Below are 107,420 nucleotides of genomic sequence, written 5' to 3'. Positions count from 1 at the left end.
CCCCCAAACCCATTTGTGACCCCAGTTACCCCCCCAAAAAAAACAACCCTTATTTTGGGGAGAAATCCCCCCAAACCCGCAGTTTTGCCCCCCTAAAATTTGGGGGAAAATCCCCTAAAAAAATACATTTCTTACCCCTGCGCCCCCCCCCGACCCCAAATTTTGGGGGAAATCCCCTAAATCCCGCTGTTTAGGACCCCCCCCACCCTAAACGATTTGGGGGGGCATTTGCCCCCCCCCACGTAAAACACCCTGGGGGGAGCATTTTGGGGTCCCCACCCCCACCCTGAATGATTTGGGGGGGGGCATTTTGGGGTCCCCCCTTACCTTTAGGGCCTTGGGGGGGGCATTGTAGGGCCCCTCCCACCCCAAATGATTTGGGGGGGGCATTTTGAGCCCCCCGGCACCCGAAATCATTGGGGGGGGCATTTTGGGGTTCCCCTGACCCTAAATGACTTGGGGGGGCATTTGAGCCCTCAAATGAGCCCTCCCAAAAAAGAATTTAGGGAAATCCCCCCTCCCCAAAAAAAAAAAGCCCCAAAATCCAGGGAAAATGCCCCAAAATCCGGGGAAAAGGCCCCAAAAGCTGCTGCTTGTGACCCGTTTTGGGACACCCCCCCCCCCCCGAAAAAAACCACTAAAATTTCAGGAATTCCCCCAAAAACGTCTTCCCCCCAATCAGGGACCCCCCAAAAGCCCCAAATTTGGGGGAAATGCCCCCAAAAAGCTGCTGCTTGTGACGCAAAGGGGGGGGCACGGGGACACCCCCTTAAAAAAAAAACAAACTTTTTGGGGGGAAATCGCCCAAAACCTGCACTTTGTTACCCACGTTTGAGACCCCCCCCCCACCGAAACCCCCCCAATTTGGGGAAATCTCCCCAAAAGTCCCAAAATCGGGGGAAATTCCCCCAAAACCACTGCTTGTGGCCCCGTTTCGGGGACCCCCCTCAGCAAAAACCCAAAATCTGGGGAAATTCCCCCAAAACCCGCCGCTTGCGACCCCTTTTGGGACACACCCCCCCCAGCAAACCCCCAAATTTGGGGAATTTCCCCCAAAACCGCTGCTTGTGGTGTGCCTGTAGGATTCCCCCCCCAGACCCCAAATTTTGGGTGAAAATCCCCCAAATCCCTCCCCGTGACGTCACTTTTAGGACCCCCCCCAAAAGACCCCCAAATTTGGGGGAATCCCCCAAAGCTGCTATTTGTGCCCCCCCCCATTTTGGGGTGAAATCCCCCCGAAGCTGCTGCTGGGACCCCTCAAAACCCCAAATTTGGGGAAAACTCCCCCAAACCCATTTGTGACCCCAGTTACCCCCCCCCAAAAAACCAACCCTTATTTTGGGGAGAAATCCCCAAAACCCGCAGTTTTGCCCCCCTTAAAATTCGGGGGAAAATCCCCTAAAAAAAATACATTTCTTACCCCTGCGCCCCCCCGACCCCAAATTTTGGGGGAAATCCCCTAAATCCCGCTGTTTGGGACCCCCCCCCCCCCCACCCTAAACGATTTGGGGGGCATTTTGGGCCCCCCTCACCCTAAATCATCGTGGGACGATTTTAGGGATCCCCCCACCCTAAATGATTTGGGGGGCATTTTGAGCCCCCGCACACTAAATCATTGGGGGCATTTTGGGGTCCCCCCAAGTGCCTCGTTCTCCCGGGGGGCCCCCCACTTCTGCCCCCCCCCCCCGCCTGTACATAAACGCCGCTCCCTCCCGGACCCCACCGTGCTTTTTTTTGGGGTGGGGGCCCCAAAACAGCCCCCACCCCCCAAAAAATTTGGGGGGGGGGGCACAGACGAGGCGGGAGAGGCACAGACGAGGCGGGGGGGGCGGATTTGTGGGGGGCACCCAAAAGTGGGGGGGAGTCCTCAAATGAGCCCCCTCAAAAAAGAATTTAGGGAAATCCCCCCTCCCCCCAAAAAAAGCCCCAAAATCCGGGCAAACGGCCCCAAAATCCGGGGAAACGGCCCCAAAATCCGGGGCACGGCCCCAAAATCCGGGGAAACGGCCCCAAAAGCTGCTGCTTGTGACCCGTTTTGGGACCCCCCCCCCCCCGAAAAAAAACACTAAAATTTCAGGGAATTCCCCCAAAAACCTCTTCCCCCCCCAATCAGGGACCCCCAAAAAGCCCCGAATTTGGGGGAAATGCCCCAAAAAGCTGCTGCTTGTGACACAAAGGGGGGGGCACGGGGACACCCCCTTAAAAAAAAAACAAACTTTTTTGGGGGAAATCGCCCAAAACCTGCACTTTGTTACCCACGTTTGAGACCCCCCCCCACTGAAACCCCCATATTTGGGGAAATCCCCCCAAAAGTCCCAAAATCGAGGGAATTTCCCCCAAAACCGCTGCTTGCGACCCCGTTTTGGGGCCCCCTCCTCAAAGAAAACACTAAGTTTGGGGAAATTTCCTCAAAAATCCTCAAATTTGGGGATTTTCCCCCGAAACCCGCTGCTTGTGACCCCAATTAGGGACCCCCCGAAAAAAAAACCAAACTTGGGAAATTTCCCCCAAAACCGCTGCTTGTGGTGTGCCTGTAGGATTCCCCCTCCCAGACCCCAAATTTTGGGTGAAAATCCCCCAAATCCCTCCCCGTGAGGTCACTTTTGGGGACCCCCAAAAGACCCCCAAATTTGGGGGAATCCCCCAAAGCTGCTATTTGTGCCCCCCCCCATTTTGGGGTGAAATCCCCCGAAGCTGCTGCTGGGACCCCTCAAAACCCCAAATTTGGGGAAAACTCCCCCAAACCCATTTGTGACCCCAGTTACCCCCCCCAAAAAAAACAACCCTTATTTTGGGGAGAAATCCCCCAAAACCCGCAGTTTTGCCCCCCCCTAAAATTTGGGGGAAAATCCCCTAAAAAAAATATATTTCTTACCCCTGCGCCCCCCCCCGACCCCAAATTTTGGGGGAAATCCCCTAAATCCCGCTGTTTGGGACCCCCCCCCACCCTAAACGATTTGGGGGGGGCATTTTGCCCCCCCCCCCCACGTAAAACACCCTGGGGGGGCATTTTGGGGTCCCCACCCCCACCCTGAATGATTTGGGGGGGCATTTTGGGGTCCCCCCTTACCTTTAGGGCCTTGGGGGGGGCATTGTAGGGCCCCTCCCACCCCAAATGATTTGGGGGGGGATTTTGAGGACCCCCCCACCCTAAATCATTGGGGGCAGATTTTTGGGACCCCCACCCCCACCCTAAATAATTTGGGGGGAGATTCTGGGGTCCCCCTTCCCTTAAACACCCTGGGGGGGGGCATTTTGAGCCCACCCCCGCACCCTAAATCATTGGGGGGCATTTTGGGGTCCCCCTTCTTACCTTAAGCACCTCGGGGGGGCATTTTAGGGCTCCCCCACCCCAAATGACGTGGGGGGGCATTTTGGGGTCCCCCCCCCAAGTGCCTCGTTCTCCCGGGGGGGCCCCCACTTCTGCCCCCCCCCGCCTGTACATAAACGCCGCTCCCTCCCGGACCCCACCGTGGTTTTTTTGGGGTGGGGGGCCCCGAAAACAGCCCCCACCCCCCCAAAAATTTGGGGGGGGGCACCCAAAATGGCGGCGGGGGGCATCCAAAAGGGAAGTTTTTTTTGGGGGGGAGGCAGGCACAAAGTAGGCGATTTGGGGGGGGGGGGGAAGGGGATTTTTGGGGGGGGGCAGCCCCAAAAGGGAGGAGGGGGCAAAAGTGGGAGAAGGATTTGGGGGGGGGCAAAAAAGGGGGAGAATTTGGGGGGGGTCCAAAAAGGGGAGGAGGATTGGGGGGTACCCCAAAAAGGGGGGGGCGGCACCCCGGGGGGGGGGGAAAAGGGGAGAATTTGGGGGGAGGGGACACACAAGGGGGGATTTGTCCCAAAATCCGGGGAAACGGCCCCAAAATCCGGGGAAACGGCCCCAAAAGCTGCTGCTTGTGACCCGTTTTGGGACCCCCCCCGTCCCCCCTCAGCAAAACCCCCAAATTTGGGGAATTTCCCCCAAAACTTGTGGTGTGCCTGTAGGATTCCCCCCCCCAGACCCCAAATTTTGGGTGAAAATCCCCCAAATCCCTCCCCGTGAGGTCACTTTTGGGGACCCCCCCCAAAAGACCCCCAAATTTGGGGGGAATCCCCCAAAGCTGCTATTTGTGCCCCCCCCCCCCCATTTTGGGGTGAAATCCCCCCGAAGCTGCTGCTGGGACCCCTCAAAACCCCAAATTTGGGGAAAACTCCCCCAAACCCATTTGTGACCCCAGTTACCCCCCCCCCCCCCAAAAAAAACAAACCCCTATTTTGGGGAGAAATCCCCCCAAACCCGCAGTTTTGCCCCCCCCTAAAATTTAGAGGAAAATCCCCTAAAAAAAATATATTTCTTACCCCTGCGCCCCCCCCGACCCCAAATTTTGGGGGAAATCCCCTAAATCCCGCTGTTTGGGACCCCCCTCCCACCCTAAACGATTTGGGGAGGGGCATTTTGGGGTCCCCCCCGACCCTAAATCATTGGAGGGGGACATTTTGGGACCCCCACCCGCACCCTAAATAATTTGGGGGGGGGATTCTGGGTCCCCCCACCCTTAAACACCCGGGGGGGTATTTTAGCCCCAAAATAGGGGGCCATATGTGAGCCCTCCCCCCCCCAAAAAAGAACCAGAAGGGGGGCACCAAATGAGCGCCCCCCCCAATAAGGGGGGGGGAGTCCTCAAATGAGCCCCCCCAAAAAAGAATTTAGGGAAATCCCCCCCCCCAAAAAAAAAGCCCCAAAATCCGGGGAAACGGCCCCAAAATCCGGGGAAACGGCCCCAAAAGCTGCTGCTTGTGACCCGTTTTGGGACACCCCCCCCCCCCCCGAAAAAAACCACTAAAATTTCAGGGAATTCCCCCCAAAAACCTCTTCCCCACCCCCAATCAGGGACCCCCAAAAGCCCCAAATTTGGGGGAAATGCCCCCAAAAAGCTGCTGCTTGTGACGCAAAGGGGGGGGGCACGGGGACACCCCCTTAAAAAAAACCAAACTTTTTGGGGGGAAATCGCCCAAAACCTGCACTTTGTTACCCACGTTTGAGACCCCCCCCACCGAAACCCCCAAATTTGGGGAAATCTCCCCAAAAGTCCCAAAATCGGGGGAAATTCCCCCAAAACCACTGCTTGTGGCCCCGTTTCGGGGACCCCCCCCCTCAGCAAAAACCCAAAATCTGGGGAAATTCCCCCAAAACCCGCCGCTTGCGACCCCTTTTGGGACACACCCCCCCCCAGCAAACCCCCAAATTTGGGGAATTTCCCCCAAAACCGCTACTTGTGGTGTGCCTGTAGGATTCCCCCCCAGACCCCAAATTTTGGGTGAAAATCCCCCAAATCCCTCCCCGTGACGTCACTTTTAGGACCCCCCCCCAAAAGACCCCCAAATTGGGGGGAATCCCCCAAAGCTGCTATTTGTGCCCCCCCCCCCCCATTTTGGGGTGAAATCCCCCGAAGCTGCTGCTGGGACCCCTCAAAACCCCAAATTTGGGGAAAACTCCCCCAAACCCATTTGTGACCCCAGTTACCCCCCCCCAAAAAAACCAACCCTTATTTTGGGGAGAAATCCCCCAAAACCCGCAGTTTTGCCCCCCCCCTTAAAATTCGGGGGAAAATCCCCTAAAAAAAATACATTTCTTACCCCTGCGCCCCCCCGACCCCAAATTTTGGGGGAAATCCCCTAAATCCCGCTGTTTGGGACCCCCCAAACTAAACGATTTGGGGGGCATTTTGGGGCCCCCCTTACCTTTAGGGCCTTGGGGGGGGCATTGTAGGGCCCCTCCCACCCCAAATGATTTGGGGGGGGGCATTTTGAGCCCCCGGCACCCGAAATCATTGGGGGGGGCATTTTGGGGTTCCCCCTGACCCTAAATGACTTGGGGGGGGGCATTTGAGCCCTCAAATGAGCCCCCCCAAAAAAGAATTTAGGGAAATCCCCCCTCCCCAAAAAAAAAAGCCCCAAAATCCAGGGAAAATGCCCCAAAATCCGGGGAAACGGCCCCAAAAGCTGCTGCTTGTGACCCGTTTTGGGACACCCCCCTCCCCCCCCCCGAAAAAAAACACTAAAATTTCAGGGAATTCCCCCAAAAACCTCTTCCCCCCCCTCCGATCTGGGACCCCCCAAAAGCCCCAAATTTGGGGGAAACGGCCCCAAAAAGCTGCTGCTTGTGACGCAAAGGGGGGGCGCACAGGGACACCCCCCAAAAAGAAAAAAACAAAAACTTTTTGGGGAAATCGCCCAAAACCTGCACTTTGTTACCCACGTTTGAGACCCCCCCACACCGAAACCCCCCAATTTGGGGAAATCTCCCCAAAAGTCCCAAAATTGGGGGAAATTCCCCCAAAACCGCTGCTTGTGACCCCGTTTTGGGGACCCCCCCAGCAAAAACCCAAAATCTGGGGAAATTCCCCCAAAACCGCTTCTTGCGACCCCTTTTGGGACACCCCCTCCCCCCAAGCAAAACCCCCAAATTTGGGGAATTTCCCCCAAAACTTGTGCTGTGCCTGTAGGATTCCCCCCAGACCCCAAATTTTGGGTGAAAATCCCCCAAATCCCTCCCCGTGACGTCACTTTTGGGGACCCCCCGAGACACCCAAATTTGGGGGGAATCCCCCAAAGCTGCTATTTGTGCCCCCCCCCCATTTTGGGGTGAAATCCCCCCGAAGCTGCTGCTGGGACCCCTCAAAACCCCAAATTTGGGGAAAACTCCCCCAAACCCATTTGTGACCCCAGTTACCCCCCAAAAAAACCAACCCTTATTTTGGGGAGAAATCCCCCAAAACCCGCAGTTTTGCCCCCCCCTTAAAATTTGGGGGAAAATCCCCTAAAAAAAATACATTTCTTACCCCTGCGCCCCCCGACCCCAAATTTTGGGGGAAATCCCCTAAATCCCGCTGTTTGGGACCCCCCCCACCCTAAACGATTTGGGGTGGGGCATTTTGGGGCACCCCCTTTACCTAAAACACCCTGGGGGGCATTTTGGGGTCCCCCTCACCCTAAATCATTGGGGGGGCATTTTGGGGTCCCCCCACACCCAAGTGCCTCGTTCTCCCGGGGGGCCCCCCACTTCTGCCCCCCCGCCTGTACATAAACGCCGCTCCCTCCCTGACCCCAAAGCCCCAAAATCCGGGGAAACGGCCCCAAAATCCGGGGAAACGGCCCCAAAAGCTGCATCTTGTGAGCCGTTTTGGGACACCCCCCCCGAAAAAAACCACTGAAATTTCAGGAAATTCCCCCCAAAACCTCTTCCCCCCCCTCCAATCAGAGACCCCCAAAAGCACCGAATTTGGGGGAAATGCCCCAAAAAGCTGCTGCTTGTGACACAAAGGGGGGGGGGGCACGGGGACACCCCCCAAAAACAAAAAACCAAAAAGTTTTGGGGGGAAATCGCCCAAAACCTGCACTTTGTTACCCACGTTTGAGACCCCCCCCACCGAAACCCCCCAATTTGGGGAAATCCCCCCAAAAGTCCCAAAATCGGGGGAAATTCCCCCAAAACCCGCCGCTTGTGGCCCCTTTTGGGACCCCCCCCCCAGCAAAACCCCCAAATTTGGGGAATTTCCCCCAAAACCGCTGCTTGTGGTGTGCCTGTAGGATTCCCCCCCCCCCAGACCCCAAATTTTGGGTGAAAATCCCCCAAAATCCCTCCCCGTGAGGTCACTTTTAGGACCCCCCCCCCCCCGAGTCCCCCAAATTTGGGGGGGAATCCCCAAAACCCGCAGTTTTGCCCCCCCTTAAAATTCGGGGGAAAATCCCCTAAAAAAAATACATTTCTTACCCCTGCGCCCCCCCGACCCCAAATTTTGGGGGAAATCCCCTAAATCCCGCTGTTTAGGACCCCCCCACCCTAAACGATTTGGGGGGGGCATTGTGCCCCCCCCCCCCCACGTAAAACACCCTGGGGGGGCATTTTGGGGTCCCCACCCCCACCCTGAATGATTTGGGGGGCATTTTGGGGCCCCCTTACCTTTAGGGCCTTGGGGGGGCATTGTAGGGCCCCTCCCACCCCAAATGATTTGGGGGGCATTTTGAGCCCCCCGGCACCCGAAATCATTGGGGGGGCATTTTGGGGTTCCCCCTGACCCTAAATGACTTGGGGGGGCATTTGAGTCCTCAAATGAGCCCCCCAAAAAAGAATTTAGGGAAATCCCCCCCCCCCAAAAAAAAGCCCCAAAATCCAGGGAAATGGCCCCAAAATCCAGGGAAAAGGCCCCAAAAGCTGCTGCTTGTGACCCGTTTTGGGACACCCCCCCCCCCCCCGAAAAAAACCACTAAAATTTCAGGGAATTCCCCCCAAAAACCTCTTTCCCCCCCCCAATCAGGGACCCCCCAAAAGCCCCAAATTTGGGGGAAATGCCCCAAAAGCTGCTGCTTGTGACGCAAAGGGGGGGGCACGGGGACACCCCCTTAAAAAAAAAAAAACAAACTTTTTGGGGGAAATCGCCCAAAACCTGCACTTTGTTACCCACATTTGAGACCCCCACCCCCACTGAAACCCCCCAATTTGGGGAACTCCCCCCAAAAGTCCCAAAATCGAGGGAAATTCCCCCAAAACCGCTGCTTGCGACCCCGTTTTGGGGACCCCCCTCAGCAAAAACCCAAAATCTGGGGAAATTCCCCCAAAACCCGCCGCTTGTGGCCCCTTTTGGGACACCCCCCCCCCCCCAGCAAAACCCCCAAATTTGGGGAATTTCCCCCAAAACCGCTGCTTGTGGTGTGCCTGTAGGATTCCCCCCCCAGACCCCAAATTTTGGGTGAAAATCCCCCAAAATCCCTCCCCGTGACGTCACTTTTAGGACCCCCCCCCCCAAAAGACCCCCAAATTTGGGGGGGAATCCCCCAAAGCTGCTATTTGTGCCCCCCCCCCCATTTTGGGGTGAAATCCCCCGAAGCTGCTGCTGGGACCCCTCAAAACCCCAAATTTGGGGAAAACTCCCCCAAACCCATTTGTGACCCCAGTTACCCCCCCCCCCAAAAAAAACAAACCCCTATTTTGGGGAGAAATCCCCCAAAACCCGCAGTTTTGCCCCCCTAAAATTTAGAGGAAAATCCCCTAAAAAAAAATACATTTCTTAACCCTGCGCCCCCCCCCGACTCCAAATTTTGGGGGAAATCCCCTAAATCCCGCTGTTTGGGACCCCCCTCCCACCCTAAACGATTTGGGGGGGGCATTTTGGGGTCCCCCTTACCTTTAGGGCCTTGGGGGGGGCATTGTAGGCCCCTCCCACCCCAAATGATTTGGGGGGGCATTTTGAGCCCCCCTCACCCTAAATCATTGGGGGGGGGGGCATTTTGGGGTTCCCCCTGACCCTAAATGACTTGGGGGGGGGCATTTGAGTCCTCAAATGAGCCCCCCCAAAAAAGAATTTAGGGAAATCCCCCCCCCCCAAAAAAAAAGCCCCAAAATCCAGGGAAACGGCCCCAAAATCCGGGAAACGGCCCCAAAAAGCTGCTGCTTGTGACACAAAGGGGGGGGCACGGGGACACCCCCTTAAAAAAAAAAAAACTTTTTTGGGGGAAATCGCCCAAAACCTGCACTTTGTTACCCACGTTTGAGACCCCCCACCCCCACTGAAACCCCCCAAATTTGGGGAAATCCCCCCAAAAGTCCCAAAATCTGGGGAAATTCCCCCAAAACCGCTGCTTGCGACCCCGTTTTGGGGCCCCCTCCTCAAAGAAAACACTAAGTTTGGGGAAATTTCCTCAAAAATCCTCAAATTTGGGGATTTTCCCCCGAAACCCGCTGCTTGTGACCCCAATTAGGGACCCCCCCCGAAAAAAAAAACCAAATTTGGGAAATTTCCCCCAAAACCGCTGCTTGTGGTGTGCCTGTAGGATTCCCCCCCAGACCCCAAATTTTGGGTGAAAATCCCCCAAATCCCTCCCCGTGAGGTCACTTTTAGGACCCCCCCGAGACCCCAAAATTTGGGGGGGAATCCCCCAAAGCTGCTATTTGTGCCCCCCCCCCCCATTTTGGGGTGAAATCCCCCCGAAGCTGCTGCTGGGACCCCTCAAAACCCCAAATTTGGGGAAAACTCCCCCAAACCCATTTGTGACCCCAGTTACCCCCCCCCCAAAAAAACCAACCCTTATTTTGGGGAGAAATCCCCCAAAACCCGCAGTTTTGCCCCACCCCCCCCTTAAAATTTGGGGGAAAATCCCCCCAAAAAAATACATTTCTTACCCCTGCGCCGCCCCCGACCCCAAATTTTGGGGCAAATCCCCTAAATCCCGCTGTTTGGGACCCCCCCAAACGATTTGGGGGGGGCATTTTGGGGCCCCCTTACCTTTAGGGCCTTGGGGGGGGCATTGTAGGGCCCCTCCCACCCCAAATGATTTGGGGGGGATTTTGAGGACCCCCCGCCCCCAAATCATTGGAGGGGGACATTTTGGGACCCCCACCCGCAACCTAAATAATTTGGGGGGGGGGGATTGTGGGGTCCCCCCTTCCCTTAAACACCCTGGGGGGGCATTTTGGGCCCCCCCTCACCCTAAATAATTTGGGGGGGATTTTGGGGTCCCCCCTGACCCTAAATGACTTGGGGGCGGCATTTTGGGGTCCCCCCCTTACCTTAAGCACTTCGGGGGGTCATTTTAGGGCCCCCCACCCCAAATGACGTGGGGGGGGCATTTTGGGGTCCCCCCTACCTAAAACACCCTGGGGGCATTTTGAGCCCCCCTCACCCTAAATCATTGGGGGGGCATTTTGGGGTCCCCCTGACCCTAAATGACTTGGGGGGGCATTTTGGGGTCCCCCCTTACCTTAAGCACCTCGGGGGGGGGCACTGTAGGGCCCCTCCCACCCCAAATGATTTGGGGGGGCATTTTGAGCCCCCCCCGACCCTAAATCATTGGAGGGGGACATTTTGGGACCCCCACCCGCAACCTAAATAATTTGGGGGGGGGGGATTCTGGGGTCCCCCCTCCCTTAAACACCCGGGGGGTATTTTAGCCCCAAAATAGGGGGCCATATGTGAGCCCTCCCCCCCCCAAAAAGACCCAGAAGGGGGGCACCAAATGAGCGCCCCCCCAATAAGGGGGAGTCCTCAAATGAGCCCCCCAAAAAAGAATTTAGGGAAATCCCCCCCCCCCAAAAAAAAAAAGCCCCAAAATCCGGGGAAACGGCCCCAAAATCCGGGGAAACGGCCCCAAAAGCTGCTGCTTGTGACCCGTTTTGGGACCCCCCCCCCCGAAAAAAACACTAAAATTTCAGGGAATTCCCCCAAAACCTCTTCCCCCCCCCCTCCAATCAGGGACCCCCAAAAGCCCCGAATTTGGGGGAAATGCCCCAAAAAGCTGCTGCTTGTGATGCAAGGGGGGGGGGCACGGGGACACCCCCTTAAAAAAAAAAACAAACTTTTTGGGGGAAATCGCCCAAAACCTGCACTTTGTTACCCACGTTTGAGACCCCCACCCCCACTGAAACCCCCCAAATTTGGGGAAATCCCCCAAAAAGTCCCAAAATCGAGGGAAATTCCCCCAAAACCGCTGCTTGCGACCCCGTTTTGGGGCCCCCTCCTAAGAAAACACTAAGTTTGGGGAAATTTCCTCAAAAATCCTCAAATTTGGGGATTTTCCCCCCGAAACCCGCTGCTTGGGACCCCAATTAGGGACCCCCCCCGAAAAAAAAAAACAAATTGGGAAATTTCCCCCAAACTTGTGGTGTGCCTGTAGGATTCCCCCCCCCCAGACCCCAAATTTTGGGTGAAAATCCCCCCAAATCCCTCCCCGTGAGGTCACTTTTGGGGACCCCCCCCCAAAAGACCCCCAAATTTGGGGGGGAATCCCCCAAAGCTGCTATTTGTGCCCCCCCCCCCATTTTGGGGTGAAATCCCCCCGAAGCTGCTGCTGGGACCCCTCAAAACCCCAAATTTGGGGAAAACTCCCCCAAACCCATTTGTGACCCCAGTTACCCCCCCCCCAAAAAAACCAACCCTTATTTTGGGGAGAAATCCCCCAAAACCCGCAGTTTTGCCCCCCCCCTTAAATTTAGAGGAAAATCCCCTAAAAAAAATACATTTCTTACCCCTGCGCCCCCCCGACCCCAAATTTTGGGGCAAATCCCCTGAATCCCGCTGTTTGGGACCCCCCCCACACCCTAAACGATTTGGGGGGGGCATTTTGGGGCCCCCCCCTTACCTTAAACACCCTGGGGGGTGCATTTTGAGCCCCCCCCCGCACCCTAAATCATTGGGGGGGCATTTTGGGGTCCCCTAAAAAAAATCCCCTAAAAAAAAAATACATTTCTTACCCCTGCGCCCCCCCCCGACCCCAAATTTTGGGGGAAATCCCCTAAATCCCGCTGTTTGGGACCCCCCCCCCCAAACGATTTGGGGGGGGGCATTTTGGGGTCCCCCCCTTACCTTTAGGGCCTTGGGGGGGGGCATTGTAGGGCCCCTCCCACCCCAAATGATTTGGGGGGGGCATTTTTAGCTCCCCCGGCACCCGAAATCATTGGGAGGGGGCATTTTGGGGTTCTCCCTGACCCTAAATGACTTGGGGGGGGGCATTTGAGTCCTCAAATGAGCCCCCCCAAAAAAGAATTTAGGGAAATCCCCCCCTCCCCCAAAAAAAAAGCCCCAAAATCCAGGGAAAATGGCCCCAAAATCCGGGGAAACGGCCCCCAAAAGCTGCTGCTTGTGACACAAAGGGGGGGGGCACGGGGACACCCCCTTAAAAAAAAAACAAACTTTTTTGGGGGAAATCGCCCAAAACCTGCACTTTGTTACCCACGTTTGAGACCCCCCACCCCCACTGAAACCCCCCAAATTTGGGGAAATCCCCCCAAAAGTCCCAAAATCTGGGAAATTCCCCCAAAACCGCTGCTTGCGACCCCGTTTTGGGGCCCCCTCCTCAAAGAAAACACTAAGTTTGGGGAAATTTCCTCAAAAATCCTCAAATTTGGGGATTTTCCCCCGAAACCCGCTGCTTGTGACCCCAATTAGGGACCCCCCCGAAAAAAAAAAACCAAATTTGGGAAATTTCCCCCAAAACCGCTGCTTGTGGTGTGCCTGTAGGATTCCCCCCCCCAGACCCCAAATTTTGGGTGAAAATCCCCCAAATCCCTCCCCGTGAGGTCACTTTTAGGACCCCCCCCCCCCGAGACCCCAAAATTTGGGGGGGAATCCCCCAAAGCTGCTATTTGTGCCCCCCCCCCCATTTTGGGGTGAAATCCCCCCGAAGCTGCTGCTGGGACCCCTCAAAACCCCAAATTTGGGGAAAACTCCCCCAAACCCATTTGTGACCCCAGTTACCCCCCCCCCCAAAAAACCAACCCTTATTTTGGGGAGAAATCCCCCAAAACCCGCAGTTTTGCCCCACCCCCCCCTTAAAATTTGGGGGAAAATCCCCCCAAAAAAATACATTTCTTACCCCTGCGCCGCCCCCGACCCCAAATTTTGGGGCAAATCCCCTAAATCCCGCTGTTTGGGACCCCCCCCCCCCAAACGATTTGGGGGGGGGGCATTTTGGGGCCCCCCCTTACCTTTAGGGCCTTGGGGGGGGCATTGTAGGGCCCCTCCCACCCCAAATGATTTGGGGGGGGATTTTGAGGACCCCCCCGCCCCCAAATCATTGGAGGGGGACATTTTGGGACCCCCACCCGCAACCTAAATAATTTGGGGGGGGGGGGATTGTGGGGTCCCCCCTTCCCTTAAACACCCTGGGGGGGCATTTTGGGCCCCCCCCCTCACCCTAAATAATTTGGGGGGGGATTTTGGGGTCCCCCCTGACCCTAAATGACTTGGGGGCGGCATTTTGGGGTCCCCCCCTTACCTTAAGCACTTCGGGGGGGTCATTTTAGGGCCCCCCCACCCCAAATGACGTGGGGGGGGCATTTTGGGGTCCCCCCTACCTAAAACACCCTGGGGGGGCATTTTGAGCCCCCCCCTCACCCTAAATCATTGGGGGGGGCATTTTGGGGTCCCCCCTGACCCTAAATGACTTGGGGGGGGCATTTTGGGGTCCCCCCCTTACCTTAAGCACCTCGGGGGGGGGGGCACTGTAGGGCCCCCTCCCACCCCAAATGATTTGGGGGGGGCATTTTGAGCCCCCCCCGACCCTAAATCATTGGAGGGGGACATTTTGGGACCCCCACCCGCAACCTAAATAATTTGGGGGGGGGGGGGATTCTGGGGTCCCCCCCTCCCTTAAACACCCGGGGGGGGTATTTTAGCCCCAAAATAGGGGGCCATATGTGAGCCCTCCCCCCCCCCCCAAAAAGACCCAGAAGGGGGGCACCAAATGAGCGCCCCCCCCAATAAGGGGGGGGGGAGTCCTCAAATGAGCCCCCCCAAAAAAGAATTTAGGGAAATCCCCCCCCCCCCAAAAAAAAAAAGCCCCAAAATCCGGGGAAACGGCCCCAAAATCCGGGGAAACGGCCCCAAAAGCTGCTGCTTGTGACCCGTTTTGGGACCCCCCCCCCCCCCCCCGAAAAAAAAACACTAAAATTTCAGGGAATTCCCCCCAAAAACCTCTTCCCCCCCCCCCCCTCCAATCAGGGACCCCCCAAAAGCCCCGAATTTGGGGGAAATGCCCCAAAAAGCTGCTGCTTGTGATGCAAGGGGGGGGGGGGGGGCACGGGGACACCCCCTTAAAAAAAAAAAACAAACTTTTTGGGGGAAATCGCCCAAAACCTGCACTTTGTTACCCACGTTTGAGACCCCCCACCCCCACTGAAACCCCCCAAATTTGGGGAAATCCCCCAAAAAGTCCCAAAATCGAGGGAAATTCCCCCAAAACCGCTGCTTGCGACCCCGTTTTGGGGCCCCCTCCTCAAAGAAAACACTAAGTTTGGGGAAATTTCCTCAAAAATCCTCAAATTTGGGGATTTTCCCCCGAAACCCGCTGCTTGGGACCCCAATTAGGGACCCCCCCGAAAAAAAAAACAAATTTGGGAAATTTCCCCCAAAACTTGTGGTGTGCCTGTAGGATTCCCCCCCCCAGACCCCAAATTTTGGGTGAAAATCCCCCCAAATCCCTCCCCGTGAGGTCACTTTTGGGGACCCCCCCCCAAAAGACCCCCAAATTTGGGGGGGAATCCCCCAAAGCTGCTATTTGTGCCCCCCCCCCCATTTTGGGGTGAAATCCCCCCGAAGCTGCTGCTGGGACCCCTCAAAACCCCAAATTTGGGGAAAACTCCCCCAAACCCATTTGTGACCCCAGTTACCCCCCCCCAAAAAAAACCAACCCTTATTTTGGGGAGAAATCCCCCAAAACCCGCAGTTTTGCCCCCCCCCTTAAAATTTAGAGGAAAATCCCCTAAAAAAAATACATTTCTTACCCCTGCGCCCCCCCCGACCCCAAATTTTGGGGCAAATCCCCTGAATCCCGCTGTTTGGGACCCCCCCCACACCCTAAACGATTTGGGGGGGGCATTTTGGGGCCCCCCCCTTACCTTAAACACCCTGGGGGGTGCATTTTGAGCCCCCCCCCGCACCCTAAATCATTGGGGGGGCATTTTGGGGTCCCCTAAAAAAAATCCCCTAAAAAAAAATACATTTCTTACCCCTGCGCCCCCCCCGACCCCAAATTTTGGGGGAAATCCCCTAAATCCCGCTGTTTGGGACCCCCCCCCCCAAACGATTTGGGGGGGGGCATTTTGGGGTCCCCCCCTTACCTTTAGGGCCTTGGGGGGGGGCATTGTAGGGCCCCTCCCACCCCAAATGATTTGGGGGGGGCATTTTTAGCTCCCCCGGCACCCGAAATCATTGGGAGGGGGCATTTTGGGGTTCTCCCTGACCCTAAATGACTTGGGGGGGGGCATTTGAGTCCTCAAATGAGCCCCCCCAAAAAAGAATTTAGGGAAATCCCCCCCTCCCCAAAAAAAAAGCCCCAAAATCCAGGGAAAATGCCCCAAAATCCGGGGAAACGGCCCCAAAAGCTGCTGCTTGTGACACAAAGGGGGGGGGCACGGGGACACCCCCTTAAAAAAAAAACAAACTTTTTTGGGGGAAATCGCCCAAAACCTGCACTTTGTTACCCACGTTTGAGACCCCCCACCCCCACTGAAACCCCCCAAATTTGGGGAAATCCCCCAAAAGTCCCAAAATCTGGGGAAATTCCCCCAAAACCGCTGCTTGCGACCCCGTTTTGGGGCCCCCTCCTCAAAGAAAACACTAAGTTTGGGGAAATTTCCTCAAAAATCCTCAAATTTGGGGATTTTCCCCCGAAACCCGCTGCTTGTGACCCCAATTAGGGACCCCCCCGAAAAAAAAACCAAATTTGGGAAATTTCCCCCAAAACCGCTGCTTGTGGTGTGCCTGTAGGATTCCCCCCCCCAGACCCCAAATTTTGGGTGAAAATCCCCCAAATCCCTCCCCGTGAGGTCACTTTTAGGACCCCCCCCCCCCGAGACCCCAAAATTTGGGGGGGAATCCCCCAAAGCTGCTATTTGTGCCCCCCCCCCCCATTTTGGGGTGAAATCCCCCCGAAGCTGCTGCTGGGACCCCTCAAAACCCCAAATTTGGGGAAAACTCCCCCAAACCCATTTGTGACCCCAGTTACCCCCCCCCCCAAAAAACCAACCCTTATTTTGGGGAGAAATCCCCCAAAACCCGCAGTTTTGCCCCCCCCCCTTAAAATTTGGGGGAAAATCCCCTAAAAAAAATACATTTCTTACCCCTGCGCCCCCCCGACCCCAAATTTTGGGGGAAATCCCCTAAATCCCGCTGTTTGGGACCCCCCCACACCCTAAACGATTTGGGGGGGGGCATTTTGGGGCCCCCCCTCACCCTAAATCATTGGGGGGGGGCATTTTGGGGTCCCCCCCCCACCCAAATGCCTCGTTCTCCCGGGGGGGCCCCCCCCACTTCTGCCCCCCCCCCCCGCCTGTACATAAACGCCGCTCCCTCCCTGACCCCAAAGCCCCAAAATCCGGGGAAACGGCCTCAAAATCCGGGGAAACGGCCCCAAAAGCTGCTGCTTGTGACCCGTTTTGGGACACCCCCCCCCCCCCCCCCGAAAAAAACCACTAAAATTTCAGGGAATTCCCCCCAAAAACCTCTTCCCCCCCCCTCCAATCAGGGACCCACCAAAAGCCCCGAATTTGGGGGAAATGCCCCAAAAAGCTGCTGCTTGTGACGCAAAGGGGGGGGGGGCACGGGGACACCCCCCAAAAAGAAAAAAACAAAAACTTTTGGGGGAAATCCCCCAAAACCTTTGTTTGTGACCCCGTTTCGGGGACCCCCCCCTCAGCAAAACTCCCTTAACACCCGGGGGGGGTATTTTAGCCCCAAAATAGGGGGCCATATGTGAGCCCTCCCCCCCCCCAAAAAAGAACCAGAAGGGGGGCACCAAATGAGCGCCCCCCCCAATAAGGGGGGGAGAGTCCTCAAATGAGCCCCCCCAAAAAAGAATTTAGGTAAATCCCCCCCCCCCAAAAAAAAAAGCCCCAAAATCCAGGGAAACGGCCCCAAAATCCGGGGCACGGCCCCAAAATCCGGGGAAACGGCCCCAAAAGCTGCTGCTTGTGACCCGTTTTGGGACCCCACACCCCCCCCGAAAAAAACACTAAAATTTCAGGGAATTCCCCCCAAAAACCTCTTCCCCCCCCCCCCCCCTCCAATCAGGGACCCACCAAAAGCCCCGAATTTGGGGGAAATGCCCCAAAAAGCTGCTGCTTGTGACGCTGGGGGGGGGGGGGGGCACGGGGACACCCCCTTAAAAAAAACCAAACTTTTTGGGGGGAAATCGCCCAAAACCTGCACTTTGTTACCCACGTTTGAGACCCCCCCCCCCCACTGAAACCCCTCCAATTTGGGGAAATCCCCCCAAAAGTCCCAAAATCGAGGGAAATTCCCCCAAAACCGCTGCTTGCGACCCCGTTTTGGGGCCCCCTCCTCAAAGAAAACACTAAGTTTGGGGAAATTTCCTCAACAATCCTCAAATTTGGGGATTTTCCCGGAAAATCAGGTCCGGAACCCTGAAGTGTTGTTAGTTAATGGGCTGATATCTGACGTCAGCCAAAGGCAGAGAGGAATCCCTGAGGCACTGGAAAATGTAAAGGCTGAACATGCTTGTTCTTTTAGGCACTGAGCTGCACAGGAATACACAGGGTCACTTGCTGCTGACACATTCACTCTGGTCTTGGATGGTTTGTCAGGAATTCCTTGTACAGGAGGCTCGTAGTAGGCCAGGATATCCTGACCTTGCTCCACAGCAAGAGCTACAACGTCAGTCTCAGAAGTGCTGTAGAAAATCTGCAGCTGACCAAATCTTCCCTCACTAAAAGACATTATAATAAAATAAAGTTCTGTTAGTTGACAAAGGATGTCTAATATTCTACATGTTTCTGGGTTAATAATAGAAGTGAACAAAATCAACTGACCCTTTCTGAATTGCTGAAAAATTCCAAATAACACATCAAAATGCATTCCCTTTGAAACTAGTACCAGAATAACTGAGTTATCTTATTTTTTTGTGGATAGCAAGTTTGATTATTTATAGCTTAGGTAGTAGTCTGTTAAGAATGCATATTTGTAAACATTTGGTTCTAGGAGTTAACTTAGTCTTCTTCAGGACTTGGCAGCTCTCCTTACTTGCAAGGAAGAAAAAGCCGGTGACACCCAGACTTATCATCCTTCCTCTAGGATCACATGCATAAAACCTGTTTTCCTTCTCTTATTTTCATCCTGTAAGGGCTGGCCATTTTGTCCTCCTGTTCAAATCACAGGAACAGGCTACCATGCAGGTTTAAATGATTTGATGATTAAACGGACAAAATGAATAGTACACTGTGTACGCTGAGTTTACATTGTGCATTTCAATGTATACTACGTTTAAGTAATTTATGTAATACACAGACATCTACTTCAAAAACAATGTGTTTGAAATGAAAATACATTGAGATGGCAGATCAAAGAATTGATGCACATATTTTTATGAGAGGAGCATGAAATTTGACATTATAGTGGAAACAAAAGTGAAGAATAAATAGTAATTACAAATAAAGCAAACATTATACAAACCTTCGCCTGACTGTTATGTTTGCCAGCAAATTTCTTTCTAGTGGCTCCTGAACTCGATATAAGGATTGATGAAAGAAAACTGTGCCATAAGGATTATCATTGGCAGGTATTATAATACTTGCCACGCCATCTAACCCAATAGCACCACCATTGGAGGCCTGAGTTAATTCTACACGGACAATCTCAAAGAGAAGAAAAGAAAAAGAAGTAATGCAGCTAGACAATTTGTGGTTTTTCTAACAATAATTACAAGCAAAGTATAACATGAAATTATAGCACCTTCCTGCCGGAACATTTCTTGTTTTCCATCATACATATTTCTAGAACAAGTCAAAATTAATACCATCTTCAAGGAAGATGTAAGTGCTTGACTTACTTCTTCTATTTCTGGAACATCATCAGCCAGGATTTCCAATAGTAGCATCTGAAAGGCTTCCCCAGGGGCAAAAGTAATATTGCCTGAGGCAACCTGCAAGTCCTCATCAGCAGGGTGTCCACCAATGGTAGCAACCCACTCAACAGTAACGTTACCAAGTGTCCCAGCATTGCGGATTACTGGCAGATTTATGGGTACTGATCCAGATTCAGGCTCCTCCACAGTAAATTCGGTCATCTGGAACACTGAAGTGCAGCACAAAGAGGTGTATTTCATTAACAGTAATATTTAAAATAAAAACACCATCCTAGTTACTGAATTATATATTTTATTTCACTTGATTGCATTCATTTGCACAATTAAAAAAATGTTAATCAGGTTTAAACTTCAAATTGAACTTTCAGTATCATTTTATCTGCAAATAAAATTGGCATGAAAATTCAGCCCCCACCCAAGAGTTTATTCCAACGTATCCATTGTTCAAGGCTAGCCATGATCTAAGTTTTTAGAAGACGGTCAGAAGGTAATTTTTCCCAGTGAGGAAATTTTTTATCATTTTTTATGTCACGTATGGAAAAAATGTGTCAACATATTCCATCTAAATTGTTTCAAATATAAGTCTTTCTTGTATAAAATCTTTAGTTGTTAAGAATGAAGTTAATGAATTATCCATGTGGAATTATTTACTTTTGTCAATTTCCTTTACATTTTGCTGATAAAATGGAATAACTGAAATAAAGTAGGGTACTAAAGGGAGAAAGAGTAAGTCAAATAAAATGGCTGGAAAACATACACCAGAAATACTGAAATAGAAAAAATAAATAGAAAAGATAAATTTCTAAAATGTCATTAAATTTTTGAAATTACCATTTTTTTCTCAAAACCTGTGTAATGAAACTATTTTTGGAAAGTGTCCACAATCCATTTTGCTGATAATGATAGAAAGAAGAAAAACTACAATAACTAACAACCAGAACATACAAGAATGCAATTTAAGTCATATTTGTACTTTCCAATTTCCCCAGATATTTAAACCTGCTTTGCCTGATTATTTTGTAAAACAATGACACTGCACTATCTAAACAGGTTTTGGCATGTAAACTTAAGCTTCAAGCTATTGCAGAAATGCAACATTTAGAATAGATAAAAAAATACAAATTAAATTAAAATCCATCCCCATTAGGAGACTCCAAAATCCACCTTCGTCTCACAAAATCTTGATATATAAGTTGACTGAATGCTTCAATTTCGCTATATAAGGGCACCATTTGCCCTTACTTACACGTTTTAATTTAGTTTATCTTATTTTGTCCTTTACTGTGTTCATCCAGACTTCCCTTTTTGTATTCTGAAAATTTTTATTCCATTGCCCAGTAATAACTCACCCACAAATCAGCAGATTGCTACTGGACAAGAGAAAATATGCAAATAAGACTCATTTACCAAAGGATCCAAACGGGTCATCAGAAGCCTCAATGGTTATGACTGCCCTCGTCAAAGATCCAAGCAAGGCTCCTCCTGTCGTTTGATTCAGCAGCTGAACATAAAAGGACTCCTCAACTTCAGGATTGATATCATTAATTATATAAATTGGCACAGCTTTACTTGTTTCTCCTTCTAGTAAGACAACATCTGATGAGGCTACACTGTAGTCCTCACCTAGATTTGTACATGAAAAAATAACAAAACAATCAAAACACAGAAGAATATTAAGGCATTCTGGTTCATTATGAAACATCACTAATGTTTATCAGCACTAATATTTATCTGTTCTTTTTGCATTCCCTTGTGTTCATATGTTGGTGTGTTTTTTTGTGTTTTTTTTTTCTTTATCTTCATACCCAGAAAATACAATTGTTTATTTCCTAGTGCCTTTTAGATATCTGGATGGATGAAAATAAATCTCATCTTGGCCAAAACAGAGTTTACACTGTCAGTCCAAGAAGCAATTACAAAAGGTCCATTATTATCTTCCATTGAGAAGATCACACAACTGTGACATTTCTATATTTGATTTCTGATAGTTGTCTGGCTTTCCAAGAGATAAAATGAAACAGAAGTACCTTTTTCAAAGGAGATTTTACTAAAGGACATAAGGTCACTCCTTCCCTCGTGGAGCTTTTCAGGGATCACCTGAGAGCTTTACCTTTCATTTGCAAAGTAAAAGTCTTCTTGAATTGTGCTTAACATTTGTCTGTTTCACAGAGGAGTCACCAGCTCTCAATTTCCCTCCAAGAAACTCAAATAAGCCATGTATGGTAGGTTGAAATATGTACAAAGGACTAAGTACTAGCTATATATACTACTACAGGATTTTTTATTTTATTTTATTTTTTTGAGAAAGTGAGTGGCCACCAGGGAAACAAACAGCCAATTCCTTTCCTTAGTTTTCTTGCTAGATTCTTCAGTGATGATATCTCTGAGTTTTTTTAAATTTGATGTAAGGTCTCTTCTATAGGACCTGAATTCCTGTCTCCTAAGTACACTCAGTAAGTATCTCACACTTTGGTATTTTTTCTACTTGTTTTACTAGACTGCATTCAATACACACTTGCTTGCTTTGGTTACTCGAAGCATACAGTATGCTCTTTCTGGTTTAACACAGAATGTGTATTTCTGCTATTTTGATTTCTTACCAGCTGTTGCAGTTATTGGCATAGCTTTGAATTTCACAGAAACATCTGCAAAAATTCCCCCAGTTCTGGTCACGTTAATGATTGGTCCAACATAATTTTCAGCAACTCGCACAGCTGAAGCTGAAAGCTGAAGTGTTCCAAAAGCATCATCATTGGCATTGATAATTACATGAGCTATAGTCTCACCCACTGATCCAAGACGAGGAGAATTTACAACTGAAATATAAAAAAAACCTCTTAGAGCAAGCCTGAAATGCCTCCTATATATGGCTATACTGTTCATATACATACACCTGAGTTTAGTGGATGGCCACTACTAGCTTTCAATAAAATTTTCATTTTAGATTTGGACAAAATATAACTACAAACTGCACAAGCATATTTTTGATGTTTGAATTATATTATGTCAGAAAATCCACATTCTTACTAACTTATTATTCTACCCTGCTGTGGAGCATACAAAACACCAGTTCTTTGAAGAGGTGAGGTACTAGCAAAATTACTTATTTATTTGTCCATAGGACAATAGAATTTTACACTAGCAATGATGAACTATAAGTAACCTTTCAGTTTCCCAGTAGAATTTTTTGTAGTGTTTCCCTTAAAAATCAAGATTAATGTGGGAGAGTCATGGGGGAGAGGGAAGGGAAATTAGGCATGCCAAGAAGCTCTTAAGCATAAATAAGGCTGTAATGACCTGAATTTATCTGATCGGGCAAACATCCTCTACGCTAAAAAGCCAGCATGAAGCTGCAATTCTACACCACTTAATGTTTAAAAGGCTTTTTTCGCTTTCAGTAAGTGCAACTAGCTTATTTCCTATCATTGTGCTTTACAGAAACAACAGGTGAGCAGGTATTAGCACACAAAACCAATACAGTAATACAGTTGGCCTAAAACACCTGGGATAAAGCAGATGCAGAAGGGAGAAAGAAATGTCCACCCCTGACAAAATTTTGTGGTAAAGGAAATATATGCTGACACACAGAATCTTCATACTTAATGTGAGATACTCTGACATATAACTTACAGGATTCTTAACTATACAGAGTTAGGCAGAGGTAAAATTTTACTGTAATTTCAATTGCTGCATTTTATCCTATTAAATATAAATATTAGCCTACATATTTAAGCTTTGGGTTTACATATGAAAGACACTTACTTGGCCGATCCTGTACTTTGTCGATCAAAACAGTATTGTTTAGCTCCACAAAAACAGATTCTGACCTCTCAGGATCATAATCATCCAAAATAGGCAAAGATATTGTGGCTTCGCTTTCATTGGCTGCGAAGATCACATAACCAGTAATGGGTATATAATCTTCTCCTTGTATTGCTCTAACAACATCAGGTGGAAGAAAGGGTGACTTTTCATCATCACCTAAAGTTCTGTATGTAACCACTACTGTACCAAGAAGACCACCAAGCCTTACTATTGTCAGGGAGATATTTTTTGTTTCTTCCTCAACTTTTATTGGTCTGTTTCTCTCAGAAAAGATGAACAGTCCATATGGATCATCATTAGCTAAAACTGTTAATGTTGCATTAGTGTGATTTCCAAGACGACCACCGGACACATTGATGATCAAAACTGAAAACACCTGATCCAGTTCAGGCACGTTGTCAGGAGAAACTTGTATGGTAATATTTGCTCTCACTTGGCCAACATCAAATGTTACATTCCCATATGCAGAGACCAGGTCTTCTGTAAGATCACAGACTATGACCCAATACAGAGTCACCTCAGACAGGGCCCCATGAGTTCTCACAACCTAAGTGGAAAACACAAAGATTTATGTATTTCTTTGTACTATAAGAAAGAAGAACATAAAAGTGTAAAATGGCATACAGCAAAGTCACAGAATCACAGAATATCCTGAGTTACAAAAGATCCACAGGGATTATCAGGTCCAACACCTGACTCCACACAGGACCACCCAAAATCAAATCGCATGTCTGACAGAGTAGTCCAAATGCTTCTTGAACTCTGGCAGCTCAGTGCTGTGACCATGTCCCTGGGGAGCCTGTCCCAGTGCCCGACCACCTCTGGGTGCAGAACCTTTCCCTAACCCCCAGCCTGACCCTCCCCTGTCCCAGCCCCATGCCGTTCCCTCGGGTCCTGTCGCTGTCCCCAGAGAGCAGAGCTCAGCGCCTGCCCCTCCGCTCCCCTCGTGAGGGAGCTGCAGGCCGCCATGAGACCTCCCCTCGGCCTGCTCTGCTCTGGGCTGAACAAACCCAGGGACCTCAGCCGCTCCTCATACTTCTTGCCCTCTAGACCCTTCACCACCATAGTAGCCCTCCTTTGGATGCTCTCTAATAGTTTATGTCCTTCATATATTGTAGCACACACAGTGCTAGAGGTGAGGCTTCACCAGCACAGAGCAGAGCAGGACAATCCCTTCCCTTGACCATCCAGCATTGCTGTGCCTTATGCTCCAGAACACAGTTGACCGTTTTGGCTGCTAAGGCACACTGCTGGTTCATATTTCTCTTGCTGTCAAGCAAAACCCCCAGATCCCTTTCCATGGGGCTGCTCTTCAGCCTCTTGTCCCCAGGCCTGTCCGTACAGCCAGCATTGCCCCTTGCCAGGTGCAGAATCCAGCACTTCCTCGTTTAACTTAATTCCAGTCAACTGTGACCTCTCCAGACTCCAAGACTATTGAAAAATTATTGAGAGAGGTCTTGCAATGACATCAGCCAGCTCTTTCTGTACTTTGGGATTAATCCCACTGGACCCCATAGACTTATATGCATCCAGCTGGAGCAGCAAATCCTGCACAAGTTCAAAGTTGGCTGGGAGTTTATCATCATCACAGTCCTGAAATTCAGAGCTTTGGGTGTCCCCGAGCCCATCATTGGTGTTAAAGACAGAGGCAAAGAAGGCATTAACCTCTGCTTTATTGGCGTACTTATTTGTGAGGTTACCAACCTCAACAAGTAATGGATCAATGTTTTCTCTGCTCCTCCTTTTGCTGTTAGCATACTTTAAAAAAAGCACTTTTTGTTGTCCCCACAGTACTGGCCAGCTTCAACTCTGAGTGAACATCACCTCTGTAGTCCTTGTTCAACTGACCTTGCTTCCAATGCCCACAGATTTTCCTTTTTCGCCTAAATTCTAGAATAAGATCCCTGCTCAGCCAAGCTGGCCTTCTGCCCAGCTTGCTCAACTTCTGACTCTTTGGAATTGCCTGTTCCTGTGCTCTTAAGAGGTGTTACTTAACTAACCAGCACTGATGGACTCCAATACCTTCAAAAGCAGGTTCCAAGGGGACCTCACAAACTAGTTCACTGAGTAGTCTGAAGTCTGCTGTCTCCATAGCTAGGGCTGAACTTTTGCTGGCAGTTTTCCTCCTATTACCAAAGATTTTAAACTCAGCCATCTCATGGTCACTATGGCCAGGACAGCCTCCAATCACCACTTCACCCACAAGACCCTCACTGTTTACAAGCAACAAATCTGGAGGGCACCTTTCTTAGTCAGCTTCCAGAGTAACTGTACCAACAAGTTATTGTTAACGTGCCTCAGGAATTTCCAGTACCTGTTTGTATTGGCTGTATGGTATTCCCAGCTAACATCTGGGAAGTTGAAGTCACCCACAGGGACAAGGGCAGATGACCTAGAGATATCCCTTAGTTCATTATAGAATAATTTGGCAATGTTGTCCTCCTGGCTGGGTGGTCTATAGCAGACTCCCACAACAACTTCATCTTATTGTTATAACTTATTTCCATGTCCCTTAATCCTTACCCGGAGGATCTTAAGCATGTCATTGCCAACTGCAAGCTGCACACAATCCAGCCCCTCCATTATATACAGTGCAAAGTCATTGACATGATGAGTTAAAAATAAACTAATTTTAAAAACAGTGTAATCTTTATCATCTTAGCTTTGCTGTATTTGTTGTGTCATCAGCACTTACTTTAAAATATTCATACCTCAAATGTAAACAAGTAGAAGTAAATTTAAACTTATATAAAACATTTTAGTTTTAAGCTGAAAGATACACTTTAGAAAGTGAAGTATAAAATGTCAAGACAAATGTACATGATAAAGTTAAGTTAAAATGCTGTAGACCTATTATAAAAATATTGCAGAATGCTCTGTAAAATAGACATAAAAGAGGATTGCATAGCAATATGAGACCCAAAACTTTCTAACCTGCAACATAATATTGCTATCTCCATCTTCAGGCTCAGTTCCATTTACCGAGAGTGACTCAGTACTGAACTCAAAGACGCCATGAGCATCATCAGAAGCCTCAATAGTCACAACGATGTGGGATGCAATTCCCAAGCTGGCTGTAAGTGCAAGTGCCAAAATGAGTTATTTTTTTATACCATCTTTTCTTAAAAGCTAAGGAAGTTTGTTACAAAAAGCACACAGAAAAGCATAACTGGAATATTTCTGCTGTTTTGCATTTTGTGGTGTGTTTTTTTTTTGTTTTAAATGTGGAATAATTATCCACATGGATAAGGAACTCACTTTCAATAATGCAGTCCTGGCAGCCCTTCTATGGAACAACACTCCAAAGCAACATATAAAATGCAAATATTTTAAGAGAGGATCAAAAATAAAATTACTTGTCTAATTAAGGAAAATGAACTAGAATTTAGGGTAGGGGAGAGTTACGTGGTAAAACACAGTGTAAGCAGTGCAGACAGGACAAAAGCAGGTACTATTTTAACTGAAGCTGGAACAAAGAAAAAGCTAGTCCAGGAAATTCTACTACTGTAATGATCATCTTGTGTGAGATAACTTGCTGCTTAGAAAGAGAAAGAGCCTGGCATTTTAAAAAAAATCTGGAAACACAGAAGAGGAAACAACACTTCCCAGGAAGTTCCAAAAAGTGGTTAAACCACAGACTTACTCTCAGGTTCAAACTGAACTCCTTTGTATTTTCAAATAAAACAGAAAATCAGGCTGTCACTGTGGAATAAATTATTTGATTTCGATAATGGGTGCTAACACAATATTTTCAGGTCTCTAGGGTTTAATTCAAAATCCGCCATCATTAGCGTTTCCCTCATAGTAGGTGCTTTTGTTTTCATCTTATTTCTGCATATTGTATGTTTTTAATTTTCTCAAGATTAAATTATCTTTGTTTTCTGTATGTTGTGACAAAAATAGACTTCAAAAATGAAAAATAATCAAAGCATTCTTTTAGAAAAAAAAGAGCTAACACCACTTTTTATTAAGAGTATTTTTGAGATGCAGAGATCAAAGCATAAAGCAAGTGGCAAAAGAAAGTATCAAAACACACAGTCAGGTAATTTTTAAATTACCTTAAATTTAAAAAGTTTCTCTCCTCTTTGCTCTCCAGAAAATTTTACAAAATTTACAAACAAAGCTAATTTTTCTAACTACTTCTGGAATAACTACATTGTGTTCTATAAAAATACAGCTTTGAAGATAGAGAAGCTGTTATTTTCTGTATTACGGTTAGTATTGACTGTTGTTGAAATTAAGCCTTTTTTAAAATGGGAAAGAATGTTTTGACAGGACTCTATGATATATCTCAAACCACAAGCAAAATAACACTATGATAAACTGTGTCAGTAGTGTAGTTCATGAGGGATATTACAGTTAGCATAAAGAAATAAAGATTAATCCAAAATGCTTACCATGCTGATGGACAGTTGGAAGGAAGAAATCCATGTTCCCATCACCACTACCACTGCCATCATTTCTAAAGAGCTCAGCAACTTTAAGATGACAGACATACAGATATATACACATATATACATTTATAAATCAGAGCGCAAGCAAAGAGAAATTTAAACTATTCTGGACAACAGGAAAAAAAGAGGGAAGCACTCTAGGAAGGTATCAACTTTGCTTCTGAAAGTGTACAGGAGTTCTAATAAAGACTGAAATATTTACATATGCCACCTCTTACTTAATTTATGACATTGGAAATAGCAATGGGAAGTCAGAATGAAAGAAAACACATACACATAGTTTATCTTTCCTCTCTTTCCCTCTTTGTGTCCCCATTTTGTATTTCCCCTTTCTCACTCCTAACTGAGGCTTGTCATGGAGGAATCTAAATTGAAAAAAAAAAAAAAAAAAAAGGTAGGGGAGACGATAAAGTCCCTCAAGCTCCTTATTCTAATATTTTCTCACAAAGTGAAAATGTTGGGAAAATCTGCAGAAAACTTAACTAATGGGGACTTCATAAGCTTTGTGTTTGTGTTGGAAAGGCCAAAAAGAAGGCTCATTTTAAAAAGGCTATATAGTTACTGGATTACTAAAGTTAGTTGTAAATTTTCTGTCACAACAATTTGAAAGAGAAAAGTTTGACTCCTTTTAACAAAACAACTATTCAACCAAAAAGACAAAATACGTGAAAAGTCTCAAGACTTTACCAAAAGAATCACTGAGACCATGTTGCACCATAGACACATACAATCATAGCAGAGAGCTGGATTAATTCAAGGAAATCTGATACATCCTCCCAGAAGGGACCACACTTGCAATTTCCGAATTGTTTAAAAAAATAACATCAGTTTAAAAAAAAAAAATCAATTTATGGCTGTCAGTGTTTCTAATTACTTTTCCCTCCAACAAGCTTTACAATCTCCGTTAAAATTTTTCTCAAATGGAAAAAAAAATCTGTAAGGTATTCAGGGGTTTATGTGGCAGCACCACTATGCTTTGCCGTCCCTTCAGACTAGCCCTTCAAACCAATAATTCTTTCAAGTGTTTGTCTTGTTCTTACAGACAGTTATCTACGAGCTACCTCTGCAGCTACAGCTCAGCAAACTCCCTATGGCCCTCAACATCCACAGCCTATTACTGCTATAATCCATTTGACCTATGTATTGCAGTTCTTCTGATTTCACTCATGTGGAAGAAAAAACAAAACAAAACAAAAAAAAACCAAAACAAACAAACAAAAACACAACACTTTGACTGTTTAGCCTTAAATATTTTATAAATATTCCATATTTTTGAAATGCAACATATTGCTAATATATTTTTGCATTATTTTAGTTCTCATTACCAACCATGAAGTTATACAAAGTGAAAAGCAGCAATTGCCTTTAGATGACCTAACAGATGGCAGTGATACACTTTCCCTAATACATGGTAATAATATACTTGCTATGGGATCTGGTTGTTTCCACCAAGGATTAAGAAAAGAACTGAGGAACAGTTCTTCCCTACGAAAAAAGACAGCTGTATGGGGGTGGGGATGTAGAGGTGCTTTTTGTTTGTTTTCAGAAATAACATAGAAAATAATGCCAAGAAAGACAAGATTTTTATGAACGAGTAGAGGTCATGAAAATACAACTAAGGGACTGATATATGTGCCTTACCTCCTCCCTCTGGGTTCAACAGCTCCACTTTAAACGTTTTTTCTAATTCAGGAATAGTATTATCAGTGATGTTAACAGTAATGTACTTGTATCTTTCTCCTGGCTGAAATTCCAGTGTACCCACAACAGCCTGCAATATAAGAGCTCTTCATATTTTTGTTCAAGTCTAATGTTTTCATCCATATAAAAAAAAGAAACAGAACCTTCATTTTGTCTTTTTCAAAACATCTACTTTTCCTCACTTAAGCTTTAAAAAAAAATCTGAAAAATCTGTTTTACAAAAGAAAAAAAAAAAGAAGAAGACATCTAAGTTGACATACTGGTGAGCATCTGCATTCATGTACATTTTTCTTATTTTTCTGCACAAATGATCAGTTGGACAAGCAAGTGCAGATACATGCAGGTTATTTTGCTAGGCATATACAAATCCCAGTATGTACAAGCATAATGTTAACCTGTACATGCACTTGAATAATATGGTCTGTAACAACAGCAAAACTCACAAATTGCTACACTGAAAACTCTGTTAAGAAAAAAAAAAAAAGTTCAAAACCAGAGGCTTTTCCTAGACAATGCAACTTACTGCAGAGAAAAGAATGGAGAAGTCACATGATGTATATTTTTAAGTGAATATTACATATCCATTTGCCACATCACCTTGTAAAGTAGTCTTTCTGTGAAAGAATCATAGCTGGGCTAGAGCAGTCAAACTGAAAGCTATCTCCACGATAAATAACTCTAATTAATTCCAAAACAATTATACCACCTTGGCAGTTGCCATACCTGATAATCTTTGGGACTGAAAGCTGTGACTGGCACTGTTCTGTATTCCACCAGAACTGTTCCAAGAAGGCCTTGTGCACGAACTACCAGTAATCTGACGTGTCCAGCTTCTTCTTTAATAGTAATATGGGGCACAGAAGAGGCTGGAAGAATCATTTTATCACCTGGCTGAGGAGGTGGCCCCACAGAGAACTGGAGCAGACCTGGAAGACAAGAATTACTACTTACATGGCTTTTCATAACAAATTTTAAAGATGATAAACAATTTAAATAAAGTGATTGATAACATATCTTGTGATGGTTCTGAAATTAAAAACCACATATACCAGTATACCCTTAAGCCTCAATCACACTATTTCCAGAGATGTGCTGTGTGCCTTACCCTCTCTCACTGATATTCTTGTCAGTCTTGATAAAAGGCACAGCACAATAATAAAACCTTCTCTTCCCAAAAGAGCCTCACAGGCCACGGTTTTGCGTATTTACTGGTACAAGACATATGGAGAAATGACTCTCATTGTCAGGAATTCTCATTTGATGAAAAACCTGGACAGGATCAACTACATGCAGAGCCTTTATTTGCCCTCACAAGAGAATCATTGCTTGTTTGGGCAGGGAAGATTTGAGGCCTTTTTGTAAAATTATAAAAGAAAACTAATTCAGTATTCATTCATGTATATAAACAATGAATTAATTCAAGTTAGATAAAGTGGAATATATGAGATTGCTTCCTCAACTATTACAACCAAGCAAAGTTTTCATCTGACTGGAAAGAACTACACAATAATCTGAAACAAAGCTGTATAATTCCCATCATTGTTACCGTATGGGTGGTCACTGGCTTTGATGCTGATATCAGTAGTTTCCTTTTCTGGATCTATACTTGCTCCACTGGTAGGAGTTGAACCTAGTTTCCCATCTCCAGACACTGCAGAGACTAATGTCACACGGAAATATTCATTTAACTCCGGAATGTCATCATCAATAACATGCAAATTTAACACCTAGAGAAGGACCAAATCATGGAGAAATCAAACCATGCAACATTCTTTGATTAGTCAGTCAGCTGTATCTGCTGTATAGTTCTGAAAGCAAAGGACACTATTTTTGCTCTCCACATAAATTCAACTAATTTCTAAGATAACATTTTATGTCTAGAATATGCTTTCCAAAAACAATGCTTCCAAGCTACTGGAAATGGAAGGCATATTTTCTGAATTGTTTCAAACTACATAAATAAGTGATAATAAATACTTGTTTGGTTGGTTTTGTATATCTTCACAAAAGCAGAGTTTAATTTCCATGTACTGAACATGAAATATCTGATAAATTTTAAAATCTTTTTGAAATTATGCTTATGAAGAGACATTACAGTGATTAATCCAATTTAGAGAGCAAATAAATTGAGCTTATTATACCACCTGACACTTTGACCTGCAGATCATACGATTTACTAACATAACCTTGCTCTAAACACGCTAACACATTCACTTCAGAAAATTCCATCTTTCTTTATGTTTTGATATGGTCGGACAAACATATAGAAAACATTTAAGTAGCTGATCATATTTAGAGGCATGGTAATGAGTAGATTACAAATGTCAGTTGAAAGTCCCTTAGGATATCCCACCTGAAGAGCAGCTTGCTACCAGCCCGTTTCTTAGAGCCATGCACATTAGCTCCTCTGTATGTATGCAGTAAATTGGACCAGTAAGCTGTGTAGCAAGAGCCTACATCAGCCATTTTCTGCCACTAGATAGAGTAATGTGGGCCTCGTCTATGTTGCCATGCTAGAAAAGCTTTGGAAATTTCTGCTATATATGATTGTATGAAATGCAGTAATATCATTTCACAGAGAAATAAAGCTGAATGAACAAACTATTATAACATGAATGAACTATTTTCAGATACCACACGCTTTTGCCAGTCATCACATTATCCAGATTCACAGTTCTAGTGAAGTCACTGGGATCCCTGCAAATGACTTCAGCGAATTTGAGTCCACATTGACTTCTGCAGCCTGATATAAGTGAAACTGAGGATGGTATTTTCTACTCACAATTCATCCTTATTATACAAACAATAATAGAAAGTGTATGTTGTTTCTACAGTACTGTGGTCCCGCACCACTTCTTCAAATAAATTTAACAATTCCGTGCTGTACATCAGGATTGAATTCATTGAAACAGATTATTTTTATTTCTATTTCTAGCACACGCTGTTTATTACCACAGAATTTTAATCATAGGACAGCCCACGCTGGATGGGACATCAAAAGATGAAGTTCAATGTTTCATGGAAAAAAAAAAAATAGATGAAATAATCCAGCACCATGTTCAACTGCATCTTAAGCACCCCTGGTGATGGGAATTCTACCATAGAACCATACATTGGTTTGGGCTGGAAGGGACCTTAAAGCCCACCCAGCGCCACCCCCTGCCATGGGCAGGGACACCTCCCCCCAGCCCAGGCTGCCCTCAGCCCCATCCAGCCTGGCCTTGGGCTCTGCCAGGGATGGGGCAGCCGCAGCTCCTCTGGGCAGCCTGGGCCTGGGCCTCACCGCCCTCTGAGGGAAGAATTTCCTCCTTCGCCCCCTCCCTCGCCCTGCTGCCCACGCTGCTGTTGGTGCAGCCCAGGGTACGGGTGGCTTTCTGGGCTGCAAGCACACATTGCCGGCTCATGTCGAGCTTCTCATCAACCACCACGCCCAGGTCCTTCCCCCCCCAAGGGGTGCTCTCAGTGCTTTCTCTGCCCAGCCTGTGTTTGTGCTTGGGATTGCCCTGGCCCAGATGCTGAGGTCGGGACAACCCGACCCTGTCCCTAAGGAAGTCGTTCCAGTAGTTGTAAAAAATTTCAAGACAAAACCTCTCCCACTCTATCTTTGTACTCTTTGCCCTCTGTCTTCTCCTGTGGTTTCTTGAGAAGAGAGAGCCTCTGTCAACTCTGGAGCTGCCCTTTAGGTACTGTAATAATGGGATCAAAGTCCCCTTCTAAAGGGTGAAAAGATCTAACCCCTTGAGTCTTTCCTTAGAGGACAGGTTCTCCAGCTCTTTGATCATCTTTCTGGCCCTCTTTTGGACCTCCAGTCTGCCCACATAATTTTTTAATTGTGGGCCTCTGTAGCTTTGAATTCCTACTCTTCAGTGTATCCTGGTATCCTGGTATTTCTTTTTTCTTTTTCTTTTTTTTTTAAACTAATTCAGATAAGGAATTTCGTAAGACTTTTAGAAAGCTTTCTCAGAAGCAGCTAAAGCTTCCCTTATGTATCATTTCTCTTTCTCTCCCCCAACTCAAGAGATGCAATTCTGATTACCAATTTCAGGTGTCTCTAAGGCCAGAATATTGAATAATTTCCTTATGTTCCAGTTGCTCGCACACTTTATGCAGAGGAATAGATTAAAGCAGACAGTAATCATTTCAGGGAGACTCAAAAACAGCTATTGTTACAAGAACACCTTTAATCTCCTGTTTCTGATTTTGAATTTAAAAGGAGACAGAACCTGGATAGCCTTGAGTGCAAGAACAGCAATGAATCTTACTATTGCCTATTTAATTGTTGTGGACATAAATTTGAGTTACAACACTCAGATCAAACCTGATCATTTTCCAATTTCGAAAGTACATGGACTATCTACACTTTTTAAAGTATATGTACACATACACATAAATACAGTTAATATTTTTTATGTATATGTACATATATCTAATATGTACATGCACACATGGTGACTTTTGAACTGACATATACACAGAGCTACAAATAACACTTTCTTGTTGTCAGGGATGGAAAAAAAGAAAGAAAGAAAATATATATATAACAAAAAAATAACAACATAAAATAACAAAATAAAAAATAATAATAAGAAAAGCCATGTGAAGTAAACACTCTCTAGTATGCAAACCAGCCAAGCACCCTCAGAAGGTATTTTCCAGGAGGTTTGTAAAGGACAGGATGAATTGTTAATAGGAAGGTAGGGTTTACCTCTGATCTCTGCCAAGGAACGAATGTGATAGTGCCACTGCTATTAGAAAAATCGGTAACAGAGTAATTAATGCCAGTGGAATCAACCTGTGAGATAATGTACTTTATATACACATAGTCTAGGGCTCCCCTTGTACGCTCCACAACACAGGATATAGTGGAACCTTCATCAGCAGTCTGGAAGAAAGCAAAAATTTGGAACGTTTATTACTGTCAAAGTAAATCAAGGCAATTTCATTAAATAACACGAAAATATTTAATGCCAGACAAATGTTCAAGTAAAAAATTGCTGTCATGTTACTTTCAGCTCTTTTGGAGTGTTAGGAAGCTGAAACTGACCTTGATGCCAATCAGAACAATCCTAGTGGAATCTGCAAAAGTCTGATGCCTCCCTGAGGACTATTAAGGTAACAAATAACAATACACTGCAGTTCGTCCTGGACACAACCCCTTTCCTAAAACTATGCGTCAGAGACAGAATCAATATGCTTGAAATGTACCTGTCGAAAGCAAATGAAACTATTGCTTTATAATAACGTCAATATTGTAATTTTCCTTAGCAATAATTTAAAGAAAGATTTGGATCAGCACTTTCTCTAACCAGACACACTATGGATAGAAATAAACTATACCATCATCATTCAGAAAAACAGATTTTTCTCTTCTACTGTCCTCCTTACAATTCTGTATCTTCACAGATAACATGACTTCTGCAGCGACAACGTCACGTCTCTGGAATGAAGCTTTAATTGGTACTGACCTTCTATTTTAGAAAATAACGTTCATAAAATTAACATAGAAAATAATTTTATCTGAAAGTTATTGGAAAGGTTAAAGCTATCTTATGCATTAGATAAATTTCAGGGCTGCTTTGTAAGAAAGCATAGATACTGTGTGTGACTTCAGCTGCCTAGTAGACAGATATGCACAGTTAAACTACTGGTAAAAAAATGCTGTGTTCCTGCATCACCACTAAGAGCTCTAATACTTCCCTGGTGAAATGGACATATGATAGGTGCAAAACAATTACCGTGCCATATAATTATTTTTTTTCTTCATGGTTGGCTGATGATCTGTGGCATCACAGCGTATCAGAGGTACTTGAACCTGAAGGAATCTATTATCATAGCATATGGTAGGCACACAATAAGCAAACTGAACCAAACTGAAAACTAGTATCACTCAGGCAAGACAGTTATTTTAAAAACATCATAAGCACTTTGATTAAAAAAGAATGTAATTAAAGCTCATAAGAGTTCCCAAATGAAAACTATATTAAATTTTTTTTTCCACAAAATAATCCAATACCAGTAGAGATAGCTATCATGTTATTCCCCCTTATAATTGATTAAAGAAGTAAAGAATGATTTATGTTTATTTCAAGCCTCCTCAAAAAGTAGCAAGTTTACACTCTGCATATAGAATGGATACCACTGAAAAAAGATTTCATCTGTTAAAACTAAAACAACAAAAAAAACCACTACTAAATCAACCAACTGACATCAAACATATGCAAATTATAACTTAGTTTATGACAGCAAATGAAGGTGGAAAAATCCATAACACTTTGTCATTGCATGATCTCTAGTAAAATTATCTCAAACACATCATGTGACACAGAAAACTAAAATAAAAATCTTTGCAATAATCCATTCTCAAAAAAAAACCAGAGAATTAAATCTTACATTTTAACTGGTAACTCAAATGTAACAGAAGTGAAGGTAAAATATTTTTCTAGAAAAAAAAAATTAAGCCTTAGTCTTCAGTTTATATAGTAAACTAAATTTTCTTAACCATTTTTTTCTTTAGTTTTTTAAAATTATATAGTAAATCCCAGTGGAACTGAGGTTGTATTAACAGAACATATGCATCTCCAAATCCTAGGAAAACTTTGCTTAACCACAAAAGCAAACACTGCAAAATCTAGGGTTTGTTCAGGTCACTTGGTCCTGCCATTTAGCTTTCTGTGCCTGAAATATCACCTACAATTTCCATTATGACCACCTTACCTCAGGGATACATGCTCCAGTGAAGCCAAATAAACCATTAGCATTATCACTTTTCTGTATTCTTAATCTTGCTGTGGTGTTTTCTTGTGAAATTCGAGCTCCACCACGCACAGAAATGAGCTTTAGTATGAATAATTCTTCTCCTTCTTCCTCTTTGTCATCCTTTGCAGACACGATGAATGATTTATTGGCCTCTCCTTGCCAATACTCCAAATACCCAGAGACAGGGTGGACATCACTTTTTGCAGGAGTTGCATGAAGTTCATAGATCTCTGCTCGTGTCAACTTACGCTCATAAAGCCTTACATCCTGCATTAACCCTGTGTACCTACTGCTGCCGTTGATTCCTGCTCCAATTCTTACTATTCCTGGACCTGAGAAGGAAATTATAATTTTTTCTCATGTTATTGTATTTGTATGAAACAGTCAGCAACTGACTACCTGTTTTTCTTAAAAACCAATGGTAAACTGTTCATTGTCCCTGGATGAGGAATCATATTGATCTTGAGATCCAAAATCAGGAGGTTCCTTGAGCCTCATCTCAATGTTACAGGTAAGTCCTCACAGGCCAAACAATTCCATCCTATGCTGTCCAAGTTTTTCATCCTATTAGTTCTAGCAGCACATTATCATCATCCCTCATTTTTATAAGTCTTAGAGACTTGAGGCTCCCTCTTTCCTCCACAGATTTTCAGAGCAGAACTGCAACCCCTTTTAGCCCTTGTTTTGCTGAACAAATCCTACTTTGTTTCCCTCTGCTAGGGCAGCTGATCCATTCTGATGATACTCATGATTACTGCATTAACCCTTCTGGACATCCATTTCATCCACCACACTGTAATTCCATGCAAATTCCAAACTCTTTTTACAACAGCATTTATATTTCTCTGTCTCCAAACTATAGGATCACAGCTGCCTCATATTCATTCCTACTCTATCCTGTTCTGTGCCATGCTATGCTCTTGTGCTAAAACACACACATCAGCTGTTTTCAGTTGCCTTTCAGAAAACGAAAGAAAACAAACAAACAAAAAAAGCTGTGCTCTTCAGTGTATTGTCATACATATGACACTGAGTGGCAGTTGTAGAGATGAGCAACCACAGGAACTGATAAAAGTCCCAGGGCACAAAGTGGAGGATGCTGAGAAAAACTGGGCTGCTATGCACACCACTGTGTATTACCCAACATTCAACGGAGAGAGATGACATACTTGCCTTACTATTGCATTATCCCCAGACACACGCCATCCCCACTAATAAAGAAAATTTACAGCACAGACATATCCTTCTAGCAATAAAAGCATAATTGCATTTCACATATATTTGTTCTAGAAACCGAGGGAGGGAAAAAAAAAAAACCTCTCAGCCTCTCAGCTTAGCTACAGTACTGCAAGTGTGATGGAAATTACTAATTGCAGAAGTACTATTCTTTTTACAAATGGAAAATTTGATTTCTTAAACTTCAACCTGGAATTTTAAAAGCAGAAATAAAATAGTACACCATACAATTAATAGTCCTCTACTCTCACTCAACATCGCAGCAGTTTGAATTTTTTAGAACATTCACACAATTTCCATAGGCTTTCTGAAAATCCTCAAAGAATTCTTATCCATTCCTTTCAATTAACTTAACAGATATAATCATTTCAGTGTATTTCTTCCACCTTTGAAGTGGCTAGACTATGCATTTCAGAGCTTTATATATGGAGAAAAATAGCAAAGGCTCACCATCAAGAATTGCTTCTCCTTTTAGACTCTTCATTCCTCCCAGAACTAGAATTCCATCAACGTAAAATTCAATTATACTTTCATCCAGAGTAATCAGAACGTGAAGCCAAGTATTCTCATCCAGGTATTTCATGACTGATGTTTTAGCCATGTATGTCATATTGGACCCTAATGCTGTATAATGAAGCACTACAGAAACATGAGAATCATTTGTCTGAATTTTCACACCATAATATAAAGTCCCATTATCGTTATCCTTTTCAACTATATAGCCATCTGTACTGACATTAGGAATTAACCAAGCTGAAAATGTAAAATTGGTTACTGCATTATTTCCATTGTTATGGGTATTCAGGACCGATAATGCCAAATGCATCCTCTTTTCCACTGAAATACAGAGCGTCTGTTCCACTGTGATGGCGCCTCATGTGGGGCTGTGATTGTACTGAGCTTGGGAATGATCCAAGCAACAAGAAATCTACCATTGATGGCAGTCCAGCTTGGAAGGTACTAGACAGTATTTCCCAACCTAGTCGGACAACACCAAAGGTGCCTTGCTGTCTCCAGATGGTGAAGTCCGTAATATAGGAAAGGTCATCTTCAGAAAGAGTATCTTCCACTATCTCTCTGTCCTGGCTCTCTGGATCTATAACAAACACTCCAAAAGGGTCATCATTGAAAGGGATCATGACAGTTACAGTAGGACTGGTTTCAGATAACTGACCACCAGGACCAGGAGACCCACCTGCGTAATAGAAGTTAGAGTAAAAGTTAATGATTAAACAACACACTCAGAAAAAAGTTTCAAAGTACTTTTTTTTTTTTTTAATAAAACAAGTTTCTAAAAAAACCTCAAACCCTCCTTTAAGATCCTCTGGACTTATAGCAAATGATCTAACTTGAAAATTACATAGGTTAATTGTATTATTCTTAAAACACTGTGCTGATGTAATTTCAGTAGAAAACAAACCCACATGCTATTTTTCAGCTGTAAAACACACAGATGTCTTTCAGGTGAAACATGACAAGGTCCATCTTTTCTTAATTAGCCAATAAGGTAGGTTACCTTTGATTCGTCTGATAAGCATGGGGGCCAAATTCAATTCTTGTATTGCTCAAAGACTTACAGGAATAGAGAATGGCAAAATCTTGCCTGTTGCCTCTGATACAGAAGTACATACACCTTGCAGAAACAGTAACCAGTTGTGTGTTAAAACTGCTGCCCAGTCCTGGTGTTAGTCATCTATCTTTGCACAGTAAGAATTCATGATATGAAGATCATGTTGTGAATGGAGAATCTCCGTGTTCAAAGTGTACAGTGATCTACCTGTTATAAGCAGGAAATCTTTTGTACATCCGTATGGACTTCACTTACAGGAAAGGCCAACACACATTTTCACTTGTATCAGAGCACAGAAGACCATGAATAGTACTAAAGTGGAATTAATCCAGATTAGGAAATGTGTCCAGTAGCAATTTAAAGTTGTAATTTAAGTCATGTGAAGTGGTAACTACAAGTATTTTACCTCCTCTAGGGAAACAAACAAACAAAAAAGCAACCTCTATTATGGTAGACACACATAACCTTTAATACCTTTGTTATTTCTTTGTTAGTATCTTTGTTTTATATTTTGTGCATGGAGATCTATGTATCTGAAATTCAGAACTCTTGGTTTTTGAAATGAAACTTCTGAACTTTAAGAAGTTTAATTTCAAAAACCAAGAGGCATCCCTTTTAAAGTTCAGATCACCAAAATGTGTTTAACAGTAATTCGGGAACTGAGTAACTCTCTATATATGGAAATCAAGATTAAATGAAAAATAAGACCTAAAACCTTACCAGAAAAGCATAGGATATCAAGACATGATTCAAAGCAATGCTCTTTCTAGTGTTGGTTTCTTTTTGATTGATTAAACATAACTCTTTTCTACCAGATATGAAGGAAATGGTGATATGGAAGACAATACCTGAAGCATTCACCAACTTTAGAATGTAAAATTCATTGAATTCAGGAATTCTATCTGAAATGGCACGTAGTGTTATTGACTTCGACCTTTCACCATCCATGAAGCACACAGTCCCATAAGTTTCATAGAATTCTTCTCCTGGCTTCAGTGCAGAGTTATTATCAAACAACTGCCAGGTCAAAGAAACATTGCCGAAGTGTCCTCTGTGTCTCAAAATCCTGTTCAGTGATACAGAAAGAATGAGAGTCCTGGCAGGCATGCATCAGCGTTGAGTAGAAAAGGAAAATGTGGAGACTCCTTTTACTGTAATCTTCCTTACAGTAAGAAGTAATATACTATGTAATATAAAGTAAAATACTAATATACTACAACTGTTCCATGAAGCCTTCCTTTTAAAGGCAACCACGTTTGCAGTACAATTCTACTCCCGGAATACGTACTTTAGAAAACAGAAGTAGCATACGCAGGTCCATGCAGAATACTACTGTGAAGCTACACATCACTGTGTCTTGTAATTCCAATTTATAATAATAAATATGAATGCATAATAGTTCAGAAAGTTAACATTAAAAATTAATATACTTGGACACTCTTAGACAGGAAAGAGAATCATCTACATTTAACCACAAACGTTTCTCCTTTCAGTCATCAAGTCTACTTAAACTTTTTCTTACACTTGTATTAAATTAGAATTACATTCTGAATTACATTCAGTTTTGAAATGTAGCATGTAAACAAAGAAGTAGCTTCTGAATATAAACCTGTTCCTCTGAAGAGCAGGCACAGCTTCTTGCAGTAGGGTTAATTACCAATTACTGAGGGAACATTGTCATAATATATGCATTTTATAACACCCTCTGGGATAAGATGCTGTTGTTACTCCAGCAGATGATATTTGCAATAATACAGAGGTTGTATTAGTAGAACGAGTAGCTATGCCTTATTGACAGCATTCTGACAATATAATTTTGTATAGGACTTCTCTGAAAAAACATAAGAACATAAGAAAATGTTAGAGCCACAGTACTAAGCCAAGCTGCTTCTGGGATTTGTGGATATCTTCAAAATCTGTTACCTACAATAGCCTAAAAAAGTGACCAGTGACCTAAATGATTGTCCTGAGTACATTTATAGCTAGCTATCTAATAAACGACTTCATGATGGTGAAAACCTATTTTTAATGGGTGTAGGAGCTCCTAAAAATACCAGTGATGATATGTCAGTGCTTTGTGTATGTTGACTATGTTCATTTACAGAAACAAACAAACAACAACAACAACAAAAACACACAAATTGCATTACGTGATACATTTTTATCTGAAATCTTTTAAGGTTTTCATTAGCTGAACTAATTGGTTGCTAGGAAATGTATGCCATCAGTGGACTGGTTTGCGGATTGGATTAACTTGTCTGTGGGAGTTTGATATTTCTATGGTAACAGTTTCTTCATTCTGCTGTGATATTTGATCTGTGTCTGATTGTCTGTTCCTTTTCTTCCTCATTAGTCTGCCTTAATCACAGTGAATGAGCCCAGGGGCAGAAATGAATTTGTGCCGCTCACTCTAATTAGAGAGAGGGGAACCTATGGGACGGTCGTCATAACTTTTGAGGTGAGTTTATCCAAAAGACTTCATACAGTAGTCTGTTGGATTAAACTGAGAGGCTGTAATCATAATTTATTGAAGTGTTTGCAAAAGGGGAAGAAGGACAAAATACCTACATCTACATTAGGTAGATCTGTTTCATAAAAGGGATTCATATTAACCGTCATATAGAAAATACTGTAATTATCTGACTGTTTAATTGACTGTTTAACGTTAAGAGGTACTAGAGAAAACCGAGTATATTCTGTCATTTAGAAAGGTACGTGAGGCAACATCAGTATGTATTACTAGAAAATAATGCATATTAAGTATGTAAGAAGTGTCTTATCTAAGTTTTTTTAATTTTTTTAAAAAATATTTATTTTACATACAAATATTCAAGTGAGTCTTTAATGATTATCCCAACTTTGAACTGTGAGTGCTCAGGATTTGGTGAATTTCTGTATCTATAATCATCTGTATCTTGATCTCTATCTTGAATCCCCTGCAAATGAAGCTTTTGAAATAATTAATCATGTTGAATACTTATCCTGTTATTTACATATGTGATTTGAATGTGATACAATTACTGACTTCATTGCTTTCTTTTTCTTATCTAGCTCAGACTCTATTATTTACTTTAAAATTATATATAAAATCTTTCATATAGATATTTCTGTACTAGTTGCCTGGTCCTATAGGGTAAGGCTTTAATCTAGACCTCAAAGCTTTAGTCTAGACCTGTCAAAACCAGAAAAGCTTTGCACTGGATTTTATTAATACTAAATATAGCATGAATAGTTAAAGTACTGAATATGATTCTCTGTGCAATTTTTTGCAAATATGTTTGTTTTAAGGTACAGTAAATCTTACTCTCTGGACAATTACTTAGGTCTGTCTCACATCATTATATATGTATGTTGAAAAATAATTTACAAAATGTTCTAAAACCAAAAAATCCCATATGACCTTTAAGAGGCTTTGTAGTATTTTGAGTTTGACTGTTAAATTTAGTATCTTTAATATCACAAGTTAAGATAGAAGGGACACAAAACCAGTAAGTACTATTACTTTGTCTTGGAATTTATTATGAAATACTATTGATTCAAACTGAATTTGCATGAATATCCTTTCTGTAATATGAAAGAGTCAGTTATGCATCAGAATATACTAAAGAGTCCCCATAGGCCTATATGGAAGTAGTTTTCTTCCTCTTATTCTGGAAATACGGGATTTCTTCAGAGTGGTTGTTCTGACTTACACTGTCTGCCAGAAAAGAGCAGATTTTCACAACTGAATGTTCATGTAAGTTGTAAGTTGGAGATGGCTGAACAGATAGTCATTTGTTATGCAAGTCACACTGCATATTGGTTATTGTACTTGCACTGGATTTGTATTCCTGCTTTATAGACTTCTCATCAGACAAATCAATTCTTTGCAGATAAAAGATGGTCCAAACCCAGCTGAAGAAGACCTAAGTCCAGCTAAGGGAAATATTACATTCACACCTGGGAGATCAAAGCTGATTTATAATTTAACAGTGCTTGATGATCAGGTAGGAACAAGCTGACTTCATCTTAGGCTTTGATACGTAGAAGGTTAACTGAAGTTCTGGAAAGACTTAGAGTAATAAGTTACAAAAAGGCTTGGCTTAAATAAGGTTAAAAGCAGTTCTATTTGATGAAGTGATGTTAAATTTTGGCTCTCTGGTCTATTATTTTTACTCTTTCCAAGCTCCCTCTTTAATTCTCATCAGTGAATAGTTTTAGTTTATGTGCATATCCTGGCTGAGCAGACATGTTATCTTTGTCACTAAAGAAAGAATATTACACATTGAAGATTCACAGGGAAAAGGCAGATTCAAAAATATTTTTTGTCGTTGTTTGTTTGTGGTTTTTTTTTTTCAAATATGTTTCAGGGTAGAAACATATTTGAAAAAATCCTAAAAATAGATGAGATTCCTGAAACAAACATGCAGTCTTGTGGAAAGCATGAATACTAGGTGATAATTAACATTTTTCTGTTTTCAGATTGGCCAATTGAAAAAAAAAAACAACACACACACAAAAAAACCAAACCAAAACAAAAAAAAACCACAACATAACTCATAGGTTGTGAGGCTTTCTTTTTATCTCAGAGTAAACAAAACATTCTTCTAATTTGCAACTTGTGATTTTCCTTTTTTCTTACCTGCACTTTTCTTTTGTGTTTTTCTTTTCCTTTATAATAAGCTTAAGAGGGAAAACTGAGACATCAAAATAAGTATATATGATGCAAAACAACTTAGTAAGAAATTCATAAGAAAACAATAATGGTGAAAGGTGTGTGTCTCAGAAGTGAGCACAGAACTGTAAAGCAGCTTGTTTCCTTTTTACTCTTAGTTATAAAAAATGTCCTTCCACATTTCTACTGATACTCTAGTGTTAAGAGGCTGTGCCAACCTGGGGTGCTGAAGTGTAGAAACATCTCTTTCCAATTCAATGTAATATTTCAGTGACTTACACACAGAAATAAATTATTAGGGTCTTTTCTCTTGGGAGGATGTGATTTTATTTATTTTTATTCTGAGAAATGCTCTCAAACTTCTGTTTCTAAAAGTTTGATCTGTATTTGGTGTGTCTAGTCAACGTCTTTCCACTCTTTGAAAGTCTTTCACAAGTGTATGTGAAAGATGAATTTTGCACAAAAACCTTTATTGATGATGATGATGATAGAGTTCACAAGAATCCAGTAACACTACTGTCAGAACTTAATTTGAGCTTTTAGGATCTGAGTTAGGGAAACCAATGAAACAAGTATTTTTCTGAATTGTGCAGCCTTACAGAAGGTAGGGGACTGCAGTTCTGATTTCCACAGCTCTGCATTTATAGTACTTTTCCTGTGCAGGTTTCCTTTTTAAGTATAATTGCAACTTTAAGAGAAAATTAAAGAGGCAAGGCAGCACTGGAAATCATTTATACTATTATATTCGAAGTTTGACTCATGTATTTATTGGTCAATCATGATGTAATTGAAAGCTCCACAATGCCTTATTTATGTAGGATACTAAGATTTTATCTGCAACTAAAATGGCATGTACGTTCTGACTGTCAAATGCGTATTTTTGTACTGCAAGACAGTATATGAACTAGTGAACTAAAACAAGCGTAAGTTAACATCAATTTTAATAAGATAAAATAGGAAATAGTAGTGTAGGAGAGAGGTGACAGAGAGCTTGCAAATCTCACGCTGGAAAAAAAAACAAACAACCTGCATCAGTCAATAATATTATGCAAGTTTAAGTGCCACAAGTCAAACAAGGGACAAAATTGGCCTCAGCTACAAAGACAGCGGCGTGCATACCCTTTGTGCCCTGAAACAGGATCTAAGGGTGGCCAATTAACAAATGTGTAAAAAGAGAAGAAATATTGGACCACAAGGAATTCTGAACTTTTTTTGCTCAGTAAACAGAACTACATGGAAAGGATTCATCAGCCCTATAACAAAGCAATGCCATTAGTAACACATAAGCAATTTTGTTGTGGAATTTATCTCAGAAGCAAATAATACTGTTTTTTCTGAGAGTCCACAACAAGAATGAGATGTGAGGATCTTATGTAATATTTAAATATTTCCTTCTAATCTCTCTGTATTAATAAAATAATGATATTTTCCAGTTAAACAGACTTAGCCTATCAAGACTGGGGAATAAAATGTAATAATATAAAGTAAAAAATATTAAATTCTGCAATTCAAGGCTTATAAACCCTTCTTTTTTGTCTGCTGCATCAGTTATTAGAGACTAAAGAGCTAAAACTAAAGTGCAGTTCTAAACAAACCACATGTAGAAATGCCAAAGTCTAATTAATAGATAAGCATCAGCAAGCACATTCTCAGAGCTGTGACTGAAGCTGTGCTGGGAATGTGAGTCTGTCTGAAAGTAGGAACTGTTCTTTTTCCCGTTGAATAGGAACAAAAGGGCCAAGGTAGGTTGTGTTCATATGTTGTTCCTCTGTTCTTTCAGGCATGCATAGATGTAAAATGGTGTTAACATCAGCAAATAAAGATGTCAGACTAAATAACTGTCAGGAACACTTGTGTCCAAGCAGAGCAACTTCCACAAGTTGAGTTTGGATCTCCTCACACTCTCTAGTTGGAAAGATAGAGCTTCATCTGATTCTTGCCTAGTTTTTGTTTGCCCTTTTTTTTTTTTTGTCTTTTCCCACTTTTTCATATTTCCATAGCATAGAAGTATGTCTTAGAAAATGGAAACATTCAGTTTTGAGAAGGGATTTTCAAAGTTGCAAGCGAGTTTCTTTTTGCCTGTTTATTTTAATGTGAAAAGGGTTGTAATGTTTGTATTATTTCCCTTTATTGCTAAATATACATAACATATTTCTAAGTAAGTGTTCTGCATATATTTGAAATGGGACTTACACCCTGTTGCTACTATTATTTTTCCAGATACCTGAAAATGATGAATTGTTTGTTGTTCATCTCAGGAGTGTGGAGGGAGGGGCTGAAATCAACACCACAAGGAATTCTGTTCAGATTAATATTAAGAAAAATGACAGCCCTGTGCGATTTGCTCAGAGCACTTACATGGTGCCTGAGGAAGTCGAAATGCTCACAATTCAAGTGATTCGTGGTAAGGATGACAGTGGAAAATTAATTGGACCTGATGAATGTGAAGTCTCCGTCAGTTACACCATCATAACTGGGAATTCAACAGCACACGCGCAGCTCAATTTAGACTTCCTAGATCTTCAGCCAAATACAACTATTGTCTTCACACCTCTAGTTCATGAAGTATATATGAAATTCAAGATCCTTGATGATGCCATACCAGAAATTGCTGAGACCTTCCAAATTATGCTCCTTAAGGACACGTTACAGGGAGATGCTGTTTTGGTTAATCCATCTGTTGTTCACGTCACCATCCAACCAAATGATAAACCCTATGGAGTGCTTTCAATCAACAGTATCCTGTTTACTCAAACTGTTATCATTGATGAAGACCAAATTTCAAGGTACTACAGATCTTCAAACAGTATCTCGTCATGTTAAGGGATTTGTTTGGCACTGTAAAGCATCCTTAGGATTTCACTGACAGTAATTATAAAATCAGTAGTGAAAAATTAATATAGAAATCACCTACTGTGTAATTATTATAAACGATATAGAATTTTCAAGGGAGAAAATGTCTAATTATGCAGAAGTATTTTAATATTTATGAACTATATATGAGAACTGTAAATATTTAATGACATTATCAAAATACTGAAAAACCCTTAATCTAAAAGATGGATCAGTGAAGTTGTGATGCGGCCACACACCCATTCATACAAGTGGAAAATATATTTCAGGCTTCCTTTCCCAGTAAATCTTTGTCTATACTGTATTTAAAGTCAGTCTCTGGTTAAAAAATGGTGGTGAGTGTCTTCTGTGAAGTACTGAATACCCATAGACTTCCAAAAAAGTTAAATACATGTAATTTTACAGATAAATTAAAAACAAATCTCCACACACATCTTTACAAGCAGAACTAATATCTATACAATATTGCCAGTTTTAGTAAAAATGTCCACTGCTAGCTAGTGATGGTGGTTCATCCCCAGAGAAAGAGGTAATGTATCAACCTATGATTTTATGAACAATTTCTAGTATGTAGAGCCCAGCACTTCAATATTCACTTTTTTTTTTTTCTTTCTTATACACAGATACAGGAAACGTGACATTTCCATAATCACAAATATTGATAAATTATATTTCAGTGCATAGGCAAATAGTTGAGTCACTTTATTTTAAATAAAATCATTATTTAAACACTCATGCCTGACAATTGTATTTTGATATAGTCCATAAAACAGTGTAGAAATTTAGTTGAGAAAAAGTTTTCTGAAATTTAACATCTTTCCTGAGAAAAAATATAAACATGCCAACTTTCCTCTTCTCAGTATCTTTCTTACTGTAAACAAAATAAATTTTAACTAATGTCTTTAGATATATTACTCATGTCTTTATGTATATTATCTCATGAATAAGCAACCTGAGAAAAGTCTACTTCTGTGGTATGATTTCACAAATTTTAAGTCCTGACTCAAATGTCAGTAGCAGCAGTTAATATCGATTCCACTGAAGTCAGTATAAATCTTCCAGGGAACAGATAGCTAAGTAAACCGATATTAATTATAATTGCATGTTACAGATTTTTATTTTCATTCAAAACCACAGGTTTGAAGGGATCACGATCGTAAGAAATGGTGGAACACATGGAAATGTTTCTGTGACCTGGGTCATAACTCGAAATAGCAGTGATCTGTCACCTGTGACTGCAGACCTTGTTCCAGAGACCGGGGAGATACATTTTGATCAAGGACAGATGCTGGTCACACTTTCACTGACCATTATTGATGATAACATACCAGAAGAAGCAGAGCCCTATCTTCTGAAGCTCTTAGCTCATACAATACAGGGAGGCGCAGAAGTCAGCGAACCATCTGAGGTAAGTTTGATTTCAGAACTTGTTTTGAGGAGGTGATAGATAATAATTAGGGAGTAGGATTAGGATTAGGATCCACCAGTTTTGGTGGATTGGCTAAATTGAAGTAGTTGTGCTTGAGTTTAAGTGAAGCAAGCTGATGTATTCTCAGTATAAAGAGCCACATCCAAAGTCTTTGGCTTAACATATTTTATAAGGCCAGACCTATTTAATGCAGTAGCATTTAGCTTAGAATATTCCCATCATAAATATCATTGCATAACTGCTATCTTGATTGGTTGCTTGCTAAGAGAAGGTTGAGCATTTATTTTCACTTGCTTATTTGCTGTAGGTACTGGAATGTTTTACACAGAGTAACAGCTTCAAGAGGATGGCTTAGTGATTAAGACTAACCTCTGAACTTTTAAATAAGGGGTAATTAGCATTACTGACAATTCTGTGACTCAGGTCCCTACTTTGCTTTTTGAACATATGATTGGAATGAATTTGGTGAATTAAATGATTTTTTCACAGTCTGAAATATATTCAAATTATTCACTTTGGCTGCTGAACCAAAAATCAGTTATTCAAAGCTCATTCTGACATAGATGAGGCATAGCAGGAAAGTTGCTGCTATCAGTGGTGTGCTGCTTGTGCACAAGCAACACTTTGGGGCTGTCAATCTGATTTCTTTCTTGAGTGCCAATTCACTAACGATAAAAATGTATGATGACAGTCAGGACATACTTTCATGAAAACGTGAAAACTGTGGTGTATATTAATTGTAGCATTGAGTAAGTGATGCTGTTTTCTGTTTTGCAGCTTTTGTTTTACATTCAGGACAGCGATGATGTTTATGGCGTAATAAAGTTTTATCCTTTGGAGAATCAGAAGATTGAAAGTAATCCAACAGGACGCTTTTTATCCTTGAGTTTTGTAAGGGAGAAAGGAACAGTTGGAAATGTGCAGTTAGTTTATACTGCACTGTATATTCCAGCTGGAGCTCTGGATCCTGAGAGAGCAAAAGATGGCATTCTAAATATGTCTAGAAACAGCATCCTCCTGTTTCCAGAAGGAAAAACACATCATACTTTGAGTATACCAATAAGAAAAGATGCATTTCTTCAAAATGGTGCTCATTTCCTCATACAGGTATCTCAGCTGTTTTGTTTTTGTTTTTGTTTTTTAGCTTATTTAATATGAGGAATATGATTCAATAATTGATCCTTCCCCTTGACTGTAATTTAAATGACCATTCCTGTAAAAAAAAAAAAGTGCTTAGCTCTGAAGCAAAGATTTTCTTATTTAAAAAGACATCTTTCATAACTATGCTATAAAGTTTTCTATCCCTAATCATTAGTAATTAAACAAATTTTAAAACTAAAGAGGATTCAGGTACTAATCATGGAATTTATCAAAATGAGATCAGCGTTGTCTGTTGCTTGCCCCTTGAAGCATGTTTCTGCTTGGCCTCTGACTTGGAACGTGAAAAAAATAAGGTTCTTAAAATTAAATTACTGAAGCAGGAAAAATTTCAGAAATGACATGCAAGTAAATGTATCTTGGGCTTGATACAGGTCCTTCTCCAGCAGGTCATCCCCCAGCCTGTACTGATACTTGCGGTTGTTCCTTCCCAAATGCAGGACTCTACACTTGCTCTTGTTAAACCTCATCTGGTTTCTTCCTGCCCAACTCTCCAGCCTGACCAGGTCCCTTCCAACCCCTACAATTCTGTGATACTGTGATCTTTGCTCTTCCAGCTGAACTATTCTAAATTAAAAAGGGTCAAATATACATTATATATTATATGTATATTATATTGCATTTATATATAAATTTGTTAGGAGAACTTACTTTTTTTTTTCCCTGTATAGTTTTCTTCACTTTTTTCTTTCCTTTTTTTTTTCTATCTCAATTTGTAAAAGATAACTTTTATCATCGTTGAAGGTGTTGATGTTATATCCATGAATTTCAAATTTGCCAGGTTTTATATTTTCCTTATAGTCTACCAAAGACGTTGTAATCACTTCTAAGACCTTTGAAAGATTTCCTCCCTCCACATCCTTCTCCCTACATTCTCTTACAGGAGGAATAATGAGAACAAAAAGTTTTGCCAGAATTATATTGTTTATCTAATATGCAATTTTATTTATTTATTTATTTATGGCATTCACAGTTAGATTAGGAATTGCCTTCTGAAATACTAGAACACGTTAGTATGTTTTATGATTGCAAGAGGTTTGAGAGATCCACAAAATTCTTAAATGTCTAATTCCATGTATTCAATGTTTTTTTTTTTTTTTTTTTTTTTTTGTCCTTTGACTGTAGTCAAGACACACATCTGATAAATATTTCAGAATGTTCAGTCATTCCAAGCACTTTGCCTGGATTTTCAAACTGTAGATTCCAATCTGTTTTTTTTTTTTCTGTACTTTCTCCATGAACTATAAATAAAATCTTTGTTTGAAGAAATTAAATCAGAGGAGCTTTCCAGCTCAAATAATTAATTTAGAAACTCATAGAGAAGGAAAACACCACTATTTATCACTGTGACAATCCTTCTGCATCGTGAATAAATGATAATCTCAGTGAACATGTTTAGAATGAGTTGTACTTAGGCAAAATAAAGAATTGACTCAGGAATCAGCAGAGAAGCAAATGAAACTGTAGGATGAATAAAGGTACAGGAGATAATGTTAATGTGAGATATATTCCTTAGTGACACCTTCAATTAAATAACGTGCTGTAATCAGAGATGCGGTTTTTGGTATAGCTAGGAAGATTAACTCTGAAAATTAAGCTCATAAACTAATTGTTATTGTTCAAATAACTATATATTTTTTTCTCTTTGTACTGGTTTCCTTTAAAAGGTACTAAAGGAAACATTGCAGAAAGAGTAAAATCTCTGTTCTTTATTGATTATTACTTTATTCCAAAGGTACCATACAGGATCCAAATACAGCATACACTTTAAATAGAGCAAATTGTTTTGGCTGTGTAGTATTTCAGAAAGTTTACTGAGCTAATAACCGCACAATGGTGCACTTTCATCCTGTTAATTGCAGAATCGGGGCCTATGCTAGGAGAAAGCTCAGAAAAGAGGAGAAACAAACAGTGCCATCATCTGTTCTTCAGACTTTTGATAACAAGTTGGAATGGTTGAGAATCAGTTACTAAATACAGTATTTGTAAAACATTTCCATCTATCATCAGATAAATGTTCATGCATATTTCTGGGTGTTACTCAAGCAGTTGTGGAACAAAATATGATACAGCCCACATATTTATAGAGTTTGGTTTCAAGAACTGTAAGACTTTAAAAATCATCTTTTGAAATGGTGAACCATGATTACTATATGAATTTAAGAAAGGCCACTATTTTATCCCCAAAAAATAAAGCTTTACTCTATGATAACACCTGATAACTCCAAGAAAAAATGTCAGTGGGAGTTTATGCCCCAGTGAAATGTTCACAGAAATATATGCAAATCTGTTATGGAAACATTTATTGTAATGATGCATGTAGACAGAATCACATGGAATAAATAATATTTAAAGGAAATAATTAAACAGGCAAGTTCTGCTTTCCTTGGTGTGTCACTACTGGTGCTGGGCTTAGCGAGTGATGCTTCCCTTTTAAAGAAAAGGATGAAAAAAAATCTATTTCCTCTTAGTATCTATAATCTATCAGAAATGCAGTGACAAGTAAAATACAGTTTTGAAATACTGTACTGAATTTAAATTCTTAATGTGGCTCTGGTAGTTCTTAGATAGAGAATTCCTTAAAATTTTGTGGAGAGGAAAGAAAAGTGGATTATTATTTGGCTGTTTGATCAAGGGCTGTAAATTATTATGACTTCAGTGATTTCCCTAGATTTTTATCAATGCAAGACACAAAAAATGATGTTAGACAATTGCCTATGCTGCTCATCAATGACTGTTGTTAATAGCTCTAGTAATGTGTCAGCTGATCTGGAACAGAGTCTCTCTCTCTGGCTTGATCTGTGTTTAATTACATACACTAACATGATTTGTCTGGGAGGTGTACCATTCTGCTGACAGCTCAACAATATCCACTTAATTTCTTTGACATGTCTACTTACAAATTTTTATAACAGCAGTGCTATCAGTAGGAAGAATTTGCTCTGGAGATGTATACTTCCTTTATATGAAAATTACTCTGAAATGTCAGAACTGTTCTGACTTGGTGCTGAGGCTTCTTATTTCTCACTTTTCTTTTACTTTTTCCTACAGCTGGAAGGAGTTGAACTGGTGAATAGAATTCCTCTAGTCCCATCTGTGAGTCCTAGATTAGGCGAAATTCGAAATATTTCTTTGAGGATTACTCCAGATATTGCAAATGGAGAAATAGGCTTTATTAGCAATCTACCGATTATTCTTTCTGAACCAGAAGATTCCCCTGCTACGCTGGTAAGTAAGCCTTTTTATATTGTCTTTTGCTATGGAAAACTTATTTGGAGAAGGTGGAGTTTGCTGTATTCAGTGTAGCATTTGACAATTAATGTGAGGAAAAGCCTTCCTGTAAGTTCTGTCTTATCCTAAATATTCTCTTCTTTAAAAAAAAAAAAAAATGCTCTGAAATAATCTGTTACTGATTTCCAGAGAACTGAGATTGGTCTTTGCTTTCTGTGTAAGTATCTAAAACCAGTTAGCCCTTGATGCTCACACAGAGCAAAAGATACTGCAGTTAGTCTCTCTCACCAATTGCGAGCATAGTCATGTAAAGTAGGACTGAGACAAATCCTGAATAAGATAGATCATTTCCCATTCTCAAATTAGAACTGGCCAAACTTTTGTTTTTATTATTATTTATTCAAATAGTAATTTGCAAGGGAGTAATCGGTTTTGCATCTACTTTTGCAAGTCACAACAAATTAATGTGTTTCACAGGTTTCCATTGCATTGCATCGAGATGGGACTGATGGTCAAGCAACTGTGTTCTGGAGTTTGAAACCCTCTGGTCCCAATCAAAAGGCGGTAACACAGGATGATATAAGTCCTTTTAACGGCTCCGTGGTTTTCTTATCTGGACAAAGTGATACCACAATTAACATCACCATTAAAGCTGATGATGTACCTGAAATGAACGAAACTGTGTTATTAACTTTGGACAGGTATTGTACCCTATTCTCTATTCATATGTATCAGCTGCGGTACTCAATTTATGCATAACAGATTAGCACAGTGTTAATTACATGGTATTGCTTGCATTGTGTTGATATGTGTCTGAAGAAATAGTGGGCCCTTGTTTCAGACTGTGTATGGGTTCTTTGACTGGAGATCAATGTAAGAAACCATTTTGCATTTATTATCTAATGACTTAACTGTTTATATTTTCATGAAAATTCTGTATGCTATTTAGAAAGTTCTTTCAGTTTTGATCTTTTTTATAGCTCTTGGTTTTAACACTTTTTTTTTTTTCGGAAAAATAATATTTAGTAAGATAATGGGAAAAACTAAAGTGAGAACTAAAAAGCAATGCAGAACTTTTTCTGTCAGAAAAAACATTTATAACTTGGGTGTCACTGTAGAATTAGACTTGCAGTTTATTTGTTTGATCTGCATGTTCAATATTCCTTGATAATTAGATACTTCTGTCAGCTCATAGCCCCCAGAATATCCCAGTGTGACTATTATTGCAGTCTTCTGCTAATGAGAATGCAGTGGGGTTTCTGAAGCACAGTGTTCTGGTCTCCCTTCTCATCTAGTGGAGGATTTTAGGATAACAGGCTGTAAGGGCCCTCAGGTGATACTATTATCTGCATGTGAACACTGTTCAGAAAACTTAAATTAGTTTATAATCAGGAGTCTTTTCCCTCTTTGAGTTACTAACAAGAGTGTCTTGGCTATATCGTCTGTCCTGCTTCCCACAGCTCAGTTACATAAGTAAATACAGAAATACCACCACACGTGCTCTTGTATTACCTCCTATTTGTCTAAGGTACATTTTCCACTTTTACTGAAAACATACTACAGTGGTCTGCCAGCACCAGCTTCCACACTGAACATCTACTACTTACATAGTCCTTACCTTATGCAGAAGAAGTATTTTTATTCTGTACAGGAAGCGTAGGCTAGCTCTTAGATATCCACAACAGATATCCACAGTGATTCCACATTAGCAAACAATAGGCAAGAAGCTCCTCACGCTGTTGTTGATCACTAGAAGATCCCATTTCAGAAAACATGGTTTTCGAACATCTTTATGGCACACAGGGAAGATGTTATTCCTTTGCGGGATTGGCTTGCTTGATTAAAAGGTGGCTGGTTAATGCATGTAGTTCAGAACTAGTTATTTTATTCTACCTTGGCTACTCATTACATTAAAAAGGCAATCCTTTTCAGAATAAAAACAGAGACTATTGCAAGCAGTTCTCCGCTTTCTTTCTGTGGGAGAAACTGGTTTGTCTCAAGGAATTTTTTTAGAGTCTCTGGCACAAAGGGGGAAACTAGGATTAGAAATGATGGTTCAAGTTTTGAGTGTAAGGTGGCCAAGAATGCAGAGTGGTATTGAGGTAAACAAGTAAGTAGATAGAAGTAAGCAGCATGAAAGGGTAACTTTTTTGATTCACGTGTGTGAAAGTACAGTTTTCTGCCATTTATCCTGAGTTACAACTGTAGGCTATACCTTGAAAATGGTGGCTGCAACAGGGATTGAACTGGCAGCTGAACAAATACAACCAGTGTTCTGCTTTTGCTGTGTATGGTGCAAGCCGTAGGCTCTGTTGATCATGAAGTGGATGGTGAAAAGTGTGCCAACAGTAAGCAGCTTTCCCACACTTGGCAGGGTCAGAGAGTGAACCGAGGAACAGGTGGTCTGTCCTGGAAAAAGAAGTAAGCAAGGAGGAGATAGAATCTGAACTTTTCTCTAGACCTTGGTAGCATCCCTCACTTCAACTAATTAGCAGAAGCCAAGAATGAAATGACTGCAGAGATCATCCTTTCAGTACTAGACATGACTCTTCAAATTAGGGTTGAAGGATACTGGCAGGGTTACGTGTACGCCCGTGCTATTGCTTTCAGCCTGGTTGGTATTTTGTGGACAAATAGAAGATTTCAGTTTCCGAGGCTGGCAGCCAGCACCTCACAGCAGTAGTGAATGAGCATGAAAACAAAGATGCACTGTGCTGTAGATGTGCTTGTACTGTTCCGTAAATTGTAGCATAAGTCAGCGAGAAAAGAAAGCATGTAAGAACTTTAATGAAACTACAGACATAGACATATGTTCATAAGCATTCAATGTATTGCAATTATTAATAGCACGGGTAAAATAATCAAAATAATTAGTTCTAACAAGGATGTATTATTTACGGCTTAGTGGTATTGTCAAGGCAGTTCAATTTTAAATAAGCTTTAAGTGCATCCATAACTATATTTTTTCCAAGCCATTAAAAACAATGTTATCCTTTCTTGCTTTATGCTCTCTATACTTAGACCACAGATATTAAAACTAGCTCTGAATTTTGTCCACAAACTGGAGGAAAATGTATAACATGAAAAATATGATTCCAAAGAACACAGATGAGTAATGATGAGTAATGAAGGAGCAAGAGAGTCTTGTATCTGCTGAAGCTTCTTTATATTTTCTTTTTTTAGGAGCAGATTCAGGTTGAATGCCTGCCCTATCTGAATAGGCCTGAATTGAGACCAAGCATAAATAAAACCAGATGTCTGTAGTGAAATCTATGTGAGAAAGGAAAGACCTTGGTCTTCTTGATGAATGTAGGTGGAACAGGCCATGGAAATTGTGTGTGTGCTTTGTGAGAGCATATATGCATACTAGGGCTGTTCATTTTACCTGGTAAGCACAAACAGAAATCAGTTTTTTTTAAATCTGATTGCTGTTTTTTCCTTCTACACAACGTAATCTCTCACTGGCAGTTATCAGCCCCCCAGTTAAGGTGCAGACAGCTATCAGTTTGGCACCTGGCACAACCAGAGGGCCAGAACCTGCAGGGTATGTGGGCTGGGGACGTGGCCTGTGTTTGTGCTCATGAGTGAGTGGTGGTGAGACTGAGAACTTGGAGACTTTGGGATCTGGGGATAAATCACTTTTATTTTGTGGAAGTGATAATCAACAAACAGACAACTGTTTAGGCAGTCCTTATGCTCCAGCATTTTTTGAGTCTTAACTCATGGAAGTTAGGATGCCAGAACAGATCCATATGCATATGTTACGACATAAATCTCATTTACTATATATAATAAACTGAAGCAACGTTATTTGAAGATTTTTATTGTTCTAGTGATTTCTGTGATGGGATACAGATTTCCATAGGCTGACATTCTGTCATCAGTTTATGTGGAAAATGATTAGACCTATGAGTTATGAAGTAATTTTTTGAAAATTACAAATGTAAAATACAGACTTGACTATTTCACTGTGAAATATCTGGCAGTTTTTAAACATTTTTGGGTTTTAGAGGTTGCTACATGTCAAAAAGTTAGAAAAGCATAGGAGGGCCATTTAAATCACTGTGTAGTGTTGATGGACAGGGCTTAAGGGTTTATGTGTTGTGGGTTACTCACTGCCATACTGCTTAATGGAGCTAGGATTTTCTCCTTACTTGGTAATTCCCTTTGGTTAGTGTCTGTTTCAAAACCATATCTATCTTACTTATGTAAATTTTCATAGAATCACAGAATAGCTTGGGTTGGAAGGGACCTTAAAGATCATCAGTTTCCAACCCCAGTGCCATGGGCAGGGATGCCACCCATTAGATCAGGTCGGCCCACAGCCTAGTCCAACCTGGCCTTGAAAACCTCCAGGGATGCCTCAAGGGTTTGATCAGACTGCGTTTTAACGGGGAAAAAGTCATTTGAAAATAGTAGAATGTTGAAATGAGTGCGCTGGACACCTACTGCTTGTTTTCATTACTTCTCAAAATAACAACATATCTCTCCTGCTATGACTCAGAAAAATTAAAATAGCCTCAAAAATCAAATAAATGATGGATTAAACCTGGAGAGAAGGTGTTTCCTCTGATGAGAGGCACTATGGAAAGTCTAATGTGGCAAATCCTACTTTAATGCAGTTCTTTAGAGCTAGAGCCTGCCTCTAATTAAATCAGTAGATAATCCTGAAAAAATTGAAGAGGGGGTGAACACTGAATGCAAGCAAATTGAGTAATGTTCCACAAGCAATTTCACTTCCCCCTTTTTGAGATACCCTGATAGAAAAGAAAGTCTTTTAGAGAAGTGTGGTTTAATAATGACAGCCATGTAGATTCACAGTGGAAATTAAGTTTCTCATGTGTCTTTCAGAACACTCAGGTTCTGCAGAAATTCCAGATTTTGTCAAAAGTTATTAACTTCAAAGCTATTTTTCATTTATTTATTTAATTATTTTGTGGTTCTAGTTAGTTCTTAACATTGAAATTCTCATGGTACCTTAAACTTAGTCAAAACTCTAATTTCTCCTATTTTCTTGTACTGCATGTTTAAAAAAGTGTAAGAAACATTTTGAAGCTCCTGTCAGTTGTCCTAATTCATCTGTAGTTCTTGCTACATAATAATTATGATTTTTTTTACTGAAAGAATTTCCCTAATGATCAGTCATTTCACATTAGTCTTGTTGTATAAGAAATGCTTTACACACTTTGAGGTTGTATTTCTTTTGGCAGCATCATAAGCATTGCCAGGGTTTACTGTCTGTGACGATATGAAACTTCATGTCCATACATAGCCATTTTACAGGAAAAAATAAGCTGAGGATAAAAACAGGGAAGTGGCTTTCCCAGTGATTGGTATCACCTTATTCCTGGTCAAGAGTTCTTTTCACTAGCTGGAGGAGCTGCTGGCCACGGTTAAGCCACCATGTCAAAGCAGCTGTTTTAACTTTTATTGCTGCGTCTGAATAGCCCTCTTTGTCCTGTTTCCATACTGCTGTCAGAGGAACACCTAAAGAGCTGGTTTCACATACCACGAGGAGTGAAACGGGACTGAACTGGACCCGTGTAGTGTCAGGCAGTCTGGGAGCATCTCCTCCGTGGTGTAAGGGTGGTATATGAACGCCCCTCTGTTCTTCGAGGTTGGAAGTGCACGTGGCAGGGGATGGGGCTGGTGTCCTGGCAGCTCTCTGGTGGCACGGACCCTGTGTCCAGCCCCGTAGCTCCTCCGGGTCGATCTGAGCTGGCTGCTGGAAGTATTATGCAGCTATTTGCTGAACGCTTCACCTTGCCTGGTTTAGCCCTGTATGGACTTAGGTTTAGCACATGAAGAGTACACTGAACCGAAAAGCAAGCATTTGGATTAAAAGGATAAAAGTTTGCAGGATGTGAGTATGATAATTGCATTACAATGTAATTGTTCAAAACAATAGAATTGGGATTTTTTTTTTTTTTATTATTCCTAGAAAAAAGTAAACCTGTGAGAATACTTTACAACAAACATTTTGGATTTAAATTTAAAATGTACTTTCCTAATTTATCTTTGTTCTCTTAATTCTTCTTTTTTTTTCAATACTATTTTTTAAAAATTTCTTCTTAGGGATATGCATTCTATGTTATGAAAAGTTACATGTATATGCCTTAGAGTATAGATATAAAGAATACTACTGAGTGCACCATTCTTCGAATCACAGAATGGCTCAGGTTGGAAGGGACCTTAAAGATCATCCACTTCCAACCCCTCTGCCATGGGCAGGGATGGCACCTACTAGATCAGGTTGGCCACAGCCTCATCCAACCTGGTCTTGAATACCTCCAGGGATGGGGCAGCCACAGCTTCGTTCATTCATTGTTTGCTTAACAGCATCTTGGAGCTGGAAACCTAAACCTAGCTGCTTCTATTAAGTTTCTGCATAGGATGTTTTATGACTTTTTGGAGAAGTAACTAACATTACTGTGCCAGGGCAGTGATAGCGGTCTGACCACTCATGATATCAGCCAGAGAAAAAAAATGACCAGATAATAAATAAATAAACAAACAAACAAACAAATAAGTAAATAAATAAAAGGATCCAGGTGTTCAAGATGGGGTTTGTATGGAGAAACCACCTGAACAATGTTCTTTTTTACCAGTTGATGGACTGAATTTTACTGGTTGCTTCCTGACCTGAAAGCTGTCTAGGTTTAATACATATCAAAAGCTCACTTGATATAGTGATTCATTTTTATTTTCTGTTGTAAATTATTTTACTAACAGCTTAGCGATATAATTAAATTTTAGCATTACCAACTCTGGAATCTTCTCCTTGATCTTTTCATTGTGTTAATATTTTGCTGTTTTTTGAATGCTTTTGCATGTTTCTGAGGGAAGGGAGAATGTCTCAATATATACCTAGCTTCAGTGAATATCAATAACAAATTTCAATTAATTCAGACTTCCTATTCGAAAGAACGTCTGTGAATGTATTTACTTCTCAGAATTTAGAGTGAACTCTTGTCTGTATTGAATTCCAAATTTAAATTATTTTTGAGATTAGTGGAGCCCAATTATCACCTTACAAACACTGTTTTAATCTGTTTTTGGTGCTTTGATAGACGATACAGTTTTTGTATTTAATGTATTTTTGATTAAGAAAGCCAAAATACATGATTACTATTGCAGAATAATGCTGCCCTTTTGACTGACTTCATGTGGCAGTTTTGTTATAAATGCTTGGTTGAAACTTGATTTAATTTTTTAACCTTTTGATTAGCAAATACCTTTTCCTTTCCCCTTTTTCTTTTTTTTTTTTTGTCCCTTTATTTCCTTGTCCCCTCTTTTTCCCCTTTTTCTCCTTCTGCTTCTCTTTCTTATATTTGTATTTATGTTATACATGTATATATACTACTTTGGTAATCTGATTAACTAAAAAATTGTTGTAAATGAGGTTTGCTGTGATTTTGTGCCTAATTACTTTTCCTTGTGTACCCATCAGTACTCTTTCTGTGCTTATCTGTTTTTATCATTACTTTGTCAGACTGATGAAACACCATATCACAGAGGCACGTAGATGTATTTCCCTAATAAAGGGTTATAATCGTGGATGGCTGCTGCAGTTGTGATCACGCAGTCAGTAATCAAGCTCTTTGAGGAGGGCTTGGTAGGGAACACCTTGAGTGGCTCTTGACATGCTGAATTGGTCATGGGGTCACTCCTCCTAAGTGGGAACTGCCCACTTGCTGGCCTTTGTCAACAGGAAAATGCCAAGCAAGCAGGGTTCCCATAAAAAGAACATTATAAACTTTTGGAAAGTAAAAAGAAAGCCTTCTTTTTTTTCTTTTTCTTTTTTTTTTTTTTGTCCCTTTTGTTAGTTTTTTGTTCTTTTATAAGATGGGTAGTATTGAAATTTTAGTAAGTGGCACTTTCATTACTTTCTACATCCTCTTTTTTTTTTTTTTTTTTCCTCTGTGTTGACAGGGTAGAGACAGAAAGGTTTGTCGTGTTCTTTGGGTAAGTGCGGTGAACTGTTTTCTGTCCTCAGTGAATCAATGCTTTGTTTCAGAAGTGGTTGGTTTGGACAGAAACTGTCTTTATCATTTCTTTCCCCCCCAAGAATCACGTCTCTGCATCTCTTCAGACAACGCATGCTTCCCCTTTGGTGTTTCGTTTGATGGCATGGGGTTCTTGCTTGAAGGCATTTCTTTATGTAGGATCTGTGAATGATGAAAGTTATGAATGCATGGCTCAGTGTTTGATATTTGAGTGTTTCATGGAATAATGAATTAATTGTTTTAAACTGCTACAAATACAGTTTGCCCCAACTAAATGGCTGAACTAATTAGAGTTACAGAGTAATTTTCTCTAGTCAAAGACAAGGAAAGTTATCTTGATTTAGACTAACATGCATATAATTTATATAACACAGGTTATTTTTTCTACCGACTTTTTTTTTTTTTTTAAACATGTAACAAACATGAGCACGTTACTCTATTAAATAGGTATTACCTATTTTGCATCCTGTACCCTGTCCTGTAGACTGTGCTACAACAATGCTAAGTTGTTTTTGTGTGTGTAGGTTCCAGTTACTTAAAACGTGCTTCTGGACACAGTTCTGGGCCTGATTTCAAAAACTGGATATAATAGATCACATTTCTTCATGAAATAGTGTTTGATAAAGTCTAGGTTGTAGCACAGTGAAAGCACAAAAATATGTACAGTATGCAGGACCACGATTTCATTGAAAAATACAATACTGACAGGAAACGTGAAAGATGCAAAGGAATCTAAGTACCTAAAACTACATGTAATAAATCATATGCAGACCATCAATCTGAAGGTGTATTCTTGATGCATCCTGCAATAGTGCTTCTCTGGAATTTTTAATATAAGAAATTTAAAATGATGAAAATTACTGCTTCTGAGGAAAGGCAAGCAAGTAATATGCAAGGTTCATTACTGTTATCAGATACTGCCCATTCCTGTCACAGAGTACGATCAAGATGGGTGTAGGAGAAGCCCAGAGAGAGAAATCCTTTACTGAGAGGAATCTGAAGTATGCGTATTTGGTCAACGTACTTCATTCTTGCACCATTCAGCATGTGCTTTAAAGGAGTAATGAGAAAGGGGAATGAGTCTGAGCTACTGAGAGCAGGTCCAACATTTTGTAGAGTCAGACAGGGATCCTACAGGTAGTCTCCACATCTACAGAAGGCAGGCTAACACAGAGCTGAGGATGAAATCCATGGTATCGAGGGTCAAATTTCTGCCTCTTTATGTCAGTAGTAAACTTTGACAAACAAAGCAATAATGGAAATTTATGCTTTTCAGTGTAATCTCAGCATAGGTGATTTTGGAATTTCCTTTATACCTTGATCCAAGTACAAAGTAGTTCTGAATTTAACTAACTTTTTTTTTTTTTTTTTCCTGGCACTATTCTGTTTCTTTTCCTGTGTGTTGTGTGCATGTGTTATCAAAAACAGACAAACAAACAACAGAGTTACTAGCTATAAAAAGCTAATCAGAAACAAACAAACAAAAAGTTACTTCAGAGGCAATTATTTATTTTATTTATTTATTTATTCATTTTTTACGAATGGATAAAACATTCTGATGTTGTATCATTCTTAACTTGTTTTAATCCTTGTAGGTAACTGTTGGCTTTCATAATTTATTCATAAAATTTGTCAATATCCTGATCTCCTCTGTATGGATTTGCTAAACAGAGTTGCAACTTGAAAAAAACCTCTTACCTTCCTTTCTCAGGGTCAGTGTGGAAAATCAGATACTGAAATACGGGTTTACTACTTGTGAAATTACAATTTTGGAAAACGATGATCCTGGAGGAGTGTTCGAATTTTCTTCCTCTTCCAGAGGTCCCTACAGCATCAAGGTAGCTATCCGAGTAACGTCACTTAAACATTACAGACGACTTAGTTCTAACAGAGTGCTAGAAAAAGATTAATTTTATTTTTTTGCAGGAAGGGGAGTCTGTTGAGCTGCAGATTGTTCGCACTAGAGGAAGCCTCATCAGACAGTTTCTGCGCTACACTGTAGAACCAAGAGATAATAATGAGTTTTATGGAAGCACAGGAATTCTGGAGTTTAAGCCTGGTGAAAGAGAGATCATAATTACTCTACTGACAAGGATGGATGGGATTCCAGAGGTAAGAATTAATATTTTTCTCTCTTTAAATTGCATTCACATACATATTTGTTTGTCACTTACTAAAATATAGATGGTTTCACCTGTAAATACCAGCAATTTTTCTGTAACATTTGAAGGCTTTCTTTTTCTTAAGTGTGAGAAATAGATAGAGGAGGAGTGACTGAAAGGCCTATAAGATAGTCAAGCACCATATGAAAGCACTTTATATCAATACAAATCAGGTCTTGTCAGTCTTGCCTGAATATTCATTTCTCTGATATCTCTATTGTTTTGTAATCCCAGAAATCTGCACAATTTGAGGCATGTGTCTGTTGCTTTTCTCTTTGCTTTCTGCTTTTCTGTAGCTTGTTCCCTTTCCTGTGCATCAGCCATCCTGGATTCCATCAGGAAGTTTGCAAGGGTTTGATTTTACCACATTTATGTTAACATAAATTTTAGCTGCTGTGATTCAGCATTTTTTGCTGCCTTTACATGCACATTCCTATGCTGTATTTTGCATAAGCAGTTAGTTGTGTTTGTCTGATCCTGCTAATGAGCTGATCTAGGAGTAAGATGTCAGAAAGCCAGCTTTACAAAACATAAAGGTTTTAGGAAGGTTAATAATCTTTTTGTAGGGCCAGGTGGTCATCAGTCATGGATTGAAGGAGGGATGGAGGACCATATGATGAGGAAATCAGGGGATCACAGCAACTCCAACTTCAATTGCATAGGCTGCTGTAGAAATTCAGGTTTCTTTTCCCTACATACTCCAAAGAAAGGAGACATAAGAAGTCTGAACTCCACTACAGAAGCCAGGAACATAAGTTAATCTAGTAAAACTTAGGCACTAAAACAGCGGGTTATTTAATAGTTCCATTCCCAGTTTTTACTAGTTCATCAGCAGGCTGAGATAAAAGTATTTCCCTGCTTACAGCAGTATTATTAGACTAGGTAAGTCATCCTGCTGAAACGCTCAGGCAAAAACATACGAATTGTAGTGTCAGGACTAAAAAATAAGGAGGTCCTTTTATACTCTTCTATCTCCAAGAGTGGCCAAAAGCCACATACATGAGCAGGACATATATAATCACTTTCCTCCAGAATGCCATCCCAGCCTCCAATGGTGGGCAGTCCAAGGATGTCTGGAGTAATGGATGGTATCTTTGGGTGCCTTCAGATTTTCTTTCTGTTAATTGAAGCAGTTACGCTTTGAACGCAGGTAAGGTTTTAGCATCCATGACATTCTGTAGTACTGAACACCATTGTTTAATTGAATTGTATGTGAAGAACCAGTTCATGTGTGTTTCTTTACTGCTAACCACCAGCCAGTTTCACTGAGTTCTCCCCAGTGTAGAGTAATGCTGTTTTCTAGATAGATAAATGCAATATTTTTTTCTAATGTTCTCTGATACTTTTTTGAAAGTACCATGTCCCATTAGATTAATAAAGCCAGTTGATCAATTCTTTCTAAATTAGCATGCTGTCCATGGTTTAAAAATCTTTGCTTTACCTGTTACAAAGCCAGGAATCTTAAGAAGTCTTGGAGGAAAGAAAATTTACATTTCAGAGTGTGTTACAAACATTACTTGTGAAATTATGCGATTCTAAATTAAGTACACAAAATAAGTCCTTGCTTATAATAATAATAGACTCTTGGAGAAACTGATGCTTTTAGAGATAGAAAGTTCTAACAATTTCCTTTATTTGATAGCATTATACAAACGTTTATTGCATGTAGAATGTGTGTGATTTCATTTTAAGTTTGTATCCCTTTCTGCCTGATGGGGGACTGTGGACTATAGACCATTTTGTTTTTGATGTGGATGTTGAATATGTATTTTTGTTCTGACTGAGTTTCCCTCTTCTAGCTGGATGAGCTATATTCTGTGGTACTTAGTGGCTACAGTGAAATGCCAGGCAAGTTGGGGAATGCCACAATGGTCAATATAACCATTTTGAAGAATGATGATCCGCATGGTATCATTCAGTTTCTACCTTACGAACTAACAGTAACAATAAGTGAAAGCAAAGGAGAAGTCATCCATACCGGTAATTCCTTTTTATTAGAGTTACTTCTTTATCTGCTGTCTGCTTCTGCAAGTCTTATTTTCCCTGTTCTAGGATAACAGAAGTCTAGGAGACTTCTTACTAAAATCTCCACTCAGGACTTTACAGATTGGTACAATGCCAAGCAAGATGAGCAGCGGAGAGTGAAGTGGAGAAGTATGGGTGTGGAAAAACAGAGGGATTAACTGAGTAAAAAGGATTGCTAGAGAATTTTCCAGACAGGAGGGATGGAGTACTGATGTATGTGCAAAGTGCAACGTGGAGGTAGTAGCTCTGTTTGTGGAGAATGAAGAATGGGGTGTTATATAAGAGAAACATAGAGTTAAATCTTCCTATGGGTGATTTTAATTGATCTATTCAGTTATCAATTACTTTTACAGGCAAGAATTAACATGTGAAATTAAAGCAGTTTGCACTGCTTTAGTAATCTGTCTTTGTGTGTCCTTTTCTGTAGCACTCCAACATGTTACTGGTTTCATAAGAAGTGAAATTGGTTATTATTGTATTTCCTTTTTCTCAGTTTCAGATGTTTCAGATGTTCCTTTTTGATTTCTGTTGCTCTGAATATGCACACTGACTCTGTTTATGTTTTTTAGCTGTTTACAGAGTTGTAAGAAATCAAGGAAACTATGGAAATGTTAGTGTGTCTTGGGTTGTTGATCCAGCATGTACCAATGACGTCTATCCAGAGCAAGGGACTATTTTATTTGATAATCTGGAGTTTTCAAAAAATATCACCATTTACTCACTGCCAGATGAGGTAAACACTTTTACAGTGTTTTGGGGTGAGAATATGGGACAAAGAGTAAGTACTAAAACATTAGAGTATAAGGAGAAAAAAGGAATGTGTGTTTCTCAAGAGCCTAATAACTTGTAGGAAATATCAAAATACTTGGGTAGAACTGAGATAATGTCTGCAAATCATAGAGAAATTTCAGAAGCTGTGCATACCTCTAAACAAAAAAGGTAGAAGCTGAGAGTAATTGTACTGTGGTAAAGTTATAGGAAAGTTTGACTGAAACTCGTATCTTGATAACTGGAATCCTAATTTCAATCCTAATCCTATATGCTGATAAATTTGAAGTAATATAAGAAAGATTACACCTAATGATAAATAAATAAAGCTGTAAAAAAAACTACATGTATCAGAAACATAAAACTGGAAGGTAACTTTTGGGTCATCTGTGCAAGATAAAGAGGAAGGGACTTACTTACAAAAACTGTAGATGGATGATAATTTCTGTATAACTGTATGAATTATCATCCCTCTTGAGACACATAAGGACTGACAAATAAAAACAACACTCAGAAATCTCTGGCTTATTAATCCCCCTAACTTTTCATTTTAAATTCTTCAGTGTTTTGTATGCTAGAAATTAATGTCTTAATACTTTCAGGTGCCTGAAGAGGAGGAAGTATTCACCATCAGTTTATTCAATGCTACCGGTGGAGCCAGGCTGGGCAATGTAACCACTGCAATTTTACAAATAACAAAGAATGATGATCCCATTTATTTTGCAGGTTAGATATTATTGTTTATAAATGTGGAATACATACACTACCTAAAACGGACTTTTTTCACAAACCAGATCATTGCGAAATCGTAATCCCAAAAGAGCAAGTGGAAAAGCTCCCCAAACTTTTTTTTTTTTTTGTATTTAATTTATATTTGTTTCCTTCAGAACCTTCCCATTTTTTTGTGTGTGTCATTTTTCTCTTTGTTGATGTTGAGATCAGTTAGGAGGCAAGGTACAAAATATTCTCTCGTACCTGAATTATTTCCTACCTTTATCACATACATCTTATTGTTTCATTGAAGAGGAAGATCCTACTAGAGAGAATTAAGAAAACAGAGCAAATGCAAGCAACTCAGGCTTGAACTCAGACAGATTTGTTGCTTTTGTATTTTCAGAACCTGTGACAGTGAGTGTTCAAGAAGGAAGTGTTGCAAACTTTACAGTCCTAAGGAATGGATCTGCTGATGTCGCTGTTGTTGTCCAGTATATTACTGTTAATGGAGATGCAACAGCTGAAGAGGGAGACTTTGTTCCCAGTGGAAAGAACAGTGTCATTTTGTTTGATGTTGGAGAAAGGGAGCAGAATTTATCTGTGTATATCAACGATGATGATACCCCTGAAACTGATGAAACATTTTATATTATCCTTTTCAATTCTACAGGTAAGTCTTCCTTTTTTTTTTTTTTTTTTTTGCTGGCAATTTCTTAGTATCTTGGTCTTATCATAAAGCAATATTTAAATGCCAAGAATTATACGAATAATGTTTGCTTCAAGATTTTTATACAATAAATGCATACTGTGTTTGAATTTTCATCCTTAATTATTTTATTGGAAACAAAAATCAAATGATAGAGTTGATACTTTGCCTGCAAAAACAACTGGAGTGAAAGTCCCTTTTCAAATATAAATGCTCCAAATTAGATGGACTTCAATACAAAAACACAAAGCAAAAAAAAAAAAAACAAAATTTAGTACCCAACAGTCTTAGGAAAAGAGGTATTCTTTTAGTTATTTTTTTCATGCTCCAGAGTGTATTACAAAACTACATGATTTTTGTAAAAACAAACAGAACTGCCATATTTTGGAGGAAGGGTATGTAATTGCTCTATTTTATTAGTAGCGAAAAGTATGCATACATTTTTTTCACTCTGAGACTATAGTTTTAAAAGGCTTAATTTGCAGAAAAATATATGTCACAATTTACCCAGGGGACCACCTCTAAAGAAAGGATTTATTACCTTAGAAATAACGTATTTTTGTTTATTTATTTATTTTTCAAAGTTTACACTTAAAAAGGAATGACCAAAATTATTCAGCCCATTCCTCACGTTTTTGAAATACATATCTTTTAGAATAAATTATCACTGTTATGTAATATACATGAGAAAATAAAAGTGAAGTATAAGAAATTCATAATTTTTCCAGAGCCCTAAGTATTTAATAAAGACCCTCCCCACACCTAGCTCCAACAAAACTCATGGTGTTGTGGGAGAGTCATTTGCAATTGTGTTATCAAATTTTAATTTACTGCCCTTCATTTTTTACTGTTCTCTAGTTGAGAGGTAATAACAGGCTCTGAATCTGCTGCAAATCTTTGCAATGCAAAGCAAAGCTGTATTGAATCAGCCATTGAAACCTGAGGGGCTGTAATTTAATAAAGCAAAGAAAGATGATGGCAATTAACCATCAGACTATACCTTCAGATTGTGTGACACGTTCTCAAAGTAAAATACCTACCAGGTATTCAATTCAAGATTAGGAAACCTAAAATTAGATTTCTTCATCTGTAAGCACGCTAAGCATCTTAGTTCTCATTACAGTCTCTGATGGTCTTAGTCTTTAGCAGTCGATAAGACTGAAGTGATTGAGGTCATGCTACAGTGGACACCCTGCGGCTGGCCTGTGAGGTTCTCACAAGGCAGCATTGATCTTGAGTTGAATCCTTCCCTGAACATTGGTAGCAGGCAGCCAGAGGTTGACAGGGAAAGCAGTAATTTGAGTATAAGGCAGCTAAGCTATTTCCCAAGGTCGGCTGGTATTCACTGTAGTACCCAGGTCTCTTATAAAATATCAGACTAGGGAAAGGATTAGACAAAACCATTCTTCTTCCTTCATAAGTTTTCTCTTTTGTTGTCTCTTTCTACTTTAATAACTTTCTTCAGGATCTACTGGTAGCTCCCAATACTACCCCATTGGGAACATATCATGGCTTTTCTCCTAGCACATGGGGAATGGGTATCCATAGCCTCCTTTTTCCTCTAAAATGAGCATCATATAGTTTTACAGCCATTCTAGAATCACTAAGAATAAAGAATATTTCTATACATATTCCTGAAAGCAAAAGTTGGTTTTCTTTCTATGATTGGTTACATACAGTGGCCTTGACTGTTCTGAAATTTTTTTGGGGACTGTTGTTCCTGAGAGAAAATACAAATAGAGGTATATGAAGTTAGAGGAATAAGCACATTGTTTAACGTGGAACAAAATTTAGTCGGACACTTTCAAAGAAGACAAAAAATGGGGTGGGTGTGGACACATTATGTTCATCTATGGACAATGCAATGGAGTTAGAATTAACATCCCTTAATATTTACCTGTACTAATATGCACACTGAAAGCCTGCTAGCTTCCCATCTACATAATAAGAATCTTATGTTTCTTCCTTTTAGATATTCTTTGATATGGGAGTGAATAAACTCTTAGACATTGCTCATAGCTTGTATTTAGTTTAAATGCAATACTTTTCTTCTAGGTCTAAAGAAGGTCGCGGCTCTCTGAATACCTTACTCTTTTATTCTGTACCTCTGAATATCTTATTCTTTTGACTTGTCCAGATGATCAAACAGAAAATGTTACCTCACATAACAACTACATGCAAGGATACTGTGTAGTAAGAATCACATCTTCTCAGTTCATGTCATTTTTCCTGAAAATCTTACGTCTTGCTCTCTGGATGGTACACTACTTAAATACTTTTACTCTGATTTGCCTGCTGCTGAATACCTCAAATTCTGTTTTTCACTGACTTTTATAATTGTCCTTTTCTTTGTATAAAAGCAATTGTAGTGAGTAGAAAACATAATTGGATTTAGAGTTACCTACATTTCTGATTCCAATTTTAATAATAATAATTGTCCTCTTTTTTAGGAGATACAGTTATCTTTAAGGCTGGAATGGCAACAGTTATTATTGAAGCAAATGATGATCCTAATGGAATTTTCTCTTTGGAACCTTTAGAGAAGCCAGTTGAAGAAGGCAAAAGTAACATTTTTTGGTAAGTAACGTTTAAAGAATATCTTTGCACTCTTTTGGAACTGGTGTATGTGGTACTTTATAAATAGCACTTTGATTAAATCAAATGCACAAGTGTGCATTGATAGAAGTGCACTATAGAAAAACAGTTTTACAAAATTTTGGATTAAATGATTTGTAATGTGTTGAAGACATCACCTGTAATACTATGGAGTACACAGTAAATATTAAAAAGTGCACAGAAGCTCATGTTGAAATGTAACTAAATAAGACTTCAGCATTGATGTTCTGTTATAATCTCAGGAACCTGTAGATACAGAAAAATCTGAATGATTGAGCACAATATAACCTAGGCTGACAGAAAAAGAAAAAAAACCACTCAACAAATAGCTAAATAAAACTGTGTGGCACTAGGTGGCTTTTTGTACCCATCTTTGAAATTTTCAACTGCAAACTACTGTATTCTTTCTTTCTGTTTTTGTATTTTTTTTTTCTTTTATCTGTTAATTACAGATTGAAATCTATACTTAAAGTCCGGATGTGACACTCTTCATTAGTCTGACCTTTGAAAGTATTTTCCTTTGTGCCACCATGATATATTGAAGAATTAGCAGGGTTAAAAATTGAATGCACTTGGCATCTCGCCTTGTTACATTCATTTCATAAATTTACTATGGGGTTTTAATTGGATGAAAAAATGATTTTTCGTTAAGAAATCTTGAGACAGGCTGTAAAGAGAAGTTAGGTCACAATAAATGCGATAGTGCAAATAGTTAGGGAAGAGGTTCTTCTTGCATTTAAAAAATCATCCTTTTTTTTTTGTCTGTTTGTTTTAAAGCCTTGAAGCAGATGCTTATGGCTGTGAATTGGTTCTTTATGCTTGTGTCAATACATCTGAAATATGAATAGTCTCAAGAAAAGAGGATATTAAGTTCATTGTGTGTTTGTTGTTGTGCTGTTCACTGTTTTGGGCTTTGTTGTTTTTTTGTCCTTTATAGTCTAATCTGCAGGATAATTTTTGTGGATTTGGTGGTGTTAAGAATATTGTTTTGATGTAAACATGCTTATATACAGGTGCTTTATGGAATTATAGGATACCAAGATCTCCAACATCTGAGGAACCTGCTCAGTCATCATTGATAAAATATATTTACTAGGGATCTGTCTCTTCCATACTGTCACTACTTTGACAGTTGTGTAGCATATAAAAAAGTGGTCAAAGTAGCATGTAACCAAACCACCGAAAACACAGAGGTTTTAATGAGGTAATTGGAGTTAGTGCAGCAGCGCTACACAGCTGGGATAGAGCACCCTGGTTAACGCCACAGAAGAAAAACCTTTGGAAGCAGAAACAACGTAAATGTGTTGCTGTGGCTGGACTAGTTTAGCTGAACTAATTCTTCAACCTGATATAATCTATTTATAAGGCATTTTATGTCACCGTGCAAACCGACAGAAGCAAACTTCCTGTATGTAAGCGCACTCTTAATAAAGGCACTGTATGGGTCACTTTTTATTTGTAGTGCCTTTTTGAAATTAGTGTAATTGTGTTAGCAGATAGTTACCAAAAAAAAAAAAATCTTTTCATTTACTACGTTCTTAATCACAAATAACAGTAGATTTCTGAAAGCCGTAGAATGTAATTCTAATTTAATACAAGTGTAAGAAAAAGTTTAAGTAGACTTGATGACTGAAAGGAGAAACGTTTGTGGTTAAATGTAGATGATTCTCTTTCCTGTCTAAGAGTGTCCAAGTATATTAATTTTTAATGTTAACTTTCTGAACTATTATGCATTCATATTTATTATTATAAATTGGAATTACAAGACACAGTGATGTGTAGCTTCACAGTAGTATTCTGCATGGACCTGCGTATGCTACTTCTGTTTTCTAAAGTACGTATTCCGGGAGTAGAATTGTACTGCAAAAGTGGTTGCCTTTAAAAGGAAGGCTTCATGGAACAGTTGTAGTATATTAGCATTTTACTTTATATTACATAGTATATTACTTCTTACTGTAAGGAAGATTACAGTAAAAGGAGTCTCCACATTTTCCTTTTCTACTCAACGCTGATGCATGCCTGCCAGGACTCTCATTCTTTCTGTATCACTGAACAGGATTTTGAGACACAGAGGACACTTCGGCAATGTTTCTTTGACCTGGCAGTTGTTTGATAATAACTCTGCACTGAAGCCAGGAGAAGAATTCTATGAAACTTATGGGACTGTGTGCTTCATGGATGGTGAAAGGTCGAAGTCAATAACGCTACGTGCCATTTCAGATAGAATTCCTGAATTCAATGAATTTTACATTCTAAAGTTGGTGAATGCTTCAGGTATTGTCTTCCATATCACCATTTCCTTCATATCTGGTAGAAAAGAGTTATGTTTAATCAATCAAAAAGAAACCAACACTAGAAAGAGCATTGCTTTGAATCATGTCTTGATATCCTATGCTTTTCTGGTAAGGTTTTAGGTCTTATTTTTCATTTAATCTTGATTTCCATATATAGAGAGTTACTCAGTTCCCGAATTACTGTTAAACACATTTTGGTGATCTGAACTTTAAAAGGGATGCCTCTTGGTTTTTGAAATTAAACTTCTTAAAGTTCAGAAGTTTCATTTCAAAAACCAAGAGTTCTGAATTTCAGATACATAGATCTCCATGCACAAAATATAAAACAAAGATACTAACAAAGAAATAACAAAGGTATTAAAGGTTATGTGTGTCTACCATAATAGAGGTTGCTTTTTTGTTTGTTTGTTTCCCTAGAGGAGGTAAAATACTTGTAGTTACCACTTCACATGACTTAAATTACAACTTTAAATTGCTACTGGACACATTTCCTAATCTGGATTAATTCCACTTTAGTACTATTCATGGTCTTCTGTGCTCTGATACAAGTGAAAATGTGTGTTGGCCTTTCCTGTAAGTGAAGTCCATACGGATGTACAAAAGATTTCCTGCTTATAACAGGTAGATCACTGTACACTTTGAACACGGAGATTCTCCATTCACAACATGATCTTCATATCATGAATTCTTACTGTGCAAAGATAGATGACTAACACCAGGACTGGGCAGCAGTTTTAACACACAACTGGTTACTGTTTCTGCAAGGTGTATGTACTTCTGTATCAGAGGCAACAGGCAAGATTTTGCCATTCTCTATTCCTGTAAGTCTTTGAGCAATACAAGAATTGAATTTGGCCCCCATGCTTATCAAACGAATCAAAGGTAACCTACCTTATTGGCTAATTAAGAAAAGATGGACCTTGTCATGTTTCACCTGAAAGACATCTGTGTGTTTTACAGCTGAAAAATAGCATGTGGGTTTGTTTTCTACTGAAATTACATCAGCACAGTGTTTTAAGAATAATACAATTAACCTATGTAATTTTCAAGTTAGATCATTTGCTATAAGTCCAGAGGATCTTAAAGGAGGGTTTGAGGTTTTTTTAGAAACTTGTTTTATTAAAAAAAAAAAAAAAAGTACTTTGAAACTTTTTTCTGAGTGTGTTGTTTAATCATTAACTTTTACTCTAACTTCTATTACGCAGGTGGGTCTCCTGGTCCTGGTGGTCAGTTATCTGAAACCAGTCCTACTGTAACTGTCATGATCCCTTTCAATGATGACCCTTTTGGAGTGTTTGTTATAGATCCAGAGAGCCAGGACAGAGAGATAGTGGAAGATACTCTTTCTGAAGATGACCTTTCCTATATTACGGACTTCACCATCTGGAGACAGCAAGGCACCTTTGGTGTTGTCCGACTAGGTTGGGAAATACTGTCTAGTACCTTCCAAGCTGGACTGCCATCAATGGTAGATTTCTTGTTGCTTGGATCATTCCCAAGCTCAGTACAATCACAGCCCCACATGAGGCGCCATCACAGTGGAACAGACGCTCTGTATTTCAGTGGAAAAGAGGATGCATTTGGCATTATCGGTCCTGAATACCCATACAATGGAAATAATGCAGTAACCAATTTTACATTTTCAGCTTGGTTAATTCCTAATGTCAGTACAGATGGCTATATAGTTGAAAAGGATAACGATAATGGGACTTTATATTATGGTGTGAAAATTCAGACAAATGATTCTCATGTTTCTGTAGTGCTTCATTATACAGCATTAGGGTCCAATATGACATACATGGCTAAAACATCAGTCATGAAATACCTGGATGAGAATACTTGGCTTCACGTTCTGATTACTCTGGATGAAAGTATAATTGAATTTTACGTTGATGGAATTCTAGTTCTGGGAGGAATGAAGAGTCTAAAAGGAGAAGCAATTCTTGATGGTGAGCCTTTGCTATTTTTCTCCATATATAAAGCTCTGAAATGCATAGTCTAGCCACTTCAAAGGTGGAAGAAATACACTGAAATGATTATATCTGTTAAGTTAATTGAAAGGAATGGATAAGAATTCTTTGAGGATTTTCAGAAAGCCTATGGAAATTGTGTGAATGTTCTAAAAAATTCAAACTGCTGCGATGTTGAGTGAGAGTAGAGGACTATTAATTGTATGGTGTACTATTTTATTTCTGCTTTTAAAATTCCAGGTTGAAGTTTAAGAAATCAAATTTTCCATTTGTAAAAAGAATAGTACTTCTGCAATTAGTAATTTCCATCACACTTGCAGTACTGTAGCTAAGCTGAGAGGCTGAGAGGTTTTTTTTTTTTCCCTCCCTCGGTTTCTAGAACAAATATATGTGAAATGCAATTATGCTTTTATTGCTAGAAGGATATGTCTGTGCTGTAAATTTTCTTTATTAGTGGGGATGGCGTGTGTCTGGGGATAATGCAATAGTAAGGCAAGTATGTCATCTCTCTCCGTTGAATGTTGGGTAATACACAGTGGTGTGCATAGCAGCCCAGTTTTTCTCAGCATCCTCCACTTTGTGCCCTGGGACTTTTATCAGTTCCTGTGGTTGCTCATCTCTACAACTGCCACTCAGTGTCATATGTATGACAATACACTGAAGAGCACAGCTTTTTTTGTTTGTTTGTTTTCTTTCGTTTTCTGAAAGGCAACTGAAAACAGCTGATGTGTGTGTTTTAGCACAAGAGCATAGCATGGCACAGAACAGGATAGAGTAGGAATGAATATGAGGCAGCTGTGATCCTATAGTTTGGAGACAGAGAAATATAAATGCTGTTGTAAAAAGAGTTTGGAATTTGCATGGAATTACAGTGTGGTGGATGAAATGGATGTCCAGAAGGGTTAATGCAGTAATCATGAGTATCATCAGAATGGATCAGCTGCCCTAGCAGAGGGAAACAAAGTAGGATTTGTTCAGCAAAACAAGGGCTAAAAGGGGTTGCAGTTCTGCTCTGAAAATCTGTGGAGGAAAGAGGGAGCCTCAAGTCTCTAAGACTTATAAAAATGAGGGATGATGATAATGTGCTGCTAGAACTAATAGGATGAAAAACTTGGACAGCATAGGATGGAATTGTTTGGCCTGTGAGGACTTACCTGTAACATTGAGATGAGGCTCAAGGAACCTCCTGATTTTGGATCTCAAGATCAATATGATTCCTCATCCAGGGACAATGAACAGTTTACCATTGGTTTTTAAGAAAAACAGGTAGTCAGTTGCTGACTGTTTCATACAAATACAATAACATGAGAAAAAATTATAATTTCCTTCTCAGGTCCAGGAATAGTAAGAATTGGAGCAGGAATCAACGGCAGCAGTAGGTACACAGGGTTAATGCAGGATGTAAGGCTTTATGAGCGTAAGTTGACACGAGCAGAGATCTATGAACTTCATGCAACTCCTGCAAAAAGTGATGTCCACCCTGTCTCTGGGTATTTGGAGTATTGGCAAGGAGAGACCAATAAATCATTCATCGTGTCTGCAAAGGATGACAAAGAGGAAGAAGGAGAAGAATTATTCATACTAAAGCTCATTTCTGTGCGTGGTGGAGCTCGAATTTCACAAGAAAACACCACAGCAAGATTAAGAATACAGAAAAGTGATAATGCTAATGGTTTATTTGGCTTCACTGGAGCATGTATCCCTGAGGTAAGGTGGTCATAATGGAAATTGTAGGTGATATTTCAGGCACAGAAAGCTAAATGGCAGGACCAAGTGACCTGAACAAACCCTAGATTTTGCAGTGTTTGCTTTTGTGGTTAAGCAAAGTTTTCCTAGGATTTGGAGATGCATATGTTCTGTTAATACAACCTCAGTTCCACTGGGATTTACTATATAATTTTAAAAAACTAAAGAAAAAAATGGTTAAGAAAATTTAGTTTACTATATAAACTGAAGACTAAGGCTTAATTTTTTTTTTCTAGAAAAATATTTTACCTTCACTTCTGTTACATTTGAGTTACCAGTTAAAATGTAAGATTTAATTCTCTGGTTTTTTTTTGAGAATGGATTATTGCAAAGATTTTTATTTTAGTTTTCTGTGTCACATGATGTGTTTGAGATAATTTTACTAGAGATCATGCAATGACAAAGTGTTATGGATTTTTCCACCTTCATTTGCTGTCATAAACTAAGTTATAATTTGCATATGTTTGATGTCAGTTGGTTGATTTAGTAGTGGTTTTTTTTGTTGTTTTAGTTTTAACAGATGAAATCTTTTTTCAGTGGTATCCATTCTATATGCAGAGTGTAAACTTGCTACTTTTTGAGGAGGCTTGAAATAAACATAAATCATTCTTTACTTCTTTAATCAATTATAAGGGGGAATAACATGATAGCTATCTCTACTGGTATTGGATTATTTTGTGGAAAAAAAAATTTAATATAGTTTTCATTTGGGAACTCTTATGAGCTTTAATTACATTCTTTTTTAATCAAAGTGCTTATGATGTTTTTAAAATAACTGTCTTGCCTGAGTGATACTAGTTTTCAGTTTGGTTCAGTTTGCTTATTGTGTGCCTACCATATGCTATGATAATAGATTCCTTCAGGTTCAAGTACCTCTGATACGCTGTGATGCCACAGATCATCAGCCAACCATGAAGAAAAAAAATAATTATATGGCACGGTAATTGTTTTGCACCTATCATATGTCCATTTCACCAGGGAAGTATTAGAGCTCTTAGTGGTGATGCAGGAACACAGCATTTTTTTACCAGTAGTTTAACTGTGCATATCTGTCTACTAGGCAGCTGAAGTCACACACAGTATCTATGCTTTCTTACAAAGCAGCCCTGAAATTTATCTAATGCATAAGATAGCTTTAACCTTTCCAATAACTTTCAGATAAAATTATTTTCTATGTTAATTTTATGAACGTTATTTTCTAAAATAGAAGGTCAGTACCAATTAAAGCTTCATTCCAGAGATGTGAAGTTGTCGCTGCAGAAGTCATGTTATCTGTGAAGATACAGAATTGTAAGGAGGACAGTAGAAGAGAAAAATCTGTTTTTCTGAATGATGATGGTATAGTTTATTTCTATCCATAGTGTGTCTGGTTAGAGAAAGTGCTGATCCAAATCTTTCTTTAAATTATTGCTAAGGAAAATTACAATATTGACGTTATTATAAAGCAATAGTTTCATTTGCTTTCGACAGGTACATTTCAAGCATATTGATTCTGTCTCTGACGCACAGTTTTAGGAAAGGGGTTGTGTCCAGGACGAACTGCAGTGTATTGTTATTTGTTACCTTAATAGTCCTCAGGGAGGCATCAGACTTTTGCAGATTCCACTAGGATTGTTCTGATTGGCATCAAGGTCAGTTTCAGCTTCCTAACACTCCAAAAGAGCTGAAAGTAACATGACAGCAATTTTTTACTTGAACATTTGTCTGGCATTAAATATTTTCATGTTATTTAATGAAATTGCCTTGATTTACTTTGACAGTAATAAACGTTCCAAATTTTTGCTTTCTTCCAGACTGCTGATGAAGGTTCCACTATATCCTGTGTTGTGGAGCGTACAAGGGGAGCCCTAGACTATGTGTATATAAAGTACATTATCTCACAGGTTGATTCCACTGGCATTAATTACTCTGTTACCGATTTTTCTAATAGCAGTGGCACTATCACATTCGTTCCTTGGCAGAGATCAGAGGTAAACCCTACCTTCCTATTAACAATTCATCCTGTCCTTTACAAACCTCCTGGAAAATACCTTCTGAGGGTGCTTGGCTGGTTTGCATACTAGAGAGTGTTTACTTCACATGGCTTTTCTTATTATTATTTTTTATTTTGTTATTTTATGTTGTTATTTTTTTGTTATATATATATTTTCTTTCTTTCTTTTTTTCCATCCCTGACAACAAGAAAGTGTTATTTGTAGCTCTGTGTATATGTCAGTTCAAAAGTCACCATGTGTGCATGTACATATTAGATACATGTACATATACATAAAAAATATTAACTGTATTTATGTGTATGTGTACATATACTTTAAAAAGTGTAGATAGTCCATGTACTTTCGAAATTGGAAAATGATCAGGTTTGATCTGAGTGTTGTAACTCAAATTTATGTCCACAACAATTAAATAGGCAATAGTAAGATTCATTGCTGTTCTTGCACTCAAGGCTATCCAGGTTCTGTCTCCTTTTAAATTCAAAATCAGAAACAGGAGATTAAAGGTGTTCTTGTAACAATAGCTGTTTTTGAGTCTCCCTGAAATGATTACTGTCTGCTTTAATCTATTCCTCTGCATAAAGTGTGCGAGCAACTGGAACATAAGGAAATTATTCAATATTCTGGCCTTAGAGACACCTGAAATTGGTAATCAGAATTGCATCTCTGAGTTGGGGGAGAGAAAGAGAAATGATACATAAGGGAAGCTTTAGCTGCTTCTGAGAAAGCTTTCTAAAAGTCTTACGAAATTCCTTATCTGAATTAGTTTAAAAAAAAAAGAAAAAGAAAAAAGAAATACCAGGATACCAGGATACACTGAAGAGTAGGAATTCAAAGCTACAGAGGCCCACAATTAAAAAATTATGTGGGCAGACTGGAGGTCCAAAAGAGGGCCAGAAAGATGATCAAAGAGCTGGAGAACCTGTCCTCTAAGGAAAGACTCAAGGGGTTAGATCTTTTCACCCTTTAGAAGGGGACTTTGATCCCATTATTACAGTACCTAAAGGGCAGCTCCAGAGTTGACAGAGGCTCTCTCTTCTCAAGAAACCACAGGAGAAGACAGAGGGCAAAGAGTACAAAGATAGAGTGGGAGAGGTTTTGTCTTGAAATTTTTTACAACTACTGGAACGACTTCCTTAGGGACAGGGTCGGGTTGTCCCGACCTCAGCATCTGGGCCAGGGCAATCCCAAGCACAAACACAGGCTGGGCAGAGAAAGCACTGAGAGCACCCCTTGGGGGGGGAAGGACCTGGGCGTGGTGGTTGATGAGAAGCTCGACATGAGCCGGCAATGTGTGCTTGCAGCCCAGAAAGCCACCCGTACCCTGGGCTGCACCAACAGCAGCGTGGGCAGCAGGGCGAGGGAGGGGGCGAAGGAGGAAATTCTTCCCTCAGAGGGCGGTGAGGCCCAGGCCCAGGCTGCCCAGAGGAGCTGCGGCTGCCCCATCCCTGGCAGAGCCCAAGGCCAGGCTGGATGGGGCTGAGGGCAGCCTGGGCTGGGGGGAGGTGTCCCTGCCCATGGCAGGGGGTGGCGCTGGGTGGGCTTTAAGGTCCCTTCCAGCCCAAACCAATGTATGGTTCTATGGTAGAATTCCCATCACCAGGGGTGCTTAAGATGCAGTTGAACATGGTGCTGGATTATTTCATCTATTTTTTTTTTTCCATGAAACATTGAACTTCATCTTTTGATGTCCCATCCAACGTGGGCTGTCCTATGATTAAAATTCTGGGGTAATAAACAGCGTGTGCTAGAAATAGAAATAAAAATAATCTGTTTCAATGAATTCAATCCTGATGTACAGCACAGAATTGTTAAATTTATTTGAAGAAGTGGTGCGGGACCACAGCCCGCCGCCCGCCTGCACTACTGGTTCGTGGAGGCGCAGAGCGACCCCCGCGGCAGCCCCGTGGTGCTGTGGCTGAACGGCGGCCCCGGCTGCAGCTCCATGGAGGGCTTCCTGAAGGAGCACGGCCCCTTCCTGGTGCAGCCCGATGGGGTCAGCCTGAAGTACAACGACTACGCCTGGAACAAGATTGCCAACATGCTCTACCTGGAGTCCCCCGCTGGCGTTGGCTTCTCGTACTCCGAGGACAAGAAGTACGCCACGAATGACACTGAGGTCGCTCACAACAACTACCTGGCGCTGAAGGAGTTCTTCCGGCTCTTCCCCGAGTACTCCAAGAACGACCTCTTCCTCACGGGGGAGAGCTACGGGGGGGTTTACATCCCCACGCTGGCCGAGTGGGTGATGCAGGACCCCAGCCTCAACCTGAAGGGAATCGCTGTGGGAAACGGCCTCTCCTCCTATGAGATCAACGACAACTCGCTGGTTTATTTCGCCTATTACCACGGCCTGCTGGGGACCCAGCTGTGGAAGGACTTATAGACCTTCTGCTGCTCCCAGGGGAAGTGCAACTTCCACGACAACTCCAACCTTAACTGCACGCTCAAGATGGAGGAGATGATCCAGATTGTAGAGGAGTCCGGCCTCAACATCTACAATCTCTACGCCCCGTGTGCTGGTGGTGTCCCTGGGAGCATGAGGTACGAGGGTGACTACCTCGTCACACACGACCTGGGAAACTCCTTCATCCGGATGCCGATGAGGTTCTCCTGGCGACAGAACCTGTTCCGCATGCCTGTAGCCCGTAAGAAGGTGCGGATGGACCCGCCGTGCACCAACTCCACAGCCCCCACCATGTATCTGAATTCCCCGGAGGTGAGGAAGGCTCTCCACATCCCCCCTGAGGCGCCCGAGTGGCAGGTGTGCAGCTTCGAGGTGAACCGCAGCTACAAGCGCCTCTACATGCAGATGACCGAGCAGTACCTGAAGCTGCTCGGAGCCATGAAATACCGGATCCTGGTGTACAACGGGGATGTCGACATGGCCTGCAACTTCCTCGCGGATGAGTGGTTTGTGGACTCCCTGTGCCAGAAGGTGCAGGTGTCTCGCCGGCCCTGGCTCTACACTGAAGGAGGCGAGAACCAGATCGGGGGCTTTGTGAAGGAGTTCACCAACATTGCCTTCCTCACCGTCAAGGGAGCCGGCCACATGGTGCCCACGGACCAGCCCCTCGCTGCCTTCACCGTGTTCAGCCGGTTCATTAAGAACGAGCCTTACTAGGAGCCGCCGAGGCTGCGCGTGGTGCTTCCACCTGCCTGCACGCGCCGGCTGCCTCCTGCATGGCTCGTCCTCGCTGCTGCTTGGCTGTGCCACACCGCAAGCCACTTGCAGCTGGCGGGGCTCGGCTCAGCCTGTCAGGACAGCAGCCGGGGTGAACGGCGTGGAGGGGCGCTTCCTGCAGGCTGGGGGGAGAGGAGTCCCTGGGGCTCCGTCCCTGCCGGGCGCTGCAGCTGCCTCCTCGCTGTGGCTTCCTGTCTCTCCTCCGCCCCGTCTCTGGAGGCACCTACTTCCCTCTGGGGCGGGAGCGGTGCCTGCCACTTCCCTCTGCACTGCAGCCTCTGCACGCACGTTGCCCTGGGCAGGCTCTGAGCCAGCTGCTCCCTGCTAAGCACAGTTCACGCGGTGGCTGTGAGCTGCCCCACGTTGGGCGCCAAAAAGACTGTTGTGGTTTAACCCGGCTGGCAGCTAAACACCACACAGCCGTTCGCTCACCCTCCCCCCTCCCTCTCTGGGATGGGGGAGAGAAACGGGAAAGTGAAGCCTGTGAGTTGAGATAAAGACAGTTTATTAAGACAGGAAAATAATAATAACAATAATAATAATAATAGTGATAATGGTAATAGTATTAACAATAATAATGTGTAAGAAAACAAGTGATGCACAATGCAATTGCTCACCACCCGCTGACCGATGCCCAGCCTATCCCCGAGCAGCCGGCCCCCCACCCCGGCCAGCCACCCCTATATATTGTTTAGCATGACGTCAGATGGTATGGAATACCCCTTTGGCCAGTTTGGGTCAGCTGTCCTGGCTCTGTCCCCTCCCAGCTCCTGCTGCACCCCCAGTCTGCTCGCTGGCAGGACAGAGCGAGAAGCCGAAAAGTCCTTGGCCTGGTGTAAACACTGCTCTGCAACAATTAAAACATCAGCATGTTATCAGCGCTCTTCTCATCCTAATCCAAAACATAGCACCCTACCAGCTACTAGGAGCTACTTAACTCTGTCCTAACTGGAACCAGGACAATATCTAAAAGGCACTAGGAAATAAACAATTGTATTTTCTGGGTATGAAGATAAAGAAAAAAAAAACACAAAAAAACACACCAACATATGAACACAAGGGAATGCAAAAAGAACAGATAAATATTAGTGCTGATAAACATTAGTGATGTTTCATAATGAACCAGAATGCCTTAATATTCTTCTGTGTTTTGATTGTTTTGTTATTTTTTCATGTACAAATCTAGGTGAGGACTACAGTGTAGCCTCATCAGATGTTGTCTTACTAGAAGGAGAAACAAGTAAAGCTGTGCCAATTTATATAATTAATGATATCAATCCTGAAGTTGAGGAGTCCTTTTATGTTCAGCTGCTGAATCAAACGACAGGAGGAGCCTTGCTTGGATCTTTGACGAGGGCAGTCATAACCATTGAGGCTTCTGATGACCCGTTTGGATCCTTTGGTAAATGAGTCTTATTTGCATATTTTCTCTTGTCCAGTAGCAATCTGCTGATTTGTGGGTGAGTTATTACTGGGCAATGGAATAAAAATTTTCAGAATACAAAAAGGGAAGTCTGGATGAACACAGTAAAGGACAAAATAAGATAAACTAAATTAAAACGTGTAAGTAAGGGCAAATGGTGCCCTTATATAGCGAAATTGAAGCATTCAGTCAACTTATATATCAAGATTTTGTGAGACGAAGGTGGATTTTGGAGTCTCCTAATGGGGATGGATTTTAATTTAATTTGTATTTTTTTATCTATTCTAAATGTTGCATTTCTGCAATAGCTTGAAGCTTAAGTTTACATGCCAAAACCTGTTTAGATAGTGCAGTGTCATTGTTTTACAAAATAATCAGGCAAAGCAGGTTTAAATATCTGGGGAAATTGGAAAGTACAAATATGACTTAAATTGCGTTCTTGTATGTTCTGGTTGTTAGTTATTGTAGTTTTTCTTCTTTCTATCATTATCAGTAAAATGGATTGTGGACACTTTCCAAAAATAGTTTCATTACACAGGTTTTGAGAAAAAAATGGTAATTTCAAAAATTTAATGACATTTTAGAAATTTATCTTTTCTATTTATTTTTTCTATTTCAGTATTTCTGGTGTATGTTTTCCAGCCATTTTATTTGACTTACTCTTTCTCCCTTTAGTACCCTACTTTATTTCAGTTATTCCATTTTATCAGCAAAATGTAAAGGAAATTGACAAAAGTAAATAATTCCACATGGATAATTCATTAACTTCATTCTTAACAACTAAAGATTTTATACAAGAAAGACTTATATTTGAAACAATTTAGATGGAATATGTTGACACATTTTTTCCATACGTGACATAAAAAATGATAAAAAATTTCCTCACTGGGAAAAATTACCTTCTGACCGTCTTCTAAAAACTTAGATCATGGCTAGCCTTGAACAATGGATACGTTGGAATAAACTCTTGGGTGGGGGCTGAATTTTCATGCCAATTTTATTTGCAGATAAAATGATACTGAAAGTTCAATTTGAAGTTTAAACCTGATTAACATTTTTTTAATTGTGCAAATGAATGCAATCAAGTGAAATAAAATATATAATTCAGTAACTAGGATGGTGTTTTTATTTTAAATATTACTGTTAATGAAATACACCTCTTTGTGCTGCACTTCAGTGTTCCAGATGACCGAATTTACTGTGGAGGAGCCTGAATCTGGATCAGTACCCATAAATCTGCCAGTAATCCGCAATGCTGGGACACTTGGTAACGTTACTGTTGAGTGGGTTGCTACCATTGGTGGACACCCTGCTGATGAGGACTTGCAGGTTGCCTCAGGCAATATTACTTTTGCCCCTGGGGAAGCCTTTCAGATGCTACTATTGGAAATCCTGGCTGATGATGTTCCAGAAATAGAAGAAGTAAGTCAAGCACTTACATCTTCCTTGAAGATGGTATTAATTTTGACTTGTTCTAGAAATATGTATGATGGAAAACAAGAAATGTTCCGGCAGGAAGGTGCTATAATTTCATGTTATACTTTGCTTGTAATTATTGTTAGAAAAACCACAAATTGTCTAGCTGCATTACTTCTTTTTCTTTTCTTCTCTTTGAGATTGTCCGTGTAGAATTAACTCAGGCCTCCAATGGTGGTGCTATTGGGTTAGATGGCGTGGCAAGTATTATAATACCTGCCAATGATAATCCTTATGGCACAGTTTTCTTTCATCAATCCTTATATCGAGTTCAGGAGCCACTAGAAAGAAATTTGCTGGCAAACATAACAGTCAGGCGAAGGTTTGTATAATGTTTGCTTTATTTGTAATTACTATTTATTCTTCACTTTTGTTTCCACTATAATGTCAAATTTCATGCTCCTCTCATAAAAATATGTGCATCAATTCTTTGATCTGCCATCTCAATGTATTTTCATTTCAAACACATTGTTTTTGAAGTAGATGTCTGTGTATTACATAAATTACTTAAACGTAGTATACATTGAATACTTTGTAGTATACATTGTATACTTTGTATACATTTGTATACATGTAATATACATTGTATACATTGTATACAGTAGTATACATTGAATACGCTGAGTTTACATTGGCAATGTAAACTCAGCGTACACAGTGTACTATTCATTTTGTCCGTTTAATCATCAAATCATTTAAACCTGCATGGTAGCCTGTTCCTGTGATTTGAACAGGAGGACAAAATGGCCAGCCCTTACAGGATGAAAATAAGAGAAGGAAAACAGGTTTTATGCATGTGATCCTAGAGGAAGGATGATAAGTCTGGGTGTCACCGGCTTTTTCTTCCTTGCAAGTAAGGAGAGCTGCCAAGTCCTGAAGAAGACTAAGTTAACTCCTAGAACCAAATGTTTACAAATATGCATTCTTAACAGACTACTACCTAAGCTATAAATAATCAAACTTGCTATCCACAAAAAAATAAGATAACTCAGTTATTCTGGTACTAGTTTCAAAGGGAATGCATTTTGATGTGTTATTTGGAATTTTTCAGCAATTCAGAAAGGGTCAGTTGATTTTGTTCACTTCTATTATTAACCCAGAAACATGTAGAATATTAGACATCCTTTGTCAACTAACAGAACTTTATTTTATTATAATGTCTTTTAGTGAGGGAAGATTTGGTCAGCTGCAGATTTTCTACAGCACTTCTGAGACTGACGTTGTAGCTCTTGCTGTGGAGCAAGGTCAGGATATCCTGGCCTACTACGAGCCTCCTGTACAAGGAATTCCTGACAAACCATCCAAGACCAGAGTGAATGTGTCAGCAGCAAGTGACCCTGTGTATTCCTGTGCAGCTCAGTGCCTAAAAGAACAAGCATGTTCAGCCTTTACATTTTCCAGTGCCTCAGGGATTCCTCTCTGCCTTTGGCTGACGTCAGATATCAGCCCATTAACTAACAACACTTCAGGGTTCCGGACCTACAAGAAAAACGTTACCAGTGCATTCGCCCTCTTCAGCACACAAGCCATCGCTGGCAGTGATTATGAACCTGTTACAAGACAGTGGGCCATAATGCAGGAAGGGGAAGAGTCTGCAAATCTAACAGTTACCATACTGCCTGACAGCCTGCCAGAACTGGATGAGAGATTCACTATAACCCTTTTGAAAGCAGAACTGATGAACGTCTCAGCCAGCTCAAAAAACCAACCAACCATAGGACAGCCAAATACCTCCACAGTTATCATAATGATGAATGGAGACGCATTTGGAGTGTTTAAGATCTACAGTGTAAGTCCCAATGCAACAGAGAAAGGTCTGTATGTTGAAGTAGAGGAACGTCCTCAGACCAACGTGCAGCTAATGATACACAGAACAGAAGGCAGCCTGGGACAAGTGACAGTGGAATGGCGTGTCATTGGTGGGACTGCTACTCCAAACTTGGATTTTATAGGTGTCGGTGAGACTCTGGTGTTTGCTGAAGGTGAGACAAGCTCTCGTTTTGGCTTCTGTTTTGTAAAACTAAGAAAAAGAAAAAAGAACGTGACAAGTACACGATACTGTGGATGTTTTGACAACTGATATCTTCTTCTTAGGCTAAATTTTCCTGAATGCTAAGGATACACGTGCAAAAGAGTATGGTTGTTCATTAGCATGTAGCATTATCTTGCAGAACACACACAGTGGTAGCAAAGCACAATGAAATATCTAAGCACAATAAATACCTAAGGGTTTTTATTAAAGAAATATTGCAGTATAAATATTGCACTATAAAGATTTCCTTTACCACATAAGTAAGGATTAATAAAGTCGAAGATAGTTGTTACAGCAAGGATAATGGAAATGAGAATCAGGCCTAAGTGGTCTTTTGTTAGCCCTCGGTCACTACAGTACTAATTTTTCATGACATCTCTTTAAATTCTGAGATCATATTGTAACATAACAAAACATATTTAAACGTAACATAACAGAACATATTTAAAAGAATTGCAAACAGGACAAACAAGTCCCTCTCAGACATTACTTAAGTACCATGCAGCATGCTGTATTTTATGCTGTATTTTATTTTTTCAAAGTCTGAGTTAATCGAACTGATATTTTGAAAGCAATTTCCAGGTGCGTAGTAAAGATTCTAGTGTGCTAGCTTGATAAATCATCTGAATAGTAAGGCATGGCTGCTGGCAATGATTGTGAGGCTGACATGTAATTACATTACCAGTTACAAGTTTAGTAAAAACTGATTTTGAAGTATTTTGAAAGACAATCTAGCAGGAAATACATATGTATTCTGTAAATTGATATTCTAATGATCATAAAACACAGCTGGGTTATGCACACGCACTGAACAACAGGATTGTGTTGTAAATTTTAATGGATATATAGCGACTAGAGATTAACGGTGTTTGCTGCTTACATTATTATTCTTTGATAGTCCCAAAGGCAAGGAACTAACAAAATGTCATCCCATTTCAATGCATTCCCTGGCTCAGTAAATGTACTCATATTGAATGTACACCCTTGTGTAAATGGTTCATCGGAGAGCTTAGCACCTGGCAATTTATTTTTTTTTCAAGAATGATATTCCCCTTTTCTAAGTTAAATTTTAAAGTCATAGAATTTGTAATGAAAATAAAGAATTCTAGGCACTCCGAAATAATTCCTATATAATTAATTTCTACATAGTATATTTAATGATGTGATCGTTTTATTGGCTTAATGTGACTGATCAATAGTAATTAGATAAAATTTCATAATGACATTCACTGACTTCCAGAAAGGTAAATAAGTTTGTTTCATGCAATTTTAATATATTTTATGTATTTAATTATTTTCAAAATGAGATGATTGAGTCTTTTTACAAGGTGGTTTCCAAGTGGACACACGGTTGTATACGTTCTTCTCCTTGTAGGTGAAACAAAGAAGATGGTCACGCTGCCCATTATAGATGATCCAGAGCCAGAGGATGATGAAAGTATTGAAATCAGCCTGGTCCATACTGAAGGAGGGAGTCGAATTTTGCCCAGTTTTGACACTGTCACAGTGATTATTCTGGCAAGTGACAATGTGGCAGGAATTATAAGCTTCCATACAGCCTCAAGATCTGTTATTGGTTGTGAAGGTGTGTTCTTTGTGTTGACCACGCTCAAATTTTAATGCCAGTTTCCATCTTTGTGCTTTCAGTTGATAATGACTCACAATGATTGTGTTTCACTGTTCAGAGAACACCAGCAAGAAGTGAATATCCACATACCTGACATGTACTTTGAACTCTTGCAAGCATTCATAGAATCACAGAATGCTTAAGGTTGGAAGGGGCCTCTGGAGGTCATCTGGTCCTTTCCCCCTCAAGCAGGGCCACCTAGAGCAGGTTGCTCAGGACCATGTCCAGGCTTTTGAGTATCTCCAAGGAGGGAGACCCCACAATCTCTCTGGGCAACCTGTGCCAGTGCTCCCACACAGCACAAAAGTGCTGTCTGATATTCAGAGGGAACCTCTTGTGCTCCAGTTTGTGCCCGCTGCCTCTTGTCCTGTCCCTGGGCACCACTGACACGAGCCTGGCTCTGTCCTGTTCCACCCTCCCTTCAGGTATTGAAGGACACTGATGAGATCCCCCTGAGCCTCCCCTTCTCCAGGCTGAGCAGTCTCAGCTCTCACAGCCTCTCTTCCCTTCCCTTGATCACCTCGGTGTCCCTCTGTTGGAGTCTTCCCAGTACGTTTAGGTCTGTCTTGCACTGGGGAGCCCAGAGCTGGACCCAGTGCTCCAGGTGCAGCCTCACCAGTGCAGAGTAGAGGGGAAGGATAGCTCTCTCAGCCTGCTAGGGATACTTGGCCTAATTCAGCCCAGAATGCCATCAGCCTTCTTAGTAACAAGGCATGTTGCTGGCTCCTGCCCAGTGCAGTGTCCAGCAGGACCCCAAGCCCTTTCTGTCAAGCTGCTCTCCATCAGGGTGCACGCCCTGGTGCCTGGGGCTGCTCCCCGCCAGGGGCAGGACTCTGCCCTTCTCTTTGTTGGCCTGCACGAGGCTCCTGCCAGCCCACTTCATGACTGCCAACATACACACACCTAATAGTCATAAGCAAATCAGATCTATCAGCGACTTACAAAGAATTTAAAATATTCTAGAAAACATTCCTGCAGAAACACTAGGGTAACATCTTCCCTTTGTCTGTCCCATGAACCTGATGTTTTTTTATGGCAGATGATTTGGGAAGTAGCAATTATAAGAGAAAGCAAACATTTGAGAAAGAACAATAATAATTTGGTATGTACTAAACATTTCTACTATTGTTTTAAAGAATACACGGCATGTTTCATCTACAGTTTGATGCAGTTTTGCATAGGATGATAATAGTACTGGTGGTGATTGCTTTAGGTGGCCTTTGATGGAATCTCAGTGTATTGCAGTATCACGTTTCTCTGATGTTTGAACTGATGGGCAGGGAAAGTTCACAAAACAGGAACTTGTCCCCTAATGTGTGCACTACATTTTCTGTTTGAAGAAAAATGGCTTTCTCAACCAAAGGTTTTTTGTTTTGTTTTCCCAACATGAAAGGGCATCATAACCTTTGGTTTTTTATCTAGGTATGGTTTGTGTTAATTCTGTGCCAAGCCAGATGTGATATGATTAGCTAAGAAGAGCTGTTAATGAGCACAAGGAATTAATACAAACTGTCTCAGTCCCAAAGTCCCTGAATACTTTCAACTGGTTAAATGTTATTCATAGCATGCTACCAAATGCTGGCTGCTTGAAACTGAAGTACTTGGCTATAGTTCTATTATTATATATAGTTATTATTATATTATTTTTCCAGGTTGTGAAAAGAAATAGTTCATTGCCTTCCAGCCAGAAACAAAACAAGTGAACTAAGTGTCTTTGATTAAAAAAAAAAGAGAGAGAAAAAGGGAGAAATAGAGGAAGAGCAAAAGAGCTAAGGCATTTAGATTATTTTAGTTTGTCAAAATATTTTTTTCATTCGAAAGCAAAATTTACCAGACATAAATCCAAATATCATTACTTTTACAGTTATTGTGTTATTGAAAATTTTCTGTTAAGTGAATACATTTTGTTTTCACAATGTGCATGTTATTTTTTACCTTATTGAGGATAAGTGTAGTATTTTTTTATTGGACAGGGGTCTGCGACAGTTGTGTAACTGTATTACAAGAAAATGCACTGCAGTAGCTTAAAGTAATGAGGAAGAGGAGAGCGGCTGATGCTCCCTTCTTCACAGCGATAAATACCCACCTCTTTGTTTCTCTATGTAAGAGATGCATCACTTATTAAGTCACAATGTAGAAATGTAAAAGTATGGATAAGGATTAAATATTAAAAAAAATATTGAATTTAGCCTAATAACACTTTCAATCTTCAGAAATCAATTAGTGTTCATATTAGCATTTCTTCTGGATAGGAATACCAAAAAAATCTTGGTAAAGCTGGTAGGAAACATGGATCAGTAAATAACTACTTGGAATCTGTAATAATGACTTCAAGTTTCTTCTCAGTGTTTGGATTATAGTGGAACAGCTTTCTATATCATAAAGCATTTTTCCCAGTCTTCAATGAAAATTCATTATAACTTATAGAGATATATTGAAATAAGCTTTGCCTTATTTGTGTGTGTGTGTGTTTTCCCAATGGTACTAAACCATTGAAACCACTTTTCTTTTAAATCTTTATTTCTTTGTAATGGATATGCAAAATTCTCAAATAGAACATAGTGGATTGCAGTGCAGTGTTAAACACTGTAATGATTTAGCCTCAGAGGAACCTGTAAATTGGGAGTCTACCATCCAGATATTTGACTGTAGAAGTGGAATCCTTGTGATATCAATAAATTTTGAATTCCTTAATTTTCTTAGAAGCAACATGGACCAACTTAAGCCAAAGATGTCGACATCAATGTCGACATCAATGTTGACATCTCTGAGACTTAACTGAAGTTTGAAATGTTGGGGCTGAATAGCACATTTATGTATTTGAAAATGGGTGTATACAGTTTTTGTATTACTTCTTTACAATATTAAATTTTATTTAAGTATATTAAGGGCTCTTGAAGTTAAGAATTCCTTTCTCTTTCATTGGTAGCCAATATACATGCATATCTCTGACTCTTCCTTACAAAAAATAAATGTAACTAGAAAATTTTCAGATTTTTCTTGCCAGTTTTAGCTGTACAATGCTGTACAATTCTGTAAGGTAATACAGTAGAATAGCAAGACAGCATCCTAAGTTGCTGCTCTCTAAATTGCATAATCAAAGGGACTAGTTGGGCAGCATAATGTTATTATAACATTATCTTATGTTTTGTTAATTCTTCAATAAGCAAAAGAAATCTCATGTATTGTTTTCAAAAATCTCAGAATTGTAGATTTCTGCATATTTCATGTCTCTGAAAGCCAATGCAGGACAAAATGTGCTGTTGAACTTAAATTCTGTGGACCTGAAAAATGCATATGAAATATGAATGCCATGTACCTACCTATTATAAATAACCATCTGTCCTCTATTGTGAATGTTTTGCAAAATATTGCCTACTGATCTATTCCATGTTGATATAACATGCTAATTTCACATGTCCACATTTAAAATATTTAATGGAAATTTTGTGAAAAACTTGTGAATATAAAACAATTTCCACATTTTACAAAGCCTACTAAGAGGTCTACTCTTTTTAATTAAAGTGCCTTTGGGGTTAAATGTTATAAATGTGCAAAATACCATAGTATTTGCTTCCTTTATATGCACATTGTCCAGCAATACTGATTACCTCTGAGATTATAAGAAATTATTAACATTTTCTGAATGTTTTGTTTTCTAACAGTGACCATATTTGTAAGTTCGAACTCACATAAACGGAACTTACAGATAATTATAAGCATTTTTTTCTGCATGCATTGAATAAAGTCACAAGACAGTGCAAATGTTCAGATAATGTGTATTCTTTCCAGGGAACTGTTGTAGAAAACTACTATTATTGTTGGTACATACAGTAGTTACTGTTTTGTACAGTTTACAGACTTGTATTGCTCTAATGTTTGCGCATGTTTTCATGAACATTCCCTTTCTAAGTTATTCATCTATACCAAGTTCCCTCATATGTTCATAATTATTTCCAAGTGTGAACTAAAAACAGAAAAAAAAAAACTAGAAGAGTTTAAGTTTAGGTTTTTCTTTTCAGCATTAAAAGTGAATGTGGTATATAACTACTGTGAAATTCAAACTGACAAAAATAGCAATATCTTTCAGGAAAAATACTTTAACTGTGTGATGCATGTTTTTGACCTCTCATTTTTATAACCAACATGTAGAAGAGGAGACCCTGAAACACTGCATCTTGTCCTTTATTCCTAGGAGAACAATTACAATTCCACATCGTAAGAACTCCTCCAGGACTGGGAAATGTTACTGTTGAGTGGAAGATAGTAGGACATAATGTAAAACAAAATTTTGCAAACTATTCTGGAATACTTTTTTTTCCTGAGGTAAGTCCATAAACAGTGATGTTGGCTACAGGAAAATAGTGTGATTAGAACTGATCTGAGAAAAAGTGTGCCTTTTCAACAGTCCTTCTTTCTTGGTTTGATTATTTAATTTCTCACTTTTTGACTTACAAACTGGAGGGAGCTTACAATTCTTGATACTTAACTCTTCTTAAAGAAATTGTTCAAAATACTTGTCATTATGATATCACTTGTGTTTTATAAAATAATGGCTAATCAATTTACCCTTAAAACAAATAGGGGACGTTGAATACAACATTGTATGTTGATCTGCTGGATGACCATATTCCTGAAGAAAAAGAAGAATACCAAGTCATCCTATACAACATCAAAACAGAAGGTAATGCAGAACTATAGCCAGCTACATCTTAAAAATACCATTTAATAATATAATATTTTTAATTTTATTATTTCATTTTGGAGGTATAGGACTGAGCAAACTGCAGCTGGTGCAAAGTACGCAAAGTTCATTAACATTTTATTGAAATAGGCTTGGTCCTTATGTATGTATATATAAATCCCACCGTGTCTCCACAAATACACTTAAATGGTTTTCAATCCTGATTTAACTCTGCCTATTTAATTCAATGGTTGTTTCTTCCCTTAATCTTAATGCAAACTGAGTTTACTAATATGTCATGGATAGAGTTGCCATGAAACATGCAGATATTTTTATCTTTTTAAACAATCTTGTCAAGCTGCAGACTTACTGATCTGTCCCTGAATTCAAGGTGGTCAGAATATTTTATTCTTGCCATTAAAATTATAGTGAGAAAAGAAGCCTTAAACTGCATCCGTTCTGAAATACCTTTTTTCAAACTGAAATTAATGTCCAAACACCAAACTAACTTGACATGGATTGTGTTGCTGCGAGGTGCCTTATCAACTTCCGAGAGTCACTGTGGCCCAACGGGATGAGCAAAATTATTCATCAAAGCAATAGTTGGAAAACATATCAGTTTATTGATGTAATGATTGTGAAGTGGAATATAGTTTTAAGCTTTTGGAGGTACTTCCTGGGAAAATGGTTTATTTCCTTTTAAAATATAGGGAAGTTGATATTTGGCACTGGCCTGTTAAGTTTTCTTATTTTTTAATACATTTTTGTGACTTTGTACTTGGTATGCATAAAATTTCTGTTTCTATTTGTTATAGAATGTAAGTATATATATGTGTGTAGGTCCCACACCATCCACATACTTCAGTGAGCTTTGGTTTCGTGGTATTTGCATGGCTACTGAACGTTATTTAAATGTAATATTAACAATAATGTAAGACAAAAATATTAGTTGCATAACACTTCATTCACTGCAGTCCACTGATTCTCTTGCAGGAGTTTCTTCTACAGGTGCTGCTGTTTTGGATAGTCAAGGATATGAAGCTGTTCTAACAGTAGAAGCTAGTGATGAACCACATGGAATTTTGAATTTTGCTTCCACATCCAGGGTGGTTTTAATCCCAGAAGAAAACAAAACAATTCAGCTTTTTATTAACAGAGAATTTGGATCTCTAGGTCTGTATAACAACTCCAAGAGAAAGGAAGTTTTGTTTTGCTTATCATTAGGCAAATAAAAGCCATGATAATGAAAGTTTGGAAAAATCTTTGTTACAGTTGGTATTTTTTTCAGAACTTCTAAGCTTCTTTCTGCAGACTTGGAAACTAAATATTACTTATTACTAGAGTCATAATCCTCATTAATACAGCAAGGGATCTGAAAGCTGTAACAATCAGGTGGCTATTAAGGTTACCATATTTTTGTCTAATGAGTCTGTCTCAAAGCATTAGTCTCTTCAGAAAAAATAAAAAACATGAGAAAAGTGACATGTACACACATCCCACATATTTTTTCTCTGAATTTCAGGAAGTCAGCACCTTAGGAATGTCACATGGAAAAAGTTGTGTCCAGACCATTGAATTCAATTTATGTCTCCTCTGACAATTTCTGATTCCTCTTTGAATCAATTTATCCATTAACATCCTTTAAACTATATAGTATTCAATTCTACAATACAATAGTGTGCTTCATGAAAAAAAAAATGAATCTTGTGTTTGTTGCCTGAAAATAGCAACTTATGTTGTGAGAAAACATGTATAATAATTTCCTATTTGCCTTTTTGGACTATATTTACACCTCGGTGATAATCTGGCTGTTTCTTTTGCCATACTTGTTTTGAAATGAAGTAACATTTACAGTGCTTTTCAAGATCTGGAGACACCAGAGAGTTTTAGAGACATTTTAATGACACTATTTTTCCATTTATTTTTTAATACCAGTCCATACTCTAGTGTACTCTTTGAACACTATTCAGTAAACTAATGTTTTAAGATAATTGTTCATAGTAAGTGCAAGATCTCTCACTGAATTAAAATAAGCATCGTTACTTATTTATTAATTAGGACTCTTTTATCTCTTACATTTTATTTCATATAGAGCAGCTTTTAATTTCATCTATCATTTTATTTCAGGTTCATACTCCTTATGTTTGCCACTTGACTTACCCTACCAGATTAGCGAGAGGTGGCTTTATTCTCAAAACTATAATGTATAACTTTTCTGCTTGGTAATATTTATCCATGTGTCCCCTAATTTTGTTCTCTATTGAAGTTTGTCAATCTACCCAGGAAAGTATCTAGATTTATTAATCTGTGTTTCCCAGCACTGTCTTTAGAGCCTTTCTTAGATATCTGTCATTCCCAAAAAGTGTCCTTGTTGCAAAAACTCATATTAATGGTACATGAGATGTCCCAGTTAGTCTTTCAGCAATTTCATATTTATGGTCCACAGAACTTCAAATTTCTGGATGCATTTGGACCCAATGATTTTTGAGTCCTATGCAGACAGACAAGTCAGCAAAGGTCAAATTGAAGGCATATTGATAACGGTAACAAAGGTACACTAGCTCCAATGTACTTTGGATAACTCTTTTAATCCTTCTGTTTTGCAGTTAGTCTTTTTATTTTGTGGATGAGAATTTGATCTCTTGTCTTTATCCATTCCAGTGAACATTATATAAGAACTGAAAAACAATTTTTTTTTCTTTTTTTTTTTCTCCTCACAAATTAAACAGGTACTATCAATGTTACTTATGCCACAGTTACAGGATTGCTCACTGTAAGTAATCAGACAGAAGAGACTGTGGCTGAACCAGGAGCTGATTATGTACCTGCTTCTGGCTCACTGATTTTAGAAGAAGGAGAAACATCAGTTGCCATAAATATTACTATTCTAGAGGTAACCTCTAAACCCTTTAATTCTGTACTTTTCTGTATGATTTCAAAAGGGTAATATTTTGGGAACTAAAGCTTGCAGCCATTATTTGAAGCCCTGTGTTATATTTCACTATCATTTAGAAAGATGGTTTCAATCTTAATATTAAAATCACAAGGGATCAAATAGTCACAGAAAGCAGCTCTACCTCTGTCTAAAGGTAATAAAGTTGTCTCATTAAAACTTTACCAACTATCTAGTAGTATTTAGAACAGTGTGCTTCATGGCTGGCTACAGGCTCATACTTTTTCATTGCTGGAGATACATGCCTCTAAAATCGGTCAGTAATTTATTTGCAAGAATAGTTTAGCGTCACCACAGGATCTTTTTCATGATATATAATGTCTTACTTAATTCTTCCACGATAATCAGTTTCAGACCCAATAAAATTATTTCAGGAAAACAGAAAAATGAATTCTAGTGTCACAGTAATATTAGAGACTTGTTGTGTGATCCTTTTTGGTGACTTCTGTGGAAGTTTCTTAAAGGACAATGAGAAGAGGATGTACTGTATTTGTGTTTTGCAGGATGATATACCAGAGGTGCAAGAATTCTTCTTGGTTAATTTAACTTCAGTGGAACTCATCATGAACCATTCAACGTCATCCCCACCTAAGCTAGGTAAAAACATCTTATAGCAAATTATTTTTACTTTTCCTTTTTAATGGTTTATATTATATTACCTTGGGAGATTACCATTATTCCTCTTACTTACCAACTATGCTGAGATGAGACATGGTTATTTAGAAGAAACATCATAGAATATGAAATAGATTTATTATTACACTTAATCTCTTGCTTTTTAAACTCTGGGAAAATTTAAATTAATTTTCGTAGAGGAGTTAGTAATTATCAGTTGGAAAGGACAATTATTTGAAAAGTTTATTGGTGATTTTTTCATCTGATTTTCATTTACAAACTACAAAATGGAAAAAAAAAAGTAAAAAAAAAACTTTATGTGGCTACTCTGCTCACTCTTTTAAAAAAGTCTGTTTTTATTCTTTTATCACTTTTAGGAAACATATTTTATGGTTTTCCTACTCTTGCAATGATCTTTATTATTTGCTTAGTCTGCTTCTCATTTTGCTTCTTCAGAATTCAGTAGAATAGTAGTCATTAGCTTTAAGAACTGTTGGATTATCCTGTGGTACTAAAGACTAGTTATATAATGTCAGACATCTTCTTTGACTCTTTTCCCTTTTCTTTGCATGCTTATAGAAGTGACTGAGTTAATTCGTTACAGATTGAAAGGTAACTTGCAAGACTCATTGCTGATTTGTGAATAGTTGAGTCTAAAATATGAAAGGAGTAGCATATAAGAATGAAAGATTCATCCAAACTAAACAGTGTTGTATAGTCTCACTTTCTCTTTGGCTGTCTCCTTGAACCATGACCATTTAACACTGATGTGACACTGCATTGGGTCAGCTTTACTTACAATGAGAAAATAATAGTTTTAAGTCATAAGGAAAAAATGTGTTCACATAACATGTCAGTGAATTCTTCTGGTAGAAGAAATAGCCTGACTCAAATACGTGTGTCCGCGTGTGTGTCTGTGAGCAAACTCTTACAGATCCTGGGTGAACAGATCTGACTTCAGGGTGACATGAGAAAATGCAGGAGTGAAGCAGAAATGTCTCTAATTGCCATTACTCCCTCAGGATTTGTAAACCTCAGTAACACTTCTGTTGTCTGTGTAGAGCTATTGCTCATCGTCATCTCTACCTCATAGTGACAGGCTTAGATTCATGGCAATAATCTTCTACTTTTGTTCAGTTTTATCTGAATTGATGGAAAAATGTATATGGATCTAAACATAATATACTTATGGCAGACTCGGTGAAGTCAATTTGGTTTTAGAAAGTAAGTTGAAGTTTATAAAAAGTAAACAAGTAAGTTAAGGTAGTTGTGTGGTGCGGTTGTCTGAAAAACAACAACCTATTTTCTGAGAAGTATTAAGTTTTGACTGTAAAGTTCTGGTCTCTGAAGTTAGTAGACTTTTCTGACATTAACCTATTATTTGGTGTTTTTCACACTGCAGTGTATTCAATTACGATTTCAGGCTAATTGTAAATACCTGTATGTCTTTATGGAGCAGTAGAATATTACAGTATGTGAACACCCCACAAATAAATTAATAGTTGTGTATTTGTAGTGAAATCTGAGGTGTGCCATTAGAATGTATGATGAGGCACTGAAGCACAAATAGAAGATGAAATGCTGAATCATTTATTATTCTTCCTCATTGTCTTTCTCATACTCAGAATGGCAAATGCAAAATATTGAATGTCATTGTAATAAACACTTATAGTGAAGACAAATTAAGATTCCATCGCAAATCTAGACTTTATTATTTTCTAATGTTTTATGTGCTGTTTAACTTTCTACATTTTCCTTAGTCTTTTTTTTTTTTATGCATTATTAAATATTACAGTGCTAATTCAAGACGCATTATTGCACTTCTAGTAGTAAGGACTCTTTCCAGTTATCTTGCCCACTCCCATTTTCTCCTACACATTTTTTGTAAAGACACTGTAATATTAGTACCGATTGAATAAATGCTTCTGTGATTCTTGAAAATCAAGAAAATTGATTTTATTGTTCTTTAATTTTTGTCTTTCTGTTTTGCCTTTTAGATGTGGAAGGTTTAGCTTCTCAAATTGTTATCGATGCTAATGATGGTGTAAGAGGAGTAATTGAATGGGAAGGTACCAAGTAAGTCTCATCTTCCTTGAAGAACTTACTGTGCCAATTAGTGATTGGTGTTGCCCATTTTCTTTCTAAAAGTAAAACTCCTGTTAAAAATAGGGCCATGTCTTTGAGATGGTAAAGTAATCATTCAATTCAGCTGAACTAGAAAGTGGGATTCCCACACTGAAAACAAAAATTCACTATTCATCTAATCAGAATTCTTTTACTTATTACTACTTTCACTGTTGTCCTTTTATATCACCAATTTGCCTAACCTCCCCAGCCTGCATCAACTCTTCCAGCCTCACCATTCATGTAAGCAAAAAACAAAACAAAACAAAACAAAAACCTCATGTTACTTAATTCAATTTAGATAAGAGAAAAAAGGTAAAAAGGATGCGTTAGAGAACTATAATGTAGGGAATAATTCAGAGTGAAAATGTAATAAAAATGTACTATCTTTTTCAAAAGAACATAATCAGTGAACATTGAGAATTATTCTTTTTATTTTAGTTTTGAAGTTAGTGAATCTCATGGGAATCTGACAGTAATGGCTTACCGAAACAGAGGATCATATGGCAATGTGTCTGTATTTTTTTATGCCCAAAATTTGGAGGCCCAGCTGGGTTTGGATTTTAATGTAACCTCAAGGGTAAGAAGCAACTCTAAATCTAGTACTTTTTATTCTTTCAGCTTCCGTAAAAGAATATCTTCTTGATTATTCTGCAGAATGATCAGTAGTGATGCTAGATGTTTCAGCTTGTTTCAGTTGCTTTGGTAATCTAAATAGAATGAAATAAAAATATTCTTATTCTTACTATTTATTTCTTTTTTAAAAATATATTTTTTAATATAAAGCAAAATGTAAACTTTCAAACATCGATTTCAAATTTAATTTTGATTAGACATACAAACTTTTTCATAGACTATTTTTGCAACAGGACTTTCAAAATAAATTATTCTTTCTTGTCCTCATTCTGTAATGTGCTGAACCTTTATATTTCTGATTCAATCAGTTTATAAGGAACAGAGAATATGGCTCTTCCTATGCTTTCCCTTCCTTCCTATTTCACAGAATTCTGTTTACCGTAGTCAAAAATTTCTGTGTGATATTAACTGATGTAAGTATTCGGTGCTTTATGTGTTTCAACGCTAGACTCTTTTTTTTGCTGATGGAGAAAGGCATAAATCTGTTGATGTCATGATTTTTGATGATGAGATTCCTGAAGGTGATGAGAAGTTCCAGTTAATTTTAACAAATCCATCTCTGGGGCTGGAATTAGGGGAGAACACAACAGGTAAAACTTAGTTTTAATGTTCCATTTCTTTAGAATTCTGTGGCACACATTTTAATTCCACTTTTCTGAATAATCATATTTCAGAAAGCACCATTGTCCTGCTATGGTGAATCTTTATACTCCTTTGGAAGGTTCTGAAACATCCCTGTGAAATCTGTGCAATTAAAAAGTTTATATGTAAAGCAATGAATCAGAAAGCACGAAGATGAGTTTTTCAATGTGTACTACCTCACTGAACTGAGGTCTTTTTAGAGAGTTCATAATCCTTTTCTAGGAGAGACTATATTCTTCCTGTCTAGAGATCTTCCTAGTTAAAGTGAAATGCCTTCCCATTCTCTTCAGGTAATGTCATGGACACATAAGCATTATATACACACTAAAGGAAGAATGTATTTGTGTTTATGTTATGTATTATGTTACTATATATGTATATTTATATTTTACTATGTTAACCAAAGAATATTTTCATTATTTCTTTTTCAAAAGCTACAATTACTATACTTGCCAATGATGATGGCCATGGAGTTTTGTCATTCAATAACAGCAATCACTTCTTTCTGAGAGAGCAAACATCTATCCATTTGATGGAAAGTGTTGCAGTATTGAATATTATCAGAGAACCACCTCAGGGAATATTTGGCACTGTGACTGTTCAGTATCTTGTAAGTGAGATTAATTCTTCAGAGGCAACAATGGATTTGACCCCTTCTCAAGGATATATTGTGCTCGAAGAGGGAGTCAGGTTCAAGGTAATATGCTAGTTATTACCAGAGAAGTCTAGGAAGCTTTTTTTTTGGAAATATTGGAAAGATTTCAGAAATGTCTGTGCTTTATCTTCTGTTTATTTTTTCTACTTCTTTCATTCATAAAGTGAATTGAGTCATGAGCTGTGACTGATTTCCTGTTATTATCTGATGTGGAAGTGTGTGAAAATTAAATGGGCTCATCTTTAGGTGTTTCTTAGTTTGTAAGGGTTGAGGTAAATTGAAAACAGTACACTATAGATAACGTTCATGTGTGCTTTGGAACAGTTCTTTTTATGTAGTCAATCTATAGCTGAAATGCAAACTTACTTTAAATTAAAGTGATAATTTGCAAGCCTAATAGTTAAGATCAAAGTAAAAATCCCATTCTGTAATTTAACATTTTAGTTAGTCTGAACTAAACAGAATGTGCTGCAACAAATACAAAAAGTAGAACAGTTGTCTGTCTTAGGATTGGAAAATAACTTAAGTATTAAGCTCACTGCCTCTATACTGTCCTCACAAGAATGTCAGCTACAAAATGAACTAGCTTAAGTTTGTGAATCCTGACTCTTCTAAGGTTTAATCACAATTCGATTTATTTATTTTTGCCAGTAAAGCTGGTGAAGCTAGTGTTAGCATATTACAGGCAATAGGATAGAAACTGAGACAAACTTTTCTTGGAAACACTGGTTTTCAATTTCTGGCCTTTAGATGCATTTGGAATCACAATGCAGCAGATCTATAAGAAGTTGGAGCCTTCTTAATATAGTTGGTAAATATGGTTTATTGTGGAAATGAACAGAAATATAAAACATTGTAAATTTTGTATTATTTCCAAATGCATCATCACTAACTTTTTATTTTGTACAGCAAGGCTATGCGTACCTATGAAATTTTTTGCTTGTTTGAGTAGTGTGAAGGATGACAGTGAGCCCCAAATGAAAGTGAAGCACTTAGCTTTCTCTAGATTGCTCTTTGCTAGTTTGAGATTGCCTTTAGAAGACCTGATCTTCATCCACAGTGGTGTAGGAGAGGGAAAGAAGCATCGAGAGGAAAGAGTATTTCAAATCTCTCACTATTCTTGCTTTTTTTTTTTCCTTTTCCTTTTCTTTCTTGACAGCACCAGTAGTGAGATTACCCTGTTTCCCTGAAGATAGCTTAGCTGCCAACTAAAATAAATTAAAACCAACTTAACTGATTACACTTATAGCTGTGTTGTGAGTATAAACTACCCAAAAATGTATGGAATAAATAGAGAACAAAAGTATGAAATTAGGATCAAAAACTTCAGAGGATCATAGGATGAGAAAAGAAAGAAAAGAGAACAACAACAACGAAAAGTGAATATGCTCATCTTAGTGTTGCACCAATGGAGGCCACTAGATGGATGGCTTTAGAACCTCAGTCTGAACTCAGTCTGAGCTTGCCTCAATTCTGTCCTCTCCAGCTTCATGAGCTGCTCTTCTCCTGCTATGCTATCCAAAGCCTTATAGTGAAATAAATTTAAAAAAAAGGTAGCACATTCTGATAGAGCTGTGTCATCATCTGTTATCATGTCTCAATAACATTGTATGCTTGTTTTGTTATCAGACGCTGCATATTTCTGCGGTACTAGATGAAGAACCAGAAATGGATGAGCACTTCATTGTCACCCTGTTCAATCCAACTGGAGGAGCCAGACTAGGCACGAGAGTGGAAACTATGATTACAATATTACAAAACCAGGCTCCACTAGGGCTTTTCAGCATCTATACAGTTGGAAATAGGTACTTTACACTGATCAGTAAAAAGGAGATAGTTGCTCATACTCCAAAGAGATAATATTTCTCTACAATTTTGTTTTTGATGGATCGCATTAAAGAAATTCAGCAACCCAATTTGTAAATCTGTAACTTTGAAAGGTATTGTGAAATACTATTACTGCTAAACAAAAGAGTAGAAAAATGCATAAAAAGGACTATTCATAATCCAAAATTTCAATTTATTTATTATTATTTTTCTTTATAAACTAATACTTCACTAGTGCCTACATATTCCACTGATAGTATTCCATGTTAAAAGTTCCAAACCTCATATCAGTGTCCAGGAAGTCATACGTTTTATAATTTACTTTCATTTTTAAACCTGTAAAAAATATACTTTCACTGAAGGCTGTTTTTCAGAAGCAAGTGACACATATGGACTGCCATTTTTAAAAACCATTCAGCTGAAACCATACAGATTAAATAAATTTACTATTTAAATAAAAAATGTATGTATGCTATTTTATTAATACATTGATATTTAGAGTTAATAATTTATATTAATATTTAATAATAATATTATCTAAACATTTATTACGTGAATTTAATATACTTAAATTTCAGTCTGTTTAAAGATTTTGTTGAATTGCCTATGATTTTGCATGATTGTAGTAAGGATCATTGGGAAACCCTAATTAATGTAGCTACCAGTCCATCAGATACTGAAACCTGTTATTAATATTTTCTTTTTATTTCTGTTGTATATTCTGCATCTGGAATTGTACAGTAAAAATCTTATTTTTATTACAGCAATGAATATACTATAAAATAATTTTTTCCTTATTTTTATGATTCTCACATTTAGGACAAATTTCATCATAATTGAAGAAGCCAACACTACAGCTTATTTGAAAGTTTCACGGAGTAATGGGCTTAACGTTTCTGTGAGCGTTGAGTGGGAGACATCATCAGATACTGCATTTGGCATCAGTACGTTCACTTTACAGAGAATGTCCACTGCTTTTGTAGAAGTGGAGATAGTAAGAGAGTAGCCAAGCATACAGGAGATGTAGCTTGGGAATGTAAATTCAAGTATTCAGACACAATTCAGTTAATATTTTCCTATGTAAGATTTAGTAGATAAAATACTTTAGCTGCTTAAGAATCACCTTGTCATCAGCCACTTCTGCCAGTTTCAGTAATCTCTATTTCTGTCTTTGCTGCTAATATGAACATTATTGTCACTAGCCATTTATTTATTTATTTATTTGTGCGTGTGTAATAAAATTTGTTCCGTACTACTTGTAACTCAGGATCTTTCTAACACAGTATAAATGACATGTGACATGCAAGAGTCTAGCTCCTGGAGTTTAGTTCTGACAAGACGGTGCTTAGGGACCGTCTTGGAATAAAAACATGAACATGTTGTAAATGGGGAACAAAACATGAACATTTTGTAATTTGTCTTTTTTTTTTTTTTCTTTACTACTTGCTATCTAGCTAATTCTCTTGTTAGCTAAATTCCAAGATCAATTATTATGAGTCAGACTCAAATTGCCTATATGTCTTCCATGTGCAGTTGTAATGAATGAAAAATACATTTACTGCTTAACTCTCATTATATCCTTAGCATTGTAACATTTCTATGTATTTATATACACTTATAACAAATACTAAGACACAACTTCATCATTTCTCATACTAGGTCTGGCTTTGGGAGGTAAATAATGGGAATGGGGTTAGAAAAGATCTCAAGAGTAATATAATAGTAAATAGTGTTTTTATTTTATTTTATTTTATTTTATTTTATTTTATTTTATTTTATTTTATTTTATTTTATTTTATTTTATTTTTTACTATATTGCAGGGGGTGGTATCAGTGTCCTATCTGTCTTGCAAAGTTTTGTGGAAGAATCAGCATCTGGTTGGTGTTTCTTTACCTCAAGAGAAATCCTGTACGGTGTTCTGTTGCGTATGCCTCCAGCTTTGTTTTCTACTGTCTACCAGTGGAAAGGAGTATTTGTTCCTGTTGAGGTAAATGTTTGTTTTTGAACACCAGACATGCTAGTTAATAAGGAATTTAAGTCACAATCTTACTTTTTTTTTATTCTTCTTGCAGAATTTCAGTATGTGGAATCCTACAAGTTGTGTGTCTTTCCAAATTGGAGCCTCTTCCTACCTTGTGGTTACTCATGGAGGAGCCACACAGGGAGCTTCTAACAACAGTGTGTATGCATTCATGGCTGGACACAGATTGTTGTGGGTAAATCGATTTTAATTTTAAAATCTTAAAATAGTATGGGTTGGCAAGGACCAAGGGAGGTCCTCCAGTCTGGCCATGTTTTAGAAAAAAGCACTCTGTGTGACAAGAGTTAGTTTTGTGTCCTAAAATACTACATAACTTCAGTGATGTAAGTTTGTCATAGTTAGTTGTTTACATTGTTTGTATTTTTTATATATTTACATTTGAGGGTGCAGGGAGGATTACCTGGGAATCACAGAATCACAGAATTGTCTAGGTAGGAAGAGACCTCCAAAATCACCTAGTCCAACCTCTGACCTAACATTAACAAGTCCTTCACTAAACCATATCACTAAGCTGAACATCTAAACGTCTCTTAAAGACCTCCAGGGATGGTGACTCAACCACTTCCCTGGGCAGCCCATTCCAATGCCTAACAACCCTTTCGGTAAAGAAGTTTTTCCTAACATCCAACCTAAACCTCCCCTGGCGCAACTTTAGCCCATTCCCCCTTGTCCTGTCACCAGGCACGTGGGAGAACAGACCAACCCCCACCTCTCTACAGCCTCCTTTAAGGTACCTGTAGAGTGCGATAAGGTCGCCCCTGAGCCTCCTCTTCTCCAGGCTGAACAACCCCAGCTCCCTCAGCCGCTCCTCATAAGACTTGTTCTCCAGACCCCTCACCAGCTTCGTTGCCTTTCTCTGGACTCGCTCGAGCACGTCCATGTCCTTCCTGTAGCAAGGGGCCCAAAGCTGAACACAGTACTCGAGGTGCGGCCTCACCAGAGCCGAGTACAGGGGCACAATCACTTCCCTAGCCCTGCTGGCCACGCTGCTTCTTATACAGGCCAGGATGCTGTTGGCCTTCTTGGCCACCTGGGCACACTGCTGGCTCATATTCAGCCGACTATCAACCAATACTCCCAGGTCCCTCTCGGCCAGGCAGCTTTCCAACCACTCATCTCCCAGCCTGTAGCTCTGCTTGGAAGTGGGGGAAGGAATTCTCAAGCAATCAAGTCATAGAACATTTTCTGGAAAATGTATGATAAGTTATGTTAATTCTGTAAATTAGTTGCTTATATATATATATATATATATATAAAAAATATAAAGTTTTAAAAGCTATTTCATGTATAGTTTTATACATAATTTTGGAATTCTTAACATTCTATGCGTACTTTTTCTCACTATATACAATGTAATATAAAATGTATTTGTTTATATACATATGTAGATAAACATAGTCACCCTCATATTTCCCTTGCAGATACAGACTCTTTCTGTTCTGGATACCAGACGTGTGAAACATTTTGCAGTGGAGGAAGAAGACTATTTGATTATTGTGAGTCACACAAACAGTTCCAGTTCCATCCAGGTTTGAATATTCTTCAGTCTTCTCTGGCTTTAATGTGGGTAGTTTGCTTAGTTCTGAAAGGATAATGAAAGGAAGTAAATCTATAAGCATGTATTTCTGACATATTATTTTTGTTTCTATTGGAAATTTATAACAGTTAAAATTCCAGACTTGTTTGGATGTATAAATACTCTCTACCTGAGTGTATAATTTACATCTGGTTTGTTTTTATTGCTACTGTTATTTCAGTTTTGAAATGTAGCATGTAAACAAAGAAGTAGCTTCTGAATATAAACCTGTTCCTCTGAAGAGCAGGCACAGCTTCTTGCAGTAGGGTTAATTACCAATTACTTACCAGTGGGCTTCTACTTTAAAGTACAGTCCACCTAAGAATATAGGAATTCAGTTCACCATAAATCTTCCCATTTTTTTTGGCATGTCATTTAGTTTTAGTTCTCTCGGTGCTAATTATGAATATATAAAGAAAAGATTTTTGTATTTCCACAGGTTTTCCAGTGGAATAAAGACATATTTGTTCTGCATCATCAGCTTCCACTTTATGGAGTTGTGGACATAGCCCTGTTTCCTAGAGGAGGCTTTACGTACCTGTTAGTTTCTTTGTCAAATACCAGCCAAAACATTCTCTTGTATCAGTGGTTGAACAACGAGTTTAGGAAGCTTCATCAAGTACCAGCAAAGGAAATAAAACATATGGAGTCCTGGATTTCTGGATCTGATGTCTTTGTAATTATTGCAAAAGGTATTTAGCAGAAAACAAAGAATGAGTTTGCTGAGTATACAATGGCTTGTTTGATAGCAAAGGCCTTTGTGGTAAAGGAGTTTAGAAAGCTATTGGAATCACTGCGGGGGTGACAGTACTCAATAAGCATTTAACCCTAGTAAGTATTTTATGAAAGTAATCTCTACTTTTTCTCTCAGAAAATAAAAGCCTTGTGCTTGTTCTCAAATACTTACAAAACAAATGAAATGCTTTCCCAGTAACAATGGGAAATAATAACTCTATTTAATCTACCTGCTTATCACACTCTTTCTAAGCTTTTCTGAGCTTTGTGCCACACACAGATCACTAGTCAGCAAAGTATACGTGTATTTTATTACAAGGTTGACATTTTATATGTCATTTTGTCTCTATGGCTACTAAAAAGTTTTTGTTGCAGTCCACAGGTTTCTTTGCAATTAGATGTTGTCTAATGTCAGTCTTAATGTTCTTGCATCGAAGTTATGCACCAAATAATAAGGAAAATAATACAATCAGTGTCACTTCATAATTAAAGCTGCCAGACTCTGGCTTTTGAATGGCCACCAGTGTGTGATTTAACTAAAAGGCAGCAAAATAATGTGAGTTTTGTCATTTTGTTCCTTGGTAGACTCTGGAAATTCTTCTGAAATTTTTGTCTGGGAGACAGGGCAGTCTACTTTTTGACACTTCCAATCTCTTCCAGTCCATGATGTAAGAAATATCCATGTCTTCATGCCTCCTTCAGGTTTAGGTAAGACTTAAATGAGATTTTTTTTTTTTCAAATCCTAGTATATAATGCTGGAATTTCAGAAATGCATGTCTTTATTTTTTCATATGTATTTATCAGACCTTAAAAGTCAGTGTAATCAGTGTTCTGCAAAGTGCACTTCTGGCATTAAGACAGTAACTTTTAAATATATGACTAAAAAAATATTCTCTTCCTCTTTGCTCCATGTAGTCCATGTCCTCCTAGCTGGTAAGGATATAACAACACTGTATGCTTGGAACTCTGAAGCGAACCAATTCTCTATAATGCTGGAAGCCCCATATGCAGATCATATCACTTCAGTTACTGCAAGGTCTCTGAACATCAGCAAGAGCTTGATTGCTTTGTCCGTTAACTCCAGCTCACAGATCTATGAACTGACCACTATTTCCAACCAGTCAGATTTTATACCTAGGTAGGCTTTTTTGTTTATATAACTTGTCTGAGACACCTTGCGTTTCTTTTTCTGTGATACTCATTTGTGATAGCGGAGACTGTTATGTTTCGTTGTATGGTGGCCTATTTCATTAGTGCTTGTTGTGGTTTAACCCAGCCGGCAGCTAAACACCACACAGCCGTTCGCTCACCCTCCCCCCTCCCTCCGTGGGATGGGGGAGAGAAACGGGAAAGTGAAGCCTGTGAGTTGAGATAGAGACAGTTTATTAAGACAGGAAAAAAATAACAATAATAATACTGATAATAGTATTAATAATAATAATGTGTACGAAACAAGTGATGCACAATGCAATTGCTCACCACCCGCTGACCGATGCCCAGCCTATCCCCGAACAGCCGGCCCCCCACCCCAGCCAGCCACCCCTATATATTGTTTAGCATGACGTCAGATGGTATGGAATACCCCTTTGGCCAGTTTGGGTCAGCTGTCCTGGGTCTGTCCCCTCCCAGCTCCTGCTGCACCCCCAGCCTGCTCGCTGGCAGGACAGAGCGAGAAGCCGAAAAGTCCTTGGCCTGGTGTAAACACTGCTCTGCAACAATTAAAACATCAGCATGTTATCAGCGCTCTTCTCATCCTAATCCAAAACATAGCACCCTACCAGCTACTATGAGCTACTTAACTCTGTCCTAACTGGAACCAGGACACAACATGTCATTCACAAAGAAAAATCTAAGTGTTCGACTCCTGGCAGTCTACCAGCACAGACAGCAAAATCTGGCCTGCTGCGAGACCAGGAGATTGCAGGAGATCTTCTTGTTCACATCGCACATAGTGCATTTTTGGCACACTG

General features: G+C 39.9%; 3 protein-coding genes across 7 annotated transcripts; 2 read left to right on the top strand and 1 right to left on the bottom strand.

Annotated features, from left to right (window-relative positions):
• Nucleotides 1-17,864: 17,864 nt before the first annotated feature.
• Nucleotides 17,865-40,035, bottom strand: LOC136787847 (adhesion G-protein coupled receptor V1-like). 5 transcript variants are annotated; one of them, XM_066985203.1, is made up of 15 exons: nt 39,744-40,033; nt 37,776-38,520; nt 36,048-36,421; nt 34,039-34,215; nt 30,880-31,060; nt 30,057-30,259; nt 29,274-29,403; nt 27,576-27,656; nt 26,113-26,252; nt 23,116-23,725; nt 21,954-22,169; nt 20,761-20,976; nt 19,318-19,562; nt 18,942-19,123; nt 17,865-18,198 (listed from the first exon to the last, which is right to left on the bottom strand). In XM_066985203.1, exons 2-15 carry the CDS (start codon nt 38,149-38,151, stop codon nt 17,883-17,885), a joined length of 3,447 nt encoding a protein of 1,148 aa, XP_066841304.1. In that variant the 5' UTR covers nt 38,152-38,520; nt 39,744-40,033; the 3' UTR covers nt 17,865-17,882. The 5 variants fall into 5 exon arrangements, with proteins under 5 accessions (XP_066841304.1, XP_066841306.1, XP_066841305.1 ...); XM_066985205.1 differs by lacking the exon at nt 34,039-34,215 and having other exon boundaries at nt 39,744-40,035; XM_066985204.1 differs by lacking the exon at nt 27,576-27,656 and having other exon boundaries at nt 39,744-40,034.
• Nucleotides 40,036-40,900: 865 nt separating this feature from the next.
• LOC125181908 (adhesion G-protein coupled receptor V1-like) lies at nt 40,901-106,936 on the top strand. Its single transcript, XM_066985129.1, is given in 43 exon segments — nt 40,901-40,906; nt 41,249-41,353; nt 42,768-42,881; nt 45,770-46,335; nt 47,540-47,810; nt 48,609-48,938; nt 52,041-52,217; nt 52,698-52,921; nt 60,153-60,185; nt 61,938-62,064; nt 62,153-62,338; nt 64,188-64,368; nt 64,983-65,146; nt 65,784-65,907; nt 66,299-66,565; nt 69,052-69,178; nt 71,274-71,491; nt 72,717-73,460; nt 74,815-75,188; nt 77,021-77,281; nt 79,623-80,317; nt 81,500-81,804; nt 83,003-83,247; nt 83,442-83,623; nt 84,469-85,283; nt 86,709-86,918; nt 91,156-91,286; nt 91,545-91,644; nt 92,638-92,817; nt 94,374-94,537; nt 95,101-95,194; nt 97,210-97,288; nt 97,778-97,916; nt 98,421-98,562; nt 99,049-99,311; nt 100,899-101,074; nt 101,916-102,040; nt 102,918-103,084; nt 103,170-103,313; nt 104,560-104,667; nt 105,154-105,406; nt 106,035-106,157; nt 106,366-106,936. Coding segments are annotated over 43 exon segments (9,666 nt in total). The 3' UTR covers nt 106,593-106,936.
• On the top strand, nt 79,164-79,604 carry LOC136787848 (lysosomal protective protein-like). The gene has a single exon (XM_066985224.1). The coding sequence runs from the start codon at nt 79,164-79,166 to the stop codon at nt 79,602-79,604; it is 441 nt and encodes a 146-aa protein (XP_066841325.1).
• Nucleotides 106,937-107,420: the final 484 nt, after the last annotated feature.

The sequence above is a fragment of the Anser cygnoides genome, chromosome 31 (assembly GCF_040182565.1).
Source record: "Anser cygnoides isolate HZ-2024a breed goose chromosome 31, Taihu_goose_T2T_genome, whole genome shotgun sequence".
In the NCBI taxonomy this organism is placed as follows: Eukaryota; Metazoa; Chordata; class Aves; order Anseriformes; family Anatidae; genus Anser; species Anser cygnoides.
This window is presented reverse-complemented; position numbering and strand designations above follow the sequence as displayed.

What these genes read in the sequence shown, in the direction of transcription:
- LOC136787847 (XM_066985203.1), bottom strand. Translation starts at nt 38,151, where the DNA reads ATGCATTTGGCATTATCGGTCCTGAATACCCATAACAATGGAAATAAT. An exon ending in TCAGTCCCAAAGATTATCAG is followed by an intron (nt 29,404 to 30,056) that starts GTATGGCAACTG and finishes CTTATATTGCAG; the next exon opens with GCTGTTGTGGGTACACTGGA. An exon ending in GTTGAACCCAGAGGGAGGAG is followed by an intron (nt 27,657 to 29,273) that starts GTAAGGCACATA and finishes GTCATCTTAAAG; the next exon opens with TTGCTGAGCTCTTTAGAAAT.
- LOC136787848 (XM_066985224.1), top strand. Translation starts at nt 79,164, where the DNA reads ATGGAGGGCTTCCTGAAGGAGCACGGCCCCTTCCTGGTGCAGCCCGAT.